Source organism: Trachemys scripta, chromosome 8 (genome assembly GCF_013100865.1).
Source record: "Trachemys scripta elegans isolate TJP31775 chromosome 8, CAS_Tse_1.0, whole genome shotgun sequence".
Classification (NCBI taxonomy): Eukaryota; Metazoa; Chordata; order Testudines; family Emydidae; genus Trachemys; species Trachemys scripta.
In genome coordinates, this window is record NC_048305.1 from 14,941,965 (window position 1) to 15,068,979 (window position 127,015).

Sequence of the window (127,015 nt, forward strand, 5' to 3'; positions counted from 1 at the left end):
GAGTCCTCAGTTCTCAATCTCATAATCAGATCTATGCATCAGTTGACATAGGGAAGTGCTCCTTGCTTATTCTTCCCTTGGAGTTGGTGCAAGACAGGAGCCCCTGAATCAGGGCTTTTACTTCAACATTCTTCATTACAGAAAGGAAAATCCCTACATATGTAGTGACTGATCAGAGGCATTTTATTTAGTCTGGAGTGTTGAGAACTGCCTTTTTTTCCTGAAAAGTTGGCACTTCCTTCTCTGCTGCTAGCTGAAACCAGAACTTGTAGGTACATATATACACACACAGTGTGAGTAGGAACAAGAGCAGGAAGTAACCATAACTTTTTCACATCTCATGGGTTTAGTTCAGGGTGCAGTTTTCTTCCCCCTGTCCCTTAGAATCAGAAGTGGATTGCATTTTCCCTGTGATCATAAGCTATTAATAAAGTCTGCTATCGCTGTGCAGTTATGTTGATCATCCAGTGAGAGTTTCTAGAAGAGGAATACACTTTTTTCTTTTTCTTTTAGAAAAAGGAGACATTTGATATTTTATGCAAAGCTGCAACGGTTGTTGAAAATGGTCGTTGCGGCCATTCCTACAAGTTTCCCATGGAAGCCATTTATGTTAATTTAATACAGCTAATTCAGAAGGTGAGTAATGTCCTTATAATAAATAATAATAATTAATGGAGATATCCCATCTCCTAGAACTGGAAGGGACCTTGAAAGGTCATTGAGTCCAGCCCCCTGCCTTCACTAGCAGAACCAAGTACTGATTTTGCCCCAGATCCCAAAGAGGCCCCCTTAAGGATTGAACTCACAACCCTGGGTTTAGCAGGCCAATGCTCAAACCACTGAATTATCCCTCCCTCCCTTGCATCAGAGTCAGCCTTTTTGGCCGGGGTACGTACACAGTGGCAGATTAACCACCGGGTCAAGAAGGCCTGTGCCCCGGCCAATTGGGGGGTCCCAGAAAAATGGGTGCTCCTGTGCCCTGACCCACTCGACCCAGTGCTCCTGTCAGGGAGCTGGGTCAGGGCACAGGGGCTCGCCCCATTCTGCCTGCCTGCCTGGCGCTCCTGCCAGGGAGCACGGCAAGCGCTCGTGCTCCGACTCCACTCCTGGGCAGGAGCACCGAGTGGATGGAACAGGGCAAGCTCCCACACCCCGACCCCGCTCGCCAGGAGGGGGGGGAATGCAGGTAGAAGGGGTGGGAAGGGGCCTCCACTTGCTCTGGCTCAAGCCTAATTGCTTCTGTACATACAGCACCTGGCACAATTGGATTCTGGTCCATGACTAGGACTTCGAGGCACTACCCTACTAGAAATAACATGGTCCTGTGTTTTCAAATAGGATACATTTTAAAAGTACATTCATCATTTTTCATTTTTGAGGGAACCTCACACAGAGCTCTACCAAGTGTTTTTCTATTGACTGGCTGCTTGCATGATTTTTTTCACCACGTCATGGATGATACAAGCAAATCCTGCTGAGTAATTCATACATTCACATACTTTTCATAATTTTGCTTCATTCAAGCCACATTTGGCTACAAACTATGTGAGAAAAGCCTTCTCAAAGCAGGTCTAACCACAAGAAAGGTGTTTGTTCTTGCCACCAGTTAGCAGTTAAAACCACCACCATAAACTAAGTACCTCAGCAATTGTACTAACATCTCTGATGTAACATTTCCTTTATAGGTACCCTGTCCAGTGAAGGCAGACAACAATATTAAGTTGAAACATTTTCTAGAGAACCTGAAAGATTTCTCCCAAAGAATAATGAAAGAAAAGTACAGTAGAATTAGAGGATAAAATTTCCAGTTCACAAATGTACAGTGGCATTGTATTATTATTAATATTATTATTAAAGATTATTTATAATTAACCTTAAAATAAAGTGGTTTTGGATCAATGTTGCTGACATGTTATAGGAGACATTTGTTGGTAACCATTGGTAGAGCATCAGCAATGTACTTGGTTCTATCAGAAGACAGATATAAAGACAGTCTCTGCCTCATGCATCATACAATGTAACACAAGAATATGAGAGCCAAAACGTGCTGGGAGAAAGACTAAGCATTTTTTCTTCTGTCCTCTTCTCTGCTCCCCATCCACACACATAACATTGGAGCACAAAAGACAAGTGTGTGTGTGTGTGTGTGTATGTGTGTGTGTGTGTAGGGTTTTATTAGGGATCTGAGAGAGGAGTGTGTTTCTTTCACACTGGAATTGTAAAGTTATTACATGCACACTGAAGGAACGGAAGATATGAACTTGGGAGAGGGAGAAGGAAAGTAGGACAAGGTGAGGAGCAGGTGTTTAATTTGGATGTGGTGGACAAGGGCAAGTCTGCGAAGGGTTTGAAGGAAGGTGCAGTGTAGGAGGAGCAATGGGTGAAGATAATTTAGCGGCTGCGTTTTGTTAAGACAGGAAGAGAGTGCTGAATACCACAACGAAGGTGGTTTCGGTAATCAAGAAGGGAGGGAACCAAGGCACAGTGGCTGACAAGTTGTACTGTTACACCAGAAAAGGAGGATCAGATTTTGACAATTGTGTGGTGCGAGCAGTGAGAATTGGCGCTAGCCCAGATGCTTCAAAAGGAGCTATAACTCCAACGACAAGATGCCAGTGTTAGTGATAGCAAAGGAGAAAGGAGGAATTGAGCCTGGGAGGAAAGACAAGGAGCCTTGTTTGGTTTCAGCTGGCAAAGGGCAAGAAAGAATCCAAACTGTGCGAGAGTCAAATGGATGGTGGGAAGCAGTCGTTAAAGCCATGAATAGAATATTCATAGAGTCTATTTTGCAAATCCGGTGTTCAGAAACACGATCTTATGCGAACAAGCTACAGGGATGGCATAAACCTAAGGCCGGCAATAGCAAGCCAGTGGCTCAGAAGTACATAGAAGTTGGCTACGTGCTTTAAAGGGCAATATCAATTCTAGAGCCATGAGGTGGTCACAGGTGATTTTGCAGAGTCCTTCATACAGCAAACCTCAGATTTCCTCTTTGAGTGCTCAGCTCAGTGCAGCGCCATCACCACCCCACCTTACTACGATCAACAATTCAAAGAGGAGTTTGTGACAGCAGCAGCAAAGGGCAAGAAAGGAGAAAGACCAGAGGGCCAGAAGGGGCAAGAACAAGAAGTCTGAGCTGAACACCCCTAGACTCCTGTGGCATTCAGAGCAGGGGTTTAGTTTCAAGTCTTTCTATCAACAAAATGCCTGACGCAGCAGGTTACACTTAACTTCGGCAAAAGTGTGGGAGATTTCTGATGAAACACAGCATGCAGTAGCTTTGGAAAGTCCCTGTACTCCAGTAGGGCTCAACTAGTACATCAGCTGAGTCAGAGTATTCTCAATGGAACTGCTCAGTTATCTATCGAAACCCTTTATCTATTGCCTGCACAGAGCCCATGAAAGATTTTCTTCTGCGAAAGGCAAGCACTCTAATACACAGTATTGTGTGTGTGTGTGTCAATAAGTCATTCCTTACAGCAGAGGAAATGGAACCTAACTTCTAAAAACCTCAGCTAATTTTGCAGCAGCCTCGCAACACTGTTTAGAGTATGTCAGTAGGGTTATTAACACCAAGAGCACATTTTTAAAAACCTGAAATCAAGAGCAGTTTCAAAATGCTCCCCAATCTGTCATCTCATCTTCTACATGCAGGGACTATTTTTGGTTGTTGTGTGTACACAATGCATAGGCCAATGGGCCCCTAATCCAATCACAACACAAATAAATACTACAAACTGGGATGACCAACTCTAGCCGCTCCCCTACCCCATTCCCGGGAGAGCAGGATGGGTTGAAAGGAATAATTTTCTGAGGGGAGAACACTATTCCAGAAGATGGCTGCTGGCAGTGAGGCTACTAGCAAGGGTGGGTTACCATACCAGTCAGAGAGTGGTCTCCAAGGAAGACAGCTGAATCCATTTAGAGCTTTAGGGATAGCTTTCAGTAGTACTCAGCACCCAGCTGCTTCCCCAAAAGATTGGTGGGTAAGGATCAATTTTGAAAATCTGGTCCCTATACAGAAAGTGTTGCCTTTAATCTATAAATCAAGAAACGAATTGGCAGCCAATGCAGCTGACAGAGCAGAGGTAACGTGTGCCCAGCAAGAATCACCACTTAAAAAGGTGGGGCAACTCTATTCTGCATAAGCTAAAATCTCTAAATGGTCAAATTACTCTTTCTGCAGTCAACACAGGTGGAAGATTGCATCTGAAAATACTAGGTATTGCATTTGTGGTATGGTCAGATCTCAAAGCAAAGCAGCATGAAGCCAGCCTAGTGGTGGAATAGAAGACTTCCCAAGAACACCAAGATGGTGCATGAAGTTGTGGCAGGAATTCAGTAGGTAGCACTTGGCTCTGAGTCACCCCAGGGTGTAAATAGGGGCCCTACACTGCTGCAGGAGACATCTTTTGGGCTAAAGCCTAGATAGTCTGACCACACGTTCTTAAAGATTCCATGACACTTTTGCTAAAAGTAGAGGTGTTAAATGTTAGTTTCTGGACTAATTCTAGGGCAGGTATTCTTCCTAGTCAAAAGTCCCCTGAATTTGAATTGGACACAATCTTCACTTCTGCTCCTCAACTGCATACAACTTTACACAATTTAAGAGTATCTAGGTTCCTCTCGAGAGCATGCCACATTTCAGTAGTGGGTGAGAGGTCTTTAAAAAAAAGCAGGAGTTTTAGGCTTGAAGCAAGAATCACTGGGTGAAATTTTATGTTGATCAGACCAGTGCTCATGGTGATCCCTTCTGACCTTAAAAACCTCTGATCCTTATTGCTCACTTCCCTCACAGGGTGACTGATTTAATTAACACTGGGTAAAACATTCGAGATCCTTGGATGAAAGATGCTCCAGAAGTGCGATTAAATGCTATCATATTTCAAAGCTCTATTGGTGACCTTAGCTACTATCCTTCAACTGACCATTGGGAGGATCAGTCAATGCAGAAGTTGTGTACACAGCAGAGCAGCCATACCGAGTCAGACTAATGGTCCATCTAGCTCAGCATTTTGTCTTCTGACAGTGGCCAGCGTCAGATGCTTTAGAGCAGGGGTAGTCAACTATTTTTGGTCAAGGTCCAAATTTCTTCGTCAAGGTATAGTCAAGGTCCACATTCCCGAGAACATTTAAAAAAAAAAAAAACAAACAGCAATAATGATGATAAATAAAAAGATTTCAGGGTCCATTCAAAAGCATCTGGGGGGTCAGGATTTGGCCTGCGGTCCACCTATTGACTACCCCTACTTTAGAGGAAATGAACGGAACAGGGCGATTTCCAGAGATCCACCCCATCGTCCAGTTCCAGCCAGGGCTGGCTCCAAGCACCAGTATAGGAAGCAGGTGCTTGGGGCGGCCAATACAATGGGGCGGTACTCTGTCTGGTATCGGGTGGCACATCCGGGTCTTCGGTGGCAGGTCCCTCATTTCCTCTCTTCCAGAGGAAGAGGAAGACAGGGAGTGAAGGACCTGCCGCCAAAAGTGCCACCGCTCGTCTTTTTTTTTTTTCTGCGCAGCTTGGGGCAGCAGAAAAGCTGGAGCCGGCCCTGGTTCCAGGGTCTACCAATTGGAGGTTTAGGGATACCTGGTGCATGGGGTTGCACTTCTGAACATCTTGACTATTAGCCATTGTTGGGCCTATCCTGCATGACTTTATCTAAATTATTTTTTGAACCCAGTTATACTTTTGGCCTTCACAACATTCCATGGCAACAATTTTTACAGGCTGACTGTGTGTTGTGTGAAGTAGTACTTCCTTATGTTTGTTTTAAACCTGATGCCTACTAATTTAATCAGGTGACTTCTGGTTCTTGTGTTATGTGAAAAAAGCCACACTGTGATAAAGAGATGAAACATTAGGAGTTCAAATTTTTATTCCTTGGCAAGAACATGCACCATGTAGACACAATACTGGTATGTACAATGTAACATAAAATTTATACATAAAATACAATGAATAATCAGAAAAAACACTTCCAACAAAGTTAGCAAAACAATAAATAGGGAGTAATTGTACAACTAGAATTTCTTGCCTATATACAAATGGGTGAACCAGAACTAAAGAGAAATAGCTATAATTTAAAGTGTGCAGACTACAGTATAAGTTAGTGAAAGGCACTACGGAAGATTCTCCCCCCACCCCCACCCCGTCTTCTAGCAATCCCAGGACCAGGAAAAAATTAAATGCAAAATCTGCTCTATTCAAAGCAGTGTTAGGAATGTAACAAACTGACAAAAGACCCAGGAAATGTCCGTGTTAAGGCCAACACTTCTGAACTGAGGAAATTGGGAGGAAAACCGACAGACACGCCCACACAAAAGAGCACGAGTTAAGGAAAGACTGAACTGAGACCAGAATAGCTGTATTGGCTAAAGCATAAATTTAAAAAAAGATTTTAAAATGAGTTATGGACAGAACAAGCCTGCAGATAATCCAAGAGCTGCAGGGTAAGTCTGTAGTCCAGATGCATATTTAGTAACTTTAAAAATAATAGCTACCCCTCTGATATTTAAAAATAATGCCCATACTCAGACAAACATTCAAACCTCTCAAAGCTTGATAAATATAAACTGAAACTACTTAAAAGTATTTCATTTCCAAGTTTCTCCTTTTTAATAGCAAGGGATTTTGTTCTCCAAAGCCAAAGCTGTGACCGCAAATCACAGCCAGCAAGTCTATCATGGAGCATGCTGGTTTTATGTGCAAATTGGTATAAAAGATAGAAGTGACACAAGAAGCTTCCTTTTTTAAAAACAAACAGACAGACAGAAAAGCTGTACAACGGTAGTTAAGAGGACAAGTAACATTTGTTTACCAGGGACTTGTCTTTTACAGATCTGTTCCACTACAGCAAATCCACTTTTAGCGTTAATCATTTAATGTTTTGGTATGGGTAGAATGGCTCACAATGGCACCTTCAAGGTGCCATAAATGGTGTGTCAGACAGACAATTTGGTAACATCATTTTTTAAAAGCACTGATTAAGGAGGAATTGTTTATTCGCCTAGTTGCTGGATCCTACTGCAGCAAGGTCATAATGGTATTAACTTTTAACATCAAAACCGAGGAACCCCAGATCTTGTATTATTGACATTGGCCCCAGTTCTACACTGACCACATGGCTCCAGAAGCCCACATGAAGCTTGGGCTTCCTGGGGCAGCAGAGGTTCTCTTGCACGGCCACTGGAGCAGGCCTGGGTCCATAGCAACGACTTCTGAGCCATTATGGTCTCTCGTCAGTCTTTTTAGCACGTATGACAGCATACAAGTAAAATAGGATGTTTAATCAAGTTTACTGCACATTCACAGTAAGATACATTTATGTACCAATACTTTAATTTTTCTTCAAGATGAGACACAAATACACCTCATTTTGGGGAAGAGCTTGATGAATTCCCTCTTATTTAAATACTGTGCTATAAAAAGAGAAATCTGCTAGAAGCTTTACTTAAATCTTGTATAAACTTAAAAACGATAGTTCCAATTGTTTTTTAAAAAAAACCCACGCAGCACAGTAAGTTTTGCTCCTGGGTGAAGACACTGAGTATGCCTATCCTGCAATTAAACACCCATAGCTAGCCCAGGTCAGCTGACTTGGTCGCACAGGGTTCGGGCTGCAGTGCTGTCAAACTGTGGAGCAGATTTTCAGGCTAGGGCTGGAGCATTCCCCCTTGCAAGGTCCCACAGCCTGGATTCCAACCCAAGCCCAAACATCTACACTGCAATTTTACAGCCCCCGAGCCGGAGTTAGCTGACACGGGCCAACCACGTGTGTTTAATCGCAGTGTAGACATTTGGGCAGATTGAAAGAAATAGATATTTAAAAAAGAAATGACAACAGAGCTTAGCCAGAATGCTACTGAAATTCTTCAGAGTTAAATATGTCCTTGTGAGACCAAATTTTAACTGCCAAACTGTGCATCTTACACTTGCATATAGATCCACAAGACACAGCTATTGGTCACAGGGCTAAGAAGGGGACATGAACACATGGTATTTTGATGCATTTTTAAAATATTTTGCACACTACAGAAAGAATATTTCAACTAACTGTAAGTCTTGTTACCAGAACGAATGCATTACACCTGCAGTGGAACAGTGCTACGCTTTTGTTTAGCGATTCCATCTTTTCACATCAGCAGTCACAGCTTTTTACACGCCATGCAACATTGTAAGGTTATACTGAAGTTATAGACATTAATAATCAATGGGTTTATGAAGATTTATGACATCTGTAACTGATGTGTTCCAGCACTAGTTACATAATATGCACAAGACAAAGGAATAATAATTTCTCCTGTATCACAAAAGCAATATATTAAAATGTTAAATGTAGCAGCACAGTTTTCAGGGGGATCAACTGAACTAGTAAATCAGCAGCCACTCAATGCAAGAGATAATGATTTTAGAAGAAATTAAGGTACTGTCTCTAAGTGTAATGGAAAACAAAAGACTACTTGGGTGTAGACAGGACCGACTTTTGTGCAGATGTTACTATTACGTGGAGATGGGAAGTAAAGGAAGCACCTCTCTATTTTAAAATATAAAGGGTCCAAATTCATCACTAGTCAATAGAGCATTGCCCCCAAAATATTGGGGCCAAGGGTGAGAAAGCTAGCCACAAGCTCTGAAAACACCTAGCCTGAGCTATATTATGGGTTTGTGACACTCTCTTTAACATAGTAGGATTTTATCTTCTCCATCCATATTGAGAGTAGAGCAATTCATACAAAAAAATGCAAGGCTCAGTTACAATCAGAGAGATCAGTTACACATCCTCCACCCAGTGCGAGCACAGTGAAGGCAACCGTGCAAAGCAGCCTTTAAAAAAGTAAAATATATTCTCTTGCATTTTCTTCAGCGATGGCTACCCTCAAAAAAGTAGTCAAAGAGTTGTTGCCTAGCGACTGTGTGCATTTAAACAGTAAATAAAAGGACAACATCACTTCAAATAAAATGAAACTAAACAGTTTTGTTTTCATTTGCACTGAAACTAAACAAAACATTGTCCCTTGCCCAGTGTTCTTGAATTTGTACAGTTTAGGTTTTCAAAACAGTCACTCTTTATGCAACAATATACAGTAAGTCTACATATGTCAGTTACTAAAGGAACAGAAAGACAATTAGTCATTTAATGTATGAAATTCAAACAACAGCTACAATTAGGGAGTATTTAAATAGCCAAGGAAGGGGGCTCAGTATTCAGATTGAGTTATATCATGGATTTATACCCACCACATGAAAACATATAACAATGCAACACAAGACAACAGTATAAGTTGCTACTTTATGTACAAAGCAGGACACAAAACAGAGTTATCAGGATTTAAAGTTCAGGGTCTATCTACCACACTGGGCTAATATTTTTAAAATTTAAACACATCTAAAGTTCTTGCTTTCTATACATTTCATTTCGACAAAGGTTTCCCTGCACAACACAAAGAGTGGTGTAATACATTGACAATTTCGCAACAACACATATATTGGTTTAACATATGTTAATATAACATACAGTATAAGGGTAATTAGAGAAACAAGTTCATTTTTGTTTACTGATGAGGCATTGTTTTGTAGCCCCTTCTGGTCAAATTGTGCCAGTTCCTCAATATTTTCTAATGAACTATGAATTTTAGCAAAGCATTACAACACACATTAATCTTTACTCGGACGCTGAATGCAGAACACCTACTGAAGCAGAGAGTCAATTACAGCTCCTGGCTTTGCTGAACGTTTTCTGTTTGGAGAGGAGGGGTGGAAAAAAAAAGACAAAACCACATTACTAGTCTACCAAAGAAAAGGAAGGGGTGACATTTTCCAAATCTAAAGAATATACTATTAACACTTACACAAGTTTGGTTTCTAGCCTCTAAAAATAATATGCTAAAATCTCAACAAAAGCATATTTAATATTTTAGAAGGATAACTCAAAATACACTCTATCTAGGTTTATATTTGGTCATCCATCAGCACCACCCTCATTTGGACAGGTGACTTATGTGTATTCTCGCATGTCACTTGTGAATTTGGCTCCCAAAGTGTATGCTAGCATAAAATACATCAAGTAGCCAGAGGAGAGGAATGTAGCAAGAACACACACACACACGTTTAAGAAGGCGTTAAAGTAGGCCATTTCCTAAGTCACTTAGGCTTGATTATGTGTCATTAAGAGTCAAATTTACACCGCTTTATGCCTCTTAACTTGGCCCCAAAAGTTAATGTTTCTTGCCAAAGCCAACTCTCCCATGATAAAACACTACATAGTGTGTGCAGTATGTTTTCTCTGTTGACTATAAATCTTCATGCAGTAGTCAGTTAAAAAGTATACCTTAAAATCTGCAGTATGTGTAACTTGACTGACTAACGATAATGTATTACATTTGCTGACATGGTGTTACTTTCCCAATCTTAATGTTGGTGGGCTTTTTGTACAATTAACCCAAACTGGAAACAGAATTAAACTTAGCAACTCCCAAACCTTGACCCAGACTGAGTCTCTACCTCATATCACCTAAGGAATGTTCTATTCCTCTGTGTAGGCTTCAGTGATTTTAGCATTGTTGAGGCATGTATTCATGTGCGTCTTCCATTTAATTCCATTCTCCATTTTATTTAAATACCACCTCAGTACCCCCACAAATCTTATACCCCTTTTTATAGCTCTCTGCAGATCTAAGACTATTTAGTTTGAGAAGTTAGTTTTTTAAATTTCAAAATTATTTAAAAAAGGGGGGAAAAAAAGAAACTGTCAATTTTTGAAAAAATCACAACCAGCTCTAATAATTTGATATCTTGGCAACAGAAAATTGTCCTTAAATCAATAGAGTATGCTTTCCAAGTATTATGGATTTTGATCAGCATTCACTGTAGTTCAATCACTTTCTATGTGGAATGCATTACAGCACTGCTGAAAGGGCCTGGGGTCCTGCTGTAATACATTCAAATTAAAGGGATGCCTAAATGCAGCCTACAGGACTGATCCCCGAAATAAACCTTTAGTTAGGACTTAAAATACTTCACATGGAAGTTCCCAATCACATACAAAACCATTTCACAAGAACTCTCACCTTCTACTAGTTTTAGGCCTTGATCTTCCTTTTGAAGTCCTCGGCCTCTCTAACTTCATCAAAGACTGCCTCAGGCTTTCTTCCGTGTAAGCTAGATAAACATGGGAAAGGTCCACCTCGAAGGGCTAGGGAAAGAATACATAGAATCCATTTTACAACTGTGAGTATATGTTCTTCAAGAAGTGTGCTTCATCAAAACACCAAAGACTATAAAAATCAGAATTTGAAAGTTTTACAGCAGGAGATGCAGCACATATGGGTAGGGCCCTACCAAATTCATGGTCCATTTTGGTCAATTTCATGGTCAGAGGATTTTAAAAATTTTAAATTTCATGATTTCAGTTATGTACATCTGAAATTTCACAGTAATTGTAGGGGTTCTGACCGAAAAAAAAAAAGAGTTGTGGGGTGGTCGCAAGGTTATTGGCAGGGGGTGGGGTTGTGATACTGCTACCCTTATTTCTGCACTGTTGCTGGCAGTGGCACGGTCTTCACAGCTGGGCAGCTGGAGAGCGGTGGCTGCTGGCCGGGAGCCCAGCTCTGAAGGCAGAGCCGCTGCCAGCAGCAGCGCAGAAGTAAGGATGGCATGGTAGGGTATGGTATTGCCACCCTTACTTCTGCGCTACTGCTGGCAGGGTGCTGCCTTCAGAGCTGGGAGCCTCACCAACAGCCACTGCTCCTTGGCCGCCCAGCTCTGAAGGCAGTACAGAAATAAGGGTGGCAATACCACGAGCTCCTTGCAACTCCCTTTCAGGTCAGGAACCCCAATTTGGGCAACGCTAGTCACCTCCATGAAATCTGTATGGTAAGGGTAAAAGCACACAAAAGACCAGATTTCATGGGGGGAGACTATATTTCATTGTCCTTGACGCGTTTTTCATGGCCGTGAATTTGGTAAGGCCCCACATATGGGTATTCATTGGCTTGTACCCTATAGATCTATACAGTTTGATCCATATTTAAGAAGAGACACTTACATCTTTTTCCTTTTTATCTGGTACTGGGGTCTGTTTTCTCATGTTGTTCCCTGTATATGCAACACATTTCTTAAAGAAAGAAAGATCTGTTAGCAAAGTCAACTATATTATAAGACTGATTTCACAATTGGGTAGGTTTATATTTGCTTCCAGCCTTAGTTCAATTAATCTGGGAGTTTGTGAGATGAAAGACCCACTTCGCACCTTTTACCCATCATGATAGTTAAGATTGTCTTGGATTAGAGCTGAGTGAAGAATTTTTTAAAAATCCATTCATTTCAAACCAATTTTTCTTTCTTTTTCTCACCAAAACAAACAAAAAAAAATATTCAAAATTTTTTTAATTTGGGTCAAATCAAAACATTTGACATTTTTTGTCTTGAAATGTGGATTCAAAACATTGTCAAAAAACAGTTCATTTTGACATTTCCAACATTTTTGTTGTCCAGTTTTTTTGTCAAATTCAATCCCAAATTCACAAATAATCTTAGTACCCCGAAAAATGTATTTTTCTATCTTTATTTTTTTTTTTTCTGCTCAACTGCAGCTGGGATGTTCTTTATAGAAATGCCTGAAGCAGAACTTCCTAGGACTAGCGGCTAAATTGAGCATTTACAGCTCTAGAACTTTTACTCCCCTGGGCAGTTTGCCAGTCTAATGGACTTCCGGGCATGATGCAAGATAAATATATATATACACACACAAATATATATTTCTATAAGCTTTCAGATGATCCTTTCTGTTCCAACAACATGGCTAGTAATATTGTTGGTGACAGCTGCAATAGCTTTGATTAGCTCATGTCAATGAAACACCAAAATCCTCAAAAAAAAAACCCTGCCATAACATCTGGAATAAATAACAAACCCATCACAGAGATCTTGCAGTCTAGTCTTATTACAATTCCCTGCAAGTCCTAAATTTCTCTTGTTTAAAAGACGCTCTATTGTGATGATACAGTATGTTAACTGAAGTACCTCTGCCCTGTTAGAAAAGGTTTCAAGCAGTCTGCAGCCAAACAATAGTTGCCACAAAGGGGACAGCTCATCCCCTCACCTACTCCGTTTATTCTGACGAGGGGTGAACTTCAAATTGGAACTTGCAGTTTAATAGTATTAGGCAGAAAAGGGGTTGCATCCTGGTTTGCTTTAGGAATGCCAGAGAATTAGGAAAGTCAGAGAATTAACTGCAAGAGACACGAACACTACATGTTTTAAAGTGTAAAAGTCAGGAAGTGAAGACATGAAGGTTATCAGAGTAACGCTGTCTCTCCGTTATGGCACAATCTAACTAGCCAATGAAAACTGTATAGCTAAGGTTGCGAGTTAGCATGAGAACCCTCACTTTCATTTAATACCCCGTGAGAACCTTTGCATTGCACTAATGAAGCTACCTGCATCTATCAACTAAGCTTACCAACTGCCATTCTCCAATGTCTTCATTCCAGTGAACATAGTTTTCAATCATTTCCTTAGAAGAAATAAGAAAAATAATTGTTTTAACTCTTCATACACTCTAAATACATCTTCCATAAGGCACACCCAAGAGATCCTGGGCAAAGTGAATTTAACAACAGCATTAAAGCCCTGTTAAACATGGCTCCTCCTCAAGTCAATTTAATCAAGGCTAGTTCACTAATGTGGATGACCACACCATGTTAAAAAACCACACACACACACACACACACTCTGAAGGCCATGGCCTATGAGGATAGGTCCACATTGCCATAAAAAAAAAAAAATCTCTGGCAGCAAGTCTCAGAGTCTAGGTCAATCGACTGAGGCTAAAAATTGCTGCGTAGATGTTTGGGTTCAGGCTGGAGCCCAGGCTCTGAGATCCACCCTGCTTGTAGGGTTTCAGAGCCTGGGCTCCAGTTGAAGCCTGAACATCTACACTGCAATTTTTAGTCCCACAGCCCAAGCCTGAGTTAGCTGAACTGGGCCAGCCATGGCCATTCCGTGGATCTTTTATTGCAGTGTAGACATACCCTTACCCTGAATCACCTGTTCCAGTGCATGTAGGAATATTCTGCACGTGTACAGGTCTCCAGTTATGGTGATATCATTAAGATAGTTGTCCAGGTGTGAAATTCATAAAAACAAAGGAAAAATGCTTTGTGTGTTTTGTACTGGGTGGTGTGAGGTATTTAAAATGTCAGATACAATGAATCTCAGGGATATCATATACTGGGGAGCCAAGAGAGCACTACAAAGATAGTGAAAGATGAAAGTTCTAGGAACTGTCAAGTTGTGTGGCTTTTAACATCAAATACTGCTGCTAACCGCATCTTCATCCCTAGACCAAAACAGGTCCTGAAACATTCCATGAGCCATTCTGGCAAATGGATCAATTTTCATTAATATTCTTGTGGTGAACTGATAGCCCTGTTTTGGGGGGATCTACACCAGTTTTAACACTTTGCCTTTGGGTAGGCTACATAATCTGGCTTTGTGCCATGTAACTCCTACTCCCTTTTGATGGGAACTGTTCATCCTGAATCAATAATGCTCTTTATAGTAGGAGGTCCAACAGGAGATCTTCATTTCTGTGAAGAGCAGAGTGAAAGATGAATATTTAGGGGATGCGTTGGCAGAGTTTGGGCCTGTAATTCCCTGTTGGTGCAATCCATCAGCTATTTGTAACCACCGTTGTCCAAAATCTGCTTAGTCCCAGGGTGAAGCTGCCACAGTGGACAATTACAGGTATATATTTTCCTATTATAGAGATGGCCTTCAATTTCAGAAAACACTTCAGATCTTTTAGACAGAGGGTGATGAGGAAGTGGATCCTCCTCAGATAATCAAATAATTGCTTCATTTTATCAATATACTCAACCAGGCTTTTCAAAGCATTACATAAAGACTACAGGGAGAAAGGTGATTGTGAAGCCATTCCGCTTAGTGAACAATTGTAATGCTCACCAGAAACCTCCCTCTTGGTATTTTCAAAAGATTGATTCAGTCACATCTGGGGTCTCTGATTCTCATGGTTTTTGACAGTGATCTAAAACTAATATGGAAATGTGGCAGAGCTGCACCTGGTAGTATGTTCGTATAACTGCATTGGTCTGAAACAAACCTAATAACCTTGATTTTACTTCTAATTCCATTTTATTAGAGGTTTTCTGTGTTTTATAAATATTCCTTTACAAATATATACGTAAGTTAGAATCTTATGTGGCTCATTATTTTTGTGTGTGATGCTATTCAACACCTACTAGCTCTAACAAACTGGATACAGAGATGAGGTGCGCTGAGCCACTCCCACTACTGATGGGGACAGAAGGAATCAATGCGTGTCTCTAACATTACTAAAAACCCCAAATCCAAGACTAGGCTTCCTTTCCTTTACCTGGTAGTCCTGAGGAATGAAGTTATCTATGATGAGCATTTGAAGACGAAGCTCTCTGCTGAGCTGCCGAATATTCTCCAGCAATCCTTCAATCTCTCTCTGATGTTCCTGTTGCAGATCTGCCATCTATGGACAATAAAGCAAGCCATCAGGAAGCTAGAAGTAGTTCAAACATGAAAGCCTTTTAAAAAGTTGTTGCTCTTCATGGAAGGATGAAAGGCCATCTCCATTTAAATTCATAGGCAAAATGAATTCTTTTATTCTAAACTATCCCCAAGAATTGATAAATTAAACATACCAGCTCAGACTGGCACTTTTTGGCTACAAGACTTCTGCAAATCCCCGCTCTGCACTTGTTGGAAGGAACCAGGAGCACAGCAGTCTAGGTACATCCTGCTCAAGGAAGGGGGCCTGCACACCCTAAAGAAAATCCCATTATCCAACATACTACTATGCACCACAGGCAGCTGCAGGAAGCAGCTCTCGGCCTGAAGACCTCCTGCAGCATGGGCTACAGGCACCAGCCAATAGACATTCTGAGTTCCCACAGGTTGGCAGGAGAGGGAAAGAAGGTGGTAGCCAGGTGGCACATGATTAGGGGATCCTGGCCAGAGGGATAGGATAGGGTAAAAAAGCTACAGAAAGGAGAAAAATATGCTATGGAGATGAAAGGTCACAGGAGAGAAAGAGGAAAACAAACAAGAGTGAAATTTCAAGGCGCTACAACTAAGATAAATTATTAATCCCGTATTCTGTCAAGTTATTACATTACTTTGACAGAAAAGATAAAGACTATTCAAGTCAAGCAGGAGCAGGGGATTGTGCAGAGTGTGTCGGCAACTGATGATTTTATAACGTTTAGCGATAACTGGTTGTTTTATTAAAGCTCCAGCTCCCAGAGTCATATGAATGAGACCCTCCGCTTTCATTTCAAAGAAAAAAAATTCTCACCCTCATTAGGGTGACCAGTTGTCCTGATTTCATAGGGACAGTCCTGATATTTGGGGCGGTGTCTTATATAGGTGTTTATTACCCCCTGCCCTGATTTTTCACACTTGCTGTCTGGTCACCATAGCCCTCATCGATTCAGAGAAAAGCTTGAAGATGTAACCCCCAGAGGCTAAAATTACTAGTGTTCAGTTAGTTCTCTGAAAACATATCAACCAAGAGGTGCTTTATAAAGACACTGGCAAAGAACTTTTCCAAGGTTACACAGTGTAGGCCACAGTATTTCCAAAACAGACTTGTTTAGTTATATTTATAAACTAACTCTTTTGGACACGGACCTCTGATTTTGCAGCCATTAGCATTGTCCAGACTTTCTTCAGCTTCTTGGTCTTGCCCTGTGCCTCCTCCTGCAGGCTGGTGTACTTCTCCTCAATGTCCAGGCGCTCTTGCTGTTTGCAACATTTAAAAACAAAAGACAAAACACAATTTACTATTGTCAGAGAAGCATTTGGCTGTGGTATAACCAGAGGAGAAACTACTTGGCGTAAGTGAAGTGCCGGTTCTGCCTACACCGATCTGTCTCACACACACCCCACTTTTACTCCCTGCTATAAAGCTAGTCCTTGCACAGACTTCCGTACCAGAGCACTGCCTACCCATTTCAGGTGTCAGTCTCTAGAAATGTTGGCACCAGCTCCTGCCATAGCTTCCATATCAAGTGGGCGCACAAGGCTGAGAGAGGCAGGGCCGGCTCTAGGCACCAGCACTCCAAGCATGTGCTTGCGGCGGCACTTTCCAAGGGGCGGCATTCTGGCCCTCTTTTTTTTTTCCCCGCTTGGGGTGGCAAAAAGCCGGGAGCCGGCTCTGGCCAGAGCCCTGCCGCTGGAGAGCCAGAGCATCTTCCCCTGGAGCCGAGCCCGGGCTGCGGCGGCGAGAGGGGCTCCCGGAGTGTGTGAGGAGCTGGGGAGGGAGGGATGCGGGGCCCGAATGCGAAGCGGGGTCCTGCTGCCGCCACCGCTGCTGCTCTGAGTCTCCCCAGGGCGGTGCGGCGTTTTTCCGCCCGAGTGGGCTGTGCAGGGCACCACCGGGCTGGGCAGGGGATGTGGATCCCGGCTTGCGCGCTGATAGGGCGTGTGGCTGGGCAGCCCGAGCTGCCAGGGAGCTGCCCCCTCCTGCCCCCGGACCCAGCCCGCCGCGCACCTCCCCCACCTCAGCTCCGCGCTGCTTTCCCTGGGCCCCCACAGCGCCAGGGGCGGGGAGAGACAGAGCCTGGCGCTGAGTGGGGCATACTGCCCCGCTGGGGGAACCCTGCGGCTTGGGCACCTGGAGGTCAGTGTCCGTCCTCTCAGCTCTGCTTGTACGGGGCTGGAGAAGCAGCGGTCAGCGCCTGCCGCTCTCAGCCCTTGCACTCCCCATCCTGCTCGCAGCCTCTTCACTTGTACCTCCCCACATCGCTCCTTCACCGAACCCCTTCCCCTTGTACTCTTCCTTCACCCGCATCTCTCCCCTTGTACTCTCCCCCAGCCCTCTCCTCCCACACCTCTCCCTTCTCCTGCACCTCTTCTCCCGCAACCCTCCTGATAACCCTCAAACCTTGTACCTGGAAAGGGATGGGGATCTAGTAAAGGGGGGTCAGGCAGAGGAGCGGGTGTGGGGGTTATTGGGGGCTCTACACTGGCAGAGAAGCGGGGTGTGATGTACTCATGGAGGAGGGTGGAGGAGGAGGGGGTAAGTCCCTATGCCTTCCATGTGCATTTGGAGCACTAAAGATGATGTTGCGGGGGACGGGTGGGGGTGAGATTATACTAAAGTGAAATAAAAATAGGAGAAACGGTTTGATCCCCACTGCAAGTGTAAACGGGGATTGCTGTGGTGAACGAGGTCACATTTGGGGGGGAACCCAGGGCTGGGGCGGCAGGGGTGCAGGTGGAGGGGGAGAAGAGAGCCCAGGGCTGGGGTGGCAGGGGGTGCAGGTGGGGAGGCACTGGGGGGGGTGCCCAGGGCTTGACTGGGGAGCAGCCAAAAATTTTTTTGCTTGGGGAGGCAAAAAACCTAGAGCCGTCGCTGGAGAGAGGCAATGGAAGGTGAGCACAATCAGTCCTGTCTGTTAAAATCATCAGCACTACAATAAGAAAGCTGATCAAACCTCTTTTTCCTCAAGCTCTTTGCGAAGCTGCTCGGCTCTTTTCCTTCGCTCTTCAAGCTCCATGTTAGATTCCTCTAGAAGTTTCTCCTGCTCCTCAGCTTTTGCCAGCAAGTCCACACCTCCCACAATCACCTTCTTCTCCAGAGCTGATAACTTCTCCAGCAGCGACTGGTGTTCCTGTCTGATATGAGAGAGAGACAGGGAGTGGAAGACCACGTATTCCAGGCTCTCTCTAGTGGTGGGGCCTGGCCTGAACAATGGGCCTGGCCTGTGGGCGGGAGGGGGCCTGAACACTCATCTTACTTTTGAGACTGTAAGAATAAGAAAATACAACTCACTGGAAAGAGTTGCAGCTAAAGTCAAACAGGGCAGCTGACACTGAACAGTCTCTCCTGCTGCAAATCCTCCCTTTCACTGGGGGCTGCTGGGGCACCAAGATCAGGGAGACTGTCTCCTCCTCTACTTTCAGTGCTCCCTCTGCTGGGGCCCAGGCAGCATGGAGACCCAGGAGGAGAGAGAATAAGTGGTGGCAGCAGCAGCTGATTACCTCAGGGCCTTGGTGGCAGGGAGAGGAGAAAATACTCACAAATGGAGGCCAAGGGAAGACAAGCGGGGATCATGGAGGCTTAACACGCAAGTCCATTACCTCTCCAGCCCTTGTCCCACCAGCCATGTGCCTCATCCACCTGCTTGCCTTATGCTCTGCCCCGAGGCCCTGTGAGAACTCACAGGTCACTTTCCAGCTCCAGCCTGGATCAGTCTTTCCACATCAAGATAAGTTCTGTGCCCAGAATCAAGCACTTCAATCTCATTAAACTGTATGGCAGTAAAGGCTGTTATGATGGTTCTTAGTATTTTAAATGTGGATGCTTTTCTTTTTTTAAGCTCTCTCTATGGCTGGCTGAAATTTTGAAAGACAATTTTTAAAAATGCAGGGTTTTTTTTTTTAAATTGGATTTTCTGACCAGCTCTAATCTACACAGGAAACTCATTTGCTTTAATGGCAGGACATGAGAGCATTCATTTTGTGCATCACTGATTTAATCAACCAATTCATTTTAATTTCCACCAGTCACACATCCCCAATTAGATCGGATTACTGAATTGTAAAAAAAAAAAAAAGTTCTTATGATGCAATACTAACTGGGCTTTGAGCAGATCTTTCTCTCTCTTCTCCAGTTCAGCCCTGGCTTTGTTTCTCTCTTCCTCTTCCATGTCAAGCTTGGTTTCAAGTGCTTTTCTCTCTTCGTCAATCTTGGCTTGCATCTCTACCATTTTATCTGGGGAAACTTTCTTCTTGCCTTTGAAAAGATTCAGATTAAGTATGAATTATCTGAGGGCAAAAATAAAACTCTTATTACAGTGAAGATTTCTATCTTGTCATCAGATTTCAAATTAACAGTGATTTTCAACAAAAGTTAAATAAAAAGATTTCAATGGCAATATATAGTTCTGCTGTATCTCTGCAGCTACTGGAGTTTATAATAGTACTATTCAGTGTTAATGGATATTTAATAGATGCTGGTGATGCTTCCCAATTCGGTCAGGAAACCAGCTTGATTCACATCACTGTCCAACACAGGCAACTTTTATACTAAAGGTTTTAGTGTAGCTTTGTTATTAAGACCATGACTTCAACAAAGCCATGCAGTGGCACTTTGGAAATTGGGCAAGAAGGAAAATAGTAATTGACTTATATGAAGAGTTATGTGCACACTAGACTAGTTCCATCTTGGAGATATAGTGACATTTACAAGCCACTCAAGCTCTGCTTTTGCTATTTATTGCCGCTGGACACACAGAAATATTATGCTAATGTTAGTGTATTGTACTAAAATCAAATGTAAAAAAAGAATAAAACCCTTGTGAAAGACTGCCATCTTAAAAAGAGCCAGAAGTTTGAAACCTAAATTTCTTTAAAGGGATAATGAAAAGTTAGTCTGCACAGTTCAATCCAGAGTTTATTTTTTAAGCAAACTTTAGCATCTAATTATAAAGAGAAGTGATTACACTTTAATGTTTCTTTTTGTAGTCTGTTAGAAGAGTTGAGTTCTAAAGCCAAGTTCAAAATTCCACTTTCCAAAAATTTACACAAAGAAATTTTCTCCAAGGTACCCTTCTGTATTGCATTCCCTATGGAGTGTCACTGCGAAAGTTAGCAGTAAGATCTTATAAGACTGTATTGTCCACAGTGAAGAACTACAATGTGCAGAGAAATGCAGAAGAGCCCTATTAGATAACAGCAGATAAGGGATGGACAACAGCTTATGGACTCAGATTGCCTTTGTAGAAGTGTCTATTCAGAGATTCTGGGGTGGTGGGATTTGTGATGGTTTATAAGGTAGTACTTTCAAGATTTGACCACTGGTAAAAAATAAAAACCAGACCAATTTTTTACACCTACACCTCTGTGATTACGATGGAGGTAACTTGAGCAGCTAACTGGTATTCAGACTGAGTTCCGTAACCCTAAAAGGTCATCTGCAAATAATTCAGAATTCTAGAAGAAGGAGAATGGCTCCTATAAATCATCCTCCAAATCTCAGAAATCAACATTAGTTGAAAAATAACTTTGGATTGCAAAGATCTTAATTCCAATAGTGCACAATATATCAATGCATGTGAACATGAACAGGTTTCAGATTAATTGCATGAGTGGTGGCAGAGAGGATAGCAAGATACCAAGCTAATTTAGATTTCTAGAACTTTTATTGTGTGGAAAATACTATTTACCTTGTTTTGATCTTTCCCAGCTACATTCTAACAAAATCTAGACAAAAAAACCCTAACTTAAATGTATGAAAATCCAATAGCAACAATTTACCACCACTGCAAGGGGGGGGGTGGGGGGGGGACAAGAAAAAAACCCATAAAATACCCTGCCAAACATTATTGTTCAGTAAAAGGCTCTCCCCTGCGCGCGCGCACACACAACTTTCGTAAAGACACTGAAACATCACCCTATTTATTTTTAAATTAGGGCTGTCAAGCGATTAAAAAAATTAATCTGTTAAACAATAATAGAATACCATTTATTTAAATATTTTTGGATGTTTTCTACATTTTCAAATATATTGATTTCAATTACACAGAATAAAAAGTGTACACTGCTCACTTTATATTTATTTTTGATTACAAGTATTTGCACCGTAAAAAAACAAAATAAATAGTATTTTTCAATTCATCCAATACAAGTACTGTAGTGCAATCTCTATCATGAAAGTTGAAGTTACAAATGTAGAACTATGTACATAAAACTGCATTCAAAAATAAAACAATGTAAAATTTTAGACCTGCAAGTCGACTCGATCCTACTTCTTATTTAGCCAGTCGCTAAGACAAAGAAGTTTGTTTACATTTGCAGGAGATAATGCTGCCCGCTTCTTGTTTACAATATCACCTGAAAGTAAGAACAGACATTTGCATGGCACTGTTGTAGCTGGCACCGCGAGGTAATTACGTGCTAGATATGCTAAAGATTCATGTGTCCCTTCATGCTTCTATCACCAATCCACTGGACATACGTCCATGCTGAGGACGGGTTCTGCTCAATACCAATCCAAAGCAGTGCAGACCAATGCATGTTCATTTTCATCATCTGAATCAGATCTCACCAGCAGAGGTTGATTTTCTTTTTTGGTGGTTCTCTAGTTTCTGCATTGGAGTGTTGCTCTTTTAAGACTTCTGAAAGCATACTCCATACCTTGTCCCTCTAAGATTTTGGAAAGCACTTCAGATTCTTAAACCTTGGGTCGGTTAGAAATTTCACATTGGTACCTTCTTTGCATTTTGTGAAATCTACAGTGAAAGTGTTCTTAAAATGAACATGTGCTGGGTCATCATCCAAGACGGCTATAACATGAAATACATGGCAGAATGCGGGTAAAACAGAGCAGAGGACATACAATTCTCCCCCAAGGAGTTCCGTCACAAATTTAATTAACACTTTTTTTTTTTAAACAAGTGTCTTCAGCATGGAACCATGTCCTCTGGAATGGTGGCCGAAGCATGAAGGGCCATACGATTGCTTAGCATATCTGGCACGTAAATACCTTGCAATGCCAGCTACAAAAGTGCCATGCAAATGCCTATTCTCACTTTCTGGTGAAGAAAGAAAGAAGAGGGCAGCATTATCGCTTGTAAATGTAAGCAAACTTGTCTTAGCGATTGGCTGAACAAGTAGGACTGAGAGGACTTGTAGGCTCTGAAGTTTTACACTGTTTTGTTTTTGAGTGCAGTTATGTAACAAAAAAAATCTACATTTGTAAGTTGCACTTTCAGGACAGAGATTGCATTACAGTATTTGTATGAGGTGAACTGAAAAATACAATCTCTTATCTTTTTTACAGTGCAAATATTTGTAATCCAAAAATAATATACACTTTGATTTCAATTACAACAAGAATACAATGTATTTGAAAATGTAGAAAAACATCCAAAATATTTAATAAATTTCAATTGGTACTCTATTGTTTAACAGTGCAATTAAAACTGCGATTAATTTTTTTAATCACGATTAATTTTTTTTAGTTAATCGCGTGAGTTAACTGCAATTAATCAACAGCCCTACTTCAAATATACACACACACCAGAAATGGGGGGAAATTATGTAGGTATCTGGGTGTAGTATATAATTTCGTGGCAGGATATGTGACAGTAATTCAGGAATATGACAATTAAAATAATTTGGTTTAGATTCCATTTGCTTCTCCTGTTGGCCAGATGGTAAGAAGCAGTAACATGTAGGTTCACAGCCCCAGTATTTTGGTTGACCAAGTTTTGGGCAATATGCTTTAGAAGTTTGAGCTTTCTGTGAAATTCTATATAAAGAAATCTTTAAGCAAAAAGGTCAGGGACAGGTGCATGAAGGATCCTTACCTTTCAAAACACATTCTTAGGTCTTCTCAATTTTAAAGAGTGAAAGTTAGATTGAGCAGCAAGACCCTTTACAAGCTCTGTATCTGTACTATATCAATCACAAATCAATCACACCAACCTGCTTGATCTTGCATTAAGAGGAAGTAGTAAGCAAATCGCAGATAGGCAGCATATGCATAAAAAAGGGAGGAAAAAGAAAAACATTACTGCTTGATTGTTTTGTGATAAAGATCATCAGTATCAGTAAAAGGATTAATGTAAATCTGCATCTACAGACAGAAAAAAAAATCAGCAGAATAATCATTGAGAAATAAGAAGCCATTAAAGCAAATATTTGCGTTATGATTTTATGGTTGGCCAGAGTACATTTTCTCAACCAAAGGATATTTTTTTTTTTTGAGTATTCAGATTAATCTTCAACCCATTCTTGCATTCTCCTATTCAGTTCAATATAATGCAGATTCTATATATGACATTACGAGCCTGCCGCAAAGATCATGCCCTAAGAAACATCCAAGAGGGCATCTACCACCCTAATGTAAGACAGAGTTATGTTTTCAAGGTAGCCAATTTTTTTTTACATTACCTGTAAAACCTTAGCACACAGAAAGAAAGCTTGCTTTGCATTTTAGCGAGATTTCCAAGTCAATTATTTGTTTTATATGACCAACTGCACATACGGGATTTCAACACAAGATTTCTATGTTCAATTAAACAGTATATTAGTAGGTTAATTTGCAGTAACTGATGCTTCCATGGAGGTATATGGCCAATTTTGGTTATTCAAGCAGGTGTGATCAGAATGAAACAGGGGGAAAAAAAAAAAAAAAAAGATAATGCAGAAGGAAGACAACATGCAAAAGATCGACACAACATATGAGGACAACTACTATTTTGACTGTAGAACAAGTAGTGTTCATTCTACCACTGACGGCCTGAGCCAACTTCCACCATAGTAAATCGGAGTCTCTTCACCTACTGATAGGAGGTGGAGTGGTCCCCAAGTAAGTATTTCAGTGGACAACTTGCCATTAAGTGAATTGCCCACATCCAAATATTCTGGTTAAAAGCAAGTTTGGAAAAGCAAATGCACTTCAATGCCTCCAATAATGTAAACCACTAGAGGGTTTGTACATTTCAAGCCTTCTTGACTGTGACAAGTAAATGGGATTTTGTATTTTACTATTGGTGGAAAAATGTTAATACCACCAATAAATGAACAGTTTAGAAACTAAGGAGCTCTCCCTTTTAGATATAACTAGATATCAACACCTTGAACTATCAGCCTCTCTCTGCCTAAGAAAGGGGAAAAGTGTGACTCAGGCTTGCAGAAGTAAGCTACAAACTAGTATTAGAAAGTTCCACCAACCTGGAATTAGGGCTTTTAAAGAGTATTTTGAGTAAAACAGCCATCACTAATTAATTAATTCTAGTGTTTATAAGGGGACCAAAAGCCCTGCCTAGAGCCAGGGGCAACCAAGCTAATAGTTTCTTCATCCAGACTATTGGCCCCTTCTCTGAACAAAGAATGACAATGATGCCCAAGCAAATGATGATTGAGAGAGACATGGATATCTTTCCACAATAGACAAGTCACTTTTACTTGCCACCCTTAAAGATCTGAATCCAGATCTCTTCAGATCAAAGGACTGTGAATTAATCAAATACTATCTATCAAATAACCCCTTTCCAGATTATAAATCTAAAGTAGGATTTTGATTGTTCCACTGATTTGTTCTCTGCCAATGTCTTAATAGAGAAGGAAGCCAATGAAACAAAAACTGGAATTGGATTTTCCATCCTATTTCCCCCTCTCTTTACAGTTAGCTTGAACAAAGCACTAACTTGCCTTACATAGTCTCAAACATTAAGCTAAGTTGCACGTTGAACAATTGTTTAAAGCTTGGAAGCAGCAAAAGAAAAGCATGCTTTAGCCAATTTATAAATCCACATTTTTCTCTTAAATAAAAAAGTGGCAGGGAGCAGTGTGGCATTTACAAAATGGAGTGCACAGGTTATGGAAAGGCCAAAGCTTTGTTAAATGACTTAAGAGCTCCCACTCACTAGTGAAGGACTTATCCAGAGGTTTCTCTATGACAGAGCATGTGGAGTCTGAACTACTGCTGCTGCTACTGCCTGGAAAACAAAGAAGTAAGACCCACGGAAAACCCAGGAAAGAAGAAACAAGAATATGAAGAAACACGCAGCTAAAAATTAGTTCCAAAGGAAAGAAATCCAAAGAAACCCAGAAGAACCAGCAAATTGGTTTGAAAAGGCAAAGTAATACTTATGTTTGGAAGCATTTGCTTGGATCCCTCTTAGATTCAGTCCTATAGAGCCACCATTTCATACTCTAAAAGGTATGCTACAGAACAACCATATTTCAGCAAACAACCATCCTGACCAGGTCTAGTATGAAACCCAATATGCCTAGATATTTTATTTGTTGTAATTGCTCAAAATGGAAAGTGACCCACATGCCTATTTTCACTTTAATTCTACAGACTATGAAAATTATGTTATCAGATACGTGAATCCAAACAGGATTTGTCCTATAAAGGGCCATAATACCTGCCTGCAAAGGGGAAGTTACTAAAAAGAAGCCTGTTGCTCAGTTCACTAAGGTAACCAAATCTCAAGAGAACACTTGAATCTACTAGTTTAAAGCACCAACATAAGTAGTGGTGGTCAGCTTTTTTGCCACAAGAAATGACCCTAGCACAAGAGAAAAGAGCTAGGCTATAGACCTATTAAACAATGGTATATGCAATGAATTTCTAGAATCAATTAATCTTAATTGACAGGAGATTCTCAGCACCATACAATCCTCTGAACTGGCATATGTTGAAGATTTATAATGCTTAGCAATGAAGGGCATATTACTTCACTTTGAGCTAAATTCTGAACTCAGATAACCTTCTGGATTTGCACCAGTTAACTTGAGAGCAGAACTTCAGTACAATTACAGAAATATCTCTGGGGGTGAAGACCAATTATAACAATTCTACTTTTTGCCCTTGTGGGCTAACAATCCACTATGGACATCAATTAGAGTACATGTAAATATAATATCATCCAACCAATTGAAAACATATGAACAAAACAGAAAGGCAACTTGTGGATTTTTAAAAACACACCAGGTAACCATGTTCACAGCACTAGCAGCAATTTGACTGAACATGACGAACAGCTGTAACATGAACATTACCCATCAAAAACAATCCCACATAAGCTTGAAAGGACTTGTTTAAAACAGACATCATATTGTAGATTTAATATAATTATGTTGCAATACTGATAATCAATAATGTGACCGAGGCCTCATTAAACATCAACAATGAAACAGATTGTAGAGAAAGCTGCAGAATTTAGGCTCAGGAAAGAGTTCTGGGAGTTCACTGTGGCAAGATGCAGTTTTTACATCTGTGTAAACCTTTAACATAAAAAGGTTAGTTAAAACTGGCATTTGAGCTTGGGGCCCCTCTGAAGAAAACAGACAATTTGTGACACCAATGACAGTGAAGTCAAATGTAACAGATTCCTTCCAGCGTTAAGTCTGGAATTCTGTTTAAACGCATTCTACTCTTCGGACAGGAAAGAAGTCTGAGCACTAAAATAGTTTAGCAAACAGGATGAATTTAGCTTGTAATATTAGAGCCCAGGCCTACAGTCTCTTCTCCCAGCAAAGAGAAGTCAATGGAAGTTCCTTCATCTCTTCCAAATACACAGCAGGCTTTTATTAGACAAGGCCACTAAGTTTCCTGGTTTTTTTTTTAGAAACTGATCTGTCTCCCTGGGGCAGACTGTTGGACTCTCCCTCCTAGGATTGCCAACCCTCCAGGATTGTCCTGGAGTCTCCAGGATTCAAAGATTAATCTTTAATTAAAGATTATGTCACGTGATGAAACCTTCAGGATAAGTCCAAGCAAAATTGGCAACCCTACTCCCTCCCCACAACTCCATATCCCAGAGGCAGTTCTGTTGTGTGTGTTTGCTATCAATCTCAGACATGCACACAGTAACAAACCATACGCGGCCACCCTGCTGTAATCAGGGAACCACCACGTAAGAGAAAGTTACTACAAGCAAAACTACCCAAGTGGAAGCAGATGCTATATAAAGGTATAGCAGTCTAGCTAGATTGACTGCTTCAAATGGCTTAGTTTCTACAGGAGGCATGATAATTGCAGCGGCCACTACAACTTTACTACAGTCTCAGTTAAAGTTCATACTTATGCAAAGTTGCAAACTGATTCCTTTATGCAAAGATATTTCTGGATACTTCTCGACGACAAAGGAAGAGAGAATTGGAGCATGCTGACACCTTACCCCTTCGTTTTTTACGCTTTTCCCCATCCTCTCCAAGCTCCCCATCTTCTTCTTCATCTTCATCTTCAGAACCACTGATATCAGAGCCGGATATCTCTTCCCCTAAAACACAAATATATGTTTCCAAGGCATTCTCTTTCACAGCAGATCACATAATTAATTGTATCAGTAGCATTTTATCTACCTTCAATTTTATCTGCACAGTGTCTTGGCAGTAGGGACTAAATGACTGTACAGGCAATGCAGATTTGGGGGTGATCTGGGTTTTTCCATTTGTTTACTTATGTAATAGGTACATGTTTCTTTTTCAGTGTATAAAACCAGATAAATATGAAACCAGCAATCTCAGTAAGGCTGAGAGTCCAGTTCCAAAATACGCTGACATACCAAAATTCTACCTGTAATTATGTATTTCAGAAAGTTTGCGACTGGAGTCTAATATTGCAGTGTTTGTAAAGCACCAGTGCTAAGCATGATTACGCTACGATTCTTCAACGAGGTATTATTTTACTTCTAAACAGTTTAGATGAAATTTGAAATACAGAGAAAAATGGCTACCGTTAGGATATAAATATTCAAGCCTGTCTGTAAAGGCCTATACTTTAAGAATTTAGGTATATGTTTATTACTTAGCTAGTTATAGAGGTATAAAAGAAAGAATCTGTATAAGGGCCTTCTCTCACTGTGACAGTCTGAGGCACTGTTTAGTCATACTGAAATAAGGCAATCTGGGGCTGTTAGGAAGGTGGTTCGATCTATCACCTCCAGAGAAAGGAAAAAGCCTAGAAGATGTAAAAGGAAATTTAGTTTGCTAGTTTTCTGTCTGGTAAGAACTCACTTATTAATAGACACAGCTGGGAAACCCTTATGTCTTTATAGATGTAGTTGTGAAATCCTCACTTCTGTATTGTTTTGTATGTTTATTTGCATGTCTCGGTCTGGTTCGGTGATTCTGTCTGCTGTATAATTAATTTTGCAGGGTGTAAACTAATTAAGGTGGTGAGATATAATTGGTTAGCTAATCACGTTACGCTATGTTAGGATTGGTTAGGTAAATTTTAGTAGAATGATTGGTTAAGGTATACCTATGAATATTACTATATAAATTAGGGGCAAACAGGAAGTAAGTTGGGATTCGAAAATAAGGAAAAAGGAACTTGGATTTAAGCTTGCTGGAAGTTCACCCCAATAAACATCGAATTGTTTGCACCTTCAAACTTTGGGTATTGTTGCTTTCTGTTCATGCGAGAAGGACCAGGGAAGTGGGAGAGTGAAGGAATAAGCTCTCTAACAGCTACTGTGTTCATTAGGAATAAATATTTACATTTTAAGCATTATGCCATATAAATGTTTTTTTTTTAAATGTCCAGAGTGGCTCAATTGTTTTCTGAAAAGATGGCTCTCTGCTGTAATCACAGTATGCTTTTGTGTTTTTAATTATTCAACCTGAATTTGAAAACAAAGTCTGTCAGAACTCTTGCACTTAATTACATTTTAAAGTTCAGAGGAGTAGCACAGCTGCATCCTTACATCCATGAGTTTCAGTGTTTGTTTCTCAGCCGTACGCTTTAATCAGACTTCCATTTGCAAGGCATTTATTCTGCAGTGCGGGGCTCAAAATTAGCAAAGGGACTCAACAGGGATTGAAATAATGAGTTAAGAACAGGGGGTGGGAACACTGCTGTACTTTCCATGTCTCTCCCGGACTGAAAAGATTTCCAAGTGGAAATCTCCTTCTCTGTGCCTTCTCCCTTATCCACAGTCGGTAGGATACTCATGTGGCCGTATAAACCAATGGAATCATAGCCTGAGGGAGCAGAACTATATGCTGCCAAGGACCCCACCTAGGAAGAGGCTGATTCTCATTTGTGGGATGTGCAGGGTTCAGTTGCTCACAGAGCCTGTGGAACCATATGGTTTTGTAGCTTTACACCCTTATTCTTTATAAAGAGACTTAAAGCCACCTCCACAAGTTCAGTTTGAGAGTTTCAGAGGCACTTGTTTCCTTCCTACGCACTTTTTTCGGCTAGAAGGAGAAGATTTAACCCTTTGTCATTTTGCTTTTTAAAACCCCAATTTGCACTTGTCCCCAGCCTGACACCTATTTGTCATTAAAGTAACATGAATGAGACTTTTAAAATTAGTACATTTCAATTATATATAGGTCACATCCAAACCTAAACCAAAGAGAAAAGAAATGATGAAGTCTGCTATCTTATGTTAGCTCTAAATACCATCTAGTGGACAAATCCAATACTTAACTAAAGAAAAGCTCTACCTTGCATTCAGCATAGAATTACATGCATGCCATCTATTTCTATTTATGGGTGATCTTTGGGTTTCTTTTCTTTACTGGAGACGAATATAACTAAAATTCATATTTAAAAGCATGGGAACTTCAGATGTTATTCCAAAACTCCTGAAAAGCATACCATGGTAAGTCTTTAAAAAGGAGACGTGTCATACAGGAACAGAATAACCTAAAGGTACAGAGAACATTATTAGGAACAAGGGAAGTTACCTTCCTCCAGCTTTTTTTTAAGTTCTTCAATTTCTTTTTGAAACTGACGGAGCAAGGCATCCTTGGGATCTTCATTAATTCTGGCCTTATTCTTGATGTTTTTGGCACGGTTGGCATATCTTAGTGTGCTGATAGTTTCATCATAATTATAGTCTGCCGGACCTATATTTGCACACTGTTACATACAAAAAAAGGAGTTACTTGTGTATATGGGATTTAGCAGCATGTAAAAGCTTTAATGACACAAATACAAGTAATTGCAAGACCAGGAAATGTAAAAGCAGACCCACGCCCTGTTCTGCAAATCCCTTACTGTAGTTTTCTGCCTGCAAACTGTACTTTTTTGCTGCCTCCAGATCATGAACTAAGCCCTGCCTGGGGATGCACAAGCACAGCTTCCATTTGACCCTATATGTGTGGGTACTCTTGTGCTGGTCTATAGCCTCCCATGTCCATGAAGTGATAATTTTATATTCAGATAAAGGTCAGGCTAAAAGCTGTACAGTATGAGAGTATGTTAACAGGACTGTTGTATATGAGAGACACAAGAGGTAATTGTACTGCTTTATGAGGCACTGATGAGGCCTCAGTTGGAATACTGGATCCAGTTTGGGTGCCACATTTTAAGAAAGATGTGCCAAATTGGAGAAATTCCAGTGAAGAGGTACAGAAAATGACAAAAGATTCAGAAAACCTGACCTATGAGTAGGGCCCTACCAAGTTCACAGCCATGAAAAATGCGTCATGGACCGTGAAATCTGGTCTCTCCCCGTGAAATCTGGTCTTTTGTGTGCTTTTACTCTATGCTATACAGATTTCATGGGGGAGACCAGCAGCGTTCCCTCTAATTTTTCCCACGCATAGGAGGAATGAATTTTATGTGCATGAATATGGAGGTGATGTGTGACACATCATCTCCATATTGGTGCATAAAACAAAATTAATGTGGCGGGGGTGGGGCCGAAAGGTTCGGAGTGTGGGAGGGGGCTCAGAGTGCGGGCTCAGGGTTGGGACAGAGGGTTGTGGTATGAGGGTGAGAGGTGAGGGCTCTGGCTGGGGGTGCGGGCTCTGGGGTGGGGCCAGTGATGAGGGATTTGGGGTGCAGGCTGCCCTGGGGCTACAGCGGGAAGAGAGGACTCCCCCCAGCCCTCTCTTGCCACAGCAGCACCTGGGCTTGAGGGGAGAGACACCTCTCCCCACGGCAGCTCTGGGGCCAGGGCAGCAGGATAGGTGCTTCTGCCCTGGCCGCAACAGGTCCGGGGCTGGGCTGGGCCCGGGGCATCTCTCCCCGCCGCAACCCTGAGCGCCTGTGCAGCGTTTAATAGGCTGCTGTGTGGCTTAGTGGGAACTTAAGAGACCAGCATTTCTCAAATTGGAGGTCCTGACCCAAAATGGAGTGGCGGGAGGGTCACAAGGTTATTTTAGGGAGAGGTCGCAGTATTGAAATCTTTACTTCTGCACTGCCTTCAGAGCTGGAGGGCGGCGGCTGTTGGCCAGGCACCCAGTTCTGAAGGCAGCACCCTGCCAGTAGCAGCGCAGAAGTAAGGGTGGCAATGCCATCCCGTGCCATCCTTAATTCTGTGCTGCTGGCAGTGGCTCTGCTTTCAGAACTAGGCTCCCCTAGCCAGCAGCTCCCTCTCTCCAGTTGCCCAGCTCTGAAAGCAGCACCGCTGCCAGCAGTGGCACAGAAGTTAGGGTAGCAGTACTGCAACCCCTCTCCCCCTCCACAGTAACCTTGCAACCCTCCCCTCTCTCCCTGCCCCCAACTCCTTTTTGGGTCAGGACACCTACCCTCTCAACACCCTAACATTTCAGATTTAAATAGCTGAAATCATGAAATTTATAATTTTTAAAATCCTATGATCATGAAATTGACCAAAATGGACCATGAATTTGGTAGGGCCCTACCTATGAGGAAAAGTTAAAACTGGGCATGTTTAGTCTTGAGAAAAGAAAACGGGGGTGGGGGGAGCGCGAAAGAAGTCTCAAATATGTGAAGGGCTTTATGAAGAGGATGGTAAGCAATTGTTCTCCATGTCCACTAAAAGTAGAACAAGTAGTAATGGGCTAAACCTGCAGCAAGGGAGATTTAGATTAGATATTACAGAAAACTTTCTAACTATAAGAATGGTAAGCACCAGAGCAGGCTTCCAAGGGAGCTTGTTGAAGCACCATCATTGGAGGATTTTAAGAACAGGTTGCCCAGACACGTATCAGGGATGCTCTGGGTTCTTTGTCCTGCCTCAGCATAGGGGTTGGACTAAATGACCTCTCAAGATCCCTTCCTGCCCTACATTTCTATGCATCGATGAAAGAGCACAGTCCTGAAATAAAAGAGATAAATACCACTGTCAGACTATTCCCATGAGAATTGTACTTCAATTCCACCTTAAAGATATAAACCAGGTTACTGGGACATTGAACTTTGGTGTATCCCATTCTTACCATCATGGTTTTTGAGTTGCCCCCCAGGGAATCCTGAAGAAGTCGAGTCAATTTCGAGTTACGATAGGGTACATGAGTACTCTTGCCATCCACCAGTGCAGAAATAACATTCCCAAGAGTGGAAAGCGAAAGGTTAATTTTTGTGGCTTCCTTTAGTCGTTGCCCAGTGGCTCCAGTTTTTGTCTGCCTTTCTGACCCCTGGCAAAAGGAATACACAGGCATTTAGAGGATGAAAGAACAGGGTCAAGCAGATCTTAATAGAATCTTCAGACTCATGGTAGCACTGAACAGTGCACAGCAAAACGACATAGCTGGAAAAATGGAACGTACCATTCTCATATACAAAAATTTATTTTAGAAAAACAAACTGTAGCTAATACACAACACTGCATAACACCCCAATGGTAAATTTTTAAATATGATCTCCTGCTTCCCCCAATCAATGGATATGAGGGAAAAGAAACATCTAGTAACTTATAAACAATCACACTTTCACAAGAATGAATGTAATGGAACCATCTAGATGCACATAACACACTTGAGTAACCTCAAAAATCTGATTATTGTACCCTTGTCCTCCCTCAGCCATCCCCTCCACTGGGAAAATTATGCATGTCTAAGGAAGTCCCCAATCCTGCAATTTATTTCACATAGGCTGACCTTTGCATTCAGGCAGAATTGCATTGATTTAAGTGGGGTTTCACAGCAGTCTGTCCCCCAGAAACTCTTACTGGATCTGGGCCTTACGTTGTAAGCTCTTTGAAGGAGGGGCACTGCCGTTCACCTGTCTTGTTAAGGGTCCAGCATAACAATCAGTAACCATCCACAACTAGCATTTTGTTAGATCTGTACGTTACTACTTACAGCTAGATCTACAAGGTGCAGCTTGCCCATACGAACATGCATGTTTCCATCAACACCCTTCTCGCTGCACTCAATGGTAATAGTGAAGATGGCATGGGAACGGGAGCTGTGCTCATTCATATTAGTGGCACCAACAGAACCTTTAGTTAAGAGACCCAAAAACATCAGAATTAACAATGAACTGTATGGTAAAACAGCCCCTACTGTGAAAACAAAGACACCACAAGGCAGTTATAATTTACAGAGATTGTAATCTTACTTAAAACAGTTGAATATATTTGTTGTTTAACTTCTGAAAATGATACTACTTAATAATTAGTGTGGAATAATTATCTCAGCTATAACACCTAACATTTTGCAGGGTTTCTGATGCTGCTAATAAATGTGATTCGTCTCCCCCTCAGACCCTGTGGTGAAGGATTGTTTTCTGGTGCTTGAAATTGCAGCATTCATCTTCAGTCTGGACATGCAATCATTTGAAAGACAAGCAGAGGTTTTGCTTCTAGTTGTATCCCTGCATATGCCTTTCAAGGCCCAATCCCAAAAGGCACTAGGCAGCCTCACACCCATTCATCTACTCTGGAAAATACAACTGACTCAGCAAAGACTGCAAATCTAAGACAGATGATGCTCAGTACCCAATAGGGTCAGACCATTAATCCTTGCTGATTGAGTTGTATTTTACGAGTAGTAAAAATATTGCAGTTTTCAATGTAGTGGCAGTGACAGTCATTAACACTTGCTTGATTTGTATATTAACCTATAATACTTCATTCAGAAAGTATGTCCTAGATGTTGAAATGAACTGTTTGTTGCTCTGAGAAAACATGCAATCGCATCACCAGTTTACAACACTACAGAGCACAACACTGGTCTAAATGCTTGTTCACCTTGGCAAAGGTGAGAGGAAGAAAAGGAGAATGAATGGGCAAGTTCAAGACCAACTAGGAGCCCCAGTGGTTCCCTCTTTTGCTTTGCTGTATTCTCACCACCTCAGTTACAGCACTTTCAAGCCCCACTCTCACACCCTCAACTATAGCACCATCAAGACTCCACATTGAAACAAACCTTCCAGCCAAGAAAAGCTGCTGTATAGGGTCTGTCCTATCTTCGTTGGCTGCTCCTGAATCACAGGACTTAGCAAGGAGACACCCCTCTCTGCTCAGCTGAGAGTGCTATTGCTGAAGATTGCACTCAGGTCTCAAAGTCAGCTGTCTACATGGCAAGGCATAGTGCTACACTAAACTGTGCTCTGGACAAGAGTTTAAAACCCGAATAATGAGTACTACTTACGGTTTTTGTGGCCTAGTGTCATGATTCTGTCCATATCATCTGCATTGTTTACAACATAAGCTGAAAGATCTTTAATATAAACTCCCACATCAGGTCTCTCTTTAACCTAAACAAGAAACAGATTTGCTTGAGCACTTCCAGGAGGTGCACAGAGATTATTTTTGGAAGTTGTTTTCTGTAGGATTCGCATATACCAGTTATCATAACATAATGCACTAGTGTACTTCTATTTCTAGAAGCATAGTTTCAGGACTTATCAGAACCATACAAGCCTATAGATCAAGAGTGTTGTAGCCTTTACTGACTCTTCTGCCAAGGCAAATCAAATGGAGGGAACACCAATCAGGAGGAAGCCTCAAGTCTCCAGAGAGATCGTAAAGAGGGGTTCAGAGAGGGGAGTAGGCAATAGCACATTCAGAGGCAGAGAAAGCACTCGGTCTAATCAACTGTTTCCTGGCCCCAGGAACCACTGGGAATTTCTGATGTATTTAACAAATAAAAAGCTCGCTTGTCCATCTCTTATTTCTTTTCTCAAGAGAAGTACTTCAAACAGACAAAGGTTTCAAAGCATTGCTACAATATCTGAAGAGTGCACCCCACATGCCACATTCCTATTCTGTACAGATGTCCACATCTTTTCCTCTAGCCCTGGGAAGAGTTGTATGAAGTCAGCTAAAGAGCCATGGTTTAGAGCCTGGGGGTCCACAGACTATGTCGAAGAGGGCTGTTAAAGGTTGTCGTTACCACAGAACAGTGGTTTTCAAACCATGGTTGCTGGACCCCTTGGGATCCGAAGACTGTCTAAGATTTCCAAAGGTGTCCAACCTCCATTTGAAATTTTTTAGGGGCTGCAAATGAAAAAAAGGTTGAAAACCACTGGTCTAGAACCAGAGAGTAAATATACCACCCCGCAAACTGTTGCTCTTATAACAGGTTCATAACTCTCTGCGCGTTTTACATTCCGTCAGGGAGCTCCCAAAAGTCTTTGGGATGATCATAAGATTGTGAGAAAGCTTGCCATAAAAGTAGGAGAAGTTCCCTGAAGGAATCCTAGGGAAAGCACCAATGTAAAGGACAAAGGCGCTTCAGCCACTGAGTTCATTTGACAGCAATACAGGTGCTGAATAGAATATGTTTTTGTATCCTATTTTGAATATTTTCAGCTATTCTTCCCCAGATTCTCCTAAGGGGAATTAGTCTAGAGTGTGAGGGAAATAATGTTAACCTTTAGTCTAATAATGTAAGTGAGAAGGAAAAATGAGAAAAAGCAAAATATTGATAGTGGCAAAAGGTCACCTTTGATGCTAAGGAAAACTTTTCTTCCCCTCCAAGGTCTGTCTGTTCTTTTAATACTCAGTTCTTCTTGAAGAGACAATTTGTTCCTTTAAAATGTCAGTAATTCAAAACACTCCATCCTCACCTCTAGCCTCTGTGTCTGGTCTTTTCCAAGCAGATCACGCACTTCTTCATTGTAAATTTCCAAGTAAGACACTCGAACCAAAAATCTAAGATTAAAAATGACATTTGTAAACTGAAATATTTGTTAAATGTAACTGTTTTGATCTCAGTGTACAAAGAAAATATGCAGAGTACTAATATAAACTGACAGCTTACTGATCCATAAACAAAGAAGTGCTTAAGCACAAGAGGTGAAATCCTGGCCCACAATGAAGTCAATGGCAAAACTCCCATTGACTTTAATGGGGTCAGGATTTTACCCAAGATCTTTGAAAGCTTGTGCTTCAATCTATTGCTTGTCTCAAGGATGGGGATGATGCAAAGGAAGAAAATTAGTTTACCTTGTGTCCCCCTCTGCCTTTGCAATGTGACCAAATATATGGGCAAATGAATTGGGGATGATTCCTCTAAGTTCAGGAACAGCTCGTACACCTTCCATGGTAAAAGTTTTGCCTGTGCCAGTCTGTCCATATGCAAATATGGTGCCTGCAGTACAAGAAAAATATATATAATGAATCGTAATACCAAAGGTGGCAGTTTTTAATCATTACCTTGGCACTACCAAAACCACCAGCAACAATGAGTTAGAACTGACCAGCTTTTCCAATACATTTCCTCTAGGCCTGTATATTGTGCAAATGTTGTACAGTCTTTGCAAACACGGCTGCACTCCCACAAATGACTAATGTGTTATTTCAATCAAGCACAATTGCTCTAGGAATATGTCTCACACAAGCCATCAGAGCTAGGCCAATCAATAATGTATTCTATTAACAGGGAGAACAAATATGCAAATGTAGAATGCATGACTCTTCGTTCAGGCACATTTACTCATTTCCTTTCAATTTAAAAAGTAGAATATTTCAATCTTTGTCTTGTACAAAGGCAAAGAAGAGTAATTAACTATACAAGCATAGCTCATGTTCCAGAATATGTACAAACCTGTTAAGACAAGCATAAGGCAGAAACATAAGTTTTTTTTTAAAAGGGTAACTGGCTATAAAGTGGTGTCAGCCTGCCTCAGGGCCACTCCCCATGGGTGGGTATCAGCATTCCCTCAACCACAGTTGTAGCAGCCTCACATTGATTCAGCATAGGCCACATATGAGCATAGCACAAACCAGAATACAGATTTCCAGACTCAGTTATAATTTGGATTACATCACCAATCTGTGAGGCATGGAACTTCCTCCTTCATTTGTATCAGAAAGACTTACCAGAATCATGGACCCAAGTACTGCAAAAATAAGTTTGGCTCCTAAGTCAGGTTTATGCTTTGTTGCAGCTACAAAAAAAACCCTGGCCAAAAACAGATAATTAATTCTGTTCTAATATCTGGATACACTTTACACACAGCCTTAACAAAGCTTTTGCTTTAGCATTTAAACTTCAGGGAACCTCCTATATTTTACATCTACATTTACCCCAATACAAATTAAGTATTTCACCTAGATCTTTAAAATCTTTGCAACTTACTATTATTTATAACATTTTTCTTCCATTATACATACATGCCAAGTTGTTACTGCAGAGTTGCTGACACATGCAGGGCAACGGATATTTTACAAGAAGAAAAGCACTCAAGAATCCGAGTAGGTTAAAAAGATAAATAAAATGCAAATCCTTTACAAATAGAAAGTAGTTGAGAAGTTTGGCCCACTAACCTTGCCAATACCTGATGCTCACAATGTAACTGATAATTATATGTTACTAATTATAAAAGCACAACCACTGGCAACAGGGAACTCAGAATTGTGAATACCCTTATTGGACATTCTATTTTAAGTAAAACGAGGTTACAGTTAACTATATGAATAATATGGTGCTAGTACCAGTAGTCTTTCTTCAGATAAACTCCTACTAAAATCAGATGGAATTTTGACAGCATAAGGGATCCTTAATTTTTAGGACAATAAGGGACTTACCATTGTATCCTTCCAGAACAGAGTCAATAATTGGTCTCGCAGTTAAGTTATAGACATCAAGCTGTTTACTCTCTGGTCCAAAAACTGTATCAAATGTAAATGTCTTTGGAGGTTCATTGGAAGAGTCTGTTTTATGAACAGTAATGGTTCCCCTCATTTCATCAACATTAACTGCCATCTTGTAGCACATTACTTTCTCTCTTTCATTGAAAGGTCGGCATCGGACGACAACCTTGACATTATCACAGCTCTCAGGCTTGTCCGGCTTCTCAGATTTGTTGATCTACATACATGAAAAACAAAATAAACATCTTCATGTGTTACAGTGTAAGACTTACAGATGTGCTTAAGTGTACACACTGAATAATTCCATTGCATATATTTAAGTACGTGCAAGTCTTTCCAGGATCAGGGGCCTAAGTGTTCAGAACAGGACTGATTTACAATTGGGGCTAAGAAAATAAAGTGCAATAAAGAACTAATTTGATTAAATTAACCTTTTTCTGTTCACAAATTGTACATGGGTTGTGAAATTCAAATTTATTAGTCATTCAAGATTTGTGAATGTCAAGTGATTCTTTGTTTGCACACTTTGTTGAAAATATTTATTTGAAAACATGTGCACTGTACTGCTTAGTTACATTGATATTGTTTTTATTCCCTGATTGAAAGATGTAAGTAAGTAATGAACACAAACTGCAGATTTTACAATCAAATATACTGTTAAACATTTGATTTTGAACAGTCAGGCTAAAATTCACATTTTGCAACTAATAACACATGAAAGCTTGAACATTCCTAGAATTCAAATACAGAAGGGTCATGAACACAATCAAACAGAAATTTCTTTTGAAGTGAATATTTGCAAAAAGTCCATATACACATTTCATTCAGTTCTACTTCATCTACTTCAAGTGCAACTTGGGGGACCATATTAGGGGTGCTGGGTCTTTTATACACTCTTAAAATACATGTAAGTTTTCTATTCTGCCATCAAGAATTTCAAAATATGAATTGTAAGCCAACAGTTACACACTTCGAGATTGAACATTGCTGATGAAAGACATCTATCACACATCTTAACACTTACAGTTTCCCAGTCAGTACTAAAAACCTTATCACTGGATACTACAGAGGTTGCTAACTACCAGCCTGCACCTAACTTTTGCTAAACAAGCTAATCAGGATGTTAGCCTTTGGAGAGTGGGGTTTGTTTGTTTTTTTGCTACCAGTCAGCAGCCAATATTCTGGATTGTTGTCAAGCTTTAGGCTAAAGCACTACTGAGGCAGCATTTGTTCCGCTGGTAGATGAGTTCCTCCAGCCCCCAGACAAGAGAAGTACATATACTCATCCTGTTGAATGGGTGATCAGTTACTGTTCTATCATAGAACCAGCACCACAAACCTAGGGGCCCCAAAAGCAAGAGATACTCCCTGATATGGCCTACAAAGTAAGTGGGTCATAACGGGCAACAGTTCCTCCATCTCCAAAGACCTCACCTGCATCACTCCACAAGACCCTGTCCCTTCTCCCATTACTCTTTATGAAGCCATTAGGAGAACTAGTTAAATAACGCTGGCGATCAGCACTCAGATGTAGAACTGGCTAAAGCTGAACCCGGTAAGACTGAGGAAAAGGAAATAGCTTTAAAAGAACTTTCTTCTTGTATAACACTCCCCACTCAGCCAAGGGCATCTGCCCACAGATTGTTAAATTGGTTACTGTTATATTCCACTGGAACAATGAAATCACTAACCAATAAGGGAAGGGGGAGAGACACGGCTTTCCCAGGGCTTTCCCAGCAGTTGAACTTAGCCTACGGAGATCATTTCCACAAGAGATAAGAATGACAAATAAACTCAGCATTCTGAATTAAGCATACTCACATAAGAACACAACATGTAGCCAGAGCATTAAAAAAAAAATCCCTATATATTAATCGTGCTATTTCTCCTATAAGTTGGGAAGAGAAAGATTTCTATTTCTACTCTGAAATACTTATAACACGCTCACATGCCAAGGTGACAGAGGCCTTATAAGTAAATTAGACATAAAAAATCTTATCACCAAAGACTAAACCTAGTAAGAGCCACAGGGTGGGCAAATGTAACAGTTATTTTATATTATATTTGGCAGTTCAGAGTCAGCAGAGGAGTCTAAAAGGCTTTGAGCATAGACAGAATCAACAAGGCTAAAAAATTGCAGGTCCTCTGTCTGCAATCCAGTCACAAGGAGAAACCTCATTATTTAAGTGAACCTTTACTATTAGACAATGGTAAGGACTGCAGATCAGTAGTTCTCTGGTACACTGAATATCATGTACTTGGAAATTCCTTGAACTCTCTAGTTCCTTAACATTAAAAAAAAAAAAAAAAAAAATTCCGTGACTACCCTTGAGATTTCACCATATGAAGAAAAATAAGTTGCGAGGCATGCATCAGACAGTACATAGGGCACCAATTCCAATACTCATTGACAGGTGCTTTTGGTAAGGCAGGTATTTTGGACCTAGGAAGCATATTACCTTAAAAAAAAAATAGCCTTATCACCATTACAAGCTCAGGCTGATCGTAATAAATATGCACGATACTCAGGATGACTTAGTGAATAATGTAGAGACCACAGGAGGCACAACAGCGTGTTATTATCTATAATAAATTGAAATATGCATGTTCTGCAATCCAGTAATAGGAATATAGTATTTGCCATACTAGATACAAACCACTCACTCAAGAAACCTAGTATCTAGCACTACCCAATGCTTCAGAAGAAGGTGTGAAAAATCTCTACACTTTCATTGTACAATAATCTATTTGAGGTGTGGAAGAAATTCTCTTTCTGAACCCTGCAATGACCAATTTATGCATTGACCTGTGAGATTTGTTTGCATACAGAAGTATTGGTCAAAACCATATAATATACTAAACAGCAGTTGGCATGGAGGAAATAGGATATTATTCTAAGCAATAGAGGCTATTGCCCAGATCTTCCACCACCCACCAGGCGTATCCATTATAAGAGCATCTTGCCTGCTTATAAATGCACATGATTTAAGCTTCCCTGTGTCAAATTGCAACCACCAACTTTGTCTAGCACTTCTCTGCCCCTCTCTTCTCTCAGATCCCAGTACTCAGCAACAGCCCAGGCCAGCACCATCCCTGCTACACCTGACCAGCACCTGCCTACACCGTGAACCCTAGGCCTAGTACCCAACCTAAGGGCTCCAGAGCCTTCCTGCACTGTGAGCCTAGGGCATCCTACACATGCTACCCAGAGCCAAGCGCTTAACTAGGGCCTCTCTGCATCCTTCACCTCCGAGTGGGCACCACTCTTAGCCTAGGCCCTCCCGTACCCTGCACTCCATCTCTCAATGCAAGGCCCATGATCTCAGACTCGCTCCTGTACTCCATGCTCCAATGCCAAGCCCCTCACCTCAGACCCCTCCTCCCCGGCCCAAGGCCCCCCTGTACCCCGCACTCCATCCCCACCCCACACTGCACCCCCATGCCAAGCCCCTCGCCTCAGACCCCCCCTCCCCGGCCCAAAGCCCCCCTGTACCCCACACTGCACCCCCATGCCAAGCCCCTCACCTCTGACCCCTCCCCGGCCCAAGGCCCCCCTGTACCCCGCCCTCCATCCCCCAACCCCTCGCCTCAGACCCCCCCTCCCCGGCCCAAGGCCCCCCTGTACCCCGCACTCCACACACCCCTCCATAGCCGGCCCAGGCTCCCCGCTGCTCCCAGGCCCAGCGCCACCCTAGCAACGGCACAACGCTCCGTAGCGATGGGGAAGGCGGGACCGCGGGCCGGCTCTGGATCCTCACCGGCATCCTGAGCGAGTCCCTGCGGGGCGGCTCCGGTCCGCACCCAGCTTCTCCGCCCGAGGGGGAAGGGCGGGCTCAGTGTAACCCCGAACCCGATACAGTGTAACAATAACAGGGGCTAGAGCCGCGACGCCTGCTCCGCCCGGCCCCACCTCCACGCGCGAGTGACGGGGCGCTCAGCTAACCCCTGTGCCATGCGGAGGCCGCTCAACCAATGGGCTTGGGGATAGGGAGGGGCACATCTACTCGCCGCGCAGCCATTGGTGCAGGGCTCCAGCCAATGAGGGGTGAGGCAGGGGCTGGGCGAAGCGGCCTCACTGCAGCAGCCGCGCCCGATGCTCGGTGGGGTTTGGCGCTGTTGAGGTTGCGGGCTGGGCCGGGCCGAGCCGAGCCGGGCTGGGCCGAGCCGGGCTGGGCGCCACGCGCAGCCCAGAGTGGAAGCGGGTCCCAAAAGCAGCATCATGGAACAGCTCGTGTTGTCACCATCTTGCATCATTAATAATAATTAATGCTAATTAACTAATCATTAGCACTGATCTAGGGCTTCTCATCCAGAGAGCTCAACGTGCTCTGGCCAGTTTAGGAGCTGATCCTGCAGTCTGCTCAGTTCAGGTGTTCGCCATACACCCACACAGACTCCAGCAAAGGGACTGCATTCTGGTATTATCTGGCCATCTGAGGATTCACTGGTCTATACAACTAGCTTCTACCTCAGCCTCCTGACCCAGAGACAGGCCTGGTTGGAGAAGTGCTAGATTCTGGCTATTCTGACCTGACAAGTGGCCTCTTTGCCGGACTTTTGCCAGCTGGCCTAGGTCAGAGCAAGATCCCAAGTAGCTCTAACCAGGGTGGTGGCATGACAATAACCAATTCTCTGATGGCCTCCTCTCCGCTGCAAGGTGCTGATCTCTGCTACAGCAGAGAACCTGGCCCAGTGACTGTAGACGTTAGTGTTCACCATAGTCGAGCTATTAGTTTATTTGGTAGAAGGCTCTGTTGTAATGATGGTGACACTATGACATGTACTGATGGGAAGCAGTTATTACGTAACACAGTGAAAGGGTCTGGTCCTGCAAGGTGCTGAGTGCCTTCATGTTTGCTCAGCACAAAATCAAGCCTGGTCTCCTTCCTCACAGAAATACTCTCATTGACTTTAGTGGGAGCTTACTCACATGAGTAAGGTGAGCAAACATTGAGACCAATTTTCTCTTAAGGGGGCCATTGTGAAAAACGAGAACACAGTATTTTTATACGGAGGACCAAATCCTGGTTTTAGCATGTACATCCTGAGTACTGGGGGCTGGGACGAAATTATTCCCTCATAAGCTGCACAGTAACTGTAAAACAGCAAAACCCTGTTGTGGTTTTACGCCACAGCTCCTAATTCCACATAAAGAAATGGATCCGATTCTTCTCCAGTCTCCTCCCATCCTTCCCCCAAAATCCATAGGGAGTTTTTCCCACATTCCCTGCAAAGCAAATCGCCTGTGTAAGGTCTTGGAGTCCTGTACCCTCTGCTGAGTACTAGTAGAACTGCACCAGGTATAACTACAGGGACCACCATTTACAGTTACAATGGGCAGCCACGGAGAGGGGAAGAAGTATAGATGGGGAGACTCGGCCTGTGATTGCATACATCTACAAAAAACATCAATATCAGAAGAAAGAAGGTGAGGTCTGTAACATTTAGCAACTGTGCACATTTGCCTTCCGGTTATAAGAGAAAGTGGAAATATGGCAGGAGTCAAGACTAAGTTTTTAATAAGAGGATGGGTTAGACACCTAATATAGTATTATACAACTAGCAATTATCATGTGGCGTATGCATGGGAACTTACACATAACTACAGGTATGTGTATCATTTCCTCAGACCTATAGGCGGTGTCAAAAGTGAGTCAAAAAGGTGAGAACAAGTAAAACAATCTCTTCACAGCTATTTTTCAGTATGTACATAGTGCCACAATGGTACATAGCACTTTACAGTGTGCAAAGAATCCTAATGGAGACATTTAGCCCTCCCCTCCAAGAGTTTATAACTTACAGGCAAGAAGAGGTTCACATACAGTAAAACAGACAGAATGGTGTGTGGATGTCTCCACAGAGCAGCTGGGGCTTTGAAAGGGCATGGCATATATTAGCATATATTCTACTCCATATGAAAGTGCTGCATGAAAGAATCCAAAATTAGGCATGGAGGAAAAACACAGGGGAAGCACTCAGGGAAGAAGCTTGGGTGGAACAAAAGGAGCAGGAGGGAGTGTAGGAGGAGAGAAAGGCAATAGTAGTTATATAGAGGTACGAAAGTGAAGAAGAGACGCTTGGATTGTCTTATGAGAAGCCAGGGCAAAAATCCAATTCCTATCATCCTTGAGTAGCAGGTAGGGAAACTGCCCCAAGCAGCTGCATTTTGGCTGGAGCTATAGGAGAAATTGCACAGGGGTACACCAGAGAAGAACTCTGAAGGAAGTTGTTGTAGTCAAGGCAGTATTCAATGCAAGGAAAGGAAAGAGGAAGGGACAGATTTTGGAGATACTCTAAAGGAAGAAAAGATAGGAATTGTAGCCCAGTCTTGCATTTCTTCCTCTGCCAAAACTTCAACTGGCTTCAATGAAAGCAAGATCTGGCCCTGTGGTAGCTAATGGACAGATTCAGCCACTCTTACTCATACTGAGTGGAACTTTGAAATCAGCTGGTCTACTTATGGAATGAGGTACTACCCAATTCAAGTAAAAGTGACACAATTTGACCCTGAATGTGTAGGAATTAATTTAAAATATTTATTATGATATAGGTCTTAGCTTTTTTTTCTTTTTTACTGAACATATTTTCCATTTGTATAACACAACATTTTAGTCACTACCACAATAGTTTTCAATCTGTGGTCCCATGGGGGTCTAAAGACTATGTCTAAGGGGTCCGTGAAAGGTTGTCGTTACCATAGAACAGTGATTTTCAACCTGTGGCCCACAGACCCCTGGGGGGTCCATCTAATGTTCCATCTCCAGCTCTTGGAGATTTTTGCTTCTGGCAGTCGCCAATGAGTCACATGCCATTGTAGGCAGTTCCATCATACCATCCTCTCCATAAACTTATCAAGCTCAGTCTTGGAAGCCAGTTAGATTTTTTGCCCCCACTGCTCCCCTTGGAAGGCTGTTGGTTAGAAACATTCGCCTAATTTCAAATCTAACAAAAAAACAATACCTAGCTCTTCACCTCCCTTGAACTCATCTGCACCCTCATAATCCTTCCCCCTTTTTAAAAGCTTGGGAGAACAGACAAGCCTTGCAGTGCATTCAGAAGGGCATTTAAATTGATACTATTGTATTTTCATAATAAAATGTCATTGACAAATCTTGCTTAATGAAGTTCTTTGTACAACTTCTCAGATGAACTTAGTGTGGGCCAATTTTTGCCCAGTTCCTATTAAATCCATGAATTGTTTGGCCCCACCAGTCAAATCCTGGCCTTTTGAAGTTAATATCAAGACCTCCATTGGCTTCAATGGAAGCAGGTTTGGGCTCTGATTTTGTTAATTCTGTGTGTGTTTGAGAATCGATCTTGAGGTAGTGGCTGAGGCCAAATGTTCCAGGCCAGGTGTATATGATTATAATGGTATCAAAGTGTTCCAATTTTTAAGGTGTTGCAGCCCAGTGATACTTGAGCTGTGATATTCTACAACTGCATGACACTCTTTATGGGGCCTGATCCAAAGCCCACTGAAGTAAAAAGAAAGCTTCCCTTTGGGTCGGTCTACACTTGCGGCAGTTGTAGAGTATGGACATTGTATGTCCAGTTAGCACGGGTATAAACAGCAGTGTAGACAGTGAGGCAGTCCTTAGGTGAGTAGACATGCCAGAACCCATGGGTCTGTACCCTACACGGCTCTCTAAACGTCCAGCCAGTGTATCCCACATCTACACTGCGACCTTTAGCAGTGTAGTGTCCCGCTGTCCCTCCACTGCCAGAGCCTTTCCTCGCTGCAGTGAAAGACTCTGGCAGCAGAGAAAGGCTCTTGCAGGAGGAAGGCACCAGGGAAAGTCTCCAGCAGCTCCCCACTGCCAGAGCCTTTCCCGGCTGCTTCTTCTCTACCAGAGCCTTTCCTTGCAGCTTGTAGCTACACATCACAGTGTAATTAATTCATCTTAATTAATTAGCCTCTTAGAGTTGGTAGGGCAACTCCCACCTTTTCTTGTTCTCTGTATGTGTGTGTGTGTGTGTATATATATATATATCCTTACTATATGTTCCATTCTCTGCATCTGATGAAGTGGGCTGTAGCCCACGAAAGCTTATGCTCAAATAAATGTGTTCGTCTCTAAGGTGCCACAAGTACTCCTGTTCTTATCACAGTGAGTGTGGATGCAACCAGCCTTTCAGTGTGGTGTGTACCCTACACGGTGGCACAAGTGTAGATAAGGCCTTTGACTTCAGTGGGAATCAGATCAAGCCCCTGTGTAGACTCCTCTTCCATGTAAGTGTCATGACTCCTCTTCCTTAAAGTGTCATGTCACTCTATGATCAGCTGTGATCACAATATGGTGGCTGCCCTAGGAAAAACAATGACAATTTGAAACAGGTTGAAGGAGGCAGAAAGAAATACATACATATGGGTGGCAGGGAACCGACAGAGGCAGAGTTCTCATGCTTGATCTGTCATGCAGCCCTAGATAATACCGTTCATATCACAACCTTTACTCATCTCTTTTGGTGGCTATATATTGAAGCGGATTGTCTCAGTGATTGGAGCAGGACCCTGGCTGCTACACTGGATAACTCAGGTTGTGAACAACTACGACACGATTTTGTCTTCCTCTTTGGATATTTATGGTATAACCAAGTTAAGGAATTACATAGCCTAAATATCCACTAGGTTTAAAACAAAACACCCACCAACATATAACTCGTATTTTGTCAAGACAGACATCTGCACCTGATGACGGTTCTGAAATGCAGCTAGAGTCTGGAGCCTTCTATGCTAGTGATGAGATTGAGAACCAGAAACTATTAACGAATGTGGAAGTGAGGAGTCTGTTTTTATTTTCCAGACTGAGTAAAACACAAAACAGAAAGACCATAAATAGTGAGAATAAAATGCCATGTTTAAATGTGTTACCAGTTTAACATAACAGAAGGTATGGTCAGTAACAGAATAACAGTTATTAAATATGTAACACATAACATTAAATATAGACACTCACTTAGGTCCCCAATCCGGCAAACATTTCCACATGTGCTTCATTTTTATGACCCGTCCCCGAGTATCAGTGGCACGACTCAGATCACGCTCCAGACTGCAAACGCGTTTACTTGTTGCTAGTCTTGCCCGCTAGTTGTTCAGAAATGTGTACCCGGGCTTCAGCAGAGGAATCCTTGCCACTGCGACTCTCGAGAGCCAACCAAAGGCTTGTGAGTGGCAGACGGCCACGCTGGCCCGGATACAGCGGGTGCAGAAAGCCCCCAGGGTACCCAGGGCGGCTGGGACAGTCCGAGAAGCAGAGGCTGCCGCCAGGCTGACACCGGGTCCCGCCTCCAGCCGGGCGGGCTGGTTCTCAGGGCTGCAGGGCAGGAGGAGTTGCGTGCGGGCGGGCGGGCGGGGAGCTGCTGGCTGCTCCATGCTGATGCTCACGTAGCCCGGGGGGGGGGAGCTGTCCTCCTGCTGCTGGACTCGGCACCCCCGGGACCCGGCAGGGGAGAGGCGGAGCCTGGCGCGATCAGAGGGACAGTCCCGGGCGCTGCGCAGACTCCGGAGCCTGTCAACAGAGCGATTCTCCCGTCTAGGTCTGCCTGCGAGCGCCTCGTCCTGCGGGCCAGGGCAGGGCTGTCTTCCCCGCTGGCTGGGCGGGGGTCAGCAGCCCCCTCTAGCATGGTCCGGGGAGCCCCCCTCTGCCTGCACGGGCTGAGCCATTTCCTGGAGCGGAGGCTGCCGCAGCCGCGGCCGGGACGGGACACAATGGGAGCGGAGTGAAGGGCTGAACCCCACCGTGCAGGCGGCTCCCCAATGCCCTGCCAGCGCGATCCAGGAGACCCGCAGCGGCCGATCCAGGGAGGTGAGAACCGGGGAAGGGACGGGCATGGGCGTAGCTCTCGGCGGGACTCCCCCCCCAACCCTCGGGTACCCACCCAGCGCTGGTACCCTGACTCTGATCCCAGCCCCCACCTCGATCCCCGAGATTTCTGACGTGGGGCAGCCGCTCCCCGGCTCCCAGAACCGGTGATTTGGTTACTTGTGCAGTTAGTTGCCAGCCCATCACATGATCGCCCTCCCTTTTGTTTCCGAAATGAAAACGAAAGAGGGATGGTGGAGTCGCCGCCTGCCTTGCTCCTGCCCTCTACCCCTCAAGCCTGGTTATTTTGTGGGTGCTGTATCCTGCATCCAGACAGAAGTTACCCAGCGGGGGCTCAGATTCTTTTCCCAACATAAGGGACGGGGAACCGGGGGGGGAGGGGGAAAGAGGAAACCCTGACCCAGCTGTGTTCACACTGGGATCCAACAGTCAACCCTCCTCCACCCCTTCCTTCTGGTGCCTTTACAGCATTACAAAAAAGAGAGCGAGAAACAGACAACTCCAGGGAACCAGGAGTTTTTGCTCCCATCAGCTCTACAAGGGAGATAAAGCACAATGAGAAGTCAAGTGAAGAAAGGGCCTAAGGGCATCCCTGGCACCAGGTCAAAATCATGGACAGTCCACGGGTTTCACCCAGTTACAGAGAGACCCCCCTCCACCCTACACCATAACACTCTGTGACAACCAGCCCCCCTGAGTGGGTTGTCATATAAATGGGCTTCGGGCCAATATGTGACGAAGGGGGGGAAATGGGCAGGGGCGAGTGAACGGACGCACTTTGTGGTGTGTATTCCCACCCTTCCCACGGACTGATATCCAAGTTAAAACAGGGGGAGTTGTTAATGCTGCTCTAAAGTTATCCCTGCTCTGAGTGTTTTCGGAGGGAGGAGGTAGCACAGTATAGGCAGTGGCTGCTAGCCATGGCAACACTATGTGAGGCCCACAGCTGGAGACTGATATCTCCCTCCAGACCCTGGCTAGGCTCATAAATGTTTAGAGAGGTGAGAATTTCCTAGGGGTGCTAATTCCTTCAATCTTCACCCCTGTCACCCACCCTTCCCCCTACCATGTCAATCTCCCACTGCTTCCATCTTCTTTCTGTTTAAAAAAGAAATAAGTAAAACTTACCTTATTGCTGCTGTTTCGAGATTCAAGGTTTAGTCCACTCAGGGAATGGGGCACCATGTGCGACAGCATGTCCCTGTGATTGGCTCTGCCTCATCAGGGTGCCTGGGGATCCACGATTGTGCCCTGCTTCCCTAACCCCATCATCCTGCTGTCAGCCCTGTGCAGAGGATGGTGTGCCTGAAATGTAGCTCCCCTATTCTCATGCACCATTTGGGTAAATGTTGCCAGCTGCACCTCTTTGTGGGAACAAAGGAGCCAGAGACAAGAGAAGGAAATGAACTGTTGAATCATTTGATCCATTCCCCTGCTGTGGCAGGATTCCTCAGTAACATGTAATTTTAAAGAATGCGATGCTTCGAGAAAAACAGAAGATTGCAAATGGGTTTCAATAAGAATCATTTGTAAATGTAAGACGTGAGAGATCCGTTCTGTTAATCACTTGGAGGGCCAAGTTTGCACATACAGTATTTTGGGAAGTATAGTTACTTATATTGCCACTATTCATTTTTCTGTATTAAGAATTGCTTCTATTTAATTTTAAACTGTTTTTATTTTATTTTTTAATCCAGGAACAGGGATATGTCAGCGTGTATCAGAAAGTGGCCTGACAGTTTCCCTTTGGTTGCATTGGCTTCAGTTCTTGTTTCAAACTCTCCCTTTGGTTAACTTTTGGGGGCTTTCAGTTCTGATGCTCTTTTGCACCCAGTACCAATTAAAGCCAAAGTCATGTGCATTATTTTTGCCTTTAGCGGGGGAGGGGAAAAACATTTCATGGAGTTTCAGCTTTGGAAATGTAGAGTAGTTTCCAGAAGGTTCGTGGAGGCTTTGAATACTTAACGGAGCTGCTGAAAATAGTGATAAGAGCTTCTGGGAAGCAAAGAGGAAGAAGGCAGAGTCCACAGGGCTTTATAATAAAGGAAAGAAGTACAGAACTTAAAATTAGTAAAAATCAACCCTGGGTCCTGTTTCACAGGTGAAACGCTATGTCCATGCTCATGCTCTTTTCTTTCAGCTTCTCAAGTGGCACTGAAATGTAAGCATTAAAATCTTTAATTTCAGCTTGTCAATGAAGTTCACATTTCTTGATACCCAAGTGTAACTGTTTTGATTGGTTAGAGGTGGTGATTTTTCTAAAGCAATGCTATTAGTTTAAAATTTTATTTTTAACAATCACATTTCCTTACTGTGTTACTAATAACATCCAAGATTAAAACAACCAATGGAATTTTTAAAATCTAGTTTATTTTTTCATCAGCTTGGCTGTTTGTTTGCATCTTTGCAGTGCTTTCTGTTTGACTAATGGAAACAGACTCACCAGTGTCATTTCTGATTCTCAGTCACTAGCACCAGACTGTAAAGTTTAGATTCCAAACACTGCAATCAAAGTTTTATCTTGTTTTAAGCATAACTTTCCCCCCTGGAATTATAAAACCCCATTGAAAACAATTTTATTCATCTTAGGTTTTGTGTGGGAAAAAAGGCAAAAAAGGATGTTGAACCTGTTTACCTTAAACTAGAACTCTAGGCCTCTGTTTTCCAAAACCTTTAATATAGCAGTTAATAGATTTTTTTTTTTTAAAGCTAGTTAGGAACCTAATTTTATTTACAGAGCGTGTGAGCCCAGTAGTAGGTAGTCCTCCATTAGAAGGCTACTGCAAGTACTGTATTTATGCAGCCCGTGAAGAAAAGCTCTTGGCTGCATAATTGTTCAGTTGTCTGAGGTTTCTTTCATCATGGATCTGTTTCTGCTTCCATGGAAGTTAATGACAAAACTGTCATGAACTGGCATGAAAGCAAGACTGGGTCCTATCTCTTAACATCTTTGGGCAACAGACAAGTAGCAGGGACATTCTTTAGTTAGTTCTCAACATTTTAAAGTTGAAGAAGCCACTACGAAAAAAATCCTCATATAGTTTTAAGGAGTTGTGATGTTTTATAATGCTTCAGTTTTCCTTGGTTTAGATAGCTGTGCCTACCTGGGAAACTGGCCCACCCACTCGTTGCTATGAAGTGTACCGGATCTTCTGAGAGTCAGAGATTTCCGTTCCTACTAGAGAATGCCCTAATAAGAGAGGCCAGGAATTGGAAGGTGCCAGTTTTTTGGAATTTCACACTGAAGGTATTCTTTCCTCTTCTCTTTGGAAATGCATTAGTGTTCCAGAAGGTTTTCTGCAAAATACAGCCCCAATTCTGCTATCTGATCCACATATCTACATCACATATGGACTAGATACCAGGATTGGGATGTGTGTCCGTCCAGGTTTTAATTTAGTATAACAAGATGCACAATGTCTAAAACACAGTTGATCCAAAATAAAATCCAGAGAATATCCTTGCATAAATGGGAACCTGGGAGTAGCAATCAGATGACAGGGGAGTGTGTTTATTTGGGTTAATCAACGGTCCTATACGTAAGTAATCCTAAAATCTACAGTGCTTGGTCACTTTTTATTCCCCACCCCCCAATTTCACTCAGATGAGAGTAAGAGGGGATGATCTGCGATCTAATGGTTAGGAGTCAGGAAACTAAATTCTGTTCTTGGCTCTGCCATGGGCTCACTCTGTTACCTTGGGAAGCCACTTAACCTTGCTCAGTTTTTCTGTCTGTCATATGGGGATAATAATGCTTACCACATTTGTAAAGTGCTTTGAGATCGAAGTGCAAAATTGCCCTTGAAAAGCATTTCAGGCTAGGTCCCTTCTCCTCACAATGTAATGGAAGTGCTATATAAGTGCAAGGTATTATTATTTATTTTATTAATGAACCGGGCACTATCATCTGAATGGATAATTGGAGATCGATATAATACAAGTTAATGGTGGACATTATTATCTGAATCATCCCCTAATTTATACTGTGTGCCTATCACACAGCTCTAGTTGCTTTTACGTTAACATTTAAATGCATACTATAAATCACTGACAATAGTACGTCAACAAGACGTATACTCTGTCCTCCCCTCGGAACACGTCCTCACAAGAAAAGCCTGAGTAGGTAGATGGGTTCTGAAGCATGTGCCATATGGTAGCAAACTTGGCTTCTATCCAGTCCAGGGGTGGAGCAAATTTGAGACAAAGAGCTGCACAAAGAACCCGTAGATGTAAAAAATCAGCTAAAGCCCTCAAGATGATCTCTACTGTTGGACTAAGAGTATAACTGAGCTGTTGATTAGAGCATTTAAACAGATGGATTTTAAATTCGATTCCTCCAAAGTAAGTGTGTTGTTTAACAAACCAACAATTGTGTTTTAACTTTCTTCCTCCATTTCAGGGCACAGATATCTCTCCATCACATTATGAGAAAGCAGTTCTCTGGATTGCAGAATTAAGCTCCCAGTTCCAATTTTACTCTGAAACATTTGCCTTGGCTATCAACATTCTTAACCGGTTATTGGCATCAGTAAAGGTAGAGATTCTCTTTGGAAGCTTTCTTTTATGATTTTATTATTAACTAGGGCTGCCGCGAATATCTAATTAGGATTCAGTTACAAATGTAGCTGGACTGGAGGTATTTGGAATCACTCAGATAGTGAACTCTAGAAAGCAAAGAACTCAGATAGCAATCAAGGCCCTGGCACATGCTAAACTTTAAGTCAGAGGACATAAGCAGGAGCTTCATTTAAGCACATACTTGAGTGCTGTCCTAAAGAGGGATTTCCCCTGAATTATAGTCCAAATGTAGTTATAAACATGAAGCCTTTGGGTTCTGCAACTACTTTTCACTGCTATTTTACACAAACTACAGGCCCGATTGCTCTGCCCTTGGAATCAATGGCAAATTTCCCATTGAATATCAGGGTTGGAAGGGACCTCAGGAGGTCATCTAGTCCAACCCCCTGCTCAAAGCAGGACCAATCCCCAGACAGATCTTTGCCCTAGATCTCTAAATGGCCCCCTCAAGGATTGAGCTCATGACCCTGGGTTTAGCAGGCCAATGCTCAAACCACTGAGCTATCCCTGCCCCAATTCGTATCAGCCAAAAGTTCAAGCCTAGTATTCAGTACCCATCAACTTACAATAAATAAATGGAATCATCACATTGTGACTGGTAGCACTGCAGCTTAGGGCTGACTGTATTGCATGAGCTAAGTACGGAATGCCGTGATACCTGCACTCAGGAGGGGATTCCTTCCATTGTAATTTTTCATGTCTTTGTTTGAGCATAAAATTATCTTTTACTAATAGAAACTACAATTTAGGTCAAAGCAGGTTTAATGCAAACTAAAGGTGAAGATTTGGGCCTCTCTATCTGAATGACCATTGTTTATTTTCATCTAGAACGTTGTCTTCTATGCTCAGTGTTTTGCTCTTTCCCCTTCAGGCACAAGTAAAATACCTTCGGTGCATAGCAATTACCTGCCTCGTCCTTGCAGCAAAAACCAACGAAGAAGATGAGGTCTGTATATTTTATTTAAATACAGTAAATCAACTTCTGGTCATTCTTGAGTCATTCACGTTTCCAGGCTTTTACCAATTTATCCTCTCTGTCCTTTGGTTAGCTAATAACAATAACACTTGTCTTGATATTGCTTAACCATCATTTGGAAAGTTTCATGAGTCCCTTGAATGAAAGATGTATATTATTAAAGCTCTGTCCTTCACTTGTTCTGCTGTGATGGGAAATTGGGAGATTAAAGAAGCCAAGACAGGGTAATAGTTCTTCAAAGCAAGGTTAGAAGGTATGTATTTTCCTGAGGGTAGAAGATGTGGCTCGACTTCCATCCAATTAAGTCCCTGTGGTTTGGGGCAGATAACTCAAACATGGGTTGGTTCCCAGTCCGTTCATTAAACATTTAAATCAGCAGCTGCTCACCTGGATATGAGAGAATCTCTGAGAGATAATTACCCAGTTATAATCATGTGGCTAAAACCTCTTGCAGCATTTTGAAAGCACACCTCAAAAATCATGTAAACCATTTTGAACTAGTTGCTTTTCAAATTTAGAGTTAAAAAAAAATTGAAAGCTTGTAATAATAGCTCAAAATTGCCTTTGAAAAACATAGACTGCATCCACCCCTCTTCGTTATCTAAATGTGGCCAAAGCTTTTCTTTTTCAAACTGTAATGAAAGGAGAAGAGCTCTGGGCTCAAGGCCTTTCTAAAGGTCATGAAATAGAAGAACTCGGTATTGTAAATGCTAGAGTCAGAAATGTGTTTCTCCTTGAACATGTCAGCATCCTTGAAATGCTCTGCAGAGATGCATATAAGCCTTCACACAATACATACCGTAAGGCTGTGCTTTGCAATATTTTCCCAGTAGACAGGAGAAGTTGAGTCATTGGCCACAGGAAATAAGAGAACCACAAATAAAGAAAAAGCTCCGAGAAACAGGCTAGCAGGAGGCTTCAGAGAGACCGTCACAACAGCAGAATAATAAGGCTGGGGAAGCAGTGCTCTTGAATCTCTAATTTCATATTCAACAGGGTCACATTCCCTCTTGGTGTTGTCAGGAGGTATTTAGAAATCGGGTAACCTGAATTTAAACAATTCTTGGCTCCTCAAGGCACCTGTGTGTTAATCAGATCCCTTTGCACGCACAGACAAAAAAGGTCGCACACAACGTTGTGTAGGAAGGCGGCTTCTTTATTATTATTATTATTTTCAATTTTCACAGGTAATACCATCAGTGAAGAAGCTTGCAGTGCGGAGTGGTTGTAAATGCTCTCCAGCTGAGATTTTGAGAATGGAAAGAATTATACTAGATAAGCTTCACTGGGATCTTTACACAGCGACACCTATGGATTTCTTAAACATTGTAAGCACTAAGAATTTTGCAAAAGTCTAAACTAGTTTTGTTTCTCATTTAAGGAAACAGCTCTTTTACCAAATAAGACTAGAAAACACATATGCACGTGCGCTCACACACACCCCTTCCACAGTGACTTTTAAGCCACACATTCTTAGCTATCTGCAAGTCTTTTGAAGAATGTTACAGTGAAAAATGTCAATTTCTTTTAAACATACTGCTATTCAAAACCTTTAATTTTTGTTTAAAAATTATTCAACCAGACCCTCATTTTTAAAGGACAACTAAAATGGACTTTAAAAAGTTTCCTGTACTGCACAACTACACTCCATTTTTATTTTTTTAAATACACACTGCAAAAATATTTCTAACTATTTCCATTCTATTAATACTGTACATAGAAAGCTGTCGGAATTTTTGCTACATTTCACACACAGGTCCTCTCAAACCATCTCTTGCCCCCACTGAAACTTGACCCCAGTTTTGGGCAATTAGACCATACTGATCTGGCACTTAGTCACATTATTTGCTAAACACTTCATAGAAACAATTACACTTTTCTTAAATAAATGATCATGTGTTTATAAGGCAAAAATCACATGAAATGAACATACCCTGGGCTCTCTTTTTATAGTAATGGATGGATATTTAAACCACATTAAGCTGATGATTGTTTGAAAACCACCTATCATAGCCAGGTGCTTGGACTATGAATTTACTGAGGAAACAAAAGCATGACAACTGAATTTACTCCTATCTGCTGGCCTGAATACCACTTGTCTTTTGTTGGTAGTCAGGATAATGCAGTGACTTCAGAATTTGTTAGAAAACACAGACCTTTTACATTCATTATAAGCTTTAAAACAGTTTGATGGTTGGCAAGTACAACACAAACCAAGTAACACATGGTAACAGGGAAAATATTTCTACACTTCCTGATGTGGATTGAAATTAGTTTGCACTTCTGGTCAATAACATATGAAACGTACAAAGTTCACTGTTGACCTCTGCTATTTTTGTTTATATATATGTATGTATATATTTATCTTCTCTCCAGTTCCATGCCATGGTGATGTCCAACTGGCCCCATCTACTAAATGGGCTGCCTCAGATGAATCCTTCCCGCCATGTTGCATTCTTGACCAAACAGCTACAGCACTGTATGGCATGCCACCAACTACTGCAGTTTAAGGGCTCCACATTGGCTTTGGTGATCATCACCTTAGAGTTGGAGAGGCTGACTCCTGATTGGTTTCCTGTTATTACTGATCTGCTAAAAAAAGCACAGGTAGGAGTCAAAATGGCCTCAAACCACAGATTTGAGGCCAGCGCACAGATAAATGAATAAAGCTTGCGGTGTATTTACAACCAACATTGCACGTTTTTAATGTACTTCTCAGGAGTGCATGTATATATCAGAGTCTGTTCTCCCTTTGATACCAACCCCCTTAATGTTAATGGGAGTTAGGTACTCCTGGAGGAGAGAGCACACTGCATTTTGTTACGGGGGTCTTTTATTGTGAAAGATGGGTTGATCACATTAGACCCAATTTTCGAGACATCTCAGTGCTCATTTGCTCTCGGAGAGGAGGAGGTTCTCCAGAGTTCTCAATGGGAACTGCTGGGTGCTGAGCAGGATTGAAAATCTGCCCGTTTATATGATTTAGGAATGCCAGGATCTGTCAGTGCGTTTACTTCAGCTAAAAACAGTCTTTTGAAGATATGGCTAGATGAAGGCCACACCCTACCTCCTGGGCATTTCGGTTTGTCCTGAAATGGAGACATTTTCTCTGATTTACAGGACACACGTGCTCATTAAGAACATGTGCAGTGAGTATGGAGGTAGTCTGGGAGTCAAAAAACCTAGAATCTGTTTTTAACTTTGCCGTTTGCTCATCATGTGACCTTGGGCTCATCAGTGACTGAACCCCCTACATCCTAGTTTTCTCATCAGTAACATTGGGATAATAATTTTCACCCACCGTTTGTAAAATGTTTTGAGAGCTACTGAGGAGAAGCTCTATAAATGCTAAGCTATTATTATAAGCCTTGGATACTGGAAAATTATGGGTTTTTTTCCTTTCACTGAGCTTCCTTAGAATTGCACATCAATTAAAGCTTTGACCAGAGGACAGAATCATTTAACAAACTAGAGAAAAACAGTTCTGTATCTTTCATTACAGGTTAGTAGCACCAAATTCATCCATTGTAAAGAGCTGGTGGATCAGCAGCTAATACATTTACAACCATCCAATGCTGTTTACATCTTTAATCCTGCCAACCACGCCATCCGAGCTCATCCCGAGGGAAAGTTACCCTGCTATTATTCTGAATGGAAGAATTCAAGTCAAATTAGTTCAAGGGTCATTGTGAGTCAGCCACTTCCAGCAACTTTCACACCTACTTCCGTCAAAATTCATGAAGACAGCATGGAGACAGATGAATTCTATGATGGATTCAGGCACCTATACAATGAGGATGGTGTCCCAGAAGGTGGAAGGGTCAGCATCGCTGGCTCATGCAATAATCTGAGGCAAGGAGAAAGTAGCTCCCCTTGTCCTCCATTACAGCCACCTGAAATTAACTAGAGGGGGTCATAATTGTCTAGGAACTAGCAAATGCAGTTGCCAATAGGTCCGATGAATGGAATGCTAGATGCTGTCAAATGAAAGCATTCCTTGTTTTGGATAGAGCAATGCCAAAAACATTAACTTGCCGCCTTTTCAGTGTGTCCTAAAACAATGTTTGCTACTTCCCCACCATTTTTGTATGATCTGAGCATAAAGCTGGGTAAAAACCTCCACAGCTATAGATAGCTGAAGTCATACAACTCAGGGATCTAAATTCGGCAGATGGGGCTTCACACTGCACTTGGAGGAACTGATGGAACCACATTCCTTGGGCAGCTATTATTTAGGCTCTCTCCCAGCATGCATTGTGACTTCAGCCCTTCCAGACTATAACATTGTTCTCCTCTACAAGCTGTTTCCATAATATGAACAGCTGTAGGTGAGTTGGCTTGTGGGGAAGGGAGCATTCATTGCACGGACCATTAGGTCTACTGAAATATTCCTAGGTGGGACCAAACTTCTTATTTAACAGTGAACAAAAATGTGTCATGAGAACAGCCTAAGCCTCTGTGTAGGAAATGTTACTTAAGGGCTGATCTTGAACTCAAAAAATGCTCTGAGTGCTCTGGCACCTTTCAGAATCAAGCTTTTAGGGACTGATCCAGATTCCATTGCAACCAACGGGAAGACTCCAGTGGGTTTTGCATCAGATCTTCACAGATTATGTGGTGCAATTGAATTTTGTTCATATTGTAGCATGCAAACTGTCTTTTTTTTTTTTTTTTTAAACTTTTCTTTGACAATTTATATATTTTAAAAAACATTTGGTTCTTTGCCTTAACTACTAATTTCCACAGTGAGGCAGTTAAACTGACTTCTGTAGTTTGTAACAGTTTTAAAGCAGCCTGGCAAATGTTTTAAAGGATGAGTCCTGAAAGGGTGATTGTTACTTTTTTATTTAAAATGGGGGCCAGCACTTTTAAGTGAATTTTTTTTTTTGTATACTAATTTGAAAGTGTAATCAGAACAATACTGTAAGGAAAACAGATTAGGCCTTGATCCTGCAAGTTGTGGCCCAGTATGAAAGCTAGTTGCCTGCCTTTGTCTGAGCGCAGGTAGGGCTAAGCATCAGGCATAACTCATCAGAGTGAGGGCCCCAGAGTTGCTTGAGGGTAAAAATGGGGTGAGGCTAAGCAGAGACCTGGATGTCAGTGCCATCCTCATACTACTAGAGGGTTTACCCAAGCCTGATTCAAGCCTTACAGCAACATTCTCCTTAATGAAGGATGAGGTTTCTTGGCAATCCTTGTCCTGCTCATCTCTTTTTACCTTGTGCTTATGTGAAAGCATTTCCTGCAGCTATGCTGTGCAGGCTCAAAGCTGTTAGTGGCTGAATTAACAGATTTAGTTTTAGAAATGTTCTGTTAAAATGTTGACTGCGTAAGCACCGTGGTAAGGTCAGCTTTGTGTGTGTGTGTGCGCGTGCATGCGTGGGTGTGTAAGCTAAATTTCTTTTAAACTGCAAAAATATGGTGCTAAATGTACCAAAAAAATATTATAGCGAGTTGATGAATAAATGCAAGTGAGAGATGTGAGTCTGAGTGCATTTGGACAACCATTGGAACACATGATGAAGTTGTACGGCAAAGCAAGGGCTACCACAAACTGTGAATGCTGCGCTTTATACTAGTTTAAACCACAGCCCTCCTTACAGATTGAGCAGGGTGGTTTGCAAGTCTGTCTGATTGCAAGGATGTAGTAAATAAGTGTTGAAATGGGAATTTAAAAACGATGCACTGTACCAGAAGAGAAAACCGTTTACAAGCCTTTCCACGCATCTCGAGGGCTAGTTTATGGAGGGACTTGGAATGTTATTTATTAATCCTGCCTAAGTAGCATAGGAATGTTTTCATTTTGTGGTAGGATCAAAAAAAGAAAGAACAAAAAAAAAAAAAAAAGCAGCACCTTCCTTTTCTATCACAAACTGTGACTTGACTGCCTGACTTTTAAAGAGGCAAATGATCTTTTGTAGTTTTCATTAAATAAACTGTAATCTACGTTCTGGTTTTCTGAGTGTGTTCCTTAAGGTTAAGAATGTAATAAAATCGGAATAGGGCCAGAATCTGCCCTGATGCGACTCCATGCAATCCCCTTAAAGGCAACAGGGTTGAGGGGGTGTTTGTCAAAGGACAGTTTGGTCCCAAGGCCATTTCATTTTCTATGCTGTTTGTTATGCATCCTCAGTAGCAGTGGCACAGCTGTAACTGGGCCTAAAACACTCAGACACATTGCACATCTTCCCTCCTGTCTAGCTCTGAGCTTGTGGGTAGTTTCTTGACTCTCAGCTGGACAATTCATCCTACACTACTGAACACAGCCAAATGTTAACCTCTCTGTACCCTGGTCCATGGCACTTATCCCACGTTGTATACGGTTTCTTCATTCTAAAAGGCAAACTCACACTGAAAAGCCTATTCACAGATGTCACCATTTCCCAAATTAGGAGCGTGACTTGACACTAAAAGTGAACAGCAATATCATCAAAGAGTGCCCATTGCAACTAAGGTATTCTGCCAGCTCTGTCCCTTTAGGAGCATGCATCACCTCCCAAACACGTATTCTAATGTTACAGCTGTATCATAAATGTGCTTGTTAGACTTCTGCAAAGCCTCAACAGACAAACAAAATGTCACTTGTCAGCTAGACATGGCTATGTTATCTACGTCAAGATCATCCATTAGAGCAGGGGTCGGCAACGTTCGGCACGCGCCTCGCCAGGGTAAGCACCCTGGCAGGCCGGGCCAGTTTATTTACCTGCTGACGCGGCAGGTTCGGCCGATTGAGGCACCCACTCGCGGCGGTTCGCCATCCTGGTCCAATGGGGGCGGCAAGAAGCGGCGCGGGCGAGGGATGTGCTGGCCGCGGCTTCCCGCCGCCCCCATTGGCCCGGGACGACGAACTGCGGCGAGTGGGGGCCGCGATTGGCCGAACCTGCCGCGTCAGCAGATAAATAAACTGGCCTGGCCCGCTAGGGTGCTTACCCTGGCGAGCCGCGTGCCAAACGTTGCCGACCTGCATTAGAACTTATAAAACTCCACGATACATCGCTCAGACATACTTGCTGTTCTTTTAAGAACAGAAGACCTGCTGCAATGGTCTGACCCGAGCGCTAAGGAAGACAGTATTATCTTTGCTGTTATGCCATGCATGTAAATTTCCACACTTGTAAGAGAACACAGTCTGGGCTTGTTAGCACCTCTTCCCTTATTGACTGAGCAACTAATCAGCATGGGAAGGTTGTGTATACTGTTTAGTCAAGCATCCTAAGGATCAGTAATATCAGAATTTAGAATCATGTTGCCAAGTTCAATTTCATGGATCAGTATTTTTCCTTTTGCCACCGCTGCGCCCCCCCACCCTTTTTTTTGGTACAAGTCCACATCAAGCACAGATTACACTCATTCCAAGCAAGATTTGCCCTGGTCTCTCTTCACAGTATTATGAAGGACATCAGTGTATTCCGTTGCCAACTCATTGCAGCAATAGCAGCTATGGCTAAACTGTTGGGTATCATTATCAGATTAAAGAACCACTTTATTATAGAGGTTATACCTGCCATTGCTCCTGGGCAGAATTGTACTGATTCAGACAGCTCTGCACTGGCTTGTGAAGGTCTGGTGATTTTGGCAGGACCACTATTTTGCCAGAGGAGGATTGGCATGTGCATATTTATACCTGTGTAAAGCCAGGCATAGGCTTCATAACCTATAGGGAAAATGTATATTCAGTGGTGCTTACTCAAGACTATCAAAGCTTCTGCTAACCCAAAACAGCCAGTAACACATGTTTCTAGCAGAGAAGCAGCTTGGGCTGTAAGACTGAGCATAGGACAGAGAATCAGGAACACCTCATGTCTAATTCTGGCGGTGCTACTGACTGACTGACGACCGTGTGATCTTGGGAAAGTTGCTGAACTTTTGTGTCTGTTTCCTTATTTGGGAGCTGGGGATAAAATACTGATTTCTCTATCTCACAGAGCGCTGTGAGGATCATAATTAATGACACTCGTTTGTGGAGGGAGTGGTTTGTTCTTTAGTGGAATGTTCTCCTATGCCAATGTGTCACACCAGGAGAGATCTGGATGCAGAATATTATTGCAACATAGCATGTGAGAGAAGGGCCTGGTTTTCTTCTCTCCTACTCCACTGCAGCTCTATTGACTTCAGCAGAGTTATTCCTGATTTACACTGGGATAACTGAGAGCAGAACCTGGCTTCAGGGGTATTTTCTCTCTATTTTAATACAGGGTGAAGTTTTGGTGGTGGGAAAAAACTCTTCCTGAGCCCTTAGGTATGTTATTACCACTTAATTCTGTAATTAGGGAAACAGAGAATTTGGGGGGCAGACGGTGGGGCGGGGGGGTATACCACGGTTGATTCTGGATCCCTTTGCTGATAGTCTGTATGGGTGGCCTAGCCTGGGTTTCCACATCGACAGTCCTTGTAAAGAAATGCCAGAGACTAATTATAGAATAGTCCCAAAGAGCAACATAGCGCAGCAGGACAGAGCACCTTGTCCAGTAAGGGAAAGGGCGCGGATCCGCTCTCACCCCTCAAGTCTGAGCAAAAACACAAATTGTTTCGGATTTAGCCTCCTTCAAACGTTCAAACCAAGGCTCGGCAGCTTTATCCTGCCCTGGACAAGGGAAAGGCAGTTTGGGATTTTGGAAATTGAGTTGCTTTCCATTCACACCCAGACATTAATGCATCATTGTGGGATGAACTTGGCCACTGGTCATTCACATTAAGGTTCAATCCCTCAGCTAACATCAAACCACAACAATTGAGTCATATGGGAAAATGAGCCAAAACACTTTCACTATGTGATCAGAAAGGTCCTGTTTCCAACTGGTCTTGGGAGAGAGACAGAATGGAGTTTTTCAGTCCTGTGGGCACACCCTCTTCTTTTGAATGGTGTATTTAGCAGGCGATTTTTCCTGGTGTGAAACAGCATTTAAGGGCACACTAAGGGCTTGTCTACACTAGGCAGCTTTTAGCGACAAGGCTGTGTCGACACAGCTTTGTCACTAAAAGTCAGCATGTGTAAACACTCTGTCGGTATTTTGTCAGCACTTTTGCTGACAAAATACTTCCACCCCACGAGCGGTGCTCCTGCCGATAAAGCCGCGTTCACACCACCACTTACGTCGGCAAAACTTTTGTCTTTCGCGGGCGGAGGGGGGGGCTTTTTTAAGTACCCATGAAAGAAAAAATTTTGGTTGACAATGTCGCAGTGTAGACAAGCCCTAAGAACTAAACCACGGCCGTTCTCCAGCAGATTGAGAGAGCAGAAAGCATAACAAGGATAGCATTCAACTGGAGGGGTGAGGTTTGTTTTTGTTGTAAGCTTTCAATGCGCAACTAATGACACGTCCCAACTTCTGCACACTGCAAAATAGGTCAATGTCTGAAGGTGTGATAAATGCCTAATGCAAACCATTCTAAGCTGATTTTTGCATTAGGTAACTCATTTAATGCATCCGAAGAAGTGGGCTGTAGCCCACAAAAGCTTATGCTCAAATAAATTTGTTAGTCTCTAAGGTGCCACAGGTACTCCTGTTCTTTCATTTAATTCTGAAATTTCTTGTATTAGGAAAAGGGTTTTTTTAATACTAAAATATTCAAATATGCACACCTCCACACCAGTTAAAAACAAATAACTGTCCAAAGTGCATCTGGACAGTTCTAAGTGAGTTCCATAGAGATGGATATGGGCAGTACCTATGCCAAGGCAGCCTGGTGGTTAATTAAAATCCTGGATAATGAACATCAACTATCAAAGATGGGGTCATCTTTGCCTCTTGCCTTACCCTGGTCAGACCTCCCGCACACCTAAACATACAGTAACAAGTACCTTTTACACAGACATGCCATAACATAGGAAATCATCTACTATAAGTAATTTGTGGCACTGGTTAGCCTGTAAGACGTTTCCTGATAAATCCTTCAGATACTGTTGCCTTCCAAGCAGTTTGAGATTCAGAATCAGAATCAAAACTTGAACAGGAACTGAACGTAGAAGCACATGCATACAGAGTGAAACAGTTTCCCATCAATGTGGTCACGTTTCTCCTTCATTAAATGTGTGCCACAGAGATTGGCTATATACCACAGTTAATAAAGCATCTTACAAACAATCAGATCTAAATGTAAAGATGCTTTGCTATGGACCCGTATCCACTAGCATTAGGGCATTTCATATAATATTCCAACCTTTGATCACTACTTGCTGCACACGTCGTGCAGTTAATCTAAAAGAGAAGGTAATTTACAGTTACACATATTTGGAAACTCCTGTGGTCAGACAAAGAAGAGATCCAGAAGCAGAGCAATAAAGAAGAAAGATTTGAGATTCAAAATTCTTTTGCCCTTACACAGGTTTCTGAAAGGAACAGATGCGCTGAAAATTGAAGCAAAAGTACATGGCTACAATGGGCTAATACTTTCCCCCTTTAATAACAGCAACATAAGAACAATCATAACATTTAGTCCCATATCCCGTCTACAACTGTGACCAATCCCAATGCTTCAAGAGAAGGCGAAAAACCTCAAAGTAGAAAATTATGCAGCAACATACCTGTGAAAAAAGTCTTCTCCCAAATGCCAGAGAGTTAGTGGTTGGCTTTTGTTTTGAAGCATGGGGGGTTGATATTACTTATAAATTTTACCCTACTTAGTATAATTGACAATATCGTATAAACTCCTAATCCTTTTTTGAACCCTACTATGCTCTTTTGTCTTAATAGACAGCATCTTCCATACGGTAATTATACTTTATACAAAATGTTTCCTTCTACATCAGTTTTAGATTAGTTTTGTTGGCTTGTCTATGCAATTCTTTTTAACTTGTCTTCACTGCTTTTTAGTTCAGTAACATAATGGGGCACGTGGTTCAATGTTCTGTATTCTAACAATGCAGAAGAGGACCCTTCATCATCTGCTTTTGGTACTGCAGCACCCTCTAGGAGTTTTCAGCAGGTCTCCCATAGTGTTTTTCTCTGCTAGGCTTGTAGTTATTATAATTACATTCTTCTTCTTGAAAGATGTAGTCATGGCCTCCCAACAAGAATTACACAGACTTTTCAATAGTATTCACTTTCAATCCATCTGTCCAGCTATGAGACTATCAGGATTAATTTACCTTTGCAAGGGCTCCATCTTTATTTCAAGACTTGTCTACGGAGTTACTCTGTCTTAAAAAAAACAACAACCCATCCATTTACATTTAAAATATAGTAAAAGGCCAGGTAAAACTTGTTCCGTTGCAGGCAGGTACACAGACTGTCACCCCCAGGGTAGGACCCAAATGAGACAGTGAGAGGGGCAATCTTAGGCAGGCTGCCAGCTCTGAATTCACCGTCACTGAAAAATAAATAAATACTCAGAATCTGGCCGCTTCTTGGCCCCAATCCCACTCCCATTGGCATGCATGGGCATTTTGCTATTGACTGTTATGTGAGCAGGAGCAGACAATGGTAGGCAATGCAAGAGGCATGCATTTGCCTAGGTTTTTCGTCTTCTTTTTTACTGACTGCAGGAGTTGAGATTCACCTTACAGGAAGTCTCCCAGCAGATACTGCCCAGGATCTGGTACGGTACCTCAGGGAGTTTGCTTTGGTCATTGCTGGGGAGTCCAGGGTATGTGCCTGTGACTTTCAGTAAATGTATCTCTGTGATCGAGTGTATGTAAAAGGCACCCCAATGCTCTGGTGATGGGAGCATTCAGTGCATGTCATGACAATGAGAACTCTGAGCCCTCTCTGGAGCAGGCAGCACACATGCACTATCCCTGTCTCAATATGCACACACACGTTTGCTCATTAATCCAAATTCTGGGCCCATTCTGTTCAACGGGCTCTTCGTGACAGACTCCAAGATTTGGCACGTTGTGGAGATCACAGAAAGCTACGTTTCTTTCCATCCTGTGGGCCAGCTCACTGGCTCCACTTGGCTCTTTGCACCATTCAAGCGCTACAAAGAGAGTGGAAACCTCTCTCGAGACACATGCCAGGGACTGCCTTCAGATGAAGGGAGCCCCCAACAGGCACAGGGCCAGCATAGCTAGCTCCTGCCCCCACCCCCTCACAACACTGCAGGGCATGTGTTGGGGCAGGGATAGTGGCCAGAACAGGATGTGCTCTGGCTATCTCCATCTGGTGTATAGCTAGGAAAGTTTAGAGCAGCACCAATGTTGCTGAAAACCTGCACCCCAGAGAGAGAGAGAATCAGGGAGCTGTAACCAGCTCCCTGTTAGCCCCAACTCTGCTTCTATCAGGTTTTTATTCTTATCTATTTTGAAAGAGACAAACAGGGTAAAGGGAACTAGATTTATGGCTAAGGTTATGAATCGGGACACATGGCTTCATTTTTTCACTGAACATATTTAGGTTTACTATAAAGTACACTTTTAAAATATATATTCATTTCACAATTCAGCTTTTTATTAAACCTACCTTTGGTACAATGAAGATTATTCCTGTAACTAGTTTATGTTTTTAAACAGAAATAAAAAATGGGCTTCTGCATATTTCTATACATTTGGTTTGGTGCAGAGAAAGTGTAGTCTTTTAACAGTATTTGCTTTTAGGGGAAGTGGCCCTCTGGCAGAAACATATAACCTACAACCCTGAACCCTACATTTTTCAGATTTCTAGCTTTAGGCCCTAGTGCAGAAAACTAATCCCCACCATTAACTACCGTAATTACATTTAGTTGTCCTTTAAAATGGTTCCATTATCACTCAACACATCAATAGATTATTTGCAGATAGAGAAGGATTCTGGAATTACAATCCAATATTACCTGGAACTGAAGAAACGGGTGCAAGCACAGAAATTGGGGACAGAGGACGTTTTAGGAGAGGATTTTTAAATATGAGGCACATGTGTTATCATTGGGAAAATTGAACAAATAAAGGGATTCTTTTGGCTATAAAAGTTTTCATTGATAATCTACATTAAAAAAAAAAAACTATACAAAGTAGTTATTGCTAAGAAATATTAGAATCCGGCTGATATGTTAAGGACATTAGAAACTTCTCTAATTACAGTAAAAAAATCAAATTAAGAGGAACAAATCAAAATCCCATTACTGTACAATGGTAGCTTAAGCATTAAGCTGAAAATCTGATTCATGCTAACACACCAAGTCGGTTCCTCTGCTACTTGGAAACTTTAACAGTGTAAATGTTTATGATTACTTTGTATGGGTTCTTAACCCCAGAGATGATTAGTATCTTGGTTTTAGTGCTTGTCATGCATTAGCCGTAATTAGCCATTTATCTTTTAGTGAGTATCTTAGATTTCATTTATCAAGAAACCTGTTCAAGAGAACTTGTCCAAATCAAAAGATACAGTATGTCTTAGTCCTTGCTATATACTCTCTTCTGTGCAATATATTGCAAGCATAAAGGTGAAAGCACCAATTAATTTCTTCTGCATGAGATGTTTTGGCCTTAATAAATCTTCTAATTAACATGTCTTCCTGATGTTATGGAGCAGGCACTGGGAAGACTAAAAAAGCTACAGAAAGAACAAGAGAGAGTCAATATTTAAGTTGCAGGTAAATTGCATCAAGTGTAGAGAGCACAAAAGGTCAAAGTAGCACAAAACCTAAAGTTGCACATAGGCTGGTAACATGCAGCGCTAGGCATGCACAAGGCACACCTGACTTGAACGGTGACATATTTGCGGAAGATTTCATATTGGAACTGGGATTTTTAAATCAACTGGTAATGCTGGAGAAATGTGACCATCATCACGCTGAAAAGAATCTCCAAAATAAAGATATCCCACAGAGACAGAAGGAAAGTGGAGCCCGTCTCCCTTGTACTCAAGTTTAACCATAATGGAGGACCTCCGGAGACTAGCTAGATCAATGAAAAAACAATTTTCTAAGATTAAATACCAAGAGGCCAAACCTGTCTGTGCCTTAGAGACTCTATACACTTAACCACTACACAAACCTCCCTCTTAAAGATCACAGAACTGGGAGGCAAGAATTCTGGGTTTTGCTGCAGAGCCAGATATAGGTTTGCTGTGTGACCCTAGGGACCAGTTGCTTGATCTCTTGTTTTCTATCTTCCCCAATCTCTAAACTGCAGATGATACTTACCTCATCTGGGTGTAGTGAGGCTTAACATTCACTAATGTTTATAAAAAAGCTTTGAAATCCTTCAAAGATGGTATAGAAATGCAAAATATTATTATAAAGATTACTTCTGTGGGAGAGAGAAGCCACCCTGAGAAATATTTTACCAGGTCACAAAGTGTTCACCGTTAATTATTACCAGTGCAGCTACCAAAGAACTATGTACCCTCTTCCGTCACCCTCTTTACACAGAGACTTTATAGGGCAAAGTTTCTTTAAATTCCAGTTTAGGATGTGATTAAGTCACATCTGCTGCCACTTCCATCTGCTTGGGATTCTGTGGGAAGTGTACTCATCTAATTTGAATAACTCCAACGCTTAACAATTCCTAACTCTATGATCCAGGCTGGGCTCCCAGGCCGGATTGCAATAGTATCATCAAGGCCATCAAAGGTTGGTCAATAGTCATCTGCACACAGCACACACCTTCCTTCTTTCACTCATATCCATTCAAATCCCCAAAGCACCAATTATTATGGAACACTTTTTATTTTTAAAGGTCAGAACAGCTTTGGCCAAAAACACAACAGGAGCAAGTGTCGCATGTTAAGGTCAAATTCTGCCTGAGGCTGGAATTAAGGTTGTTACTTATTAAGTACAACCATAATTTCTGAGTCCAGTAGCTTAGGACAAACAGACCGAGACACTAATTCCTCAAGTTATACTTGATTTAAGAGTTAGCAGGGCCCCATGGAAGATACATTCAGAAAAGGACTCCATTTAGATTTTTAATTAGCAAGTCTCTCCAAAATAATTTTGTGCATTTGTTTTCTAGAGTTGATGAGTGAACTAAGGGCACATTGTGCCCCTGCATAAATGTATGTAGCTTCCATTAACATTGAGAGGAAGTGTTTAGTAGAAGACTAGATCCCCCACCTTTTCATGGAGATCCTGTAGTGAGAGTTTGGCCAACTTTATATCAGAGAAACATCTGATAGACCTATTCTTAGAGAATTACACAGTGAAAGACTGCTTATAAGCATCTTGAAAAGCATCATTTGCCCAACAGGAGAGAAACTTAAGTTGATACTTAAGAATTTTCCCCAAGATTGAAAAGAATCTCTTTTTGTACACCATATGATACATTTACTAGTTAGCTATTTTTATTTCATCAAGAGCCCAATTCAGGAGGGGAGGGATAGCTCAGTGGTTTGAGCATTGGCCTACTAAACCCAGGGTTGTGAGTTCAATCCTTGTGGGAGCCATTTAAGGAACTGGGGTAAAAATCTATCTGGGGATTGGACTACATGACCTCCTGAGGTCCCTTCCAACCCTGATATTCTATGATTCAAAGTCATAACAGAAAACAAATACTGTATTTGGGTAAGCTTGCAATAATTACACTGTTATTTCATTAGGATGCTATTAGAGGACGGAAGTTCTAGAAAAGTACTGTCAAATAAACGACACCACAAAACTCAAAATAAATGTGAGATTTAATAAAAGAAATAAGTACAAAGTGAACAGAAAGAATTGAAAGGCAAAAAACAGTATGAATGACAAAGTGAATGAATGCAACACTTTCTGAGAAGCATGTTAACTTTACAAAAGAGCAGTTCCACAAATGTCTCCATGTTCTTGCCAAATTAAAAACAAAAAAACCCAGTAACCACTTCTGTGTAGAATCTGCTCCATGCACACATAAAAAGTTTATAAAATTAAGAGACATCCAAAATACATTTTAACTTAAAAAGCAGAAACAATACATGGTAATGGGTGTTTAAATGATAGAAAATGGATAACTTTTCCATTAATGCCAACATTTTAGAGATGTAGGTTTAAAAAATAACCAGGAAAAATATTCTAATTGGATTGCTCATTTCGGGTATAATTTCTGAAGCAATCTTTATTTTCTTCTAGCCTACAACACAAGAGGTAAATCTTCAGCTTGGAGTGAGATTAGTGTCACATTATATTGATAACTTGTTAAATAAAAAGCAAGTACATAACTAGCTTAATGCACCAAACATTTAAATTTGGTCTTGGGCAAAAATGAAAAATCAAGTACTAACAAAAGAAGAAGCATATATTGACTTCTGTTGGGGGAGAATATTATGGTCTATCAATTCAAGAGGTTAATAATGACCAAGGGAAAGCTGAGGTCAGTATTTAACTAAAAGGACAAGAATGTTTACCACAACATGAAGTCAACGTATATATAATAATAATAATTAATAATTAATATGTCGTTACATACATTCTGAATGTCTTCAGAAATATCTGGAAATCTCTCTTATGGCCATGGATATTAAGCTTTTATTTTTATCATTATTATTATTATTATTATTAACTAACATAATAAGGAAACAATAGTTACAGCTCTAGGAATAAAAGTATTCTGATCGCTGATGAGCCAATCAGGAAGAAAATATTTGCATAGATGATCTTGTTGGCTGCAGCATGAGATCAGGAGAAAACTACTGACTGAAAAGCCAATCATAATGCATTCATTTGCATGTGTGATCTAATTAGTTAACTTTATTCCAACTCTCAGTACTGTTGGCCTTTGAGAAGGTAAAATAATATAAACCAGAAGCTATTGCTTTACTCATGTGATTAGTCCACTGATCTTTATGGAACTTCTCACATGATTAAGAATACCATGATTTTCTACTAATTTGCCACATGACTCTTTTCAGCAAATCATGTGCTAGGATTGTCGTGTATGTAACAATATGCTATATTCTTTGAGCATCTATTCTAAAAAACATATTAACCCTCAACATTTGACAGTTATTCTTTACAATATATTTAGTTTAAAGAGGCACAGCCTTAAAATTAAATGGTCAGATCTCAGCAAAGTCCTGAATAAGTGTTAATACTCACTATTAACTCTCTTTCTTTTTAAAATGGCCTGTCTTTAAAAGTACCTGTATAATTTTCATGAGGTTCTTACTTACAAATATCAAGTAATACTGTGACATGATTTTCAATATATTCATATAAAAGGCCAACATCTGTAAGAAAAATATTTCAACACCTGAGCATGTATTAAAAAAGCTGCTTTATCAGGATATGCAAGTTGAAGAACCTCAGTATACAATACAGCTAAATGCTACCTCTGAACAGACCTGCTAAAGGCTCAGATTACAAGGCTATACACCATTATTTAAAAGTCAAATGAGGAATTTGCCAGCACGGTTGTTTAAAGACTAAGAGATCTCTAAAAATGATTAGAAGAAATGAATGCTAAATAAAATGGACATGCTCACAATCAACACCTAATTAGCCAGTGTTTGCTGAAACAGTTAACCAAAACTCTAAAGGCACTAAGTGGGAGCTAGTATCAAATATTTGTTTTCTTTTAGCCCAACTATTTTTAGCGAAGACAAACCATGTCTAAATGAAAAAGGTACAATCTACCTAACACAGCCATATTCACCAGTTGCCTTGCCTACATCATGGAAAGGTTGGGCCATTGGCCGCTGCCTGAAATAGTAGTGTTGTTCCCTATACAGCCCTGTGGGCTAAACAATGGTTTCCAAATATCAAAACAGTGTTCAAGAGAAAAATTTGTGAGAGAAGGGGACTAATGGGACTTGGGGGTACAGAGCCCTGCTTAGGATCAGGCTACTTGTACTCATTACACATCTGTTTATGGGTACATTTTTTACACTGGAAACAATTTATAAGTTCAAGATGAATGATCAAACCTCTTGATAGCAAAACACACTGGTTAAGTTACAAGTGGAGTTACAAAAATCTCATCGTTCCACATAATATAACAAACCCTAAGGAAAGGAAAATCTTCCTATTTAAATGTTCCACGTTAGCAATAAAGATAAATCAAAATGTTGTCGTAGGACTTGTATTGCCACTCTCTTTATATTATGCACGGCACAAAGTGTTTAGAGAAATTAGGGTTTTTTTAAAAAAATGACCTGAGAGTAGGTTACTCAGCCTAGAGCACTTAGGCCTTGTTAGGAAATTCCAAGTGTTTTTTTTTTTTTTCTTCAATTCTAAACTTATTCAAGTTGTGACTTTTGTTAGAAAAATAAAAGTGTGTTCTTCACACTACTTATAACAAATGTAGAAAAAAATCAAATCAGGAGTCCCATTAAGCATTAAAAAATAATGTAATCTGTAAAGTAACTATCAATTAGTAACATTAGTTCTTATAAAACAATTATGGTCACTTTACAAGTGGATGTTTGCCCATCAGGTCTGAAACAAAACAAGCCTGCTCATTTTCAGGATTAGTTGACTTTGTGTCAGAAAATTTACACAGTATGACATTTACTTCCTTAAAAACTATTCATAAGTCCTGTACAGATAACAATAAATTGTTACACTGTAAACACTGAAGAGGCTCGTTTTCTTTTTCACTTTGGTCCACTCACACAATGTTATGACAGAAGTAACACAAGGTAGGAAACTCAAGCAACTTAACACATGAAAGTACAAAGTCCACTCTTGGCCTGTGTGCGATTAACTGAAAGAAACAAAAACATAAACAAAAACAGCATGGATTAATGTTATGGAAATTAAACAAAAGCAAACTCTAGTGAAAACATATGCAATGAAGAAGAGAGACCACAGATCTGGCATTTCAGGACTACCTAAATGCGTCCTAAACTAAAGGTGGTATGAAAGCATAAGCTGGTTAACAACTGCATTTGTGAAAGCCAACCTCCCTGTTGAAACATTTTATCTGATTATCTGCAATCCTTAATCCCCGATTTCTGATTCTACTAATCAAAGCTATGAAAAAAATTAACTCTATCGAAATTTAAAACCAAATGTCAGATTTAACGAGCCATCTTACAAGCACTTCAATGAAACAGAATTAGTAAAGCATTTCCGCCAAGGATTTCTACTCTATCTCCCCCATTCCTTCTCCCTGGGCTTACTTATCTCCCGCTCCCAGAGGCCCACAGAATATCTATCTGTTCAAGAACAGGCGGATGGTCCTCTGTTCAGACGCCACTCCTACATCCACCAAATGGGCTGAGAAAGCATCCTTCAGGGCTACTTTTGTGGCATTCTCGGGTCCTGATTTCCCAATGCCTGCAGCTTAGGTAGTCAGTGAGTGTAAAACACTACCATGATGAGTTGGTGGCATTTTACTCTCTCTTTTCACTGGTGTAAATGACTGCACAAGTGCAGCATAACAGAACTGGATCGTCAGCCTTTGCCAGTTAAGAGAGCAGGAATCCAGACTCCGCAAATCCAACCTAGGTCTCTTGTGTGAATGATACTGCTCTGTACAAACTACAGATTCAGCTTTATAGAGTGTCAGCCTGACTGAAGTGTTCCACACACAACCCAACAGCCCAATCAGGAAGAGGCATCAAAACATGTTTTCAGTAGTATCCACCAGAGGTCACTATTTGCACAGGTAAAAGCTATCAGGATTCCGGCACTTTGCTAACTGAGCTTTTGGTTAATCAGGAATTTAAACACACAGCTCCCGTTAATTCCAATGGGTCTTGTGTGGCTAAATCTCCTAGTCCTCTTGGACAAAGTTTACTTAGATTACTACTAAGCATATTATAACTTGGGCTGGACAGGACACCGTTTTTTCCATTCCAGGAGATCTTGAAATGTTTTCCCATCCCAAATCAGGATGAAAAAAAATCAATCACAAATTTTCATGAACTGAGAAATCAACAAAAAAATTTTTTTCTTTGGGTCAATCAAAACATTTCATTTCAAGTTCAACTTTTTCTCTTTTTAAAACAATCTGTTTAGCATAAATTAAGTTAAATTGTGAAAGGAAAAGTCATTTTGACCCAAAAAAAACAAAAAATTTCATTTAAATAATGTCAAAAGGGGATGTTTCAACAATTTCAAAATGTTTTTCCCAACAAGTTTTGACAAATCAGCATTTTTTGGTGAAAAATTGCTGACCAGCTGTAATTATAACATTCCCCATAGGGGCAGAGCTGGGTGGGATGGGTTGAGACATAAGACTACATTAATGCTCTCCCACACTCCCTCCTGTCTCCACACGGATATGCAATAATGGTATTACAAAAAAAGGGATGGAAATACCATTCCAGACAACATATTTAAAAAGTCAGAGCGTTGGCAGGCAATGGGAAATGGAACTTTTTCCAGCTCAAGATTCTTACGTTCTGTACCACGCAATCCTGCTTAAGCAGAAAACATTTTGCTATTCTGTACAAATAGCATTCTGGGACTTGCCCCCATATTTATTGTCTCACAATGACTTCTGTAGCAGGTGTCAAGTTAAAAAAAAGTGATATTTCTCAAAATGCCAAACTGAACCCAGAATCTGAGACTCAAAATAGAATCTTTCTGGTTTTTCAGTCCCGGTTAGTACTAAAGACCCCACAACTGGAACTTATTTAACAAACCGCTCAATGCCCAAACCACAAAAGAATCCAGCTCAGTCTCCCACCAGTGCATTCAGAAGTACTTAGGTCAGCCAGAATAAATAGTCTGTAATTTTTTCAGTCAGATTCTTACTCTGTTAATCTGTCATCATTTTTACACAGTCCCATTTCTGACTGTAACCACCTTGTAATGACAGTGGCAAAACTCAGACTATTCAGTCCCGTGCTAATGACGAGGGTGTTTCAAATCACATCTCAGATAGACTGTTAAATAATGACGCATTTGAGATCTATTTCTAAATGGAGAACTAGATAATGCATCATGGCTGAGATGCGAACCCATCTGGCTTCTGCCTGCCCAGAGTGTGGCCACCAATACTACTGCTGCTGAGGAATGCAATTAGCGCACATCCCAAATTCAAATAAATTAAGTCATAAAGTATATGTAAATTAGCATGTTTGTGTTTTTTTTAATGAAATATTAAACACTGCAAAATTATTAGAGAGAGAAGCTGAGGCAGCAAGTCACCCAGGATTTAAACGTTTATTTTAAATGCACCCATGAATTTGGGTGCTCGTTAAACAGTAGGCAGGCCTGCAAACTCCCCCTCACAGTTTAATGTACCTCCCTCTTTATCTGCAGCATCCTCTTCTATTGCATTGACTCACACAATCAGGACAAGATGCAACTCAACCTGTTATTCCTGTATCGATACAGCTCTTGAGCAGAGGTGGTCAACAAGGCCACATTGTGTACTGCTAAGGATGATTAATTATAACTCCCAGGTACTGAAGGCTATGTCATCAAATCAACACACTAAGCTGTGACGGCCTGAACTACATTTAGTAGCATCCTCCAGTCACAAGATGTACAGCACATTATGCAAAACTCAGAGCTGCAACAAAGGCGGCTATTCAGCCATGGACTATACTCACTATATCCAAGGGCAGAGTATCAAGTCATTCTGGTCTTAAAGATTCTTTATACTGTAAGGGCAGGGCCAGATTCTGATCTCTCTTACGTTAGTTTCAGTTTACACATGTGGAACTGAGGCCAGAATTAGGCCCATTGTCTTTTGTCTAAAAAGCCCCATGACATTATTCAATCATTTTCATGCAAAATCATTGCTGACATTTGAAGGCTTGAAATAAATTTAGCCCAAAGATCTCAGAGATGCACAAGCATGTGGGCCTTAATTTGCGCTACATTTGAATGGGCGATCCTTTCGTTATAATATAATATTTTATAATCAGCGCTTGGATTCTAGCTGCCGGTAGGATGTGCACAAAGCACGCAGGACAGAACCAGAATTGGTTTTTACCACACCAGGAAAATGTTAATCCACAGTAAACACATTAAATAATACACCTGATCTTTTTCTTTCCATCGTCAAAATTATCAGTTACTGTTACCACCAGCTTGCTCTGAATCTTATGGAACATAAAGAGAATATTTAAGTTCCTCTGTGCAGGAGAAAACAGCGTAAGATGTTAGAACAGAGGAGAAGTATAGCAGTTTCTAGGGTGACCCCTTTTCCATTTTGTTCCCAATCCTGCACTCATTGAAGACGGACTTCAATGGGAGTAGGAGCAGACCATTTGTTTCACTTGTTTTCTCTTTTCCCCTGTCACTCGCATATATTCTGAAAACTATTATTCTCACTGATGAGCACCTTACTCCAGAAGCACTACCGCTGAACTCAGTGGGAATGCCTAAGAGGCCAGTCACAGAGGTACCAGAGTCTGGCCCATAGGGTAGAAGAAAAATCTTCCTCATATCTAAAGGTCAGTGATTCCAAATAGGCAGGAACAAGACCCAAGGGGCCATGATGCATTCCTACCTTCCCTTCATTTTTAGGTGCCCCCTTTTTTTTTTTTAAATCTCTTTACTGTCCAGCAAAGCCAACAGCCCTTCAGCATCCTACAGACACAGTCCCAAACCCTGCAGCTCACAATAATGTTATTGCACTGCCTGAGGCCAGGCCTGAAGGACACTGCACTATTTGGTTGTTCTGGAATCCTCCTCTTCCCTCTCCTGGGAAAGAGAGACAACTCATTTCCCTAGGCTAAACAGACTAAGCCAGTCCCTTGAACCGGCCATCGAGGAGGTGGGCATAAATGTCACCTGACTCTCTCATTCTTAACAGGCCTGAAAAGGGACGGGTCCATTTCCTCTCCAGTCGCCAAGGCTTCTATAGGGGGCAGATGTAACCAGACCCTTTCAGGAGGATCGGAAGGATGCTGGCTTAAGATTTAAAATCCCCTTTAATTTACTAGCTTTACAGCGTCATTCGCGTGGTGTTTTATTGTGTTTGTTTCTGTCTAAAACGACCACGTTGTTGAAAGAATAAAATGTTTTGAATGGCTGGAAAAGGTTTAAGTTAAACCGCTTACTTTTTCTTGTCTTTATCCTTTTTCAGTGGCTGCTGCGAAGTAGCTTGCAAGGACTGAGACTGCAGGGTTTCGACTGCTAGTTTCCGCTTGTTGAAGGCATTCATCTCCTCCTCCAGCTCTCTCCTCTTCTCCTCCACCTTCCTCTTCTCTTCCTGATGTATCCTCTTTAAATGCTCAAACTTTTCGTGTAGCTGGTAGAAGACAGACTCCATGAGCATCGCCTCCATGACCGTCTCCTGGGCTACTGCCCCAGGCCACACTTCTCCCCAAGGAGCAGCAATCACAGGCTCTTGCTGCTGTGCAGAGTCCCACTGAGGTCACAGAGCTTCAACATAGGACTGAGGGGCTGAAATTGCCACTCTCTCTGCAAGACAGGGGCCTAAACTACCTGCTCTTTGCATATTACTAGCCTTTGTATGTAAAGGGCAAGACAACGGGACAAACTCAACATTGTCTGTCTCAATCGCTCTCTCTCGCCGTTCATTTTAATGTAGAACAGCAAGAGGGGAAGGAGGTCTTAGGGCCAGGGCACTGGATTAGGACTCAAAAGATCGTGGTTCAGTTCCCAGCTCTAACATAGGCTTCTTCTGGGATCTTAGGGTAGGTCTACACTACCCGGTAGTTCGGCGGCAAGCAAATCGAACTTCTGGGTTCGACTTATCGCGTCTTGTCTGGACGAGATAAGTCGAACCCGGAAGTGCTCGCCGTCGACTGCGGTACTCCAGCTCGGCGAGAGGAGTACCGCGAAGTCGACGGGGGAGCCTGCCTGCCGCGTCTGGACCGAGGTAAGTTCGAACTAAGATACTTCAAACTTCAGCTACGTTATTCACGTAGCTGAAGTTGCGTACCTTAGTTCGAATTGGGGGGTTAGTGTAGACCTGCCCTTAGTCATGATAGTAAGTGCCTGATTTTCACAGCCCCCGTTGGTACCAACCGGAGCTGTGGGTGCCCAGCTCCTCTGAGAAGCCTTAATTTTCAGAAGCATCCAAGTGGCTTAGGAGCCTATGACCTCACTGAGACTTGTGCAATTATTCCCGTTGTACAGAATGGGGAGGAGGGAGGCACAGCGAATAACATTTCCAGAAGAATCTAAGCCCCCACTGACATTCAATGGGACTTACGCTTTTAAGTCACTTAGGGTATGTCTACACAGCATTTTGGAGTGAGCCCCCGCAGCCTGGGTCAACAGGCTCCGGCTAGCCGCACTTGCACTAGTGTTCTAAAAATAGCTGTACAGACAGCACTGTGCAGCTGCAACTTGAACTGGAGCTTGGGCAATGAAGTCCGCCTACTCCAGCAGTTCTCAGAGTTTTCTGCTGGTGACCCCTTTCACACAGCAAGCCTCTGAGTGCGACCCCCCCCTTATAAATCAAAACCACATTTTTAAATATTTAACACTATTATAAATAGTGGAGGTGAAGCGGGGTTTGCGGGTAGAGGCTGAAAGCTCAGGACCCTCACATAATAACCTCACCACTCCCTGAGCGACCCCCCAGTTTGAGAATCTCTGGCCTACTCCTTAGGTTTCAGAGCCTGAGCTCCCACTCACTCCCGCTTGCTCCAAAATGCTGTGTGGACATATACCCTTAGGTAGTTTTCAAAATGTCATCCTCTGTGCCTCCCTCTCTGATCTGTACAGGGGGACTAATTCCCTACCATGCCGGGCTATTGCGGGGATAAATTCATTAACGTTTGTGAGGTGTCCAGATCCCACGGTGATGGGGCCCACGTGAGCATCTAGCTAGATACCACTGCGTATATTTGAGACCCATCCTCGGGTGCTGGGATATGCTACTTGGGGAGACTGTTACGTTACTCTGCTCACTGTGTTCAGCTCACAGCTTTCAAGTGCTCACACTTCATCCACATCTGGACCTCAGAGCTGAACGTGTGGTTTGGGCTCATCTCGCAGGGCTCTGATATACCCACCTCTCTTTCCTTCTCTTTCAGTTCTGATTCAGTCTCCTTGACTTTGTTAACAAACATTTGCCTCATTTCTTCCTCTTTCTTCTGCAGTTCACCAAGGAACTCTTTTCTTTTGGTCTCATAGGTTTCTTGAAGGCTGGATAGAAAGCAAATGAGACACTACAGTATTATTCAATAGTGACTAGCAAGGCTATGCCCGTCTAAATTGCTTGAAGGCAGAGGGGACGGAGAAGGAAAAAAAGAGAAAAATATCTCAAGCAGCAGAGAGGTTCAAAATCAATGTTAGCAGGTCTCAGTCTAGTGGCCTGATGTTGCAAGCTCTCTGCCCAAGGGGATTCTAGCTGATGGAAGGTTTGCAGGATTACTACTGGAAATGGATTGGGGAGATGAGGGTCACTCACCTGAATGGCTGGCTGTCAGGATCTGTGTCCTTGAACCCCATCTCCTCCAGCTTGCACCGTCGGTACAGCTCATAGTGGCGGGTGTGGGTCTGTTCCCGAAGATCTTCCATGTTGACTCGAATCAGCATTTCTCGCAGTTTCACAAAGTCACAATGACTTTCATTCTCGACTGATTAAACAGAAGGGAAGAAATTCAGCAAATACGGGGGAGCGGGGGGGAGGATTGAGGGGAAGGGAGGATTGCAAGGATAAGGCAGGACAGATTAAACCCAGCGAGATCCTCTCTCAGGGAATGTGTACCTTTGGTGCAACGAGCGAAGCTTTCCAACAGGAGAGCATTGCAGAAGCAGGGCCTTTCCGTTTCAGAAGCACCTGCCTAGGTAGGAGACTGCTCTTTACCAGGGTGCAAGGTTCTAGGGCTAGGACAGCATTTCCAAGAGCAAGGGTCATGAGCACAAAAGGAATTAATGGTGGACCTATGAGAGGACCTATGGGACTTGGTGCCTTCCATACACTGATAGCCACGGAAATGGGCATCATAGAAGGATGATGGGCCATGTGCACAAAGGTGTGTGGGAGCAGTTCTGTCACCAGGACTCTGCCCCACTCAAGGAAAAAAGGAAATAGAACCGGGTTGAAGGGAAATGTATATTTCCTGGATTTTATGTGCCGTTCTGAGCTGTTACTTCGACGGCATGAGGCTCAGGTGAAAGATCCTGCCCAGACTGCCCAGCACGCGTTTTGAGAGGGGCTCCGAAAGGAGGAGCAGCGCTCGAGGGAGGGCACTCGTACTGGTCTAATCATCCCAGCACAGCACTGAGTGAATGCTTCCGAAGCACCTGAACAAGCTAGGGAGGGTTACAGTCCCCCACCTAGACATTCAGCACAGAGCCACCGTTGCTGGGAGGATCACTGGAAGAGAGAGAGAAGCAGAAAGACCCTCAGGAGCAGCTGAAGTTCCCACCCTGCTCTGAGAAGAGCTCCCACACACTGTATAAAGCCAACCCTCCTTCCAAGGCTTGAGTTGCATTGGTTACAATAGCTCATCATAAACTTCAGTCTAAGCTTTCACCCTATAATTGGCTGCTCCTAGGGTTTTCCCAGCTGGAATCTCTCTGACCCAGAGCTTAGCTCTCTCTGTTTAGAACCCTGCTCCAGCCTGGTTGTATGACCCAGCCGTAACCACACTGCACCTTCAGGCAGGGTTCAAGCACCTGATAACTTGATTCAACAAATGAGCCCTGAATGGTGATACAGAGTCCTCGGGTCTCTTGCCCTGGCACCCACACTCTGACACGGTGATAGAAGAAAGACACGCAGGAGAGAGCGTGAGCACACACACACACGCCAAGGGGCTTCACAGCTCTGAAACATGCCCGGCTGTTGACTTCCTTACCTTGCACCACCCCCCAAGGGTACTGCCGAGCTCTCACCAGCTTGTTTCCAACTTTCACCTCCTCCGTGCTGCCAACAACAGCAAAGGGCAGATGAGCCTGAAACAGAATCAGCCCAGGGATTCAGTGCACACGCTAGAATCTCTCACAGGCATCAGTCTTACAAAGCTACCATGAGCTTCTTCTAGCCAGGCACAAAATCTGCTTCAAAATCATTTATCTCAAGCACAGAATCTTCGTTACTCAGCGTGAAAACAATCTCCACTCTGAAACGGCATAGGGCACCCTGCGTGCCCAACACCTGCTTGCCATGGAGCCGTGCAGTGCGGCTTGGAGCCAGAGCATGACACAGCAGGTTCAGGTACTGGCTTTGGCACTGTGTCAGTTAGAGAGAGATTTTATTAATGCCCTGGACAGTTACTTCCAAACTACAGCTGTTCCCAACACATAAAGCATCACTGGCTTCCACGGCTAGCAAGTAGAGGCCCCTCCCTGCTAGATTGTTCTTACTGCTGTAGCATCCCCAATGTGCTAAGCTCTGTCTGCACACAGAGGGTGGGACAATGCCTTCTTTGAAGAACATACAAACAAAGACATTTGTTAGTGGTGATTTGCACAGCAGCTCACATGAAGGCACAGGATGGGGCGTTTGCAGGACACATCACGTGCTGGTTTAGTTATTAGAGACATGGTGTCCAAGAGCGAGGGCGGGGAGGGAAATCACAACACATTTAGGGAACATGGCAGCAAGACGACATCATCAGCTTTGTAAGTGCAGTAAAGGATGGCATTGGTTGAGAACACAGTGTTCATTGGACACAGCCCTTACATAGAGAGCTACAGGCACTGTCAGTCGCTCTGTCCCATCCCAAGGCAAATATCAATTAGAGAACATGTGTTACACTCTCACTACTCTCCTCACATCACCGCTTCTCTCCTCTGTCGTGGCACTAATGCTGGAGGTTGGAAAGTCACGCTGCAATAAGTTATGGCAATTACCAGTACAGAATGACCACCCAGCTGATCTTCCCCAAACACCAGCACATGCAGGGTTTTACTGTGACAGATACAAGACTGGTTCAATTACCTGCTGGTCAGCCGGCAAAGCTCTCAATAGTCAATGGGAGCTTTGCTGGAATAAGGAGCACAGAAAACACTAGGAGCTAGGTATTATAGTGGTAACCAGATGCGGGTAGGTATTATGCTCCCCGTTACAGCCAGTATCCAGCGTTCACCACGCTGTTAAACATACTGCAATCTTGGTCTGCTTCCCAGGGATTTCAATGGAGAGGGGCTAACAGAGGTCCTTCATTAATAGGCGGAAGTAGACTCAAAAGTAGAACTCATGGGGAAATGTTCCCTCTTCCTCTCCCCATGAACAATTTTGACAAAAGAAAAAGAATTTTAATTTTCATCAACTTTTTTCTGCATTTTTCAGTTTTTTGTCCAAAAAAACCAAACAAACAAAAAACAAACAAGCAAACAAACAAACAAAAAAACAGTAACCAAAACCCAAAATATTTCAACCAATGGGGCAAACATTTTTTGTTTTATTGCAAATTTTTGCCCAATTTTTTCAGTTTTTGGTTGCTAGAAACCCCCTCCCCCATTTCCATTTTTGGGGGTTTTTTGGTGAGAGACCAAAATATTTAATAAAAAATGGAAATTCACTGTGGAAAAAGCCTATTTTGGTTTAAAAACCCCCAAACAAACTATTTCAGATGAAAAATGTCAAACAACTCTATTCAAAAGCACAATTCAGATTCCAGATAGCCCAATTCATGGAAATTAGCAAGACTCACACTCACTTAAACCAGGGCTGAATTTGGCCTTAAAAAAATCCCAACAACATAGCAGAGTACAATCATTCCTATTTTTATTTTAAATTGGGCTCAATCTATTTGGCTTCCTTGGTTTAGGAGACTCTAAACTAGAGCTGGTTGAAATTTTTCACTCAAAGCTTCCCCTCCCCGCCATGAAAAGTGATCTTAAAAAAAAAAAAAGAGGAGATGAACAATTTCGGCACAAAGTTTCCTGTTTCAAAATCTATTGAGTCTTCAACAAAAAATTAAAACTCAAAAACGTTTCAGTTTTTCTCCTCTCCCTCCAACTCTTCTCCATTTTCTCCTTTTTTCATTTTGCTTCTGAAAAAGGATGGGAAAAAAACCCAAACTTCAAAAACTGAATACTTTTCTGTTTTCTCATCCCTAAAGTCAGAAAATTTCTATTTTTTTCTAAACATTTAAAAAAAAAATTGCAAAACATATTTCAACTTGCTGCAAACCCAGCCTTGAAATATCAGCATGCAATCTATTTTAGAGCAGAACATGGCCTCTCATAAGAGCTGTATGAGATTAAGTAACAGTCACACTTTAATTAAATTCCTGTACAGTGAGGTTTAAAAAAGGCACAAACAAAATAATGTCTCTTCCTCTCTTTAGCAATAGCCTTAGGCCTCTGTCAGATGCACTTCTCATCTTTAAAACAGATCTAGTATCCACACAACCCCCTTGAGGACCCACTTTCAAATGTGTCGTTGTCCAGCGGTTTCCTTTGTTACAATATTCAGAGGAAAGGCAATAAGCAGCATTACTCACATTCATTACGGAGTTGATCTCTGCGACAGCTTCGTCATCCGTGGGGAACTGATAGATCTGCACTCCGTTACTGACCAGCTCACTCATTATCTTTATCTTAAACTTGTGCAGCTCACTCTTGGAAATGGTGTCTGCTTTGGCGATGATGGGGATAATATTCACCTACAGTGGCAGTAGGGGAGAAACCAGGAGAATCATTATAGGGCAGATCTGGGAGCAGCAGCCAATCATTGTCCCTGACTGAGCAGCATATTGATGGATTTAGAGCCGCTATGGCACTGACCCTCAGAATAGCTGGGCCACCTGGACGGCCCCTTTAAATTTCTTAATATGCCACACGTTACACTTTGCACGTAATAAGACAGGCAGCAGCACCAGTACAGTTAAGCACTGGATGGTGTAGGATGCCACCATCTAACTTATGTTTTCTGCAACAGTAACTTCTAGAGAAGCTAAAGGACAAATGCCCTATGATTAATGTGGACAATGAGTAGATCAAACCCTCTGTAACAAGCAAAAAAAATCAGACAAGACGTTATCTTCAGAGACTCTTTTCCTGGTTTTAGCCTTAGCCGAGTGAGCGCTGGGACAGGACATTGGTAGTTCCTGTAGGTGCAGCCATGATCAATAAAGCTGATACTTTTGCGCTTCACTATTGTCTTGTTTAGGCCATTTCATCCCTGAAATGTTACAGATAGTGTGAAATGAGACAGCGTGACTCAATGGGGGAAGAGCAGAGACTTGCTGTCAGAATCTTTGCAGCAATTTATTTTAACGCTTGCTAAACCTCTCCTTGAGTGCCACACTATGTGTGTGTCCTGCAGATTAAGTGAGCGACTGGGAAATGACATCCAGCTGTGAAGTGCCAGTTTTCTTATGCTTGGCGTTACTTAACAGTGTTTTCACATCAGCAGCTCAGACCCAAAACAAACACTGTACAGTTATTTCACTCTGGGTTCTGCAAAGCCATTTCCCCCAGCTACGCTAACCTCCACAGGGAGAGAAAGTCATTCACATTCACTGTGTAGCCCAATCTAGCAAAACCTAGGGCCGTTTTGACATTTCTCAGGCAGGAAGCCATTTCACTATCATCTAACGCTGTGCAGAGCTGGGAAGCCTGCTACACAAGGCAGTGTTGGGGTTAGGGTGGAAAGTCCTCTCTTGTCCTCCCTCTGGAGGGTTGGTGAAGGAGAGAGCACTACGGGGGAGGAAGGGGAGTATTGGGGGAAATGAGAAAACAGGCTTTGCTTTCTCTCTGGGGGACCTGGCACAAGGAAAGGCAGCAAGTTGTGAGTGATTTGTGGTGTCTGGGGCTTTTATAGGCCACCCTTGGAGGTGCTGTGTGTCTGAAGCTAGACAGCACGGAGTCTGAAGGCAGCTGGAGTCATGGGGGTAGGGAAAATCAGTTTACAGATCTGTCTGTGTCCCCTGGGATGCAGGAGGTGGTAGCTGATGGTGGTGAATGGCAAGTGGTTCCTGGGGAGTGGGACTCTTTTCAGCAAGTGCTTTTAAATAATTTCCCTCTGCCCAGAAATGCCAAATTCCATGTTAAAAACCACCACTGAAAAATTCTGTACTGGTTCCATACTCCAAACAGGGAAACACCAGACTCCAGACAAATTAAGGGAAAGTCTGATCTGTCACCTACTCATAGAATATCAGGGTTGGAAGGGACCTCAGGAGGTCTGGTGCAGGTAGGTGCACAGGACGGGGGAGCGGAGCAATTGTTACCAATAACACACAGCTTCAGATGAATGGTTTTAAAATGCAGAAGATAACTGGCAGGAGGAGGACACCCATAGGGTGGTCCTCTTGGAAAGCATCTGAACTGTGGAAGAGCCCTAGATAGCTCAGTGGTTTGAGCATTGGCCTGCTAAACCCAAGGTTGTGAGTTCAATCCTTGAGGGGGCCATTTAGGGATCTGGGGCAAAAATCTGTCTGGGGATTAGCCCTGCTTTTGTGCAGGGGGTTGGACTAGATGTTTTTCTATTTCCCATATTTTTGACCTACAGAGGTTGGAATTCAAAACTGTCACTTGGTCTGTCTATTGACACCCATTAAAATAAACGAGGCTGCTCTCCCAGCTCTGAATCTCTTTGTAGCTCGCTAGGTGGCTTTCCACAGCTTTCATGTCATCCCCTGCTTAGCTCTCTGGTAGAAAAGGAGACCACTTATTGGATTAAAAAAAGTGACCCAATTCGCTAGCTGCCCCATAATGATATTTTCCCATATTAGGCTTTTGTGAGTGATGTTTCTACTCATGAAAGTAAACAAACAGCTGGACTCTGGCAAATTCTCCTGCCCAGCTCCTACTACATACCTCAGTCCTGTCCTATGAGATCTTTGCAACTCAGTCCCAAGCTTCTCCTGACTAGGAGGACTCAGGACAGTCCAGTGGTTAGGCTGATGAACCTGATTCTCCCAAGTCCCAGGTTAATTCTCTGCTCTACTACAGATTTCCTGCATGACCACGGGAAAGTCACTTAGGGCTTGTCTACACTAAGGCCAGGGCAACACTAAATACTTAAGTTGATCCAGCTACATCACTCAAGGATATGACGTAGTTAAGCCAAACTAAACCCCAGTGTAGACAGCGCTAGGTTGGTGGAAGAATTCTCTTGGGGAGATGGATTAACTACAGCAACAGGAGAACCTGTTCCTGAAGCAGCACTTCTAGTGAAGACATAGCTGCAGGAAAGTTAATCCGAGTTAACTGCCAAGGTGGGTTAGTTAAACCACATTAAACCCTTGTGGGGACACACTGATTCAGAATTAGAGTGCCTTTAGTTCAATTGAGCTTAATTCATTTCCAAAGGTTTAACTAATCCACTTTAAATTCATACCATTAGTTAATAAAGATTAACTTTCCTGAGTGTCCTTGTATAGACAAGCCCTTATTCTTTTTGTGCCTCAGAGCCCCATCTATAGAATGGGATAACAGCACTTCCCCACTTCGCAGCAGTGTTGAAAGGATAAACATATAATTCAGAAACTATGGCAACAGGGGCCATATAAATACCTAAGACAGACAGACAGCCTGGAAAGCAGTCTGTCTGTCTTGTTCCAGTTGCCAGGGGCCAAATGTCCTTCTTGTGAAAAAACAACAACATCACAACGGGCTATCTTGTTAACCATCTGAGCAGAGACAGAAAGGACTGAGTAGACCCAGGACTCCCAGTGGTGGTCTCTCCAGGTCTGGTATAAGGCCCATTTACCTGTGTGGAAGAATGAACGACCTTGGGAGGAAAGCCCAGGGCAGACTGCATGCGGTTTTGCACCTTCCAGCATTTCCGGGAGTTTGTGCTGACAATTCAGCAGGGCTTGTGCTTTTAGAAACATTGTTTAGTCATTCCATTTTTGGACAATTTAATCATCCTGTTTCCCAACATACCCTCTTCTCAACAACCCAAATCCTCCAGAGAAAGGATCAGAACCTGGGACTCTCTCTGACAATATGTCCCATAGCAGCTAATGAAGGATTAGAACAATTGAAACCCAAAACAGAAATCAATTTGCCTCAATTGTCTTTATTAGTATTAAATGGTATAATCTGACCACGCAGTCAGAGACAACAGGTCCTCCTTCTAACAGCATTAGCTAAGTTCAGCCTTCTACCTATAACAATGCAGGAGGCAAAGGGCCCCACACAGTTTGGTATGCCCTTCCAGTGGGGATGAGGAAGCAGAGATTGTGTTAACAGCTGTTTCCCCTGGTATTTTCCTGGGCCCTTGCACTGCTCAGATAAAGTGCAGGCCAAGGCTCCTAGGATTTGGTTCTAATCCCCGCTGATCAGATTCTGTTTGCCTTGAAAAGGCAAATCAAGGAGAATCCTCTGCTCCACAATTTAAGATCCAAGAGGCTTTTTAAATAGATGATACGTCCAACAATCAGCAGCCAAAACAAATATGAATGCCAGCAATTAGCTAACAGCAAAAAGATAATGGTGTTTCAGTTGAATTAGTCTTGGATTATTCCAACTTTTCCTGACACCTGGCAAAAATATGTACAGCTGTTTAAAAAAAAAAAGACTGCATCAGGAAGGTATCAGAAAGTGTCCTGTTACAATGATTATGTCACCTCCTTCAAACTGGGTTTCACTTTCCAAGAACTTGTCAACTAACGATCTATATAGGAGGCCTGGATGAAAAGCAGGAGGTAACCCCTGCACACACTCTCCTCATCCGCTCTCCTCTTTGTCTACTACACCCTTCCCCTACCCTTTTCCCTTTTGACTTTGATTTCCTTAATTTTATTATTTTTTTGTTTAGATATGTGTCATAAGAACCCCTGTCCCGGGAATACTGCTGTTAATGCACAGAGGAATCCATGGCTGTGTAAAATATCTTGGTCTTTTCTGATGGATAATCCTTTTGTACTTGCTTTATACGTTGGCTTCTAGAATTTGTTTGGTTTGTTGTATAAAAAAAAAAAAGATTGAAAAAGTCTAATAAATCAAAAACAACAACAAAACAAATGGGGTTTCAAGTGCTGTTGAGCTTGATCCACCCACCAATGTACATCATTCCTCTTACAATGGCCTTCATGTATCTACTTGCAGCGTGAAGGACACAGCCTCAATCGACTGATATATAGTTTAGCTAGGAGTCAGAGCCAAAGTCTCATCTCACTCCTGACTAAGTTTATAACCAGCACAAGCCCTCTCAACAAAGCGAACACGGCTGAAACAGAAAGAGGTTTATCCTTCCACTCCCTGAGTAGACCCTAACAACACAACACTAATAATGTTTTGCACATACACAGGGTTTTCATTCAAGGATTCCACAGTGATTTACAAACAATAATTGAGCCTCATAGAACCTATGTGGGGTAGGGAAGTGTTATCCCCATTTTAAAGACAGAGAAACTGAGGCACAGGAGTTTACCATCTGGTTTTCAGCTCCCAGCAAAATTGATGGGTGCTCAGCACCTCGGGAAAATCAGGTTACAAGTGTCTACAGTCATTGGCCGAGCTGGGAATAGGATACAAGGTTCCCTGTGTTCTCATGCTGCTGCTCTAACCTCTGCACAGTCTGTGAAAAGGAGTGATTATATGTAAGGGCAGTGCTTACTGATTCGTTCTGATCAAACCCCTACTTGCCAGGCCTCAGAAGTAAAGCTTTCTGAAATCTAATGGTAATCCCCTTCATGCCCCTTTCTGATGTGATCCAGGTATTTACTGTGTATTCAGAATTCCTAAAAAGGATGCAGCCTTCACTCAAATATCATTGGCTCATTCTACAATGTTAAAGCTTTGGAATAAAAGGGCTAAAAGCACCCCATTTAAAAACCTTGCAATAGAGGGCCAGCCCTTGGTCAAATAGGATCCCAGAGCGAAGCAGTAATTGTCACCTCTCTCCTCACCCCCAACAAAATAAGGGAGGTGAATATTCTTCCCCAGCTCCAATGGTATCTCACATTATTCTGTACCCTGGAGGTCACCCGAATGATCCTGCCCACTTTGCCCTTCCACAGCACTGGGTTGCTCCAGTGTAATAAAACCAAGGCCTAGGAGGCCATAAAGTACAGTACTGAATAAGCAGCAGTAAACTACCGGACACCAAACAGGGCTGGCTAGTGAGGGTTGCTTCAAACACATTCTGCAGAGAGCAAAACTCCTGCACCTTTGATTTTAGTTTTCATTAAAGTGCCATTGCACCCTGAAAAGGGACTGTGGAAAACTGCACCTTCTTAGTCCTCCGTTCTGTAAATCAATACAAATTAATATGTTTTAATTTTTACTTCTTTTCACACTCCTGTTAGCACCAGAGAGTCAACACAGCTGGATTCTATTTTAGCTTGTGCACCATCAATCAAACCGTTCCCCAAGTTCCAGTTACACCTGTGGATCCTCACTGACAGCAATGGAGTGGTACAGATGTCACTGACAGCAGAGTCTGGGAATGCACAGAAACAACTAAGGGCATCAATTGGCCTGCAGAACCCCTCTGATGGGCGATGACATGCAAGTAATAAAGAGTCCATCTGGGATCTCTGAACTCAGGTAGGGCAAGCAGTTAGCTTTATCTTGTAAACGGAGCACGTTGATTGGGAAATCATGGAGTGATGATAAACATGGAGCCCCAGGATGCCAGTTTTACAGAGTCACTTTCTAGGGCAGAACGGCACTTTAAATGAATAACTCAGCGTGTTTATCTGTGCCACAGGGAGACGATTTTTTTTTTTAAGTTCTTTTCTTATTTCTCTACTCGCACCAAGGGAAAAGCTAGACACATTTCAATTCAAATATGCCTCTTCTTGTTTAACAGACATCCAGTCATCTACTATTTACCTAAAATCCAGCTTTGAAGATGTTTCTGGCTGCCTGGAAGTAATTAGATACAGTAGACAACAGCTGGCCGTGAGCTCAGCTGCAGAACAAATGCGGTATTACGGCATGATGGAAGACTTCATGCAAAAAAAACCTTAGCCCTAGAGGAATCTCGAAAATTCAGTACTTAGAGCAAGACACATTATTAAAATCAACATAGGGAATCAAAACTGTATAAGCAAGACCTGACCTCAGCCTGCTAATATGGTACAGCAGAGGTATAACAATCAGATTCCTACCAAAAAACCCCAAGCCCCTTGCTAAACAAGTCTTAGAACTCAAGCCAACGTAGGAACCAAACCATATGAGAGAGAAGAGGATGGTCTAGTGGATAAGGGGCAGGACTGGGACTCAGTAGACTTCTGACCTTGAACTTGATCCTCAGAAGACCTCACTGATGTCAACATCTGTTGTGACTGAACCCTTAGGCTTTGTCTACACTGGAACTTCATAAGGAAAACTTCTGTTGTTCAGGGGTGCTAAAAAAAAACAAAAAACACCTCACCCCACCACCCCCGAAAGATGAAAGTTTTACTGACAAAAAGCACTGGTGCGAACAGCCGACAAAGCTGCTGCCATTTGTTGAGGGTGGAATTTTTTTGTCGGCAGGAGACTGCCGACAAGTAGCAGCTACTCTGCGTGCCCACAGCCGTGTCACTCAAAGCTGCATAGTGTAGGCATAGCCTTAGTCTTTCTGATTCCTCAATTGCAAAATGGGGATGACAACATTGACCAGCCTACCAGGAGAGTGTTGAGAGGCTAAATTAATCCAAGCTTGTAAAGCGCTTTGGGATCCTTGGATGGAAGGTGGTGGTGAAAAGCAAAATATCTATACAGGCCTGGATTCAACAGAAGAAAGCTCACCAGTCTCCCCTTTCCTAGTCATCTAAAGACACTGTGTAAGTCTAGGTAATCATTCCATGCAATACAATCACTGTCTGAAGGCTTCGGGAGGCAATGCAATGGAACCATGTCAGGGTGGTTTAGCCAAGTGGCTTAGCCAACTTGAAAAAAATACTTCTTATATACACTCAATTACAAATGATTAATTTTGGTATGATCCTAGCGGAAGCAGGGGAATGCTCCCGCTATAATTTTTCCTGGCTTCTACACTACCCCGTTGGAATCCCCAGCCCAACTCCCTTTACCTGGATGCCTGCCTGACTGCGAGGACTCCTCTTTCTCTCTCCCGCGCAGCAGAGTCCTTTTAACCCCAAGAAGGCGGGACCCAGGATCCGTGTGGGGCTCAACCCCCAGTTTCATCATCGGAAATTAGAGTGGAGCTACCCTAGGCTCTGTCCTGGAGTACTCTCTCCTCACTGTCCACTTCTCTGCCCAGGGATCACTACTATTGAGTTTTAACCACATACAATTTATTAAACAGCAATTATAAACAAATAAGGACCTGCCTAGGTGGCCAGCTGGCTGACTTGGGAGGGCTGGCCTCTCCCCATTGGCTCTGGGGACCTGTCAGTCTCAGGATTCTGACTCCTCTTCGGCCCTTCCCCTTTCTCTTGATATTGGGAGAGGGCCAACAAAAAAAGCTAAGTTTCAGTAAGGGGCCTAAAGCCCCCTTACACAAGGGCCAATTTATAAAGGCAGCAGGAGACGTTAAGGGAAGGAAATGCACGAGGAAAGGAATATAAAAGCGTGGTGGGATCATCACCACCACCACAAAGAACGCCAGGGAAATCACACATGGGCATTCTTGCAAACATACTTTAGAGAACACGTAATGCTGGCATCACACCGGGAGGCAGAGTTTATTAGGGGAAAGTTTTCAGATGCCCTGTGATATTAATGTAACAGCAACTCCGGGGTGCTGGAACAATTTGTATAGTGGGGGTGCTGAGAGCCATTGAACCGAACTGTAAACCCTGTATATGATGGAAACCACTTCAAGCCAGCAGGTACAGCAGCACCCCCAGCACCCCTCATTCCAGCACCTACAGTTACAAGCAAGGCGATCACAAGATGGAAGCCAGTAAGCGGTGCCAAATAAAACGGAGCCAGCTTCTGGGGCTAGCGTGGGACACAGACATCTTCAATCTTCTTCCAGTAAATGTCTGCCAGTAAATGTCTGCCATCCAGGAAAGTGCATCACAGCCACCTTTGGACAGAGGTTGGGTTGGAGAGTGGACCTTAAAAGTGATTCAGAGGGACCCTGGTTACTGCAGAGTCCATGCTCTAGTTTATTCCTGCGCAATGCAAAATTTTGCAGAAATTAATGTTGTGTGCACAGAATTTCTTTTCCCCCCCACTGAAATGGGCTGCAGAGATGTTGGCTGCCCCTAGGGGCCTCTGGACCCAGCAGAGCCCAGCTCGCAAACAGAAGACAATGGGGCGTTCCCAGCAGCTGCAGTTCTCAGCACACCCTGAAGGAAGGAGGCAGCGCATGTAGGAAACTCTGTGCAAGCCCGGGACATGGCATCAGGCTGTTTCTCCCTCTGGATCCCTGGCGGGGGGGGGTCCCTGCAGCTGCCTCTGGGGGGTGCGAGTGTCTGGGGGTGGAGGGGGCCATGGCTGCAGGGCCAGTGTAACCATTAGGCAAACTAGGCGGCCGCCTAGGGAGCCAAGATTTGGGGGCGCCAAAAAGTGGTGCGGACTCCGGCAGCTCCCCGACCCAGCTCACCTCCGCCTCCTCCCCTGAGTGGGACGCTGCATCCTGCTTCTTCCCCCTCCCTCCCAGCACTTGCACCGCAAAACAGCTGATTCACACGGCAAGCCTGGGAGGAAGGGGGGAGGAGGAACGCACGCTCTTGGGGAAGAGGCAGGGCCAGGGCAGGGATTTGGGGAGGGATCCAATGGGGCAGGGAGGAGGCGGAGTTGGGGTGGGGCCGGGGGTGGGGCCAGGGGGCGCAAGGTGGAAGTTGCGTCTAGGGCACAAAATATCCTTGAACCGGCCCTGCATGGCTGGCCTCTGGGGGGGTGGGGGGGTCAGTGTCTGGGCCAGGGAGGGCCCCATTCAAGGTAAAGTGACCTCTGCAGTCCTAGGACAAAAAAGAGGGGTTAGTGGGTTACAGATTGTTGTAATAAGCCATGCATCCAGTGTTTATCTATTCAGTCCATGATTTTTAGTGTCTAGCACAATTATGAATTTAAGCTCCTGGGCTCATCTTTTGAAAGTGTTGTGCAGGTTTCCTTTGAGGATGAGGACTGGTAGGACTTAGAGTGATTGCTTTGTGAAAAGTTGCTCACCCACAGGTGCAGGGGTGGGTTTTTTGTGTGTCTTTTATCATTTTCCTATGTGAGTATATTTGAGAGCATAGTGACTGTCTGGTTTCACCCACATAGTTGTTACTGGGGCAGTTAGCGCACTGGATGAGGTATGCCACATATTGTGATAAGTCTGTCAGACACATGGATCTTATAAGGTGTGTTGTGTGGGGGTGTTGATCATTGTAGCAGCAGAGATATGTCTGCAGGTTTTGTATCTGTTGTTCTGGCACAGTCTGGTGCAGCTTTGAGTTGGTGAGTCTTGGTCTGTGGGGAACTTGCTTCTGATGATGCTTTGGAAAGGTTGGGGGGGGGTATTTGAAGACCAGAAGTGGGGGTTCAGGAAAGATTTCTTTCAGGACGAGGTCCCCAGCAAGTATGGGTTGTAGTTTGATGATACCCCACGTAGATTCCACTGTGGGGTGACAGGGGTGGGGTGTGCTGTCAGAGGAGGGTTTATTTCTGTATTGAAGCAGGTTGTCTCAGGGTATTTGGGTGGCCCGTTTCAGGATGCGAACTACTTCTCTGGTGAAGTGTCCCCTGTTGGTGAAGGCAGTTTTAAGTGCGTGAAGGTGTATATCCCGGACTTTCTCCTTGGATCATATTCTGTAGTATCTGAGTGTTTGGCTTTAAATAACAGATTTCTTCGTGTGTTTGGGGTGGTTACTGGATCTATGAAGGTACGTGCGGTGATCTGTGGGTTTCTTGTATACGTTTGTCTGTTGGGTTCCATTATTAGAGCTGATTACGGTGTCCAGGAAGTTGATGATTGTGTGGGAGTGTTCCAGAGAGAGTTTAATGGAGGGGTGTAGGTTGTTGAAGTTCTGGTGGAAATCTATGAGAGTGTTTAAATCGTCTGTCCAGATGACGAAAATATCATCAATGGATCTCAGGTATATCATTGGTTTCATGGTGCATTTGTCCAGAAAATCTTCTTCAAGGTGGCCCATGAAGGGATTGGCATATTGGGGCATCATCCTCGTACCCACGGCTGTTGCCATGATTCGAATAAAGCATTTGTTGCTATTATGGGTGAGGATGAAATGGACGAGTTTGACAATGTGTTTGGGGTGGATCTCTGAGGGTTGTCTATTGTCTTGTAGATATTTGAGGCAAGCAGCTATTGTGAGGGATGTTAGTGTTTAGGGAAGTGACATCCATGGTGGCGAGGATGGTGTTCTGAGGGAGGTTGTTAATGTAGCGGAGTTTATGGAGGAAGTCAGTTGTGTTCTGAAGGTCCAATAAAAGATATTACTTCACCCACCTTGTCTCTCTAACATCCTGGGACCAAACACTACAACTACACTGCATATAGATAGCTATAGACATTTAGCTGGTGATTGAGAAAAGGGATTGGCATCCTAAGTGTTAAATATTCTTCAAGACAAGGAAATCACTTTTTATTAAAAAAGCAAGCTGAATAAGACATCAATGACCTTTCGAGCCTGCTTCCAACTCCCTCACAGCATGCTGACCAAGTAGAAAGTGTGTCAAGAAGCCTTAAATAACTTTAAGCTGCATGAATGTCATGGAACGAATCACATGACCAGTTGCCACCTAAGGGAGTGACTGCTTGAGGACCTATGTAACGAAATATAGATGTAATCACTAGCTAGACTATAAACAGACCTACTTTTTTGCATTCCTATGACCTTGCTAGGTTATTGACCTTACCATACTTTGAGAAGGCAATATGATACAGGAATTAGACCATTGAGACACATAGGTTCTGTTCCTGCCCCTGATTTGTTGTTTGATCTAGAGTAAGTCACTTATCCTCTTTGACTTACTTTTCCAATATGAATATAGGGACAATTCTAAAGTGCAGCTGTGGTAAGTCAAGTCCATACGTAAAAACATTTTTCCTCAACAATTGCTCCATCTGTATATCCAAGGGCAAAATCTGTTACCCTTAGCAAGAAGTCTGAATTTTTACTGCTTTTTGCCCGTTATCACTACTGACAGGACAATACAGGTAGCACTGCAGTTCCTACAACACAGCTGTGGGACAGCGAGCTGGAGCCTATCCTGGCTTGCCTGTCAGCAAACCTCCTCTCTCCTCCCCTTCCCCCAAAAACAACAATAGTTAACTGGGGGAGGGATAGCTCAGTGGGTTGTGCATTGGCCTGCTAAACCCAGGGTTGTGAGTTCAATCCTTGAGGGGGCCACTTAGGGACCTGGGGCAAAAATCAGTACTCGGTCCTGCTAGTGAAGGCAGGGGGCTGGACTCAATGACCTTTCAGGGTCCCTTCCAGTTTTAGGAGATGGGTATATCTCCATATATTATTATTATAAGTTTCAGTTGAAGACTCCCTTATTTTCACAAGAGATGATGAGCCAGAAACAGCCCAGCTTGACTTTCAGATCCCAAGCGAAGTTAGTACAGTGATGGGTGCTGCAGAAAAACTTGAAAGAGACGTTTTCAAACAAATGTCTAGTTTTTTTTTGCAAAAAGGAGCAAATTTATATGGAAGATACTGAGAAGAAATGAACACAGAACCCCATGAAACCATCTATATGAAGTCACTGATCAGGCAGATCTGTGCTTTAACCAACCTAGCTCACAGAGCTGTTATGAGAATTCATCAGTTGATGTCTGTGAAGTGGTTTGAGACCCATGTATGGAAGATGTTATGCATTAATATTGCTTTACATCTAACTGAAAGCATACATTACTTTTGAAGAGTGGATGCTTGCCTTAAACGCCTTACCTTGCTATCCAGCTTCTTCATCGTTACCAGATCTAAGGATTTGAGCGAGTGCCCAGTTGGAGTGATGAAGTAAAGGCAGACGTGGATTCTTGTGTCATGATAATTAAAGAGAGAACGACGGATTTTCAGCTCTTCTTGCAAGTAGTTTTCAAACTGCGTGTCAATGTAATCAACTACTGGCCTGTAACTAAAAACAGATGCCATTAGCAACAAGAATGCTGAAGTTTAAATGAAGTTGACAGTTTAAAGTTATCATGCATTCTCTCAGCCCCATTATTTTAAAACCATTTACAAAGAAGCATAAAAATTTTTAGCCCTTCACTGGTAACATGCAGAATGTTACATTCACAAGAGCAACTTCTAATCAAAAGGTGTATGGTATTTTCAGAGACTCTGTTGCAGCACAAAAGGGATTAATGCTGGTGGAACTGAAATATGGAAAGCAGACAACTTCCATACATCAAGCTTTGACCAGATTTCAGGTGTAAAGTATCTCGATGTAGTAGCATAGCAATACAAAGAGGAGAATCGAGGAACCCTGAACAGCCTTTACCACTGGATAGCCATGGCAGATTATAACTACTTTGAAAGGAGGCCAATTGAAATTATTGCAAGACGTCTTACAGGGACTTAGACACATAGACTTTAAGGCCAGAAGGGACCATCATGATCATCTAGTCTGACCTCCTGCAAAGGTCACTTGATCCAAACAAGGTGCATGAGCAGTTAAATGGGAGTGGGTGGGAGGAACCAATATCACAAACTGATCATTGTCATCATGGACAATTCCAACTATTCCACAGTTGGTTGGGTTTTTTAAACTAGATTTGTAAGAGTTTACGGGTTAGCTAACCAAGCCATCTGAAAGGGAAGAGAATATTATTTCCTGCTAAAGACAATGGGATGAAACCTGAGATGTGCCGAGCATCTGCAATTCCCATTGACTTCAAAAGGAGCTGCAGATGGTCAGCATCCCTCAGGATTTGGCTCGGTGAGTTTTTGAGTGAGTTAAATAGATCTTTGGTTTAAGACACAGTTCTGTAGGTTCCCCACTAATCCAGTATCTTTCTGACTCATGATGTGAGTGAGCTCCCCTGAGTAATACGTTTTGGATGGATGGAGTGATAACACAACAAACCCCTCGCCATCACTAATAAAAGGACAGATTCTGCACACAATGGGACTCCTCATAGAGCAGGAGACTACTCGGCCTGCGTAAGGGTGGCAGAACCTGGCCCAACGCTACGAAAGAAGAAGAGGTTAACAGCTTCTTCAACAAGCCTGGAGGAAAGAACTGCTCCTCAGCAGATCTCCTAAGAGACGGTTGGTGTGTCTTTCATTGAATTAAGCGAACAAGTCAGCAGGATTACACTGGATTCTTTAAGACAACTCACAACACGTTACAGTTTTCACTGCCTCACTAACCTCACCCTCTCTCCTTAGCCAAACTCCCTCTAGCATTCTCCCATACTTATTACAGCGGCTCATCCCTGCCCTCTTCAGTCTAATGCGGCCATAATCAAGACACCTCATAATCCAAATGGGAAAATTGGGTGCCCAGGAACAGAGGCTCTGTCTGTAACATTGCAGGGAGAATGACATATGTTAGAACACTAGAGGCTGGTGCAGAAATGGCGACTAGATGGCATGTGACCTGCCTTTCATCTTTATTTATCTGGTCTCCAAACCCCACTGCATCCACGATTGTCAGTTTCAGGTGCACGTTGCTCTCCTGCAGGTCATAGGTACGCGGTCGTAAGCGAACTGCATTCTCGTAGTGACTGGCCTCCTCCGTCTCAAAGGTGGTATTGAAAAGTGTGTTCATTAGTGTGGATTTCCCAATGCCTGTTTCACCTAGGAAGGAAGGGTCACCATTCATTGCAGAGTGGAATTCGTAAAGGGACTTCAGAGTAAATTAATTACAGAGCAGAACAAAAATTAAACTGAGAGAGGTTACTGCAACTCCCCCAAGTTCAGAGAGGTATAATCATTGTGATGTTCCTACTGCCCTATTCCCAAAGGCCTCCGATTCTTAATCTTATTTAGCACGTTGCTTCTGTATCACTTTTCATCTGAAGATCTCACAGCACATGCAAACAAAATCAAAGCAAACGTAACCAGAACCCTCTGCTGTCTCCAACCCAGATTTAGAGGCCAAAATGATGAAAGTTAGGAAGAACACAACAACTTACAGGACATTCAGTTCTGATTGATTCTTCATCTCAAATGCTTCTATTCACAAGTTACATTGTACCTGGCTCAATTTTTTCACACCTTTTACAATGTACTCACAAAGCAATAGCTCCAAGTACTTAAAACAGTTAACAATGCAAGTCAGTGCAGTGTGATCTACGTTCTGTGGATCTGTGGCAGAACTACAGGAAATGTCTGCTTAAGTCTTCGGATTCTCTTTTTCTCATAGTGAGGATTTTCGTGTGTGTTTTAGCACTGCCCAATGTATTTGGCTTTCGGCTTCCTTTGTTTGGCCTTGTCACTTGTCTCTCTTTGGGGATTTGCACAAGCGGGGCAAGCGTGTTCTCTCTCTGTGAGACAAAAGACTATTTCCACCCTCCCAGGATTTCAGATTTTGACCATTTATGAAACAGAGGAATATGTAATTTTTTTTAGCAGACAGGGCAAAATCCCTCCTTGGAGTAACAGCATGTGAGTCCCAAGTGGTGAATCTGGCCCAGAATGTGGGAGGAAGAGGCCAGGATTGAGAATCCGGGGTGGTCAGAGCAACCTCAGTTGCTTTTTATTTAGTCCTGTGCTGCCTGTTTGTCAATCAGCACTTCCTGAGCGTGCCTGTGGGAATGGAGAGTTTGTGAGCACGCACAATCAGCTAAGCGACTGTCTTGCAAGTGTATGCCTAACTCCCTGACCTACATGTGCATGAAGTGAGCATGTGCACAGAAGGCGCCCTGGAGCTCAGGTTTCTATGGGTACATCTTGGAGGTGTAGTTTCCAACTCAGGTAGACATACACGTGCTAGCTTTCATCCAGCTAACATGCTAAAAATAGAAGCATAGCCGTGGCAGCACAAATGGCAGGACAGGCCAGACGCCCTGAGGACAACCCTGCCTGGGACCTAGGTACTTACTTAGGCCACTAGCCCCTCCTGCCTCAGAAGCTACAGTTCTATTTTTAGCACACTAGCTCGATCAAAGCTAGTATGTGTATGGCTACCAGAGCTGAAATTTACACCTGAAGCTCAAGTGCAGACATACCCTAAGTATGGAAACCAGGCCTGTTAATACTAGAGATGGTTTCTGGTCATTTTACAGTAGTAAATGCTGCTAGCTAAGTATTAAGAACTCTTACTATGCAACCACTCTACAAACCCTTTCTTTAAGTCTCCAGTCAAAGCCAGATCAACCTAACAAATGCCCAGAGGCCTTAAAACGACTTGTTCCTCAACTATACTCTTAATCCTTTCATCCCCAATGTGCCATTAATAAGGGTCAAAGGTTTGTAGAGCTCCCACTGCACAGAAACCCTTAGCCCCCTTCCCTTCACAGAAGTGGACCTGCTAAGTCAGCTTAACCTGTCAGCAAACACATCTGTTCCTCTGTTGTGCCTGGCTGGTCTATGGCTGCAGGTCTGCCTTTGCCCAGCCAGACTGCATATCAGACAGCTGCTCCTCCTGGCCCCTCTGCCTGCTCTGCTCTCCTAGCTGCTGCCCCCCATCGAGCCATCTCGAGGGTGAAGATCAGAGGCACCATGAGTTCTTCATTAGGGGTGTGATGAACAAAAGCGTGGGTTTGAGCACGACATGCTGGAAAACGCCCCACTCTGACGCACAGGGTATCAGTACGTGCTGATCAGCAGGCAAATGCATGCAGCATTGAAACAAGGAAAAAGGGAAACACTGCTTGGGTGTTTTATTTATTGAGAACCCAATGCAAATCCCATTCAAAAGGCTTAAAACACTCCTTAGATCTGGCTTGGTATAAATAAATCTTCCAAAATATTCCCAGGCTGCACGTTACAGAGAGCAGGAAATGGTGCTGCATGGTGCGAGAGTGGCTGCGAGGCCACACATCAAGCAGAACCAGCCAAGTTGGAATCACAAGGAGATAAGCAAAAGAAAAGTTGCCTCAGGCGCCGATCTGAAGCCACCCAGGCAAACTTCTGAAGGAGAGATGAGCTGCCCAAATGCAAAGAGGGGCTGGAATGTTTTGAAATATGAGTTAACGAAAGCCTCAGCTGGCTGGGGAGATCTGGTGATAGAATCCAGAGAGGGTGGAACGCCTAAGTTGTAGAGATGGTTTCCTCCTATAGATCTCTTGATGTACAGAGCTTACTTAGTCATTTTCCCCTCCCCCAACATTGCGTTGTTGCCCTTATTCACACGCTCCAAACCACGTTAGCATGGTTTGTGACAAAGGTAAAGCAAGACTAACAGACATTTGTTTGGGGCTGGGGATGGGGGCAGTTAAACCAATGTCACATATTTTGGTCTTGCAGGCCACATACCAAGTGCCATATTGCTGTACAGTCTTGGCAGAGCGTTGCCCAGGAGCAAGGCAGCAGGGATCCGTTGGTTTAGCATCATCCCCCTCTCCTAATGCATCATCTGTGCAGGAAGAGCTAGAAGAAATCTCTGCCAAGTTGAATAATTTAGATAAGCAGAGGGATGGAATGTGAAGTCAAATGGGGACACCAGAGACAGGCTCAGTGGGAAGAAGACTATAAAACTAAGAAAATTAATAAAGGAAAGTTGAGGGTCTCTCCCAGGTCAGCTTCCCCAGATGAATAATGATCACATGCACTGCCCACACACCAAGGCAAACTGTACAAGACAGAATGGATAAACCTTAGTGCTACATTTTCAGCATTGACGGGCCACCATTTTAACTTTACTAGGCATGCCCCTTCCTGGCCATCGTCTTTTGGAACTGATAAAGAGAGTCTAAGGTGCACCGACCAGCTGAGTTGAACGGACGTGGTTATGGGAGAATGGGATAACTGGCAAGCTGCTAGACTATGGCCCAGGATAAAGGACTCTGGAGATCTGTGGTTGGCGGCCCATACCCCGACTGGGGTGACGGGCATGAGTGAGTGAGTGAGTGGTTATGGGAGAATGGGATAACTGGCAAGCTGCTAGACTACAGAGGCACCTAAGACTGATACAAGGTTTTTATTTTAGACCTAGCAGGTTCTGAACCCTTCTGTTCCCACCTTGGAGAACAAATTCTGCGTGGAATATTTGTACTGTAGATAGAATGGTGGAGAGCCAAATACTGGATCCCCCACCAATGGCTAAATGCCATGTGAAGGAGACAAAAACCAACTGATGATCCAAACCCATCTGGCAGGGAAGTCATTTGGAAAGCTCAGGGCTGACCTATCCAAAGTCTTTCAGGAAGCACTGACTTTCTCCCAGCATTCTCCTGTCCAGGTTGGGTCAGGACTGGGAGGAAGAATTTGTAATAGCAGTCAACAGCTGTAATTGGGTTCTTCTCGCTTTGCCAGCGAACTATAGGAAATTTGATGATCTCTCCCACTGTTTCATAGATTTAAAGGCCAGAAGAGGCCACTGAATCATCTAGTCTGACCTCTTCCCCCCTCAAAAAATAAATGTGGCGATTACAAATGCATGGTCTTCTGCTGCAAGCACATTGCTTTTGAAGAATGACATTACAAAGCCCAGGGTAACATCCTTGCTTGATGGGTACAAGCAATGCTGTTTACTTGGGGTTTGGGTATGAAAAAAAAAAAAAGTGTAGGTAGGGAGTTCCTAAAGGGGTCAGGATCAGAATAAAGGAAGTATTCCACTGCCCACTCTATGTAAAGCTGTATCCAGTCTGGGCAGGAAGAGATCTTGGAACACATTTCAGATATTGAAAATATCACTTCCCCTGCCTTGATCACTGGTCCAGAGCCAGTGCTGGGAAGAAGTCTCTGCCCCCAAAAGCATTTCAACTGTTATTGCAGGTTGCAGTACTTTAAGCCTAAAATAAAAGCATGCCAAGCAAACAAACAAAAAAATCATCTGCAAGCCAGCACCCCCAGGCATCACCAGAAAGGACTGGCTTCAAGCAGTCTGTGTGGCTTCAGCTACTAGAATCATGCACAAATTGAAAGGGAAAAAGTAAAATTATAATGAGATTATTGTAAGATCTGTTCTCTAGCAACCGGCCAGCATGCTTAGAGATAACTGTTTTATGCTGAAGGCAAACAGGAAATTCCATCTTTCTTTGGGGACAGAAATGGACCCAATTCAAAACTCTGGATTCACCCACCCCCAAATTCTGTGAAAGTTCCAATCTGGACCCAGCTCAGCTATAAAGAATTACTATTTCTAGCTGTAGTGATAGTGATTCTTAAGCCTGCTATCAGCCACTTCATTTCCCCATCCTCAAATCCATACATCTAAGGCCCTACCAAATTCACAGTCCATTTTGTTCAATTTCACAGTCATAGGATTTAAAAAGTCATAAATGTCATTATTTCAGATATTTAAATGTGAAATTTCATGGTGTTGTAATTGTAGGGGTCCTGACCCAAAAAGGAGTGGGGGGGTCCACAAGTTATTGTAGGGGGTTGCGGTATTGCTACTCTTATTTCTGCGCTGCTACTAGCGGCAGCACTGCCTTCAGAGCTGAGTAGCTGGAGCGTGGTGGCTGCTGGCCGGGAGCCCAGCTCTGAAGGCAGAGCCGCCGCCAGCAGCAGCGCAGAAATAAGGATGGCATGGTATGATATTGCCACCCTTACTTCTGCGCTGCTGCTTTCAGAGTGGGCCCTCAGTCATCAGCCGCCCCTCTCCAGCTGCCCAGCTCTGAAGGCAGAAGTGCAGAAGTAAGGGTGGCATGGTATGGTATTGCCACCCCTACTTCTGTGCTGGTGCTGGTGGGGTACTGCCTTCAGAGCTGGGTGCCTGGCCAACAGCCGCCAGCCGCCCAGCTCTGAAGGCAGCGCAGAAGGGTGGCAATACCATGACCCCCCTAAAATAACCTTGTGACCCCTCACCCTCTTTTGGATCAGGACTCCCAGTTTGAAAAGCACCGGTCTCCCCCATGAAATCTGTATGGTATAGGGTAAAAGCACACAAAAGACCAGATTTCACCGGGGGAGACCAGATTTCACCTTCCATGACACATTTTTCATGGCCATGAATTTGGTAGGGCCCTACATATGTCCCACATCAGCTCAGGTACAGAAGCTAATTCCGTTTGTCCTCCCATCGTGATCTGGCTGCAGCTAAAACCACCCATGCTTAGGGATGGGCTGGAAATTATTTTTTTTCATCTTTTGAACATTTTTGAGAATTTGAAAGATCTTCCTGTCCCAAATTTGGTTGAAAGGTCAAAGTATCAAAAACTTTTGTGGACCAACAATCCAAAAAAATCCCCCAAAAGAAAAACCCAGTTTTGGCCAATTGAAACATTTTGTTTGATTTTTTAAAAAATATTTCATTTCAATTTCAACCACTTTTAAAAATCTAAATTTCAAAACAAAAGGTTGCTTTGAACCGGAAAACTGGAATTTTTCATTAGAAAAAATGTCGATGTTTTTGGAACTTTTGAAAAAATACGTTTTGAGCTGAAAAATTCATCAAAACCTTTCCCACAAAAAGTTTCAGGTTAGATGAACTGGCATTTACTGCCCAAAAAAGTTTAATAATAATTAACATTGTTATTAATAATTATAAATAAATCATAATAATCCCTGCCCAGCTCTATATATGTGGAATATTTCAACAGAAAAAAACCCTTCAACTATCTTTACGAAGAGGAACACGGTTTCCCTCATGAAACAATAAAACACGACATTATGTTAACGGCAGTCTGGACTTCTGAGTGCTATTGAAATGGCTGCCACCTTGGCCAACACACTCGGGACTGAATTAGGGATCTCCAGAGCTGCTACAACTACAACTGAAGAGGATGAGAGTCCATTACAGCCCCATCTAGAGAGCTTTAACTCTGGAGATCTATTTTGAGGGGAACCTATAACACACACTTACCAGTGGTTTACACTATTCCCAGATCTACTACAGACTTGTTGTTACACCTTCGGAAAGTCATGTAAGGACAAAACTTTCTAAAAGTGCCCACTTATTTCGAGTGCCTAGCGCATGATAGGCCATTGGCAGAACACCCACAACTCCAACTGATATTGAACACAGCTGAAGGTGCTCAGAGCTTATGAAAAGCAGATCAGTGGCATCCAAAATTGGGCCTACAGAATAAGCTAGCACTTGTGAAAATTTAGGCCTATGTGGTTTGCCCAAGGTCACACAGTGAGTTTGTGACAGAGCAGGGAACTGAACAATTGTGGCCTTAACGTCTTTGCATTTTCCATGTAAAATTCCAGTAATGATACTTATCTCTCTTTGTGACGTGCTCCGACATCCATGGATCCGATGTGCTACTAGATTATTATTTATTGTATTACTACTACTAAGAATTTCCCTAGTCTATGGTAAACTCTGCTTACCCACACAGAGGATGTTGAAGCTGAATCCTTGTGTGACAGATTTGCTGACAAGCTGATCTGGGAGACTATCAAATCCAACATGGCCCCCCAGGGAAAGATTCCGCTTCTCTTCATTCTGTTAAAGCAAACAGAGTCAATTTAGCCAGAGCGCATTAAAAGAGAGTCACTAGCACAAGGACTAAGGAATAAAAATCACAAGAAACGTTACCATCGTACTCGAGGCAGCGCGTATTTCCGAGTCACTGAGGTAATCCTAACTCTACCCGCACAGAGGTTTATTATGTTTTGATATCCACATTCCAGACATACTGGTAATTATAGCCAAGCATCAGTAGAAAAAAAAATCTAATCTTAACAGGGAATTATCTTAAAGAGACAGCACACTAAACTGCTGAGCCACTCTGGAAGAAAAAGTCAGGGCAAGATTCAGCTGCGTCCAGCTTGTGGAGAATAAAGCAGGAAAAAACCATCTTCCCATGTTTTTCGATCACTTCCCTCCCCCTTTTATGTTCTGAGAGGTTCCTGCACTGAATTATGTCAGAGCTAGTCTGGAGCTCCTTCACAGCCCTTGATCTTTTTCCTTTGGCTTTGCCGTAAGCAGCTTTGTTCAATCACACTTCCAGGGGTATGTGTTACAAGGGGAGGCAAATGAACCCTCTCACCTCACCATCTGTGACCACACCAGTTCCTCTTCTTCTTCAGCTGTTTCTGTCTCTCCCACCATCCCCACATGCATACACCTTACAATCCCATCTGTCTCCTTCCTCCCCAAGTGGAAGAAGAAGCTGGTCACTTTCACTGGAAGCTTTGTTTAGAAATAAATAAATAGGATCGACACAGGAGGAAATAACTCAGAGTAATAAAATGTCTCTCTCAATAAATCACAGACAGACAGAAAGGCATGAAGCCTCCAGTCTGCTCCAGCAGGGATGCACATTCTACTCTTTGTGGATTTTACTCTATTGTGCCCAGGGGGTCTGAGTAAATACACACAAGCAAGAAAGTCATCAGCCCAGCAGAAGACACAGGCCAAACTCCTGATGGCATAACCAATCAGCTCCAGGCTTCAATAAACTAGCATTTGTTTTCACGGGGGCTGAATTTGGCCCAGGGACTCTACAGGATTATTATCTTTCCTAATAGCTTAAGCCTATCAGTCCCAGAAATTGACAAACATGCTTGCAGTTCTATTCACCTTGCAAAGTTTACCTCTCTGCCTGCCAAAGGCATCCAATGGAATGCATAACAAGGACACAGAGACTTAGCACAGACACTGCCTGCCACTGCACACAGAAAAAGGAAAAAGAAAATTGTCTCAATTGAAAATCCAGAACCACTGTTACTAGTTAGGAAAGTACATAAAAGGGCTGAACTCAGCCCTGGGATAAGCAGACTAGTTATTGGACTCAATACAGGAGTAAGGGGGTGCAGTTCTGTGCCCTGTGTTACACAGGAGGTCAGTCTAGATGATCTACTGGTGCCTTCTGGCCTTAAAATCTATGGGACATTGATTCCACTAGAATCAATGGACAAGGGAAATTGCATCCAGTATCCTTAGTTCAAGTGATTCAGAATAGAACTGTTGCAAAGTGTTTATTTTGTATATATATGTTTAGATTTACAATCAACTTTCACCTTGTCTCCACACAGCCAAATAACACTACCAAAACCAACTGAGCAGACCACTGAATTTACAAATTGTTTTTTCTTTTCATTTTCAAGTTGCCACTAAAAGCAGTTAGACCTAATGGAGAAGCAAATGTCCAGAAATGTTATTTTAGGGTACTGCTTATTCAGTTTCATCCTAACATTTCCTTTGTGGAATTACACATTTGCTGTTGTGACATACACCTCTACCCCGATATAACACTAATTCGGATATAACGTGGTAAAGCAGTGCTACGGGAGGAGGGTGGGGGGCTGCGCGTTCCGGCGGATCAAAGCAAGTTCAATATAACACAGTTTCACCTATAACGCGGTAAGATTTTTTGGCTCCCGAGGACAGCGTTATATTGGGGTAGAAGTGTATTTAAATGCAGCATTTATTTTTTACGTTACAAGCACAGGGCGGAAAAGATAAGTGTCTACTTATCTGATCAGGTTTTTCTGCTCCTGTTCCCATCCCCCACTACTCTGCCCTGATGTTCCAGTGTGTAACATAGCCAGACGACAGAAGCCATGCACTTAGAATAAAGTTAATAGGCTGTCATGTTTTAAAATATATTCCCATGAGGGAGGGGAAAATTCTAAAAGCAGTAACTTGAAATTCATTCTCTCTGTGAGAGCAAGATTCCTAAACAAAAGATTAACTTGTTTAATTTCACCTCAAGTCAAAGTTGTCTTCAGTCCTGCCTTGGGGAGAATAAATAAATATTTTTTTTATTTAAAAAAGACTTTTAATTACAAGAGGAACTTTTGAATGGCTGAGGCAGCTACCACATTTGAAATAAGACACTGAACCTTCTTTTCTGTGGGTGTTGATCTGTTTTTGTTACTGTCTTTCAGACGAAAATTATCAAAATGCTCTCCCTAGAGCAGAAAGACAATCTGACCATAATCGTTTGTTCTCCTGCAATCAATTCCTGTTTAATCTATCAGTATTGATTGTTCTCACCAAACAACGAGGAAGAAGCCATCACCAAAAAAATCCCCTTCGAGAGAGATGGTGTCTATTCAGACTCAAATGTGGTCAAGTGCTTAGACACCATTTCCCATTGTTTATCAACTAAACCAGGACCTGCATTCAGAAATAAATCATGTTCTCTCTAAGCCAAGGGTCGGCAACTTTTGGCACGCGGCTCGCCAGGGTAAGCACCCTAGCGGGCCGGGCCAGTATATTTACCTGCTGACACGGCAGATTCGGCCGATTGCGGCCCCCACTGGCCGCGGTTCGCCGTCCCGGGCCAATGGGGGCGGCAGGAAGCCGCGGCCAGCACATCCCTCACCCGCGCCGCTTCCCGCCGCCCCCATTGGCCCGGGACAGCGAACCGCGGCGAGTGGGGGGCCGCAATCAGCCGAACCTGTCAAGTCAGCAGGTAANGCTGTTAGGAGTTGAACCAGTGTCTTCTGGAGTGAGAGCTGAGTATGCTAATGTACTGCAGCACTCAGCTCCGTGACATGGCTAGAAATGAAGTGACATGGAAAGAGATGGGGAGTCCTTGTGGCCCCTTAGAGACTAACAAATTTATTTAGGCATAAGCTTTCATGGGCTAGAACCCACTTCATCAGATGCATGGAGTGAAAAATAGAGGAGCAGTTATAAATACATGAAAGGATGGGAGTTGCCTTACCAAGTGTGAGGTCAGTCTAACAAGACAATTCAATTAACAGCAGGATACCAAGGGAGGAAAAATAACTTTTGAAGTGGTAATGAGAGTGGCCCATTTCAGCCAATAGACAAGAAGGTCTGAAATGGGCCACTCTCATTACCACTTCAAAAGTTATTTTTCCTCCCTTGGTATCCTGCTGTTAATTGAATTGTCTTGTTAGACTGACCTCACACTTGGTAAGGCAACTCCCATCCTTTCATGTATTTATAACTGCTCCTCTATTTTTCACTCCATGCATCTGATGAAGTGGGTTCTAGCCCATGAAAGCTTATGCCTAAATAAATTTGTTAGTCTCTAAGGGGCCACAAGGACTCCCCATCTCTTTCCATGTCACTTCATTTCTAGCCATGTCACGGAGCTGAGTGCTGCAGTACATTAGCATACTCAGCTCTCACTCCAGAAGACACTGGTTCAACTCCTAACAGCAGGAGTAAGGAGAGGTCTCAACCCTCCCATCACATTTCAGCATGATTTGTTGCTTGGCCCAAAGACGGTCTAGTGGGAATACATCCCATACCTGAGAACCCCCTGCCTGCCAATGCATTTCAGGCCTGAGCTGCCTGTCAAGGCCTCGTCTACACTATGGACTTAGGTGGAGGGATAGCTCAGTGGTTTGAGCATTGGCCTGCTAAACCCAGGGTTGTGAGTTCAATCCTTGAGGGGGCCACTTAGGGATCTGGGGCAAAATCAGTACTTGGTCTTGCCTAGTGAAGACAGGGGACTGGACTCAATGACCTTTTGGGGTCCCTTCCAGATCTATGAGATAGGTGTCTCTCTCTCTCTATTTTTTATATATATATATAACTCTGTAAGTGTATACCCCACGACATCAGCCGAAGGGCAGTGGGTCTCCAGCTGTGAGCCCCTCACAGAGCTGACAGCCAACAGGCGATGTAAGTAACGCAGTGTCTACACAGATACGGTGTCACCCTAATTATGTCAACCTAAGCGCTACGCCTCTCGTGGAGGTGGAGTTATTAGGTCAGTGTAGTGGGCGACTTACATCGTCGGGAGCAATGTTGTAGGTAGACCCTTATGTCAACCTAACTCTGTAGGGTAGCCCTAGACAGGCACCTCAAGCCTGAAATGCATTGGCAGGCAGGGGCCGCTGTTCCCAGGCATGGGATATATTGATAGTCCGGAGCTTGCCCACCATCTGCCTGCACTGTGCTTGGCCAGTTGTTCTTGGTCCATTTTCATAAGCACAAAATTAATGCACAAAAATTTTTAAAGAAAAATTACACATTTCCTCTCCCCTGCCCCCTTTCTGCGCCTTCCTCAAATTGCTGTTTACGTTTTGTCCTAGTGTTTGCTCTCTCTCTTTTCCTCTTGCTTCTTACAAGGAACACACTGTGACAGAGACTAGCAAAAGCACCATCTGGACAGCTAAAGAACTTGAGGCTTCCACCCACATTCACTCCAGCCTCTCAAAGCTGGCTTCCCTTTCCCCCTATCCACATCCCTTAGAGAGAATCCTCCCCCGACTTGGTCACACAGGTTAAGATATTATCAGGTAGAGTCACTTGATGCAGAGACAATGTGGCAGGAAAGCATATTGCTTCCACAGAAAATGGACTGTTATGGCCACGTGTGGGGGGTCAACCAAGCCTAACCAAAAACATACACCAGAAGTTTAAGATGCTTTCCATAATCACCACTGTCTGGAAAGGAAATAAACAAGGCTGCCTGAGAGCTATGATTAGAATAAGAATGCCCCCAAAAGACTTGAGACATGTTCCTAGGCAACAGCTGGCATCGCTATGACTGATTTTAAAGCAGGCTCTAGCAAGGCCAAGCTAAATCAAAAACTAAATCATGCTCAGGAAAGGGAAGGAGAAAAGCCAAATCCTCAACGGCTTTTCTTTTGCTTCTCTTTGTAATGTTAAGTTGCAGGACAGTATGTGTCAAGAAAGGAGGTGCATTGCACATGCCCAGTTAAAACACCGAATCTCTAAACTGATGGTGAAGTTAAAAATACAGTCAATGGCAAAAATGTGTCCAGTATTGTTGTGATGTTGTTGTTTTTCTCTTTTTATTTTTCTCAATGGTGACATAATCTGATCCAAATCCAAGATCCCGTTGCCACTGTAGGCAAAGCAGAAGTCAGCTGAATCTACTAGGAAAGAAAACAACCATTGCATTGCTGATACAGACTAACACGGCTACCACTCTGAAACATTGCATTACTGTTATCCTACCATAGTCCCACTGCTGCAGCTACCTAGGAGACATTAACAGTATGGCAAGGGCTGTTGATTTGTTCGATTCTTCTATGGCAAGCCTCCAGTGGTTTTGATTGGAAAGGTAACTCAACCACCAGTTTAAAAAAAATAAAAAATAAAAAAATCACACTTCAGCTGAAATATATTTAGTGTGTGTGTGTGTGAGAGAGAAGTACCAACAAAAATTAATATAAAGGACAGAGATTAGAGAAAAAGGAATATTTTTCTGTATTTTTTCCAGTTTGCTAACTTTGTGCTCTTCACAGCTCTTTGTCTAGAATCAGTTTCCCTGTATAGTCAGTTTCTCTTGTTGTTTGGATAGATCTTTCATATAAACAACAAAGGAGAGGAAGACTTTTTTTAAAATATAGGAAACTGATTATCAAAGTACCATGACTAGTACAGTACCTGAAACTATTTGTATCTCTTTTTTAAGATGGCTAGATTTCAAATGTACAGTCTTCAACACATCTGCTTTCACCACACTACCAGGTAATCTCAATGACACATTAATGCAGTTCTAACAGTAATAAAGATGGGTCCCATCAGCTTGAAAGTGACACAGATGATCAAACAGTGACCAAAGGTGTCTAGGTGCTTCACAGAAGAAATACACAACCCCTACCCTAAAGAGTTTACAGTCTAAATTGTAGGTGTGACAACTAATAGAGGTGACAAATAGTAAGGAGGCAACAGAGCTTTTACAGAAGCCAAAAAGATGAATAAAAATGTTTCCTTGGCCGTTTTTAAATCCAGTGGAAACCGTATTTTATTTGATCCCCCTGCCAGGTCTGCAACCCAGACAATGCAGAATTGAGCTAATGCAGAAGAGCGGACGTGAAACTGACTAGCCTGTTTTCACTGCAATGGAAAATGGAAATAGACAGTATAAAAGAGTAAAGTTAGATATTTAAACTGTAATAGCTACGGTGTCATGGGTATCCTACAAGGAAGGAAATCAGGCCCTGATCCCGCAGCTCTTACTCAAATCGTTAGTCCCATTTGACTAGTCCAAGCAGCCGCATCTTCTGTAATGCTTCTGTTCTTTGGTACCAACAGCAGCTAAGGAGAATTACTACTTTCATTCACAAACATACGGAAGAGGGTGTGCAGGGAGAGGTCCAGATAAGTTTTCCCACTTCTGACAAGCCAGGCCTTCCTGGGGCTATGGAGACCCTTCCTCCAATTTATTCACATCCCAATCAGCTTGCAGTGGGTCTGTGAATAATTCTGAGGCTTTAGCCTGTTCCTCTTAGATGAGAAAAAATACTTTTTGTAAGCTTTGCAGCACGGTAATTATTCACTTACTACAGCTCTGCAATACACCGACTCCCGCAATGAAAGGCTGGCAGTGTTAAATAACATCCTCCCAGTCACTTAGTGCCCCAATGAGAGGCTGCCATCGGCATTTTACTCAGAGCCTTCGAATGTGCTCTTTGAAGATTTTCTATGCCTTGAGATATTATTTGGAGTTTTACCAGGGACACTAAAGGCTTATTTGTATTAAGAACCTATGATTTGGTGGGGAACGAAAGAATTATCAGAAGATCGGGATCAAATTCATTAACAGCTCCAAAGTCCTATAAATATTTTAACTAAGTCAATTGCGCCAGAGAATCTCTGAGTGAGCTGCACGTATACCATTTAAACTGCACAAACAGACAGCATTAGTTTCATAATGCTGTGGCTGAGGATGCCAGAGGAAACTTCATGACACCAACCACTGGCCAGAAGGAAATGGATTTCTTCCTATGTTTTGGTTGTTTGGTCGTCAGGACAAGGACCCCACAGGTGAAGTACCAAGCAAACTTTTGGCAGTATAAATAAAACCATTAATAACAATAAATTTGCAAAACACTAGGGATAACTGATCAAGACAGGCCGAGAAATATACCATTTCAAACCAGTATCCACTCGCTCAGCCATCTGAGCAGTTATATGCCTCACATACACACTGTGGGTGAGGTAATACCTTTTATTGGACCAACTTCTGTTGCTGCAAGACACAAGCTTTTGAGCTCCCCAGAGCTCTTCAGGTCTGGTCATATACAAACTGACATTCATACATTTGCCTTGATTATAACACATCCTCCCCCAGCACGTCTTGCAACTAGAAGATCACACCTACTGACTTTTGAAGGCTACAAAAAGGGACACAGGGGAGAAGGAGGAATAGAGTCACACTTTTAACTACTACTTTAGGTGCATCCATGCCCCCACCAACAAGACATCAAAGCCTTAATCCAATGGATTCAAACAGTCTTTGAGGGCTTGTCTACCCCACGCAGCTTTTAGCAACAAGGTTGTGTCCACACAGCCTTGTCGCTAAAAGTCAGCATGTGTAAACGCTCTTCGTCAGTACTTTGTTGACACTTTTGTCGACAAAATACATCCAGCCCCACAAGCGGCGTTAGCTTTGTCGCCAGGAGTGCTCCTACCAACAAAGCCACGTTCACACTGCCACTTGCATCGGCAAAACTTTTGTCTTTCCGGGGGGTGGGAGAGGGAGCGGAGTACCCATGAAAGACAAAAGGTTTGGACAACTTCGCAGTGTAGACATTTCATTAAGATTAGAGTGGAAAAGGTGATAAGTATTTTACTACAAAACAGAGACTACACTCTAAAGTAAATACAGTTGGGTGTGGGGAGGTGTAGTGTATCAGAATTCAGCAGTATTCCCTTAAATAGTTTGCAAGCCGTCTACTAGTCCCCACTGTCTTCTATGTCTCAGAAGCCACTGGTGCAGCAGCGTGCATGTGTAGCCAGGCCTTATACACTGTATATAGTCAGCAGACACAGCTATTTGGACCCCATTTTGCCTGTGTGGTTCCTTTCTGTTATGTTTGTGGTGTGATTTGCTCTTTACACCCAAGAGGAACAAATCACTGACAACAGAAAGCAGGTGTTGCTATAAGGCAGTAGCTCCTCACATTTTCCTGACACAGCCTCTTCCTACTCATGTCCTGGATGCCGTTCCCTTGGACATCTGCCATCATCTCTCCTTTTGCCCGCCACCCAACCATTCCTCTCTTTTTCCCTCATATATTTTTTTCTTGCATTCTCCCTCCTCTTTCCCCTGCTCACCTGAAATCTCCCTGCTTCTCAGAAGGTGCGAGGCATCCATCAGCAACTTCCTCAGAGTGAGACGCATGCGCTCTTGCGCTGAGAGAAGTATCATGGAAGCCAAGCAAATGCAAGATTGGGTTGATGTGCAACTACCTGAGCCTGCACTGCTGTACAGGTGAGCTGCATGCATGTGACCAGCTGCATTCAGGGGCCTATAGAGGAGCAAGGAGTGTAGGAAGGTGGCCTTCAAGGAACAACCTTAGCAGGGCTATTTTCAAAGCCCAAAGGGTCCAATTCTATGAGGTGTTGATTTCCACTACCATTTTAGGAGCTGAGGGCCTTCAGCACCTCGTAGGATGTAGCCTCTGCTCTCTACAGTCACCAACTGGCCAGAAACCATATCATTAATGGAAGGTGAACATTTTGTCCTTTTTCAAAACAGAAAGTGCCCAAGGAGAGGCTGCACCAGAAAAAGGTCAGAGGGACCAAACCAGGAAGCTTTTGAACGAAGGGGTGGGCATCAGACATTCGACATACTAACACGCCTCAGCTAGCAGGAAAAGGTAATAAAGGAACAAAGAGAAAAAATAGCAGCAGCCAGTTTGGTTGTGGCCCTTTAATGAAGTCAGATGTAGTTTTCCTGCTCCCAGACTCTTCCTGTTTTCATCCCCAAATGAGCATCAATTTCAAACTCCATCATCCCATTTTCCAGCCCCTACTCCCAAGAAGATTCTTTTCACTGCAACAGGTGCACTTTATAGGGAACGCCAACATCAGACTAACTCTGTTTCCTCTCGCGTGTACCATTTCCCCAGCAGGCCTCTGGCGAAGAAAGGACTCGTGCTGTCTTATGCCTGCCGTGGATCTGACCCGTGGGTTCTCAGAAATGCAGGTGGCAGTGTGTGCAGGGCAGTACTCAAAAGGGACTATCAGCAGAGACTCACCTGAAAAAGTCCTCCTGCTTTACTTGACCTAAAAATCTGGTCTTTGCCAACTGCCAGTTTTAATCTTAACCTCATTTTAATGAGAAATGCTGTTTGACAACTGACACTTGTATTTTTAACAGACAACAATCCTGACACTTTTAAACGATTTTGTTTTTTTCTTAATGCGGCAGCTCAAAGCAAAAAATAAGCAGGTGCCACATGCCCAATTTATCTGTTTAAGTCTGATGCCCAATATGTTCTTTAAAATCTTAGTCCCTACTCTGGCAAACACATGAGCAACTTGCAAGTAAAGTTTTGAGGATCAAGACCTAATATCTAAATCCTGCAGCTGTTACTCAGGCAAAACACCACAGGAGTGAGAACTGTTGGGCTTGGACCCTAAGGGATTATATAAATGTGGCACTTTCTTGTTTCTAAAACTTCCCTCCCTCCCCTTCTACGGCAAACTAAAGCATGTGAAACAAAGACAAATAGCAGGCAGTTTTCCCAGGCAAAGGCATAACAAAAACAAACAAAAAAAGGTTCTTTTTCATAATAAATAAAAATGGCTTTATTTTAAGAAAGTCCCAGATTGTAAATTTAACAGGTACAGGGTTCACCACCAATGAGCCCAGCCCTTGAGAACACTCCCTGCAATGTCGTCATGGCTTGGAAGAATAAAAATCAGAATAAAATCGCTGACCGCCTTAACTCCAGCCAAGGTGTCTAATTAGAACTAAGGTTGCCAATTTTGGTTGGACGTTTTCCTGGAGATTTAAACCCATGACATAATCTTTAATTAAAGATTAATCTTTAATTCCTGGAGACTCCAGGCCAATCCTGGAGGGCTGGCAACCCTAATTAGAACACGGTTGAGACTGCAGCATTCCAAGAGCTAATCCGATAATTGGGAGGACGAATGGTTGGACTGGAACGGAGTCCTCTAGTTTCAATGCCAGGAAACTGTGACAAGTTTCACTGACAGCCATGTTTAAAGCTTGCATCTCTGAGCCTGTCTGTTTACTGCTTTCTTCAGTAAAACAATGGAAGCCAACCCCACACAGTCACTGCGTTGCATTGAAGGGCTTCTCCAGCTCGGAAACTCTCATGGACAGAATATGTTTTCATTTACAGAGCGCCCTCGGTCCTAGGGAAGTAGGTAAGAGTTACATGTGCATAGTGCAGAATTTGGCCCTTAGAGCCAGCAAGCAGCCCAAGAGCCCGGATTCAAACACAATCACACCAGGAGCTGAATTTTGTAGCTTGGATAAGCTATAAAATTGGTATCGTTAGCCCAGTACTCATCAGTACCCCGTAACATCAAATGTATTATGAGGTTTGTTCTTTTGTATTACAGTAGCACCCGGGGGGGGCAGTCAGGGATCATTGCCCCTTGTTGCAAGCACTGTACAAAACACATAGCGAACAGATGGAGCAAAGAGTTTACAGTCTAACCAAACTACAGTGTGAACAGGATACAAGGAGAAACTAATGTTAAGGAGACAGATTGCAATTCCCAGCCCTCAGTTATTCAAAAACGTGAGATGAAAAGAAGGAGGGAAGTTATATTTTTATATACAAAATATCCCTTAGGTGCCATTTCTGGGGCCAAATCTGTGAGGTTCTGAATCCTCTCAGCACAACTGGTCCTCGCAGGGAGTGGAGGATGTTCAGCAGATGGCAGGATCAAGGCTCTTATTAATCACAAAGCAAACGATTTTACCTCAGAGGAGGGCAAACCACGGCCTGCGGGCCACATCCGGCCCACGGGACCGTCCTGCCCAGCCCCCGAGCTCCTAGCCCGGGACGCTAGCCCCAGCCCCTCCCCTGCTGTTCCCCCTCCCCCGCAGCCTCAGCTTGCTTGCTCCGCCGCCAGCGCAATGCTCTGGGCGGCAGGGCTGTGAGCTCCTGGGGCAGTGCAGCTCTGTGCTGCGTGGTGGCGGTGTGGCCCGGCTCCAGCAGGGCTGCACGGCTGTAGCGCCACCAGCGCTCCAGGCAGCACGGTAAAGGGGCAGGGAGCGGGGGGGTGGATAGAGGGCAGGGGAGTTCGGGGGGTGGTCAGGGGGCAGGGGTGTGGATAGGGGTTGAGGCGGTCGGGGAGGGAACAGGGGGTTGAATGGGGGCAGGGGTCCTGGGGGGGCAGTCAGGAAGGAACAGGGATTGGATGGGGCGGCAGGGGGCAGTCAGGGGACAGGGAGAAGGGGTGGTTGGATGGGGCAGGGGTCCCGGGGGGGCAGTCAGGAATGAGAGGAGGAGTTGGATGGGGCAGCGGGGGTCCGGGGACAGGGAGCAGGGTGTGTGTGGATGGGGAAGGACTCCTGAAGGGGCAGTCAGGGAACAAGGGGGGTTGGATGTGGCAGGAGTCCCGGGGGGAGAGAGGGGCAGATAGGAGGTGGGGGCCGGGCCACAACCCCCTCTCCTAACCGTCCCTCCATATAATTCACGAAACCCGATGCGGCCCTCAGGCCAAAAAGTTTGCCCACCCCTTCTTTACCTTCTCGTTCTCCGCTCCCTGGCACAATGGTACATGCATCAAACACTCTGATTAATGCAAAAGTCAATGGCATTGATTAAGATGTTATTCACTTGTCTCCTGAATGAAAAATGAATGGCACGGGGAAATTACTCATTCCTGCTGCCGCTCTGCAGTAATTCAGGCTCGTCCAAAGGAATCTTAATTATGACTGGGGGGGGGGAGGGAGAAGATTACGCAGAATAACTTGGCTAACCTTTTGACAGGTAAGTGGGCAGGGTGAGGCAGTCTCAGAGGCTTACTCATTGCCTTTGTCTGTCTGTCCTTCGCACCACCCACAATGTGTATCTGGACTACACAGCTCCCTGCTGGTTTGGATGTCAGACCTGTGCAAGAGCGAGAAATCATGTTGTCCTCTAACGACTGCAGCCTACACAGGATACAAACCCTAATATAACTACAACAATACTACCGTACATGGAAGGCATGATCCTGGGAGGCACTGAGAGCCCACAACCAGATCAGACCGTCCGTCACATAGGGCCCTTTCCTCTGACTATCTCCAAGTGCTTTACAGAGACAGAGATGTTATTATTCTCACTTTATAGATGGGGAAACTGAGGCATAGGTTGGTTGAGTGATTTGTCTAAGGTTGCACAGGGAGTCAGTGTCAGAAATAAAACACAGGTCTCCTGGTGCCAGCCCCTGGCTCCAACCAGGAATGTTTCAAAGTTAATGCTAGTTTCTATATCAATAATATGCCAGATGATTTTCTTTCAAGTTTCCACCATTCTGATCCTACATCTTTCACTTTACTAAATCCTTTCTTATGTTATTAAATAGACCACCCACCAACTGACACTTTTCAGGGGCTGCGCAGCAGGTACCGCAGACTTTCACGGAGTAAAGCTTCTTTAACTGGGCCTGGCAGATTAGGAGGAGTAATGGCAAAGCCACTGTCTGACCTTTCAGGAGCACTTTTATGATACTGGCAATGCTCAGACTAAAATTCACAACAGACCCAGGATTTTTTTTTTTTTTTTACAGATTCAAACGTTACCTTCCCTGAACCCATGTGCTGAGCACTATTAAATAATATATTACCGCTCTCTCAAGCAAGTTTGACGTTATGTAAAAACGCTAGTTAGAGAATAATAGCATCAAAGAGGTAGTAAAATCATAGCTCAGGACAGGTTAATGATGGCTAAGAGGTGCTGAGGCAGACAGCACAGCAAGTATCCGTGCAGGGTTTAGGTAAACTATCCATACTCTTATAGAGGCAGTTGATAATCACAGCACGGTTAGCTGTGGCTTGATGAGCAGAATGCTCAGCATTAAAATTCACTATATGATGAGATATTGATGGTACAAAGCTAGACAGAAGAGAGGAGACTCCCTGACCTTTGTGATGCTAAAAAACTGTAACATCTAATAGCCATGCAGGTGATACTGAGGCTAGGTCTATACTACCCGCCTGAATCGGCGGGTAGAAATCGATCTCTCGGGGATCGAATTATCGTGTCTCGTCGGGACGCGACAATTGATCCCCGAACTGACGCTCTTACTCCACCAGCGGAGGTGGGAGTAAGCGCCGTCGACGGGGAGCTGCGGAGGTCGATTTTGCCGCCGTCCTCACAGCGTTGTAAGTCGGCTCCGATAGGTCGAATTCAGCTACGCTATTCACGTAGCTGAATTTGCGTATCTTAAATCACCCCCCCACCCCAGTAGTGAAGACCTGCCCTGAGTCTCAACTGGGCCCCAATTCAGCGAAGCACTTAAGCACCCACCGAAGAGTCACTGAAGTCAGTAGGACATAAGCATATCTTTGTGTTTTGTTGAATCAGGGCCTGGTATTTCAAAGCAAAGGAAAAAGTCCAACGGATCAATAAGAGCATTTAAACATGGGGTTTGTATTCATTATTTGTATGATGATTGCAGTCTGCTGCATTTGAGTTTCTCTCTTTTGCCTCAGCACGGAGTTGGCTGGGTTATGTGGCTAGCAGAGAGGAAAGCACGTCTTTGTATCTGCTGTTCTCTGCTCTTTATGTTTTCAGGGTGCGCCTGTGCTGAAGGTTCGGTGACATTCTCCCACCATGGGAGGTGCTAGCATACAACTGGGCCCCCAGAGTTTTATAAATTGTGCTGTCTAGCCCTGAACAGATCTAGTCGACATGGTGGTAAAATATGTCGTCAGCCAAGGCAAGGCATCATCAGCTCATCATCAGGTTCATTCTGGGAGCCCTCCTTAACAGAGCTACCCACATAAGCAGTATCCCCGACCACAAACGTTTGAAAATCAGGAGTCAGGCCCTACAAATCAGGACATTGACTAAAATAATGAGGTTCTGAAAATAATAAATTTTGGTTTCCTTCCTTGGATTGGTCTTCTGATTTTGAACCTGAAGGGGTCAAATTTTCAAGCTTTTTTCTGCAACCATGAAGGTTAGAAACTTACTTTTCATTCATATAAAAACAGAGATTCTCACCTAATCATCTGACTCCAGAAGCTGGCGATTTATGAAACACCACCAAATATCATGGGACATGATAAAATCAGCAGAGCTGGCACACTGCAGAAAGGCTCTACCAGGTTTAACACACAGTTTCCTGACAGGGACTTTTCTTTCTTTCTTTCTTTCTTTCTTCCTTCTTTTTTTGTTTTGGTCCAAACAGGCCAGAAACCATGTTCTTAAACAGCTGGCCCACAACAATGTTTAAACATGGTTATTTGTGCAATGTGTCTGTGGCTATGAAAGAGTTGCTCAACACTAGGCATCCCTCTCAAGTGCACCTCATTTGACAGGATGTCACACATTTCACTCCCAAATTGCCTGTGGCCCACACAAATTGAGTGCCCCCCCCCCGCCCCTACTCACTTTCATTGTGGAAAATTATTGACATCAGAAATGAAGGATCATGACACAGAAGCTAAGGAGAGAGCCAGTTACACTAAAGGAACAGATCTGGCTGAATTTTAAGCTTCCTGGATTAATAATTTATTGGTGTCGCTCCTTTTTGGCCTCTCTCACAAATGGCCTTGGCAAGGCGAGAGGTATGAAACCGGCATACACCATCCACTCCTAGACATCCTCCACAGGACAGGGGAAAGAGAGGATGTAAACTCTGTCCCCTTCTGCTCACCCCAACTATGTCCCTCTGCCTTCACAAGGCCCCCAGACTGCGACAAGAGCCCTCCGCAGGGTCCAGCCAAGAAAGACAAGGGAATGCTGCCATGGAGGTACTGATCCTCCCGCCTTCCACAGAGAGGGGTTCAGAACCACACATGGAGAAACTCAGGGAGGGCAGGGGGTGATCTGGCCCTATATTAACAGCTAGCTCCTCTAGGCAGCTCTACGAGACCTCTTCCTTACCAGTTCAGTGTTGGTGTTACCCTGGTGATATTTACTATCCTGCATCAAAGTTCTCAGCACTGTACAGTGTATTTGCATTTCGTTCTCCACTGAGGCCCACAAGCACGCTCCAAAATAAGCACTGCAGATTTCACATTTGAGTTTTGACATCACAGCCATAGCATTTCTTTGTACAAAAGAGACTATCTTACTTGATTCTCGTTGTGTAGAACTCACGACAACAAAGCCTGCATCGAAGCTCCGGGCCTGCACTGCACTCTCCAGAATTAAAAATCACACACAGGAAAAATAATCCCTACCCAGCCTCACCCTTCCATTTTAACCCTTTTCTTAAGAATGTCAAGAATTTCACAGAACACTCATGCCATTATTCAATGTCTCTCCCAGCTTCAAGATGCCCAGACTTGGCACCAAATGTCATCAAAGGAACCAAACACAGAACAACAAAATCTATGTTAAATAAAATTAAACACGGTGACTTAAAATTGCAGAGGCAAGAAAAGTCACTGTTTGGATCCTCCTCTGCTCATAAAGTGACACTAGCAAAAGTTGAAAACAAACTGCGCCCACCCTGAAAGTTTGTGGGCTGATTTTCAGAGGTTCATAGCAACCCCAAAGCCCATAGAAGTCATTGGGAGCTGCAGGTGTTCAACGTCTTTGCAAATCAGTCCATTGTTGTTTATTTTTCACATTGCCCTTCCTATACCATAGGTCCCTGATCCTGGACTACCCTAGCCAGGCACCTCCCAAGGAAATAAAGGGCTCTGTTTTCCGGATGTTTAAATCCAGGGTCCTGGGTTTGATTTCTAGGGTCACCCAGCTATGTAAGTTCATTTAACAGGCTCATTTAACAAACAGAACTCCATTTAAGGACTAATTTTGCACTTCTTACGCAAACAAAACTCCCAAATTGCTCCCCTTTGCCTAAATGGTGGTGTGATTTCTCATGCCACCTTGTAACAATATTTAAATAGCAAACCAAAAACTGAGCAATCTCAGAACCAATCTAGAAGCCTGGATTTCTATATGCCTGCACATCAGAGCGCTTTCCTCAGCTCTTGGAAGCAAACAGTTGTATTATATACCCACACTTCTACCGTTTCCCACTGCGCTTAACCAGCCTTTCACCCCCAGAGCAGCTCTTCACAGAATTATGTGGATTGCTATTTGCTTTGCATCACCATCGGGGGGGAGGGGTTAATTTTTTTTTATAAGCAACATTTATTGTGCCAGGTAAAACTTCAGCTACGGTATACATTGCTGCCCATCTCAGCTTATATACTGTACATCCATCTAAGAACAAACACTACCTACAAATACAGCACCAGTTCAGCTTTCTACAAATGAACTGACCAGCTCTGCCTTATAGTCCCCTTTCAGCCTTTTAACTGATAAAAAACATACGGAAATTTGCTTTCTAATCTCTTAGCCATTCAGTTTCTATGTTTGCAAGGTCTAATCACATTAATTAAAGGAGGATTAGACATACGTTTTGTCATTGCCACTGAACACCCAGAAGACTGCGCCACACATGAGTTTAGAAAAAAATACCGTATCTGGGCTGCCTGTCAGTGATGCTCGAGCAGTGTTTCTCAAACTTGGGATGCCACTTGTGCGGGGAAAGCCCCTGGCGGGCCAGGCCGGTTTGTTTACCTGCCCCGTCCTCAGGTCTGGCCGATCACAGCTCCCACTGGCCGCGGTTCACTGCTCCAGGCCAATGGGAGCTGCTGGAAGCGGCGCGGGCCGAGGGACTTAGGCTATGGCTACACTGGCACTTTACAGCGCTGCAACTTTCTCGCTCAGGGGAGTGAAAAAACACCCCCCTGAGCGCAGCAAGTTACAGCACTGTAAAGCGCCAGTGTAAACAGTGCCCCAGCTAATCCCCTCAGGGAGGTAGAGTCTGGCGCCACGACCACACTCGCACTTCAAAGCGCTGCCGCGGGACTTGGCTGCCACTTTCAGCAGCTCCCATTGGCCTGGAGCAGTGAACCGTGGCCAGTGGGAGCCGCGATCGGCCGGACCTGCGGACAGGGCAGGTAAACAAACCGGCCCGACCCGCCAGGGGCTTTCCCTACACAAGCGGCAATCCCAGTTTGAGAAACACTGTGCTAGAGAGACAAGGTGGTGAGAACAGAAGTTGGTCCCATAAAAGATATTACCTCATCCACCGTGTCACTCTAATATCCTGGGACTGACACGGCTACAACACTGCATACAATATCTACCATGACATATAAAGCTGCGCTCAGATGCCTCTCCCATCTTTTATTGGGCCAACTATAAGTGGAAAGAATATCCAGTTTCAGGAACACAACATTTAAACATGCTAAGAAATCTCCCCCACAATATTCAGCTTAAGATTTAAAGACAAAACCACGTAGAGCAACACAATCTATAGGAAACAGTCAGCTCAAGCTTCAGGTATGGGGGTAAAAACAAGTTTTGTAAAACCTCATCTGAATAGATATGTTCTCATGAAGGCTTCTTTTATTTTCTAAATAGTTATCAAAAAGGTGGGGGCCTTGGTTTTTAATTTAAACTTTCCCATACAATGAGCACAATCCTATTTCTGCTAAATCAGTGGCAGAATTCTAATGGTCTTCAATGGGGACACAAGCAGGCCCAGAGCCCCAGAACACCAACTCAGGAAAGCAAGAACCACAGAACATATTGTCTCCCAAAGCTTACTGAAGTCAGTGGAAAGATGCCCATTGACACAACAGACCTTGGTTCGGTCACAAAGAACACCTGTAACTCCATTTATTAGAGACATCTGTGTGCACTGAAGAAAGAAGATACCTCATGATAGATATTTGTGGATAATATATTTTATTGGACTAACTTCTGTTGGTGAGAGAGACATGTTTTTGAGTTCGGTGTAAGCTCGAAAGCGTGTCTCTCTCACCAACAGAATTTGGTCCAATCAAATATATTACCTCACCCACCATCTCTCTCTAATATCCTGCAACCAACACAGCTACGTCACACTGCATACAATATCTATCATGTCATATAGAGCTGTGCTCAGATGCCTCTCCCATGTTAAAAGCAAAACTAAAACATACCACTGTGTTTTCTTGTTTTATCTGGTATTTGGACCCATAAGCTATATATTCAGGCTCTGAATGAGCAAGCCAGGCGCTCCACATAGAAAGTCTTTTGCAAATACAAACTTTGCCTTTGAGAATGAAGAACAACAGTGGAAACAGAAGGAAACTATGGAACCAAAAATGAAAGACATTTCCTTGAAGGGATGAGAAAGTTCAGCACTTCAGCTGCATAAGAATTCCATTCCCCCATGAACTAACCTCTTACTGAGAAGGCAAAAGTTAGAACAGATACTTCTTCCTCAGTTCCTTATTTAAAAAAATATCCACGCCAAGCCAACTAGTTTTTGTCTTTTAGATAGTATTTACACAGCTCCTTAGTTAATTAACCCTCACAACCCTATGCCAGGGGATAAGCATTATCTCTGCCCTCCCCCTCCCCTCTCCCTCTCCTCTCCCTTTCAAGTTAGACACAGTAAGTGACTTTCCCAAGGTCACACAACAGGGCAGTGGCAGTGCTAGCTTGCAGTCCCCTGGTCTAACCACTACACCACATTTCCCTCCCAACCATCCTCTTTCCTTACTTTGAGCAATGGGTCTGCAAGTGAATGAGAGACACTGCCAAGTTCCACCCATAGTAACATGAATGACTGTTGGACAAACCGAAAGCAGAAGTTTGCCCCACAACCTCAAAGAGATATTAGTGGGCAATTCTACACCACATAATGATTTGGTAAAGGTTAATGGTATTTTTTAGGAAGTGTCATCGAAAGAGGAGAAGATAACTCTGATTCATACTATGTAATTATCCAGCTGCTCTACTCTGTATGCTGGATATTTGCCACCAAGATTATTTGCTTTAGTTACTATTTAAAATAAACATGGCTAATTCCTGCATATGTTTCCAGAATTCCTTGCCTATTTATAATGAATTCCATCATTCAATACTTTTTTTTAGGCAAGGCATAAAGGGATTTTGGTAGGGGGTTACTCTTAAGAGAGCCAATTAATTCTGGTCATCAGTGTGTTTAGTTTCCAGTTCTCATGACACAACAATCCAACGCATGGTATCTCCAAGAAATTTCCATTTCCAGCCAATGGACAATCCTCTGTGTGTTAGTGAGTTTCATTTTCTATCGATTTTCATAAAGAAAGACAATGAAAAGTACAAACAGGTAAATGATTTACAGCTTGTACGTGTTTCGAAATACCTCGTGTTTCATATGTTATCCCAATAGAATTATGCAATGACAGCTTATCAAATCTGCGAGACCAGACAATACAAAGTCAGACAATACTACACAAACGTAACACATTAGGGTGGAGTTAACAGTGATAAAATAGGAGAAGATATACATGAATAGGCAGAAGAAGGAAGGAAGTGGCTGTGGTGGTGGAATGAGGAGAGAAAAAGCAGAGGAGTTATATGGAATGGAAGTCTGGAACTGTTTTAGCCATGTCAACATTTTGTACCCAAACATATCTAGAAATCGGGCCCAAATTTCTCTGAATTCATATAATTGTTCTCCATAGCGATAAGCTATTCTTTCTTTGGCTGCTAATTCAGGCAGTCCAAATACCACTACTGTATGTTGTGTTTTGGTGCTTAAGGCAAATATCAGGAAGACGACAAGTAACCTAACCTTTAAGGCAAGGCTATACATATAAACCATAACCACTTGGCTCCAAGAGCTACATCAAATCATCAGGCTAATAAGCTGACTACTACATATCCTATTAACTGAGGCCTTTAGAAAGCTGCAAAATACCTATAATCTGAAGAGTCAATACAATTCAAAAAGCATCTAACCGCAAAACTGAAACACAAGAAGAGAAATACAACATAGTCCTTACAGCTGTGATACTGCAGAATAATGCCTATGGAAGATGGAGAAAGCAGAAGTATTCTCTCAGGGCCCATTCTTGCAGTTCTTATTCAGGCAAAACTCCCACTGAACCCATACTGTATGCCGAGGTGGGCAAACTATGGTCCGGGGGCCGCATCAAGCCGTTTTAATCCGGCCCTCGAGCTCCCGCCGGAGAGCCGGGTCCAGGGCTTGCCCCACTCCGTGCGGCTCCCAGAAGCAGCAGCATGTCCCCTCTCCTGCTCCTATGCATGGGGCAGTCAGGGGGCTCCGCACGCTGCCCCCGCCCCAAGCACCACCCTCGCAGATCCCATTGGCAGGGAACCACAGCCAATGGGAGCTGCAAGGGTGACACCTATGGACTGGGCAGCGCACAGAGCTGCGTGGCTGAGCCTCCGTGTAGGAGCCGGAGGGGGGGACACGCTGCTGCTTCTGGGAGCTGCTTGAGGTAAGCGCCCCCCAGAGCCTGCACCCCTGGCCCCCTCTCATGCCCCAACCCCCTGCCCCAGCCCTGATCCCCCTCCCACCCTCTGAACCCCTTGGTCCCAGCCCGGAGCACCCTCCTGCACCCCAAACTCCTCATCCCCAGCCCCATCCTAGAGCCTGCACCCCCAGCTGGAGCCCTTATCCCCTGCACCCCAAACCCCAATTTTGTGGGCATTCATGGCCTGCCATATAATTTCCATACCCAGATGTGGCCCTCGGGCCAAAAAGTTTGCCCACCCCTAAAGTGAGCTGGGAGAAAGGGTGGGATTAGAGTCCAACAATTTTCCACCCTCATTCACCAGGGCATTTGGTTGGAATACACATCATTTAACAACCTTTTAAAAGGGCCCTTTTTCTGGGGACTGATTTGATCTCTCTCTTTTATTGCTATAGAACGGTTCAGCTTGAGTACAAACTTCCAAGGCAGCATATGAGTTCCTTGCACACCCTAGGGCAAATGGAATTCAGTTGTGGGGAACATGTCACACTGAATCCACAGTTTAAAGTTTCCTGGGTCAGATAATGCAGTGGTAATTGAGCAGGGGCTTATTGTGATATGTCATTTAGTAATTGTTCAGTCAGAACTCAGGAGAGGATGGGAACATGCCTACGCACCTAGGAGCGCCTTCTGTACAATCTCTCTCATCTTTTCCTGTGTCTCAAACCGCTCCCAAGTAAGTTAGTGCAGAGCCGGATGGGTGGGAGAGAGCAGGGGTGTTGTTTCTGGTTCTAAGGCACGACAGTTCATGGGAACTTCTACTGTAGCTGTTTGACATATCTGAAATTTCATGTGTGTGAGACACACACTTTTTGGCTACAATAAGGAATTTCAACTTCTAAACAAAGTCACCCATCCAAGTACTGACAAATCTGCCCTCCCCCGAATCCTATTTAGATTGGGAGTTTAAGAGAGTTCATAGCACAACAGGGAATATATTTGGCAGAAACTTGACAGATCCCATTGTTGGGACAGGCCTGTACCCAGATTTTTTCCAGAAAATAATGTTTCCCTATAACATCATTGCAAAGAATATTGGTCACCCCATACCCCTTCACTCTTTGCTCCACCCCAAAAAATGTCTGTCATGTTTCAGAGCCTACACAGCTATTTAAGCCAGCTAGCAAGCTTCTGAAAGGGAGACTTCAAGGCCTAGACCCAAGACTTGGGCAATTCTGTTCTCCGGAACCTTCTCCTCAAGTTCCTCAGCTCTCAAGCTGTTCTACAAGATAGCATGGGGCGCTCCTGCTACCCAACATCCCATTGTTTCAGGGTCTCTTTGCCTCAGACTTTATTGGTTTTATTTAAGATGGGCCCAACTCAAATTCTAGATGCCTGTATGTATTTTATCAGTCAAAAATCAATACAAATGTCTTTGACCAATGTCCAAATTAAAAGCCCCCAAATCTCACCACCAGCCTCCCAAATCAAAACTCTCTCACTCCTCTCTCACATAACTGATGAAGTTGGAAGTGATATGATGCAGATATCCTGGCCCTGAACGAACGGGGCACTATTCTCCGTTTCATGAGACTCAATTCCTTCAATTTATTGCACAATCAGAAGGAATCAATCTGTTTTTTCACATACTATGTCCCATTTCCTCCTCTCCCACTCCAAGCAAAGAGGCACACGGGAAAGGGATAGGGAGATTATCAGGAAGAAATATTGCAAGAGCACAAGAACAGGCATGATAGAGAAAGTTCCACAGACAGGAATGACCTGATCCTGAGAGGCGGTAGGCACCCATAGTTCCCACTGGGGTACATCAAACCTTGAGATGAAGGAAACAGGAACAGCAGGTACAGTGGGAGGAAAAGACCGAGGGCCAGTTTTCCTGATTGTAGCTGGAAATAACATTGGTATAATCTTCCCAAAGATAGTGTAGTTCCCAAAACATTACCACTCCCCACAATGCTGGAGATTCACTGACATCTCACAGCCACAAACCAAAAAAGAGGCCCTGTCCCAGAAAGAGAGAGTTGTTCTTCAGGTTTGCATGTGTTATTGCTTCTCTAGAGGGCATGCCGGGGACAGGTGGTTCTAGGATTCTCCAGTTCGTGTGTTCTTACTCCCACTGCCTCAGAGCTCGCAGTGATCACACGTATTTAAAAAGAAGCTCCGAACTCCCACTTGGAGTAACGTATCTATATTACAGGAGGAAGAGACGCATTGGATTTGCACTGACAGAAACAGCAATGCATTTGAAAAAGTTGATACTTTTCCAGCAGACATCTGTTTAACATAGAGTTAAAACACTCTTTTTTGTAGCCTGACAGATTGTGGGTCAGAGAAGGATGAGCTTGTGCAGGCCACTTGGGGACAGATTGTGGATCAGAAGTGCAGCCAGCAGTGCCAACCTCACTTGGAGGAGAACAGTGAGGGAGATCATTTCCCATCCTCTCTCCTCAGGCAGGTACACACCCCAGCTAGAAGATCTAGGCCAGGGGTCGGCAACGTTTGGCACACGGCTCGCCAGGGTAAGCACCCTAGCGGGCCGGGCCAGTTTATTTACCTGCTGACGCGGCAGGTTCGGCCGATCGCGGCCCCCACTGGCCACGGTTCGCTGTCCCGGGCCAATGGGGGCAGCAAGAAGCCGCGGCCAGCACATCCCTCGCCCGCGCCGCTTCCTGCCGCCCCCATTGGCCCGGGACGGCAAACCGCGGCCAGTGGGGGCCGCGATCGGCCGAACCTGCCGCGTCAGCAGGTAAATAAACTGGCCCGGCCCGCTAGGGTGCTTACCCTGGCGAGCCACGTGCCAAACGTTGCCGACCCCGATCT

General features: G+C 43.2%; 4 protein-coding genes across 9 annotated transcripts in view; 2 read left to right on the top strand and 2 right to left on the bottom strand.

Moving 5' to 3' along the window:
* LOC117881532 (interleukin-4-like) overlaps nt 1-1,799 on the top strand; it is a 9,741-nt gene extending 7,942 nt beyond the window's left edge. The window contains exons 4-5 of the mRNA XM_034778905.1: nt 514-636; nt 1,686-1,799. Of these exons, the coding sequence (XP_034634796.1) occupies nt 514-636; nt 1,686-1,799 (237 nt within the window). The remainder of the gene's footprint in view (nt 1-513; nt 637-1,685) is intronic.
* Nucleotides 1,800-5,851: 4,052 nt separating this feature from the next.
* Nucleotides 5,852-47,539, bottom strand: KIF3A (kinesin family member 3A). Of its 4 annotated transcripts, none has more exons than XM_034778346.1 (19): nt 47,226-47,539; nt 38,203-38,485; nt 36,619-36,763; nt 36,240-36,324; nt 34,820-34,925; nt 33,527-33,666; nt 32,663-32,860; nt 30,218-30,392; nt 27,697-27,798; nt 25,432-25,503; nt 23,486-23,494; nt 19,634-19,790; nt 18,490-18,670; nt 16,682-16,792; nt 15,396-15,521; nt 13,461-13,514; nt 12,045-12,113; nt 11,068-11,192; nt 5,852-9,737 (listed from the first exon to the last, which is right to left on the bottom strand). In XM_034778346.1, the coding sequence occupies exons 2-19, from the start codon at nt 38,390-38,392 to the stop codon at nt 9,689-9,691; spliced, it is 2,094 nt and encodes a 697-aa protein (XP_034634237.1). In that variant the 5' UTR covers nt 38,393-38,485; nt 47,226-47,539; the 3' UTR covers nt 5,852-9,688. The 4 variants fall into 4 exon arrangements, with proteins under 4 accessions (XP_034634237.1, XP_034634234.1, XP_034634235.1 ...); XM_034778343.1 differs by lacking the exon at nt 47,226-47,539 and adding an exon at nt 42,027-42,177; XM_034778344.1 differs by lacking the exons at nt 25,432-25,503; nt 47,226-47,539 and adding an exon at nt 42,027-42,177.
* Nucleotides 42,459-59,596, top strand: CCNI2 (cyclin I family member 2). 2 transcript variants are annotated; one of them, XM_034778350.1, is made up of 9 exons: nt 42,459-42,470; nt 47,985-48,074; nt 50,233-50,253; nt 51,183-51,339; nt 52,492-52,626; nt 53,542-53,616; nt 54,834-54,974; nt 56,023-56,253; nt 57,149-59,596. In XM_034778350.1, exons 4-9 carry the CDS (start codon nt 51,226-51,228, stop codon nt 57,551-57,553), a joined length of 1,101 nt encoding a protein of 366 aa, XP_034634241.1. In that variant the 5' UTR covers nt 42,459-42,470; nt 47,985-48,074; nt 50,233-50,253; nt 51,183-51,225; the 3' UTR covers nt 57,554-59,596. The 2 variants fall into 2 exon arrangements, with proteins under 2 accessions (XP_034634241.1, XP_034634240.1); XM_034778349.1 differs by lacking the exon at nt 50,233-50,253.
* A 6,493-nt stretch (nt 59,597-66,089) lies between these two features.
* On the bottom strand, nt 66,090-103,752 carry SEPTIN8 (septin 8). Of its 2 annotated transcripts, none has more exons than XM_034778347.1 (10): nt 103,660-103,752; nt 103,452-103,566; nt 96,668-96,863; nt 95,010-95,196; nt 82,755-82,916; nt 80,160-80,256; nt 78,764-78,932; nt 78,366-78,498; nt 76,437-76,627; nt 66,090-67,115 (listed from the first exon to the last, which is right to left on the bottom strand). In XM_034778347.1, the coding sequence occupies exons 1-10, from the start codon at nt 103,660-103,662 to the stop codon at nt 67,061-67,063; spliced, it is 1,308 nt and encodes a 435-aa protein (XP_034634238.1). In that variant the 5' UTR covers nt 103,663-103,752; the 3' UTR covers nt 66,090-67,060. The 2 variants fall into 2 exon arrangements, with proteins under 2 accessions (XP_034634238.1, XP_034634239.1); XM_034778348.1 differs by lacking the exon at nt 66,090-67,115 and adding an exon at nt 69,162-72,175 and having other exon boundaries at nt 103,660-103,750.
* Between the last annotated feature and the right edge of the window lie 23,263 nt (nt 103,753-127,015).

What these genes read in the sequence shown, in the direction of transcription:
- KIF3A (XM_034778343.1), bottom strand. An exon ending in AAGAGCTTGAGGAAAAAGAG is followed by an intron (nt 16,793 to 18,489) that starts GTTTGATCAGCT and finishes TGTTGCAAACAG; the next exon opens with CAAGAGCGCCTGGACATTGA. An exon ending in AGGCCTAAAACTAGTAGAAG is followed by an intron (nt 9,738 to 11,067) that starts GTGAGAGTTCTT and finishes CTCTCCAAACAG; the next exon opens with AAAACGTTCAGCAAAGCCAG.
- CCNI2 (XM_034778350.1), top strand. Translation starts at nt 51,226, where the DNA reads ATGAAGTGTACCGGATCTTCTGAGAGTCAGAGATTTCCGTTCCTACTA. An exon ending in CTATGGATTTCTTAAACATT is followed by an intron (nt 54,975 to 56,022) that starts GTAAGCACTAAG and finishes TCTTCTCTCCAG; the next exon opens with TTCCATGCCATGGTGATGTC. An exon ending in ATCTGCTAAAAAAAGCACAG is followed by an intron (nt 56,254 to 57,148) that starts GTAGGAGTCAAA and finishes CTTTCATTACAG; the next exon opens with GTTAGTAGCACCAAATTCAT.
- SEPTIN8 (XM_034778347.1), bottom strand. An exon ending in CAGATAAATAAAGATGAAAG is followed by an intron (nt 95,197 to 96,667) that starts GCAGGTCACATG and finishes ATCTGTTTTTAG; the next exon opens with TTACAGGCCAGTAGTTGATT. An exon ending in TGAAGAAGCTGGATAGCAAG is followed by an intron (nt 82,917 to 95,009) that starts GTAAGGCGTTTA and finishes CTGCCACTGTAG; the next exon opens with GTGAATATTATCCCCATCAT.